We start from the raw sequence: 144,179 nt of genomic DNA on the forward strand, positions 1-144,179 counted from the left end.
GCAACATAGAGATGAAAGGGAATAGCATGAAGAACTAAAGAAAGAAGGATAGCCTTCTCCCCCCGCGCCCGTTGGACAGCAGATGATATTGGCACCCAAGACACTAAGCCTTGACCTTAATTATCAATGACGGAGGAGAAGTAAATGCACTTCCTCCTACCCAAGTGTAGGGGAACTACATGGTATGGTTAACATTGTAAAGTGGACTAATATTATATATATGTTAATATTTTTTTTTGAATGCTACTGGCTCTATTACAATATATGTTAATATTTAATATAATTAATGTTTATTTTTAGTGTATTATAAGTTTTTTTTTTTAAAAGGTTCATTATAGTATATTATACTTACAAAATGAACCTTTTCAATACATTAAAAAAATAAAATTTTAATATATTAAAAATTAACATTTATCAGCGATCCAGTTTGCAATGTAGATTATGGTCTACATTATAATTTACTGGTGCATATTGCTACATATACCCTGATCTATGATATAGGCAAATTATATTATGCACCGCGGTGCATAATCGATTATGCACCGCACGTCTTTTTTTTTAAATGAAAATTAAAAGTGTTTGTTTCCGCCGTTTCGCATTCTTTTACAAAAAGTAACTCTGTTATTCAGTGTCATTTTGTATACACTGCAGTTTCAGTTGAACACAACTACAGTTTCATTTCGATATAACTATAGTTTCATTCGATATTTATAGACACAAATATGTGAAAATGTTATTTAATTTTATTTTATATACACTATAGTTTCATTAAAACACAACTACATGATCATTTTGATATAATTACAGCTTCATTGTACAATATACACTCAAATATGTGAAATGTTATTCAGTTTCAGTTTATATACACTGCAGTTTCATTTCACTATAACTGTAGTGTCGGTTTGGATATACTGTAGTGTTAGTTGGTGTTTAATACACCAAATAAGCGGACTCCGTTAACTCTAACGGCGGGCCGTTTCTTTACTTAAAGAAACGGTGTCGTTTTGACCGCGGTGCACATGCACCGCGGTCTATAATATAACGACTGTATGATATAGCTATGGTTAGATGTTTAAATGGGCCGAAACCATGTAGATGGGCAATTTATATCATGGACCTGTAGGGTCCACATAGCATTATAGACCCGAATCGAAACAACGAGGTACAAAATTTATACTCGTAAGGTACAGAATTTAATAACATAAAATACAAAAAATCACCACACAAAACACATACACATATTACATATTTACTTATTTTTCGAATATGATTTGGTACATAATTTGTATTCATAGGCACAGAATTTCATAACACAAGACATAAAAATTCATAACATATGACACAATTACTAATTTATTTCAGGTACAAATTTTATAACACAAGATACAAAACCTTACAACATAAGATACATACACATGCACCAGGATCCAGAGTGCATTGTGAACCTTGGTCTGATCTATGGTATAAGGATTGATGTAGATTAACTCATCGGAGCTTTCGCGGTTCAGTCCTCCAGGCAGTGTCATGTCATTATTACATTTAAGTGAGCTTTAAATGAAGTTTCCTATTTTGGTTACTCATTCATCGATTGCAACTGCTGGTAGCTAGTGTTTTGCAACTGATCCTTTTTATAATAGAGATTGATGTCGACCAGCAAGCCAACCTTTAAGAATCTTTCCTTAAAGCAAATTTTAATTGTAATTGCAATTTCAATGGCATGTTTATCTGCTCCACTGCTGTTCTGTGTAACAAGAAGTAAGCCCCAGAAAAAGGAGAGGGGAAGAAGATCCAGCAATGGCTATCAAAGAAGGATTAGCTAAAGAACTTGCAATGGGAAAGGGGTTTTGTTTGATCAAGCAAAAGTGAATGTTAAGCTTGAAGCAACTCCTCAACATTGTGCCTGGCTCCAAAGGGATCATTGATTGCCCTCTTCTACTTATTCAAGTAAGATAATAGCGACCTACAAGAGATTTTGAATAGGGAATCTTGCCTCCTGATGAGCAAATGAAGGAGAAATAGAGTATAAATATCAACATATACACTCCTAGAAGGCATGAGCTGGGAGAATGAACATACAAAATTTTGCATAATGTTCATTATGCATGTCTCATGTCTGGTATGAAGCATTATCACTTTCTTATTTTGCGAAACTCAGTAGTAACCCTATCATAATCAATGGTGAATCCTACTAGTGCATGTGCATGTGATTTATGTTGTGAGTTTTTATGTCTTGTATTATGAAATTTTGCACCTGAAACAAATTAACAATTGTGTCTTATGTCACTACTGGAAATTATGAAATTTTCGACCACCAAAGTGATCTTAAATCAAGTTGAAAGCAAAAAGTGGTTGGAAATAGCAACAAAGATTTTTTCGGATACCAAAAGTGGCCGGAACAAGACTTTCGACTTGATTTAATTTAAGATCACTTTCAGGTGGTCGGAAATTTCATAATTTTCAGCGGTGTGTTATGAATTTATGTGTCTTGTGTGGTCAAATTCTGTGCCTATGAATACAAATTATGTACCTAAATCAGATTTGAAAAAATAAGTAAGTATATATATATATATATATATATATATATATATATATATATATATATATATATATAACATGTGTATGTATCTTCTGTTGTGATTTTTTGTGTCTTGTGTTATGAAATTTTGTACCTTACGGATATGAATTCTTTACCTCGTTTTTTTCAATCAAGGGTCCATAATACTATGTGGATCCTGGTTGTCTATGATATAAACTGCCTATCATAATAATGGTAAGATGAGTATTTTATTTGTTTAAATAATAATTATTTTGTGTGAATCGTATATGTCTTAGGCTCTTTTTGAGTTTGAAAAAAAAAATGTAGAGATATAGAGAGTTTATTTGCTCTATTTTATTAAGCATACCAAAAAAGTGCTAATATTAGTAATGAAAAAAGATATTATATGAAGATTAGTTGAGTTGTCTAAATTTGAATGCTTATTAGTATTTCATTATTTTAATAAAATGGTGAAAACTAATGTCATGGTTGAAAATTATAGACAAAACTAAAAGTGATTCACACAAAGTTTGTTGGTGGTGAATAACTCGATTTACCAAAAAGAAATGTAAATAAATAAATAAATAAATAAATAAATATATATATATATATATATATATATATATATATATATATATATATATATATATATATATATATATATATATGGTCAGGTTCCTGTGAGAACAGGTTTTCCCGTGTAGTCTGATATATATATATATATATATATATATATATATATATATATATATATATATATATATATATATATATATGGTCAGGTTCCTGTGAGAACAGGTTTTCCCGTGTAGTCTGTGCCGCACAAGGCCGTTCCAATAAAAATGGAGGTCCTGTACGACATCATAATTTGGGCCCTTTTTCAAGTATTTCATATATATATAAATAATAGTTGTTCAATTGTATAAATACGTTGCACTACTCTAAAGGAATTCCTTTTTTTTTTTTGAAAGCCTCTAAAGGAATTCCTTGTTTTGCCACAACTATTTGCAATATCATGCACACAAAGTCAAGTTAAGACTGTGACTACCACTACAAGTATAAAATGCTCTACAATTTACATCCAAGAGTCTTTTTTTTTGTACAGCTTGAACCACTCCTCCAGACCCTGATTAAACTACTTAATGAAGAACTTCAGTCTTCGAAATTCAGAACTTGAATACAGTATACTACCGGCAGACGACCTCCACTCAGACCACTTCTAGAAAATCAAAGAATCTAAGTCCCCACCACCGGGGTTCAAACCTATGAACATCCATTTGGAATGCTAACCGGGTTGACAATCCTCATATAATATATGTATATAAGTATATAATTTTATTATTATTATTTTACAATTATGCCCCCAAATTTGGGGCCCAATTGTAAAAAATATTATGACCCTATTTGGTAAATGGCAATAGTTATGCTGTGCAACCGAATGTACCATGCGCATGGTGCATACGGTTCAAAACGACGTCGTTTTGATTAAAAACGCGCGTCCCACTTAAAAAAAAAAATCAGGTTCGACTCTCAGTAATAGCATTATTGTGGATATATAGTTATGAAATTGTGGATATATAGTTATGAAATTGTGGTTATATAGTTATGAAATTATGGATATTTAGTTCATTCATTGTGGATATTTAGTTCAATCATATATTGTTGATATTTAGTTCATTCATTGTGGATTTTTACTTCATTCATTGTGGATTTTTACCTCATTCATTCATTCATTGTGAATTTTTACTTCATTCATTCACTGTGGATATATAGTTATGAAATTATGGATATATAGTTATGAAATTGTGGTTATATAGTTATGAAATTATGGATATTTAGTTCATTCATTGTGGATATTTAGTTCAATCATATATTGTGGATATTTAGTTCATTCATTGTGGATTTTTACTTCATTCATTCATTCATTGTGGATTTTTACTTCATTCATTCACTGTGGATATATAGTTATGAAATTGTGGATATATAGTTATGAAATTATGGATATATAGTTATGAATTTCTGGATATATAAAAATGCTATTGCCGGGAATCGAACCTGATTTCTTCTTTAAGTGGGACGCGCGTTTTTTTAACCAAAACGGCGCCGTTTTGCAACCGTATGCACCTTGCAAGGTGCATTCGGTTGCACAGCATAATTTGCGGGTAAATGGATGTTAGCTGATAGCTGATTGAGTTAGAAGGTATGACTAATTGATAATATTTGATTGTAGAAAAATATTTGGTAAATTAGTTGCTAGTTGTTTGGTATAATTTATTTTCTCAAAAAGCTAATTGAAAAAATTGCTTTGAGCATCGTTTTAAATTTTAGCTTTTGGAGTTACAAAAAACTAATTAACCAAACACTTATATTAGTTTTTTAACCATGTCAAATAGTTAAAAATAATATAAACCAAAATTAATAGATAAACTAACTATCTTATCAAACATGACCAATATATATAACTCATATAATATATTATATATGTATATAAGTATATAATTCTTTTTTTTTAACAAATTTTTTAAAAAAGAAAATAAAATTAATATATACACATACTATATACAGCAGGCAGTGCGCTGCCTACTGTATAGTATATGTATATACATGTATTGGGCCCCCAAATTTGCAAGTGACTGCCCACGACGGCCCAGGTGCCGCATACACCATTAGGTATGCATAAATGCAGTACACAGTGTTCGAAAATACAGCATTATGTGCGGTGTATTTTTTTTGTATGGTGCATTTTTTGACAATTCATTCTGGTGTATTCCCGAACACTGTATGGTGCATTTATGCATAGCTAATGGTGTATGCCGCACTGACCGCACGGGAAGACCTGTTCTCATAGGAACCAATATATATATATATATATATATATATATATATATATATATATATATATATATATATATATATATATATATATATATGTGTGTGTGTGTGTGTGTGTGTGTGTGTGTGTGTGTGTGTGTGTGTGTGTGTGTGTGTGTGTGTGTGTGTGTGTGTGTGTGTGTGTGTGTGTGTTCACGAAAAATGGAATTTAATTTTAGAAAAATTAATTCCAACAACCTTGAAAGCTAACGAAATAAACTAGAAGGAAGAGAAATCTGAGTCGTGTATAACGCACAGTTTCCTTAAAATCGATTCGTTACCTCCGAGGGTGCTAGGAGCGTTGTAGCGTCAGTCTCCCAACGAAGCTCACATTGGAATTTTATTTGCACTCCCTACACACGAGAGAGATCCTCTATTCTATACAATTCAACATCCTTCTAAAAGACTCTTGTATATATAGTGGTGCATGTTGGGATTATTGGCAAATAAGGCCGAAAACTCAATAATAATCCTACGAAAAAGGATTATTATTTTTGGGAAAAACTGGAAATATCTGGGATAAAACAACCACAGGGACGAACGGATTTTTGGCTAGGTTGTAAGTACGAGTCGAGTTACACTCTCTCCTTAAAACCTTATTTGCTACCTCCCAAAGGTGCTAGGAGCGTTGCAGCCTAGGTTTTTCAAGATAAAACGTACTACGGTTCTAAGTTTTGAGCACTCAAACTTAGACCCCGGCGAACTAGAGCGTGGGAAGAACACAGAAGGTAAAGAAGGAAAGAAGAGCAGGGCTTCGAGAGATGAAAGGTTAGATTCGTTGTGTTTAAAAATCACCTACTCTCTCACAACTTATATAGGAGTTGAAGGAATTAATATCATTTAATTCATGGCATTTAAACTTATATAAAATCAGTCTTGTAACTCATGTAACATCATACCAATACCTGAGTATTAAATCTGTAATTCAAAATTAGAATTAATATTAATTCCACCCGCTTATTTAAGACCCAGAACGGTCGCTACCTGAGTGGCACTTACGAGACGAGCAGTACCGAGAGGTCTTACAACTTATGGTCGTGTCGGCGTACACGAGTCAAGCCTTTCCAGACTCATTTTGGGATTTAATTTTCAACCGTGCAAACCTACTTCCCAAACCAATGTAGGACAAGTGCTTTTTACAAAGCTTTTCCACCATCATTTTCATCTCAAATGGGTTTACTTTGAATTGGGACTTGGGTGGATATCAATTAATCATTATACTGTGGACTATAGTTCATATTGTAAAGTGGACCATTGTTATATATGTTAATTTTTAGTATACTTAATGTTTATTTTTAATGTATTATAAGTTTTATAAGGTTATTTTTAGTATACTACCTAAAAGGTAAACCTTCAATACATTAAAAAAAAAAAAAAAAAAAAAAAAAAAAAAAAAAAAAAAAAGCCTTGGCTTAGTTTTGAGGGGCGCTCGCCCTTCCCTGATGTACCAAAAATTTTTTTTAATAGATTAAAAATGAACATTTATCATTGGTCCACCTTCACAGTATAATTTACCCGTGTATATTGCTTCATATACCATGCATAATCTATGACATAACTCCGGTTAGATGTTTGAATGGGCCGGAACCATGTAGATGAACTCATCAAAGCTTTTGCGGTTGAGTTTTTGAGACGACAAATTATACCATGGATCGGGATCTATTTTATATTGTGGGTCCTGGTCAAAAAATAACTTTCAGATTATGTGTCTAACATACTCTTTAATGTAGTCTATAGTTTATGTGCCTGTAAACAAATTGAAACACAACATGTTAACTACAAACATATAACATGGTAATTACAGGCACATAATATGTTAACTGTAAATAAATTAAGACCGGACACATAACATGTTACAACATATTATGTGTGCAATTACCATATTAATGTGTTTGTACGTTCAGACAGTGAGACAACTAACTTTCAGAGCATAGATGTATGTCATGTCATTATTATTACATTTATTTAAGTGAGCTTTAAATGAGCTTACCTTTTTTTTTTTTTTACTCATTCATCGGTTGCAGCTGTTGGTTTTGACAACTATTTAAAATAGAGATTGAAGCCTGAAATCGAAAACTTAAGCAAACCATTAATATTCTTTCCTGAAAGCAAATTGTAATTGTAATTGCAATTTCAATGGCATGTTTATCTGCTCCACTACTATTCTGTGTAAAAAGAAGCAAGCCTCAGCTTATTGTGCCATCAACCTCGACACCTCATGAACAAAAACCGCTTTCCGATATCGATGATCAATGCACCGTTCGAGTTCATATTCCAGTTTTGATGTTTTACAGGAACAGTGTTGAAAGGAGAGGGGAAGAAGATCCAGCAATGGCTATCAAAGAAGGGTTAGCTAAAGCACTTGTTTTCTACTATCCCTTGGCAGGTAGGATTTTTGAAGGGGAGAATGGGAAACTGATAGTGAATTGCAATGGGAAAGGGGTTTTGTTTGTTGAAGCAAAAGCCAATGTGAAGTTTGAGCAGCTAGGTCATAAATCCATGCAGCCACCATGTCCATACTTGAAGCAACTCCTCAACACTGTGCCTGGCTCCGAAGGGATCATTGATTGCCCTCTTCTACTTATTCAAGTAAGATCATAGCAGCTATTTATTTATTTGTCGAGACATGCAAATTTGGGTTTTAGAGTTCGAATTATGGTTGAAGACTGGAAAGGAGTGTTTTCTACCTAATATTCAAGGTCGTTGATAACTGAAAATCATAATGTAGGAACATATACTATATATTATAATAAAGTTAATAGTACGTACTCAAAAAAGTAAAAATTATAATATTTTTCCCTCTAGAGATACCAATCACTAAACGAAATTATAAATTGACAAAATTTGACATAACCACTAAAGTCAATACATAAAACCTAACGTTATCAAATTATTTGTCAAAAACTATGGCGTAGTGTATTCAATTCATACTTTATAACTTTTATAAACTTTAAACATGGGAAAAAGAGTCAAATTGTCCCCCAAAGTCAACTGAATAGTGTAATTGAATCCCTTAAATTAAAAAAGTTCCATTCAAGTCTCTTAAATCGGTAAAATTGTTCAATTAATTAATTCCACTATGGGACTTATAAGTCCAAATTGATTTGTTTAGCTGGTTAAATCTATGCGGTGTTGACACATCTCTTTTTTATTTTATTTTTTTAAACAAATTTTTTATTTATTATTAAAAATATTATTTATTATTAAAAAAAAAAAAAACAGTCGCCGGCTGTCCGCGCCGAACACCGATATTTGATTCAAAATTTTAAAGAGTCTTTAAAAATTGGTTAGTATTTATTTCAAAATTTAAAAGTATGTAAAATTCAGGTGATATTTGATTTAAACTTTTAAAGAGGGTTTAAAAGTTAATTGTTATTTAAAAAGTTTTATAGGCTCTTTTCATATTAAGATTTCTGTAAACTTTTTTTTTCTCAAATATAAGAATAAATTCCACTAAAGGTCACCTGAGTTTGAGACATTAGTAGTTTTGGTCCTCAACTTAAAATCCTACCAAATTAAGGACTCTAACTTTTTTAAAACTACCACTAATAGTCCAAATTGCATTAAATGTCCTCTGAGTTTGAGGCACTACTATACTAGCTTTGGTTCTCAACTTACAAGTCTATCATAATATATAAAGTTAATTCCACCGGAGGTCCCTTGTCTTTGGTGGCAATTCTAAATTTAATCCCAGACTATCGTTTTTGCCATTTTACATCCCAAACTATTGTTTTTTGGACACTTTTAGTCCTTCTCATGATTTTTTTTCTATTTTTAGTAAGAGAATTTTTGTCTCTTCATTTTTTTTTGTTATTTTTCCGGTTTCAACCAGTTTAATTGGTTTAGAACTTTAAACCTCTGATTTTTTAGTAACCATATTTTTCAACCAATTTTTAGTAAAGTCCTAAATTAATTAAACTGGTTGAAATCGGAATTGAAAAATAACAAAAGAAAAATATGAAGAGACAAAAATGTCCTTATTAAAAATAGAAAAATCATGAGAAAGACTGAAAGTGTCCAAAAAAACGATAGTCTGGGATGTAAAATGACAAAAACGATAGTCTGGGACTAAATTTGGAATTGCCACCAAAGACAAGGAACTTCCGGTGGAATTAACTCTAATATATAAGTCCTCCTACTTCTCTAAAGCTACCACTAATAGTTCTTTGTTGATTTTATTTTATTTATTTATTTATTTTTTTTTGTAAAAGTACAGGGAAATTGGAGGAAAAAGTTGAAATATCCACTTCTTTTTCACTCAATATAAAGATAATATTAAAATCAAAATCTACAAGGAGATTCAAAGAGTTGTTCTGTGAAATGATCTGCACTATAGGAAAAGTAATTTTTTGTATGTCAACAAAATCACAAATTTTTAGGAAAAAGTAAGTATATTTTCCTTTATATAAAAAATTAGAGAATTTTTTTTTTTACAATTTTTTTTTCAAAAGTATTAAGATTTAGTAGAGTTAAGCTATTATATCTACCATATTTCTTTTACCAAGTACAGTAAAAAAAATGAGTATTCAAAATTATGAGCTAATGTTTAGAGTTTACAATTGAGCAATTTCATAATTGTGAAAATAAATTGGTAAATTCTAAAATTTGTTTTTAAATGACATAACTTAATTTAAGAAAAAAAAAGTTATTTGTGATTGAAATATAGAAATACATTTTATAGTATTGGATATTATATTCAATCTATCAAACTAATACCTATATAATCCAAATTATAGAATATGAACATTTAGATCCAATAAGTGTGTTTCTAATTATAGTACAACTTTTAGAACTCATTCACAATAACAAATAAAAAAAAAAAAACATATGACTATTTGTGATAGCTTTAGAGAAGCTGACTTATTGTGGTAGGCTTGTGAGTTGAGCATCAAAGCTCGTAGCATCTCAAACTCAGAGAACTAATATTCACAGCTTTAGAGAAGTTGTAGAACTTGTTAGGGATATAGGCTTTTAAGTTGAGGACCAAAGTTGATAATGCCTTAAATTTGGAAGACTTTAGTGGAATTTACTCCAAATATAAATACCAAAAATATATCCTTCTCTCAAACGCAAATTTATAAACTTTTCGGTATTATTTCAACCTTGGATTAACCATTTTGGAGAAATATTTATTTTCGAATTCGTGAAAAGTTCCAACGTGGTGTAGGTAACCCGTTTTACTTGTGGTGGCTTTGCATTGGGAATTCGGTTCAATCATACCATGATGGATGGCCCAGGGTTCATTCAGTTTGTAAATGCAGTGAGTGAACTTGCAAAGGGTGCTTCTGTTCCATCAACACTTCCCATTTGGGAGAGAGGCCTCTTAACTGCAAGCCCAACCCCAACCATCACCTACGAACACAACGAGTTCAAGGATTTCGAGTTATCCAAGACTACAAGGTGGTGGGACTTCGAAAAATTGTTGCGTACCCCAAAATTCATCAACGTACAAAAGCAGGCGAGTGACCCTTGTGTGTTTTTTAGCAGACATATATGCCACTCCTTCTTTGTCAAACGTTCATTCACTTTTGGGTCAAGAGAGCTGCAAGCTATCAAGGACCATTGCCCTTCAAGTACCACATTCGAGGCACTTTGTGCGTGCTTATGGAAATGTCGTACCATTGCTCTCCGACCAGACCCTAATTCAACAATGCTATTGAGCTTTATTGTCAATATACGAGAAATGTTGCAGGAACCAAAACTGCCCCTTGGATACTATGGTAATGCAATCGTATCCACGTCTGCGATAACCACAGCCAAGTTGTTGTGTTCAAATCCTATATCATACGCAGCCAAGTTGATTAGAGAGGCTAAAAATAGTGTTAACGACGATTATGTTAAATCGATTATAGATTTTATGGTGACTAGGGGCAGACCAAGGTGGACTGTACCAAGGAACTTCTTCATAACAGACAATTCACAATTTGGATATGACGAGGTGGATTTTGGATGGGGTAAGCCTGTATTTGGTGGGGTTTATGGCGTTGTTTATGGATTTGGGTGCTTGGTACCTCACAAAAGGAGAGGAGATAGAAAGGGTAAACTGGTGGCATTAGCTTTGCCTCCAATAATTATGGGAAAATTTGAAAATGAGCTTAGGAAGATGACTAAAGCACAAAATTGATTTTTCCTATCCATATATAATGAGTCTATTTCCATTTTATTGTTTGGATCTTCTGCTTTGATGTTGTAGTTTTAATATTTTGAACACATATGTCTTTATTATGAATATAAACTATTGTATGTCCAAGCCGATGGCGGGTGTTGGACTGACTAATTATGATTTAGTAATTATGTTTATTATTTCATGTTGAATAAGTTTATTTACCAGTCAAGATCTTAACTTAGCTTACAGGATCTTATTTCTGATTTATTAATTATGTTTATTATTTCATGTTGAATAAGTTTATTTGCCAGTCAAGATCTTAACTTAGCTTACAGGATCTTATTTCTTTGTTTGATCCTACTTTCTAGATGTTCATACACCTATATAAAGGTTTTAGGACAAGCTTTGTAATTATAAGAACAAGATACAATTCAAGTATAATCATCTTTGGCACTTATCAATATAGATTGAGTTTCTTTATATGAGGGAGCAGATAATCCACCTATAGTTGGGACTTAAGAAGTTGCAAATTACATATCTACAGCAAGATTGTACTGTGTTCAGAGAATTTACAAGATTGTTATTTGACTAGAAATAGACCGATATGCACCAATGTTAAACCACCTAGCATGTATGAGTTTGAGGATATGGTCTCTTTTGCATTTCTTGTTATTAAAATTGATTAGTTACATTTCAAGAGGTTGTTTCACTACAAGAAAAATCATGAATCGCGACGGAAACATCGCGATAAAACGTAATCCGTTGTTGATTCGCGACGGTTTTTGCTACGGAACCTGTTCCGTCATGATTTTGCGTCAAAAATGGTGACGGAATTTAATTCCGTAGCGAGTTTTGGTGCAAAGTGATAAAAAAAACCCGGAAAATTTTGGCGCCCACATTTTGGTGACGAATTTTGCGACAGAATTAAGTTTTGTCACCACAACAGCGACGGAAAAGGCAACGGTCGATAGTTTCATCGCGGTTTTGCGACAGAATCGACAACAATAATAAATTCCGTTGTGATATTTGGCGCAAAGTGGAAACTATTCCCACATAATCTTTGCACCAAGGAATTGACGATGGAGGCTGACGACGGAAATTGCGACGGGTATTTTTCCGTCGCGAAAATATTTCACTTTTGAAATAAAGTTTATTTTCGCTATAGAAAAGGACGACGGAATCAATTCTGTCAGAAATATGTTGACACGTTGGCGATAGAAAATGCGACACCCTACATGTTTGTCGTGATATGGCAATGGAATCGGCAACTAAAATTTATTATGTTGTGATGTTTGGCACAAAGATAGATTTGACGTTTGAGATTGGCGATGGAACTTGCGACGGTTGTTTTTCTGTCACTAAAATATTTAATTTTTTAAGTAAAGTTTATTTTTGCTACAGAATGAGACGACGAAATCAATTCCATTGTCAATATGTTAACACATTGACGATAGAAAATGCGACACCCCATATGTCCGTCGCTCTATGGCGATAGAATCAGCAACGGAAATTAATTTTGTTGTGATGTTTGGCGCAAATATAGATTTGACGTTTGAGGTTGGCGACGGAACGTGCGATGATCGTTATTTCCGTCACAAAATATTTAATTTTTAAGTAAAATTTATTTTCGCTACAGAATAAGACGACGAAATTCATTCCGTCGCTAAATATGTTAACACATTGGCAAAAGAACATGCGACGCCCCACATGCCCGTCGCGCTACGACAATGGAATCAACAACAAAAATTAATTTTGTTGCGATATTTGGCGCAAAGATAGATTTCACCTTTGAGTTTGGCGACGGAACTTGCGACGGTCATTCTTTTCTGTCACAAGAATATTTAATTTTTAAGTAAAATTTATAACTTTTTAATGGTCGAATTTTGCACTAGGTTTGGTATTACAAGTGAAAATTTTTTTAAAATTTAATGTAAAATTAAATTGCATATGAATTATTTAAAATTATTAATGTTATTAAATTTTATATATAAAAATGAAATATGAGGTTATTCAACTATAAATTTTTTATTTAATAATTATGTTGATTTTTTAAGATAAAATTGTGAACATAAATATTTAAAATTACAATAAGAATGGATATTTTAAGTGGGTAATTACTAAAAATAATAAAATATATTAAATGATTAATACAAAGTATTTAAAATTACAAAATTTTAAGAATTTCTTAATAAAGTACATTAGTAGTTGAATTACAATTTGTAGAATCATCACAAAATTAAAAATTTGAGACTTTTTTTGGCAAAATTTATAGAATAATTATATAATTGAAATTTAATTTGATCTAGCAAAATAATTCTACTTGGGCGATGCATCATGCATGGCACAATATTCATTTTATAAATTAATTAAAATTTTATCATGTTTAATATGATTAAGCAGACATTATTACAATACAATTATTTTTACAAATCTAATTTAGATGTATAAAATAAAAATATTTATCTTATTTGAAAATAAATTTCATAAAATATTATATGTTAAGGTCCAAGTTATAAATTTTGAGAAAAAAAAAAATAATGTAGTCCATTATAATAACATGAACTATTCTGATATTAAAATTTAACCCAAATCTAATCTGACCCAACTAGCCCAAACCCAACAACCCACCCATGTGACGTAACTTGCGATGGTCGTGCTTTCTATTGCGGGATTATTTTATTCTTTAACTAAATAACTAAAGAATTATTCTTTAACTCTTTCATCACTACTCCCTGCATCCCATTTTACCTGCCTTACTTTCCCTTTAAGTTTGTCCCGAAATAGTGTGTTTTATTCAAAATTGAACATAACTATTATTTTACATTTTTCAATTTGCCATTTAACCCCTTTTTACTTTTTCAAATTTCTAGACAATTAATGAGGTAAGTAAATTTGTACTTTATACAAAATGACACTGACTTTTGAATGGCATAATTGAAAAGTTAGAAATACGTGTTTTTCTTGCATTAAAAATCGTGCTAAAGGCAATGTGACATGGAATTAGAAACAAATGGAGTATTTCATAATAACAGTAAACTTATTATATATAATACACTAAATTCCACTTTTAACAAAAATCAAGTTTTACTGTTTAATATTAAATTATAAATTAAATTTATTTTAATATAAAAAATGAATAGGACATCATTTTTATTATCGATTATAACTATCTACAACAATATACATCTTTACTATTATTTTTACTTGAAGTTTAAAATACTCATTTTGATTATATAAAAAATAATCATTTTTATCTTATATTTAAAATTGTACTAAACATTTACCTACTATTTTACCTTTCGTGTTAGATTTAGTGTTTGATATACACATATACACTAACTATATACTTAATCGATCTGTTAATTCAATTAACAAATACTTTATAACCACACTATTAGTAACTAAAATTTGTAAAAATCTTTAACCATAGACCGAACTGAAATATTTTGTGTAAAAATTAATTAATTGAATTATTTGGTTTGATCGTTTAACAAATTTTCACCGAATTTCATACACTTTTAAAGATAATAATTAAACTTTGTATGAATATCAGTGTTGCAAAAATCCCGCCTAGGCACCGATTAATCGCCTAGGCGCCCTTAGGCCGTGACGATTTCCAGCCTAGGCTCCCGCCTAGGTGACCGGCCGCCTAGCCGCCCCCCTAGCGCCTAACTCGACTGCCTGGCGCCTAACTTGGCCGATTAGGACGAGTTAACTCATCCATTTTTGTCGAATTAACCCGACCGACTCTACGCTACTAATTTTGTTTTTCATTTATATGTGTGTGTGTGTGTGTGTGTGTGTGTGTGTGGACCAGCACACGTGCATTTTTTTTTTCTTTTTTCTAGTTAGCCGTCTAGGCCATCTAGGCGCTACTCTGCCGCCCGACTAGCGCCTAGCGCCTAGCGCAACCATGATGAATATTTAAGTATAAAAATTTTTTTATTATACACAAATTTTAAAAATAACTAAATAATTAATTTTCTCAAATATTTTTAAAGTATATTTACTGTAATCATTAATTCAAAACGACATAATTTTTATAAAACAAATTAAATAAAAAATTAAAATTCAAACCCAAATTTTTAATTCAAACCTCAGATAGGGGTGGAAATGGGCCAGGCCAAGTCAGGCTTTTAAAAATTAGGCCTGGGCCTGTTAGGAAAAGGTAAAGCCTAGGCCTGGGCCTGGGCCTGTATGTAGGCTTTTTTCTAGGCTCAAGCCTGAGCCTGCAGTAGGCCTGGCCTGGCCTGAAGCCTTTTTAAAAGCCTATTTAGTAAATAGGCTTTTAAAAAGGCTTCAAAGTAGGTTCTAAATAAGCTTTGAGAATATTTAAATAGGCTCAAAGCCTATTTAAAGCCTACATTTTAAAGACTGTAAAACATAATAATATTATTAAATTACAATCAATAAATAATCATAAACTATAAAACCAAGTTCATATTTTATAATAAAATGTCCAACAACACAAGTTTAATAAGTAGGAGTTCATAATACAAAAATCATACAAGTTTGATAACTTCAAGTCTACAAGTCCAATGTCCATAGACCATAATACAAAAGTTCATCACAAATTCACAAGTTTAACAACAACAGAAATCATAAGTCCATAATACAAACATGAAACATTAAACATAATAACAACAATAGTATTCACACATAAAATTAAGTCATGGTTTCAACATAATCTCCTCTTGTCCAGAATTCTCCTACAGAATATTACAGAATATTAAAGTTCAACAGAATTCAAGAAGTTCAAGTGCTCATAATTCATAAATCATAAACCATAAATATTAAAGTAACAAGTAGTAATATAAAATAATATAAAATATTAAAGTAATAAGTAGATTCTTACCTTTTGTTTTTTCTTCAGCCCATCTAAATATTATAATTTATAACTAATCAATTTATACTAAACTAAAACAGCAATCAGTTTATTACTAAACTAAACTAAAACAACAGATTAATTACTAAACTATACTAAAGATTTATTACTAAACTAAAACAACACAGTTTATTACTAAACTAAACTAAAACAAAAGATTATAATTTATTAGCACTAGCAGTATAACTAAACTAAAGATAAAAATAAACTACAGTGTATTAAACACTAACTTCACTAGCAGATTAGCAGATTAACTATACAGTATATAGCAGATTTGCAGATTAGCAGACGAATGGCAGTATATAATAGGTATAAAATGTAATATATAATAATTAAATATTAAATATATATATTATATATATATTATATATAAACAGGCCAGGCCTGCAGGCTCGTAGGCCAGGCTTTTATATATAGGCCTGAGCCTATTTACCTAAATAGGCTTTTAAATAGGCCTAAGCCTGACCTTTTTATTAAACAGGCCAAGCCAAGCCAGGCCCTAAATAGGCCAGGCCATAGGCCCCTGTGTAGGGGCCTGGCCCATTTCCACCCCTAACCTCAGATGGTATTAACTCTAAATTGTATTAGCTAATTATTATTGTGAGATGGCAGCCCAATGTCTTGAGTCCAATAGCCCATTGAATAAGAGCCCATCCCATCCTATCAGGCAAATTATATCATGCATCACGGTGCATAATTGATTATGCACCGCGAATGAAAACGACGTCGTTTTGTTTAATGAAAAAAATGGCATCCGTTTCTCATCGTTCCGCACCCTTCCGTAAAATGTAACTCTGTTATTCAGTTTCATTTTGTATACACTGCAGTTTCGGTTCAACACAACTACAGTTTCATTTCGATATAACTATAGTTTCAGTCGATAATATTTATAGACTCAAATATGTGAAAATGTTATTAAATTTTATTTTTTATACACTATAGTTTTATTAAAACACAACTACATGATTATTTTGATATAATTACACATTCATTGTATAATATACACTCAAATATGTGAAATGTTATTCAGTTTCGTTTTATATATACAGTGCAGTTTCATTTTACCACAACTACAATATCATTTTGATATAACTGCAGTTTCATTTGATAATATAAAAATAATACGTGAGACAGTGTCGATTTAGATATATCAATTGATAATTAACATACAAAAAATACGCGCTCCGTTCAAATTAACGGTGTGCCGTTTACTTAAAAAAACGGCGCCGTTTTGACCGCGATACACGTACACAGCTATCCACGATATAACAACTCATCCTATCAGTTCACTACCAAGAAGAAAAACGACGAGAGGTGGCTTCAGAGTTAATCAGCGAAGAATATGAATCATGGCTCCGGACGGTGTGGATAGAGAAGTCCCAGCTAGACCGACTTCTCCGGATGTCCGAGTGAATAGCAAGCGTTCGGAGAAATGGTCTTCAAATGACGTTCGCGGTTCTCGTTCCTCTGCGAAATCAACGCCCCGGGTTGAAATTCTTAGCGGAGGAGCTGTATAAATTGAGTTCATTCCAAGGTCATTTGTCATCATCGATTTACCCCGGGATCCAATTCCGGAGATTTCCGGTGGTTCGCGGCAGTTTCTTGGACGGCAATACCAAATTCTTACTACGGCGATTTCCGACACAGAAATAACCTCTGTTGGCAGCAACACCGTTCTTGGTCGGCAGCGGCTAGAATCCATTCGGCGGCAGTCTGGGCATTGGCAAATTTTCCGGTGTGCATCAGTTTAATTTCTGGGAATTAATCCATTCTCTGATTTGGCAGCTTCTGGTTCATTCATTCTTTTTTCTTAAATTGCTTTGTTAATTGGTTTCTTCGTAATTGCTAATTACAAACGAACAATGTTTTGATTCATTTAATTTCAATTATAGAGAATTGTGCCAGTGTTGATTACGCTCTGTTTGGCAGAGAGCTTATATTGAAATCGGCTTATTCATCAACCAACAAGTACATCATATCTATTTTCATCTACTCCATAATAGGTTTGTAATGTTGATTCTATATGTTCATAAAAATAAAGTTTAATGTACATATGCATTACACTAATTCGTCCCATTTTATGTGTCCTGTTTCGGTTAACGAGGCTTGACTGAATTTATTTTTAATTTAAATTTTCATAATATTAAGTTTAGTATTTGTATACAAAATTTATATATTTAGAAAGTAGACTAAAAGTACTACTAAACACAAAAAATCAAATCTAAAAATAAGTAAAAATACTAAAGAAAATAAACAAAGAAGAAATAGTTAGTTTGACCCTATTAATAGTAAGTAGGATAGATAAAATGTGACAGAGAGAGTACTTTAATAGATTTTACTTTTAATTTTTTTTTTCAAAAAAAAAAGACCTATCAATATGAGTGTAATTTAAAAGATAAGTGATTTTTACTGATAAATATATTTTTATATATTAATTTTATTTGTATAAAAAGAAAAATAAATTTATGATAGAAAAAAAAAATTAATGTGAAAAAATAAGGTACCTGGAACTTGGGACTTGGGTGCATATCAATTATTATATTATGGGCTATAGTTCACATTTTAAAGTTGATCACTATTATATATGTTAATTTTTTGTATACTTAATGTTTGTTTTTAAATTATTATTATTAGGGAAAATCACACTTTTGGTCTGTTTCAATTATAGTCAATGTAACTTTTCTGTCAAATTTTTCACTTACTAGTGTTAAAACTATGGATAATTTTATAATTTCGCAACCCATCACTTTTACCCTCAATTTCTTCCTTCATCCGAATTGACCTACGTGAAGTAGTTGACCGAGTACTTCCCGCACATATTTAAGGCATTCTCCCAGCCAGAAATCTCATGTGTCCCCGGCGAACAAGAAGGGCTCATCTCCGGCACGCCGGCGTCTCCATCGAACAAGAAGACTGATGGCTGCTACTGATTTTAATCGGTTTTCTGTTGATGTTTGCTCCGGCGGATGTAAGATTTCTTGACTATTTTGGAAGATCTCGCTCCCCTATTTTACACCTCCGGTCGTCAAGCTATTGTTGAGTGCTGACTAGTGGTAAAGATTTCTTGAAGCTTCTTTGGTTGTCATGAAGGTTGGACATTCTTGCGTCAATTTTTTCATGCTGGTGGTGTTCTTTTGCTGTCGGTTGTTTTGTGCGATTTTCCGGTGTTAAATGGACTCTTCGGCGAATGGATTACCTCTGGTGTGAGGTTCACTCTACCTATTGACTCCCCCTTCTGGACTGCTTGAATCGAAATGGCGTCTGGAGTTAGGACGTAGTTGGGGATGGTGAATGGTGGCCTCGGGTCCAGCATTACTCTCTGATGATCCATGCTTTTTTCCGGTCATATTGGTTGGTTTGTGATCTGTGTTGTTGGGTGGCCGTCAAGAAGGTGGTCTCAAGCTAAAGCAATTGTCGTGTTGTTTTGTAGTGTGACATCCAATATCATTTTAGATAGAGCAATTGACATGGAAGATGCTCAACATAACGACATTCTCGGACTTGTAAGTAGAATCCAAAACTTCATATGTGTATGTACTCAAGTTCCTTCTCATTGATGATGCCATTTTGCAGAACCACATAGAAAGGTATCATGAGTTGTTTGCAAAGACAAAATCTTTCTTCTCCACGGCTGTTGCGAAATGGGATGCTGAGTTTTATGTCAAGGTTGACGATGATGTCGATGTCAACTTGGGTATATATGCTTTTCACTTCTCCTCTTGATATGTAACACTTCTTTATATGGTTTTGGCTGATTGTTTTCGGTGCATTGAAAACAAATACTGGATTATCATGATACATACACATGTACACTAGTTGCAACTAACTTTTGCCAGGCATCGATTGAAGTCCATGGTATATATTGGATGTATGAAATCTAGACGAGTTCTTTACAAAAAGTAAGGCCATTTAAAGCATTACGGGGTGACAATAATGCATGTTTCATGTTTAGAAATAACTCCATATCTCTGTGGAACTCAGTTTCTATGTCTTGTTCTCATCTTGATTATTCCTTTTGTAGGGACGTTAAGTATCACGAACTTGAGTTTTGGAAATTTGGAGAAACTGGGCAGATATGTCGTTGTTGTCTATTTTTTATGTTCTCGTACAACTGCTGACCATGGTTTGGTTTGTGAGCTTTTCAGGCTTTTTGGATTTCTTAACCGGGGTGATCGTTCTAATGGTTCCGGAGATTGTACAAACTTGGGGGTGCTCCAAAATTTCCGGCGCTCTCCTACTTTGCTTTCCACTTCCGACAGTGATTTCCTGGCCGGTAGTGTGACACCCCAAAAATCCACACTCCAATCCATGAATTAATTGAGTAATTAACTATTTCTTTGAGGAGTTGATTCCTAAAATCCTGATTTTTGATACTCAAGGACTAGTATTTGACTAGTCAATCTTTAAGTTGTGTTGTACCTTATGCTTTGAGAGGAGTTCCCTTTGTTCCTTACACTTTCTAAGAGTTAATAAGGGTATCCTTGTCTTTTCACCAAGAGTTAGTTTTGTAACCTAAATCTAGAAGACTTCTTCATTTTCATCCCTTACAATTCCTAGAAAATATCTCTACCTTCTCTCTAGAAAAGAAGAGTAGCTTGTTCTTCAAGCCAAGTGAGACCTTTGTCAAGATTTCAAGTTTTGCTTCCAAGATTCAATCTTTCATCTATTTGGGCATCTAGAAGGGTAAGATCTAAGCTTGTCTAGTCTTTTTGGTTCCATCTTAGTAGTCTTTTTCTTAAAGGTGGGATCTTTATGATCTTTTGGTTTGATCTTGAAGTGGGTTTGGCTAGTGAGCTTAGTGGAGAGCTTGTTGTGGTGTAAGAGGAGTCTTTTGGTCTTCAAGAGGTAACCCATGCTCTACAAAACCTATTTTGCTTACCTATATATGATTTCTTGGCTTCTATTTGTGTTTTGCTATGAAATGTGAGAGTTTATGCATTTATCTTGTGATTTTGCATATCTAGAGCTTGTGTTTAGGATTCCTTTGTGCCATTGCTTGGCATTTTCCATGGTTCAAGTCATTTTGTTGTGTTTGGTGAGATTTGACATGTTTTGGACTTGAAGTTGTGTTTGGAGAAGAAAATCCCCGAATGGATTTGTTGTGGTACAGGGATGTACCCGCGGGCGGAACGGCGGTCAGGGCACCACCCGCCGGCCTACCCGCGGGGAACATGTTGCCTTGTGGGTAGTGTACCCGCGGGCGGGACCACGGGTGGGGCACTACCCGTGGGGAACACAGTGGTGTGGTGATGGGATTTGTTCCCCGTGATTTGTTTGTCTCGGTGTTTAATCTTTTGGCTTCCCGTTGTTCTTTTGTGGAACTATTTGAGCGTCTTCTTGATGTTTCGTAGGTCTAGAGCTTTATGGTAGGTATCCATGTAGGATCTTTGGTGTCTTGAATCGTGCTAAGTGTTCAACATTGTGTTTCGTTGAACCAAGAAGTGTCTTGTGTGTTCCTCGGAACTATCTTGAGTTTCCCCGTTGATAAGCATGCTAGTTTGTTGTCTTAATGCTAGCGTGTGTGTTGTTCGTACCTTCCGTTTGGTGGATGATAACTTGTGTTATTCATCGTCGTTGTTGTTGGGCTGTGACCCGTCTCTTGATTGAGTGTGTTTCATACCTCTCTTGCAATCCGTTGATTGATTCGTGTGAGTGGTGGTGCGTGTGTGTCTCTACCTGGATTGCACGATTAGTGGTATGGGACACTAGTCACCAAGGTATTGCAGCGGTCCTCGTGGTGGCCGTGACGTGATTATGGAGTTGTGGCTGAGTCCACGTGATTGGGGGATAACATTGTGTTATCCGGGCATGTGTTGCCGTGATTGGTGGGTTTTCGTTGGTGGTTATAGGTGGGGGACGACGGTCCCGGCGGAATAAGGTTGGACTTGGCTGTACAGGGGATTTCTGGAGGTAATGGTTGGCTTTGAAGGTACAAGGTTGGGGGTAGCCATAAGGTTGGAACAGGGCATAAGGAAGGCATATCAACTCGTGATGGGTGATGTCGCGAGGGCTTGTAAAGCCGGTGTTGTGTGATCTTCTCTCGTGACGTGTGCAGTCACGGAGGCTTGTGGTGTTTTGGCATGTGTTGCCGTTGGGTGAGTCTTTATCCTTGTGTGTGGTTAATCTTTGTGGTTGGGATGTGTTCCCGGTGTTATCCTTGTGAGTGGTGAGTCTTGTGTTGTCTTTTGATTTTGGCTTTTGACTTATATATATATATATATATATATATATATATATATATATATATATATATATATATATATATATATATATATATATATATTCCGTTTTGAAAATGGTTTTTATATCTTATATCTACATATTTATGATACTTAACGGTATGGGTGGGTTACCAGCATCTTTCGCTGACCGGGCGTCGTCCCGATGTTTATCTTTGTGTTCTTTCAGGTGTTGAGTAGTCGAGCGCGATATCTAGAGCCGGTAGCTTAACACCTGTATCTTTAGACTGTGTTTTTGTGGCCTGCGTGCCAATGGTTTTAGATTGTGTTTAGACTGATGTTTTGGGTTAGTGTGATACACTTGCAGATTGTCGCCTTAGCGTTACCTAGTGTGGTCTACGTGGCATAACACCCCTGTTTTGGATTCCTTTTATCCAGTTTCCGTTTTCTTCCGCTGTGCTAGTGTTTTGTTGTTAATCTGCATGTGTTAAGACTTGTTTTTAGGTCTTGTTGTTTTTGGGGGGTGTTACAGGTAGGTGGTTCTAGGTCTATGGATTCCGGTGATTCGCCCACGACACATGAGTTTTCCGGCTGGGAGAGTGCCTTAAATATGTGCCGGAAGTACTGGGTCACTTCGCTTAGGTCAATTTGGAGGAAGGAAGAAATTGGAGGTAAAACTGATAGGTTGCGAAATTATAAAATTGTCCATGGTTTTAACACTAGTTAGTGAAAAATCTAACCGGAGGGTTACATTGGCTACAATATAATTGAAACAATTGAGGGACTAATTTTGCAAAATTGACAATGAAGGACTACATTACATATTTGGGAACAATTGAGGGACCAAAAATGTGATTTTCCCATATTATTATAAGTTATATAATGTTATTTTTAGTATAATACCTAAAAAATAAACCTTCAATAAATTAAAAATTAAATTTTTAATTAATAAAAATGAATATTTATCAATGGTCCACCTTAAAATGTAGAGCATGATCCACAGTATAATTTACCTGTGTATATTGCTTCATATACCCTAATCTATGACATAACTACGGTTAGATGTTTGAATGGGTCGAAACCATGTGGATGAACTCATCTGAACTTTTGTGGTTGAGATGTTCAGATGTAAAATTATACTATGGATCATGATCTATTTTGTATTGTGAGACCTATTCCAATATAACTTTAATATTGACATATTTTGTACTATATTTTATGTATAGTTTATGGCGTATAAACAAATTGAAGGCACATAATATGTTAACTATAAACATATAACATGGTAACTACAGACTCATAATATGCTAATTGCAGAACATATAATGTTAACTGTAAATAAATTGAAGACACATAACACATTATAACATATTATGTGTGCAATTACCATATTATGTGATTGTAGTTAGTGCTTTCATTTTATTTACAGGCATATAAATTGTTAATTACTGGTACAAAATATATTAACGGTTGACACATAATTTTTAAACAAAACTCCATAATGTAAGATGGACCTTGGTCCATGGTATAACAATTGTTATACACATAGTGAAACAATTCCAACTAACTTTCAGACTTCAGAGTGTAGATATATGTCATGTCATTATTATAACATTTAAGAGAGCTTTAAATGAGCTTACCTATTTTTTGTAGCAGTTCATCGGTTGCAGCTGTTGGTAGCATTTGACGTGTTGTTATACCATAGACCAGGATTCACCTTGCAAGGTGAATTCGGGTTCACGGAATAATTTGAAGTATTTGACAAGTGGCAGCTATTTATAATAGAGATCGAATACTTGAGCAAACCATTAAGGTTCTTTCCAGAAAGCAAATTGTAATTGTAATTGCAATATAATTTAATGGCATGTTTATCTGCTCCACTGCTGTTCTGTGTAAAAAGAAGCAAGCCTCAGCTTATCGTGCCATCAACCTCTACACCTCATGAACAAAAACCGCTTTCCGATATCGATGATCAAGGCAGCATTCGAGTTCATGTTCCAGTTTTGATGTTTTACAGGAACAGTGTTGAAAGGAGAGGGGAAGAAGATCCAGCAATGGCTATCAAAGAAGGGTTAGCTAAAGCACTTGTTTTCTACTATCCCTTGGCGGGTAGGATTTTTGAAGGGGATAAAGGAAAACTGATAGTGAATTGCAATGGGAAAGGGGTTTTGTTTGTTGAAGCAAAAGCCAATGTGAAGTTTGAGCAGCTAGGTCATAAATCCATGCAGCCACCATGTCCACACTTGAAGCAACTCCTCAACACTGTGCCTGGCTCCGAAGGGATCATTGATTGCCCTCTTCTACTTATTCAAGTAAGATAATAACGAGCTACACCCTTTGTCCTATTCTATGTTGATTTGATTAAGGAGTAGGGATGACAACGGGGCGGGCGGAATCGGAGCGGATAGTATACTCTCTGTCCCCGTTCCCGCTCAAGCGAAGAATTAGGCGGACAAGGTCAGAGATTCCCGTGGTCAACTCTTAGTCAAAATTTTAAATAAATGCAATTTTTAATTTTAAAAATTTAGATTTTAATTCAAAAAATTATATATATATATATATATATATATATATATATATATATATATATATATATATATATATATATATATAGGGGCGCGATTTGGTCGCCCAGGTGCGAAATGCGAACCAATCAGTGCACGCCACGTGTCAATCTTAATTGATCATGTACACTTACTTTTACCTATAAGTGCACCTACTTTCACCTATAAGTGCATGTAATTTTGCCGCCCGCATGGGTAGCTCAACTGGTCATAGAGGTGAAACTTTGGAAGAATGACCAGGGATCAAGTCTCACCAGCGGCAGTGTGGGAGCAACCTCTGGGAGCAACCTCTCAAAGTGAGGGGGGCTCCTTGTGCGCAGTGAGCACCGGTCTAGCCTCTGTGATTAATGTTCAGTTGAGTCACCATGATTTACAACCTCCCACCGCTCTGTCGGGCCCTTAGGGTTTGGGTTCAGCCTTTTGGAAGAATGTAATATAGCACCTACTTTCACCTACAAGTGCATGTAATTTTACCATGTTAGCATTCATTGCTCCTAGATCTGGACACGTGACCTCCCACCGCTCTGTCGGGCCCTTAGGGTTTGGGTTCAGCCTTTTGGAAGAATGTAATATAGCACCTACTTTCACCTACAAGTGCATGTAATTTTACCATGTTAGCATTCATTGCTCCTAGATCTGGACACGTGGTGTGCACTGATTGATTCGCATTTCGCTCCTGGGCGCACCATTCGCACGAGAACGTGACTATATATATATATATATATATATATATATATATATATATATATATATATATATATATATATATACATATATATACATATATATATATATATACATATATATATATATATACATATGTATATATATATATATATATATATATATATATATATATATATATATATATATATATATATATATATATATATATATATATATATATATACATCTACATCTACAATCTATCTACAATTCTAATAAGAGCGAATAATGTTAGGCCCTTAACTGGAATAAAAAAATGTCGGTACTAATTGTTTCTTAAAATGAATGGTTCATATTATTTTTATTTTAGTATTTTTAATAATTTTCCTTATTTACCCTTTATTATATTATTTTCTTTCCTTAAATAATCTAAAATTCCGTTAGTATAAATTTTATTAACGGAATATTCTGTTAACTATTTATTATTCTTAACATACTTATTAATTTCTATAAAAAAGGTCTTAAGTTCGAACCTCATCCCAATTACAGTTAGCATAATTGTTAAACATATACTACGAATATGTTAAAATGTATTAAAAATATAATATAAAATTTAGCATAAATTTTGGTCAAATAATTTGCCGGACTAAATACCTAGCATTCAATGAGTATAAATCAGGAACTTTGAAAATCATTTGATTTTTTTTCATTAAAAAAACAATAAATTTAAGTTTAGTTTTTTTTTTCTCGTTTAATTAATCTTCTTTTGATTATGGAGAACAAAACTTAATATTTCAATTATGCTTTTATCAATGCATGAAAACTTCTAAAGAAATTTGTAAGTTAATTTTTACTATAGAGTTAATACCACCTGAGATCCTCCGAGTATAGTGGTTTTGCCACGTTTAGTCCTAAAATTTCAAATTGACCATCTGTGGTCCTTCAACTTTCAAAGTTAACCATTCGCGGTCCAAGTTAACCACCCATGGTCCTTCAAGTTTTGAAATTTAACCAGCTATGGTCCTCTTGAAAGGACCATGGTTGGTTAAAATTTAATACTTTAAGGACCATGGGTGGTTAACATGGACCACGAATGGTTAAATTTGAAAGTCGAAGGACCACAGATGGTCAATTTGAAAGTTTAGGACTAAACGTGGCAAAATCACTATACTCGGAGGACCTCATTTGGTATTAACTCTTTTACTATATTATTATAATAATATCTATTGTAACCAATATTTTGAATTATTTATTATCATTATCTATTGACAGCAATTGTCATTGACAAACTCTCAAAACAATTTGTCTCAACAACGAATGAAAAAAAAAAAAATCAATGATTTCATTATTGTCGATGAAAAGTATGTACGCCACTTTATTCAATCATTATGATGTGGAATTGTGTCCACCTTGCAATGTGGACACGGTTCTATGTTCATAATTAGTGAATTATATGTTTATAATTATAAAGTTATATATTTATAATTTTTGAACTTCATATTCATAATTGTTGAACTCTATATTCACAATTATTGAACTCTATATTCACAATTACAGAACACTATGTTCATAATTACTGAAATATATGTTCATAATTATAAAGGTATATATTCATAATTTTTTAACTTCATATTCACAATTATTGAATCTCTATATTCATAATTACAGAACTATATGTTTACAATTATGTTCACAACTCTATGTTCATAATTATAGAATTATATGTTCATAATTTTTGAACTATATAGTATATATTCATAATTATATATGAACAGTTTTAGAATCATGTCCACCTTGCAAGGTGGACACTGTTCCATAGCATAATTTGCCCACTTTATTGCTCTTATTACTTAAATTTAAAAATAAATTAGTAGCTACAACAAAAAATAATACATAGAATTAGATGTCTCACAACACATGAAACATGTAGGGAAAAACTACCACTACCAAATATGAACATGTGCTTGTAAGATAAAGAGTTCATAGCACAACTAAGATCTCAGTCATATACACAACAAGACAAATCTAAAATTTCATACACCATAATCTCATTGCATGATGAATCCCTCTATGATACCACCAATAACCCAATTGCACATGACATACTACCAATAACAGAAAAAAAGGACATCTACTGAAGATGAAAACAATAACAATGCTACCCAAAAGAGAATTAGAAATTTAAACCAAAAAGAGTATTTAGTTAGACTATCGCTTTTAGACTTAGTACTTAGATTAACGTTATTAGAAAGTTATTACAAACATTTATTTTTGTGACAGTTATATATAATCAATCTCTCATATATTATCTTGCATTTATATACTTTAAATTACTGATTTAAATAAACAAATTCAACATTTATTTACTTATGCATGAACATCTATATAATATTGCATTGATATATACTTTAAAATACTTATTTAAAAATAAGTATTAGGCATTATCCTATTCGCGCAAAGCGCGTAGAAAAACTAGTGTGTGTATATATATATATATATATATATATATATATATATATATATATATATATATATATATATATATTTATTTATTTATTTATAATTATTTTTAATTATAATAATTATTTTTGGACGGGACGGGACGGGGTGGGGGAGGGGCATCCCCGTCCAAGTCTCCCATCCCCGACGAGGAATTGCATACATCCCCTATTCTCGTTCCCATTCCCAAAAATTTTCTCCATCCCCGTCTCCGTCTAGGGGAGGGGGGGGGGGGGGGGGGGGAGAATCGGGGATCCCCGTTGGGGATGGACAAATTGCCATCCCTAAATAAGGAGACTCGTCTGAAATTATTTTTAATTTAAATTTTATAATATTAAATTTAGTATTAATATTAAAAAATTATATATTTATAAACTACATTAAAAGTATTATTAAATATGAATAGTATGTTTCACTATGAATACTATTTATAGTAAATATGACATATAAAATGGAACAGATGAAGTATTTATTTATTTTCTCTTGAATTAATTCATGATTTAATGCTTTACTTGTGTGATGTTTTCATTTTTAATTCTAGACAAATAATTTGATCATTTTAATTATTCCTTTGTTTATAATTTAATTCCAAGAACAAAAAATTAAATTCCCTTCATCAACAAGAACATCATACCAATAAATAAATAAATAAATAAAAGATTCTTGTTTAGTCTCAAACACAATATTTAATTTGTTAGGAGAAGAATGGCAGTCACCTTCTCAAGACTAGCTCAATTTTGTTGAGACATGCATTTGGTTTAATTTAGGGTTTGAATGAGGGTTGTAGACTGAAAAGGAAAGTTTTCTACCTAATATCACTGTTGTAAAAATCAGTCTAGGCGGCGCCTAGGTCGTTTCGCTTTCATTATTAGGCGTCCAAAAATCACCTGGTACCTAGGCGGCGATGAAATCGTTCAAATCGGCCTAGTTGTCCAACTCGGTCGAGTCGGTTGATTTCGTCTGATTTTGACCGATTTCGTCTGATGTTGTCTGGTCCACCCGTCCGTAGACTAGTTTGATACTTTGAATCTTTGGATGATTGAAGTATTTGAGTATTTTTATTTTTTTAATATTGTTTTGATGTTTTGACTTATGAATTATCATTATTTCATTTATTTGAATGTGTTATTTTGTTTAAATGTTGAAAACAACCTCATTAAAATCGTCAAACTGCAAGTCTGCCATCATTCTTTTGCTGCCCGCCTCGCGCCACCTAGATTCTTCCTAAGCGCTAGGTGCTGCCTGGGCGCCCAACTAGCGCCTACTGCAACCATGCCTAATATTCAAACTTAAATTTCTAAACTTTACGGTATTATTTCAATCATGGATTAACCGTTTTGGAGAAACTTTTATTTTTGAATTCTTAAAAAATTCCTACAAATTTTCATCTTTTTAAAAAATAAATTCAAATATATATCATCTTACTACAAATTGTCACATAAAAAATTGACAAAAAGTGAGTGATTTTTGTATGTGCATCACTATTCCAATAATATTTTGGTCAGAAAAGACTCAACAAATGTAGCCGGACAAGGCGAAATTTGTAACACGTACGTAACTCTCTTTCACTGTCTCACTGACACTAAAGTTATAAAAAAAAATTTTCTCTCATATATAAACACTTAAAATTTATCTCTAGTGCAAATGTATAAACTCTCCGACATTATTTCAACCTTGGATTAATTGTTTTGAAAAAAAAATTATTTTCGAATTCATGAAAAAAATCTTACAATTTCTTCCCATTCCATTTTACCTATACTTACCCTTTTTTCCTTCTCATCTTAATAATTGTAGATGCTGTGCGACGTTCCATCATATACACCATCTCATTCACACATTTCAAATCAACATATTAATATTTAATAATATGGGACCCCTACAGAAAGTGCAAATCTGTAGGCGTCCCATATTATCAATATGTTTATTTGAAATGTGTGAATGATATGGTGTACAAGATGGAACGTGGCACAGCATCGACAATTATTAAGATGAAATGTCAACTGTAAATTGAGAAAAATAAAAAATTAATACTATGGACCAGGATTTAACTTGTAAGGTGGATTCGGGTTCACAGAATAATTTGAGGTATGTGACAAGTGACAACTATTTATAATAGAGATCTAATACTTAAGCAAACCATTAAGCTAAGGGTCTTTCCCGTAAGCAAATTGTAATTGTAATTGCAATATAATGGCATGTTTATCTGCTCCACTGCTGTTCTGTGTAAAAAGAAGCAAGCCTCAGCTTATCGTGCCATCAACCTCTACACCTCATGAACATAAACCGCTTTCCGATATCGATGATCAGGGCACCGTTCGATTTCAAATTCCAGTTTTGATGTTTTACAGGAACAGTGTTGAAAGGAAAGGGGAAGAAGATCCAGCAATGGCTATCAAAGAAGGGTTAGCTAAAGCACTTGTTTTCTACTATCCCTTGGCAGGTAGGATTTTTGAAGGGGAGAATGGAAAACTGATAGTGAATTGCAATGGGAAAGGGGTTTTGTTTGTTGAAGCAAAAGCCAATGTGAAGTTTGAGCAGCTAAGTGATAAATCCATGCAGCCACCATGTCCATACTTGAAGCAACTCCTCAACACTGTGCCTGGCTCCGAAGGGATCATTGATTGCCCTCTTCTACTTATTCAAGTAAGATAATAGCGACCTACACCCTTTGTCCTATTCTATGTTGATTTGATTAAGGAGTAGAGATGGTAACGGAGCGGGGCGGGACAGAACGGGAGCGGATTATATACTCCACGTCCCTATCCCCATCCCCGACCAGGGAATTAAAAATAGTCCCTGTTCTCGTGAGGAATTACGCGGACAAGGTCAGTGATTCCCGTCCATGATCAACTCTTAGTTAAAATTTTTAAATAAATGTAATTTTTAATTTTAAAAACTAAGATTTTAATTCAAAATTATATATATATATATATATATATATATATATATATATATATATATAGGGGCGTGATCTCGTGCGAATGACCGCTCAGGTACAAAATGCGAATCAATCAGCGCACGCCCCTTTTCTTCCCATACCATTTTACCTATCTTACCCTTTTTTTCCTTCTCATCTTAATAATTGTAGATGCTGTGCCACGTTCCATCTTTTACACCATCTCATTCACACATGTCAAATCAACGTATTAATAATATGGGATTCCATCTTGTACACCATCTCATTCACACATTTCAAAGCAACGTATTAATAATATGGGACCCCTACAGAAAGTGCAACTTGTCACACTAGGCTAAAGTTATATCCGTTACTAACTCTCTACATCACTGACACATCATTATTTCTACCAAAAAAAAAAACTGACACATCATTATTATCTATACCTTCCACCCATTTAATACCATGTTCTGCTATTTTCGTAACAGCTATATTGGGAAAATCATCATTGGTTATTTAATAATTTCCCAACTGTTAATCTAGTCCTTAATTTTCAATTTCAACTAATTTTATCATCGATTTATTTAAAATTTCTTCAATTAAACCTTTCGACGATCAACTTGATGAAATTTTAAAAATAGAGAAATCATCATTTTGGTCTCTTAGAAGGATTTAATTGACAAACTTTTAAACAATTCAAGGATCAAATTAATTGAAATTGAAAAGAGCAAATGCCAATTTTAGTGTTAGGAGTAATAGCAAACATAGTTAAAGGACTAAATTGTTAGTTTTAAAAGTCACGGATCAAAATTAGCACGCCCCCTTTAGTCATAAGACCAAAAGTGTAATTTACTCTCATGATAAGTTCAAACTAATAAAAGTTTATGTGAGACTATCTCACAAATCTTTGTCCATAAGACGGATAAAAAATGTAATACTGATCAGAAAAAAAAGTATTTATTACTTATAAAGAAAGTTTAATACTGAAAATGTAATACTTTTACATTTTGATCTAAAGGAGTAAAGGTATTACATTTTTATTCAAAACTATTATGCTTTTCTTTATAAATATTACATATTCGTCTTCATCAATCCGTCTCATGAATATATCGGTGTCACAGGAAAGCCACTCTATTATGTATTGTGATGTAGGTAACACGTTTTAGTTGTGGTGGCTTTGCATTGGGAATTCGGTTCAACCACACTATGATGGATGCCCAAGGGTTCATTCAGTTTGTAAATGCAGTGAGTGAATTGGCACAAGGCGCTTCTGTTCCTTCAACACTTCCGATTTGGGAGAGAGGCCTCTTAACTGCAAGGCCAATCCCAACCATCACCTACGAACACAACGAGTTCAAGGATTTCGAGTTATCAAAGACTACAAGGTGGTGGGACTTAGAAAAATTGTTTCGTACCACCAAACTCGTCAACGTACAAAAGCTGGCGAGTGACCCTTGTGTGTTTTTCAGCAAACATATATGCCACTCCCTCATGGTCAAACGTTCATTCACTTTTGGCTCAAGAGAGCTGCAAGCAATCAAGGACCAATGCCCTTCAAGTACCACATTCGAGGCACTTTCTGCGTGCTTATGGAAATGTCGTACCATTGCTCTCCGACCAGACCCTAATTCAACGATGCTATTGACAATTGCTGTCAATATACGAGAAAGATTGCAGGACCCCAAACTGCCCATTGGATACTATGGTAATGCAGTCGTGTTGGTAGCCGCAGTAACCACAGCCAAGTTGTTGTGTTCAAATCCGATATCATACGCAGCCAAGTTGATTAGGGAGGCTAAAAATACTGTTAACGACGATTATGTTAAATCGATTATAGATCTTATGGTGACTAAGGGCAGACCAATGGGGGCTGTACTAAGGAACTTCTTGATAACAGACAATTCAAGATTTGGATATGACGAGGTGGATTTTGGATGGGGTAAGCCTGTATTTGGTGGGGTTTATGGCGTTGTTTATGGACTTGGGTTCTTGGTACCTCATAAAAGGAGAGAAGACAGAAAGGGTATACTGGTGGCATTAGCTTTGCCTCCAATAATTATGGGAAAATTTGAAAATGAGCTTAGGAAGATGACTAAAGCACAAAAGTGATTTTTTCTATCCATATATACTCCTATTTCCATTTAATTGTTTGGATCTTCTGCTTTGATGTTGTAGTTTTAATATTTTGAACACATATGTCCTGATTATGAATAAACTCCTGTATGTCCAAGGCGATGGCAGGTGTTAGACTGACTAATTCTGATTTATTAATTATGTTTATTATATATATGCTTCAATTCAAAAATGTGTATTATATTATTTCATGTTGAATAAGTTTATTTAATTTGTCAGTCAAGATCCTAACTTATAACATATTGTTTCTTTGTTTGATCTTACTTTCTAGTTGCTCATATACCTATATAAAGACTTTAGGATAAGCTTTGTAATTATGAGAACAAGATACACTTCAAGTATAATCATATGCAATATATATTCCTTTTGTTAATTTTTTTTTTTTGTCCCCCATTCTACTATTAGGGTTGTTACAACATCAGTTTAACACACCTCGATTGTATAACCTTATACTTCAATTTTTTACAAACCGGTATCAAAGTCATCTAAGGCGCGGCCCTTCCAACCTGTCACAATGAACAACATTGCTCAATTGTCTATTCTTGTTCTTGATGGAAAAACCTACAATTGTTGGAGCACTCAAATAAAGTTGTACGTTGTTTGACAATCATGACCGGATGGAAATTGTTGAAAATGGAATACCTACAAATTGGCAGATAATGCAGTTGAGAAGAATAAAGACAAGAAGGTGTGGTATTACATTCATCAATAAGAGATAGTGATGAAACCTTTGAGCATATTTAAGGTGCAAAGACCTCTCATGAGGCATAGAATATTATGATCAACTCGTAGAAGGGTGATGAAATTAAAAAATCAACATGGTACATCTTCAAACATTAAGACGTCAGTACGAGCTATTGCAGATGGAGTAGGATGAGGCAATTGATTCCTATATCAGCCATGTTCTAGGTAGCATTGGCCAACGACAGGAAAAACATTAGTGAAACTCTCACATAACAAATTAAAATAAGGTAGCTAGAAAAGATAATTATGAGTGATGAAGCATCATACCAACAAGGCACCTGACTTGCTTGACAATAACAAAAGGGCAGCAATGTAAATTGAGGCTTCATATTCTGTTATAACCGTTTCTCACATCTTCTCACATCATGTTTATAAATGTGAGCTGTATCTTCTTCTTCTCTGTAACTTCACTTCTATCACTAAATACAAAGCTTCCTCCCTTCACCTTATCATGGTATCAGAGCCACATAAGGGCTCCTACGCAGCCGTTGTCGCCGGCGACGTGAACCAGCAAGCACAGCCGGCGACTTCGATCCCAGCTTCTCCCGTCAACACAGAAGCTTCCACAATTCCGCAGAGGACGTCCGTTCGCAGAAGCTCTAGCCTGGAGGAGATGGAGAATCCTCTCTTCCTCAGTTCAACAGATAATCCGAGCACAATGATGGTGAATCCTCCTTTAACAGGCAGCTCAAATTATAGCAGTTGGAGTATCTCAATGCGGATCGCATTAGAGGTCAAGAACAAATGGTGCTTCATCGAAGGAAGCATTCCGACGCCGGCACGAGATGATGTTGATTATGGAGCATGGAGACGATGCAATTTAATCATCTGCTCATGGATTTTCAGGTCTGTTCATCCTTCCATAGCTGGTAGTATTATGCATCTAGACATAGCAAAAGACGCCTGGGATGATCTCAAGAGGAGATTCTCTCAGTGCGATGCTCAGAGAATCTCATCTCTGCAAAACGAGATCAATGCTCTCAAACAGAACAATTTGACTGTTAATGATTACTATACGAGGTGCAAAACCTTGTGGGAAGAGATGAACACGTTGCGTCCATTGCCAATTTGCAAATGTGATTCAAGGTGTATCTGTAACCTACCGGAGCAGATCAGGAAGGAACACGATGTAGATCGCGTCATTCGTTTTCTCCAAGGTCTCAATGATGACTATGCTAGTTTGAAGTCCAATGTTCTGATTCTCGATCCTCTACCAGAGGTGTATAAGGTTTTTGTTATGGCAGAAAAGATAGAGAGACAAATTAACATGATGAATTGGAACTCAGCCACCTTAGAAACAACTCAAGCCAATGCAGTACAAGCTACTGGAGAAGTTAATCTGTTGAATTCTCCTACTGGCCCTACTGGTGAGATGATTGCTGCTATGAATTCTCATAATCCTTATAATTTTAAACGTAATAACAATTCAAATAAGGGAGCCAAATGTACGTTTTGTGGGATGAATGGACATACCATTGACAAATGTTATAAGAAACACGGCTATCCACCGGGGTGGGTGCCGGGATTCAAATCAAAAGCAAAACAAACGATGAATGCAACAGTTCCCAGTAGTGTGGCAGATATTGGAATCTCCTCTGATCAGTTGCAGAAGCTCATCAGTCTTCTTCAAAATCAAAATCAGCCTGGACAGTCATCAGCCAATCATGCAGCTGCAGTCACTCTAGTTCCAGAATTCAAGGAACTAACCAGTACTGATGAAGGCAAGTACTCTGAAATCTACATTAACTCTTTACTCTTATGTGATACTACTTGGATTATCGATTCCGGAGCTACGGATCACATAGTGTGTGCTCTTGAATTCTTTGATAACTTTCGTGCTGTGACTGGTCTTGAGGTAAACTTACCAACTGGAGAAGGAATTAGTGTCAAGCACATTGGAGATGTTAAGCTCAAAGAAGGACTATGGTTGAAGGATGCTCTTCACATACCATCCTTTAAGTTCAATATAATCTCGGTGAGTAAATTGTTGCAGAGTGGCTGTTGTGAACTAACCTTTGTATCTGGAAAATGCATTATTCAGGGGGCTCATAGGAAGACTCTTGGTTCAGCTAGACAAGACAAAGGCTTATACATGTTGTTGGAACCCCCTCAGAAGCCATCCTCTCATTACAGTTTAGCTCTTCAATGCAGTGACAGTAGGCTATGGCATCAAAGACTAGGCCATTTTCCTATGAATAAGTTTCATTGCTTGAAAACTGTAAAAATTTCCAGTACAAAACAAGAACCATGTGATATATGCCAATTGGCCAAACATAAGAGATCTCCATTTTCATTAAGTACTACTGTATCAAATGCTCCGTTTGATCTTATTCATGCAGATATCTGGGGCCCTTTCCATGTTAAATCTATGAATGGGGAACGCTATTTCCTAACATTAGTTGATGATTTTTCCCGTTTCACTTGGTTACATCTAATGAAGCAAAAGTCAGAAACCAGACAGCTTATAAAGAGCTTCCATGCCTTTGTTCATACTCAGTTTGGACTGCTGATCAAAGCCATTAGATCTGATAATGGGCTTGAGTTCAACCTGGATGATTTTTTCGCAGAGAATGGTATGGTACATCAAAGATCTTGTGCCTATACTCCCCAGCAAAATGCGATTGTGGAAAGAAAGCACCAACACATACTCAGTGTAGCAAGGGCCATTCGATTCCAAGCTTCTCTTCCCCTTGATTTTTGGGGACATTGCGTTCTACATGCTGTTTTTATCATAAACAGACTCCCTTCTCCTGTGATTGAGCTGGCAAATCCATACTTTCGGTTGCATGGAAGAGAGCCTGATATGTCTAACATGAAAGTATTTGGCTGCCTATGTTATGCTTTTGTCCTACCTCCTAAACACAAGTTGGCTCAAAGGGGTAGGAAATGTGTGTTTCTTGGCATACCAGCTCATGTCAAAGGCTATTTGTTATATGATCTGCAAGATAATTCTGTGTTCATTTCAAGGGATGTCGATTTTCATGAGCAGATTTTCCCTTTTTCTAATGAGTCATTACGGACAAGTACGCATGAATTGCCTTCACTAGGGCCTTCATTGCCAGTTGTTCCTCTTGACATTCCTTATTTAGATGTCCAGCGTGCAGACACACAGCAAGTTTCTTCAAGGCCTTCTCTTGATTTTCATCCAAATGAGATACCACATGGTGATAAGGCCGCCAACTCTCCCTTAGGCATTCTGTCACATGATGGTCAGATCACTGACTCACAGTCCAGCTCCCCTCATAATGTTACTAATGATGAAGCCATTGACACACAATATCCAAGTTCTGAAACTTCAAGGCAGAATGATACCCCTACTCAACCCAGACGGTCAACCAGATGTCGTCGAATTCCAAACAAGCTACAGGATTTTTATTGTGATTCTGTAAACTCCAGAGGATCCTCACCTCATCATTTATCAAAAGTCATCTCCCTAGATGGTCTCACACTGCCTCACAAAGTCTTCTCTATGGCAGTCAGTTCTACCAGTGAACCACGGTCATATAACCAAGCCATTCGATATGAATGTTGGAAGGAAGCAATGAACACATAGATCAAGGCCTTACAAGACAACCATACATGGGAATTGACTGATCTACCGCCCGGAAAAACTCCCATAGGTTGCAAATGGGTGTACAAAATCAAGCTAAGGGCCGATGGTTCCATTGAACGCTACAAGGCGCGCTTGGTTGCAAAGGGGTATACACAACAATTGGGGGTTGATTACTTGGAGACATTTTCTCCGGTTGCAAGGTTATCTACTATTAGAACTGTCTTAGCTGTGGCTTCCTCTCGCAGTTGGCACATTCATCAACTGGACATAAACAACGCCTTTCTTCATGGGGACTTAACGGAGGAGGTTTACATGCATTTACCACCTGGCTTCCAACCAAACAAGCCTAATCAAGTGTGCAGGTTGCTACGATCTCTTTATGGGCTCAAACAAGCGAGTCGTCAATGGAATACCAAGTTGAGTACAGCTTTGATTAACAGAGGATTCATTCAATCAAAATCTGACCCCTCCTTATTTGTTATGGGAAATGAAGCTGCTTTCCTTGCTGTTTTGGTTTATGTGGACGACATAATAGTAACCAGTCCCAGCTTGAAGTTGATCGAAGATTTGAAGAAGTTTCTGGATGAGGCTTTTCGAATAAAAGATTTGGGAGAGTTGGGCTATTTTCTAGGCATTGAGGCACACATGAGTGAACAAGGTCTGAATCTTTGCCAACGCAAGTACACACTTGACATACTTGCAGAGGCCGGATTTCTTGATTGCAAGGCAGTAAATACCCCTATGGTACCAGGACAACATTTGCACCATAATGATGGAACTTTGTTGGATGATGCCGGTGTTTATAGACGTTTGGTTGGACGGCTGCTCTATCTCACAACAACTAGGCCGGATATTACATATGCCGTTCATCAACTTAGCCAGTTTGTTGATGCTCCTACTGACAAACATCTAAGTGCTGCTCACCGGGTGCTACGTTATATCAAATCTGCCCCTGGCCAAGGGCTCCTTTATCCCAAAAATGGTGACTTACAACTTAGCATATTTTCAGATTCAGACTGGGCTTCCTGCCCTAAAACACGCAAGTCTGTCACTGGATTTTGTGTATTTCTTGGAGCAGCACCTATCTCCTGGAAATCGAAGAAGCAAGCTACCATCTCCAGATCTTCTTCTGAGGCGGAATACCGGGCTTTAGCAGCTGCTACCTGTGAAGTGCAATGGCTCGTTTTCTTGCTTAACGACTTGCACGTTGAAATGATGAAGCCGTCAGTGATATTTTGTGATAACAAGTCCGCTGTGGCTATTGGCGAAAATCATGTCTTCCACGAACGAACAAAGCATATTGAGATAGATTGCCATATCGTTAGGGAAAAGGTTTCTCAAGGCTTGATTAAACTCCTATCCATTCCCTCAACTCGCCAAATTGCTGATGGCTTTACTAAAGCCCTTCCTGCTACACTGTTTCGAGACTTCAATTCTAAGCTGGGCACACAAGATATGTATGCTCCAGCTTACGGGGGGGGGGGGGGGGGGGGGGGGGGTGATGAAGCATCATACCAACAAGGCACCTGACTTGCTTGACAATAACAAAAGGGCAGCAATGTAAATTGAGGCTTCATATTCTGTTATAACCGTTTCTCACATCTTCTCACATCATGTATATAAATGTGAGCTGTATCTTCTTCTTCTCTGTAACTTCACTTCTATCACTAAATACAAAGCTTCCTCCCTTCACCTTATCAATGAAAACCTTAATTTCAAGGTTTGAGCATGTTGTGACCGCGATTGATGATGCTAATAATATAACAACAATAACAGTCTAGTCATTGTCTAGTTCACTAAAGCACATAAGTTGAGGTTGAATGACAACAACAACAACAAATTTGAGAATTCGTTGAAACAACCTTTTCAAGCACAAGCCTTGATCGGTGATTTTAGTAAAATCTGAAAACTCTCCCGGTAAAGGTAGAGGAAGAAGTAGCAATCATTCCCACGAAGCTCGTGGTGAACAAAACAACACGTGTTCCAACACACAGACATCGAAAGGTCGAGGTCATGGACGCGATAGAGGGAAGCATGATAAATCAAATGTAGCACTAGTACAGAAGAGCTAATCCGCGACTGTTGCAAATGGCTTTTCACGACTGTCGTCGTACAACAGTCGTTTAAGTACTTGATTGGACTGGACATCTAGGTTTAGACTATTATATCTATATATCACTTAGTTATGGTACTCATACAGCTTAGTAAATACACCATTTAGGATTCTGAGTCAAGTATATGACACGTTATCCGTTCTAGAGGCAACGCAACAAGATATCAACTATGACTGGAGATCAACAAGGCTTCCGCTTCCACTATTATGAGGTTAGACTATTTTTAGATCTAACATTTGGTATCAAAGTCTTTATCAATCTCTGCCAAGTTGATTGTTTTGTTCAAAACAATATTTTTTTTTCATATACATCGTGTTTTTGGTATATGATTCATATATTGATTCATTGACATATACATAAAAAATATATATATCTATATATTTAGTCAACATATTATTGAGTAATTTAGTATATATATTTTCAAAGAATTAATTACCATTGGTTTTTGACTGTTGTCGGTGCTTCTTGTTGTGTATATTTATAAATTATTTTACTGTTCTAATTATGCATTTAGAAAAGCATATTTTAAAATTGGATTTAGCATATTATTAACTCATAGTCTATAAATTCATTATTAAATATCATTCAACTTTGGATCCTTAGTCCAATTTTGGGCATTATAGCCTACTAAGGTAGCTTGTTTTTGTTTCCCCTTTTAATTCTAAACATATTTTAATCTTATGTTTAACTTGCGGGCTTTAAAACCTATTTTGAACAAGCTATTAGGAACCTATCTTCGATTAAAGTATGGATCCCACCATTATTGAGTATTATTTTAATGATAATTATAGCTTTTTTTTTTTTTTTTTTTTTTTTTTTTTTAGGAAAAATCAGCACACTTTATTAAATCAAAGATTCAATACAAGGAGGAATAATAAATAACCAAACTAAAGGGCCAATTTGAGAACAGGCCGCTCTAGCCCTCGCGTGAGCAGACCTATTCACTGATCAAGGAATAAACTGGAACTCACATGAGCAGACCTATTCACTGATCAAGGAATAAACTGAAAGGACACGGTATCAAAATGTCCTTTAATATCACGGCAATCTCTAATAATACAACCTGCAAAAGTGTAATCAGTCTGAGAGCCATTTAGCAAGTTGCATATTGTCTGATAATCGGAGAAGACCACCACTTTTCGAAGATCACGATTCTTAGCCCATGAGAGGGCTTCCTTAACAGCAATTGCCTTGGCTAAGTGTGCATCATTAGGGCGTTGTAAAGGACCATTCTTTGCACTAACAAATTCACCATTAGCATCCTTTACGACGATTCTCGTAGCTACTCTGATTTGATTCGGGAAACACTGTTGCGTCCACATATATAGCATATCCTACATCTGGAATCACACACTCTGCCACTGAATTATAGCTCTTTTATTTGACTTATAACATGTTTATTATGGTAATAATAATATTAATTATTATACATATATAACATGTTAATTAAGTCTTAATTATTACTGCCTACCATATTTTGTTAATTATATTCATTATTGATAATAATATTAAGTTTAGATCTATTTCAGACCATTTTCTATTCATGTTATAATTAACTTGGGTCATTAAGGCTCATGGGCCTGATTAAGCAACTAAGTGCAACAATTATTGTCTTGGACCTATTTTGAGACTTTAAGAATTTAAGGATAATAATTGTTATTTTTTTTTAAGAACTAAAGGCGTATATTAAAAACAAAGAATTCAAGTCTGTACAAAGATGGCCCAAAAGTGACCACCCAAAACAAGTAACAATATGTACAAGCTTAGAGCCCAAAAGTGACTCTAAGCATTTCAAAAAACAAAGGCCAAAGCCTATTCCACCAAACTACCACCAAGCTAATTAGCCCGGCAGCCTCAAATAGTACCAAGGCACAGCACAGCAGCCATGTTAGACCACCCCATCCACCACAAGCTAAATCAAACCATTCTAGACATGAGGCATCATTTTCCATTGTGGAATCCACCCCATGGCAGGAGTACCCTCCACTATAAGCTTTGGAGACTCCTGCAGCTAGACTATTTACCATTTTGTGATTCTCATTTCAGTCCAATCAGTCCAAGCAAGATTCTAATAGCTTAGCTAAGAGTCCACCAACCTAGGTGGACCTCCTTATGCCTTCCAAGCTCTAAAACCATCAAACCTGCAGGTTCAGAACCAAAATCCACCCTCATCTCTCAGAAGAGTTAAGTTTCAGAGCAGACTAGGAGACCTCAGTTCATACAGCTTTCTTAGTTATGAGATGTCATCTTCCAATGTGGAATCCATCCCATGGTAACAACAACTCTCCACACAAACCTTAAAATTGCTGTTGCAGCTTCCACACATTCCAGATTATCAGAACCTGCTATGCTATGCAAGACATGAGACATCATTTCCTATTTTAGGATCAATCCCATGATAGCCAAGTCCTCCAAAGATTGTTGGAAGAAGGCTGTAACCTCTTGCCTAGCCTCTTCTACCAGTTTTACCACCTTATGATCACTCCCCATTCTTTTTTTCAAACCTGCAGCCCAGCTTTCAAAACTCAGTGATAGTGTTTCAGATGAGCTTGCAGATTCCTCCTTCCTAATTTCCATAGGTTTCTGTTTTGAACTTCCAGCATTATCCACCTGCTTTTCAGATTCACCATGAACCTCCAACATTCCAGCTTCTTCCTCAACTAGATCACCCCAGTTAGGACCTTTTTTCATTCCAGCTTCTTTTGGTTTTGAGCTTGTAGCAGAAACACCTACTTCTCCCTGTTCTATAGAGCCAGTCTTCTTCCCTAACTCTTTCCCCTTCAACAGAACTGTGGAGGCAGTTTTAGATGCCTGCTCCCCAACATTAATCTCAGCCCTGCCTTCCCTCAAAACCTTGTCAGTCATCTCCTCCAAACTATTAAAAATTGTTATTTTGACTATTAAAAATTACAAACTATTATTTAAGTTGATTATATTTTTTCTTTTATCTATTAATAGTTTGTTTTGACCCTTAATAATAATATTAATTCTTTTAATAATAGTAAGCAATATAGTTGGTATATTGTCTTTTATACTGGTAATTTGGTTATTACCCTAATTTCAGTCACCTTAAAACTAGTCTTGGTTACGTTAATTATTACGTGGTGAAATGAGATTGACTATCGATATCTCGTTAATTACAATTTTTCTTTTTATTATAGTTAGCTGGCATTATTAATTGTTGTTATTAAGTTTAGAGACTAATCTCGTTTATTACATTTCATAATAATAATTATTTCTTGGTAATCTATTATGTTTGGAAAGATTACCTATTTGGTGATTATTGTTACGTACTATTGGACACTGCATCGAGGTTACTGACACCGACAGTGAAGATGGGAAGAATTTTAACACTATGGGAGATGTGGTTTGTATCATTAAGGTAAGTCATTAATTCTCCTTTATCATTATGATTAATGTTATTGCTCATATTTGGTTAAGTATGAACAAATGAATATTTGGTGTAATTTCATAGTCATTAGATTGTTTTATGCATTCGATCACATTAAGTGCATAACATTAAGTTTAATTACGCAATTAGAATTTGTGAGATTTTGATTTACAAATGACAACATATCCTTTTGGCTTGATATTGTTAGAATTTGTAAATTTAGTCTATTTCTCATAAATTTGAGTTTTATGCATTAAAACATTTTACCATGGGCTTACAGTTTAAAATTTTCAAAGTATATATCGATTACATCATTATACAAAATAATTGGGTCCCTTTTGGTTTGGGCTCATATTAGTGTTTCGATATTAATTTTATACTTTGAAAGCTCATATTAAAAATTATTTTAAGTTATTTAATATGTTTGGAATATATGAGTTTGATGTTAAATTTTATGCATATTTGTCCTTAGCATAATATTCTTTTTAAAATTATGCAATTTTTTTATTATCCCTTTAGGCATAAATTTAGGATGAAATTATATTAGTTCCTAATTAAGTTGGACGTATACATAAACTTTAGTTGCGGTAGTGCCTGAATTTAATCACGTTTAGTCCGTTAATTTAGTTCACCAATTTAAACTTTAAACATAGGTGAACCATACAGTTTTCTGGTGTATACCCTGCAGTTTTTGGTTTATAGCTCAAACAGTTATTCATTAAGTGTATATAAATCGAGGAGACATACTAGTTTTATGGTCATGACTTAAGAACATCATGTGCCACTAGTCCCCTTAAATTGATACTCTATCTAAGGAGTTGGTCTTTAGTAAGACAGTCTTTAACCAACTTTCTTGGTAGTATATTTGGAATTTTCCATCACAGTTTAGTATAATCTGTTTGTTAAAATTGATTATTTCTTGCCAATGTGATTAGATTTTTGGTTAATTAAAGAATAACCATAGCATCTTTAGTTTACTGATTTCTCTTAAGTTTCAATCACATAAAGGTTACACAAGGACTTGATAATTGTCTAGTGATCTTATAATTTTAATTTGATTGGGTAGTAGTCACAACATCTTTAATCAATTAAAGTTATATATTAAGCGGTTTATCTTAATCACATAAAGTTTTAGACATATAATAAGTTGTGATTAATTATATGTAATATGATTGAATTTAGCCCACGTGCAATTTCGTTATATTTGTATAATTAATTAGGATGAAATACTTATGAACTATGATCATAATTTAGCCAACAGGTAATTATGTATCGGAATGTAGTTTAGTAGTTTTATCAGTGATGATAGAAAATAAATCAATTTTATTTACTTTATGGTTATTTGTAAATAATTTCCATCTCTATCATGAAGCTTAATTTTATGATGTAAACTTTAGATCATATTTTTTAGGAATAAGGGTGAAATGGGCTATCGAACCGCACACGATAACGCAATTAGGCCACTGAACACAAAAAAGCTACAATTGAGTCCCTAAACTAACCAATTTCAAGCAATTTGTCCAATTTGCAAGTTTCCTCCCTTTCTAACAGGTCACCCAAATTAAAAATAATTTTTAAAAAATAATTAATTAAAATAAACTTTAAAAAAAAAAAAAAATCCGCCGGAGACGAAGAAGGTATCATTGTCTCCGGCCATGGACCTTCGTCTCCATGGTCGGAGACGAAGAATCTTCTCGTGTCCATCGCTGGAGACGAAGAGTCGTCTCCGGCTAGAGACGAAGAAGGGATCTTCGTCTCCGGCCATGGAGACGAAGGTCCCTTCGTATCCATGGCCGGAGACGAAGATACCTTCTTCGTCCCCGGCGGAGACGATTGCTTTTTTTATTATTATTTTTATTTTTTTAGATTTTAGTTTATTTTAATTAATTAATTTTTAAAAATTATTTTTTAAAAATATTTTAAATTGGGTGACCTGTTAGAAATGGGGAAAATCTATAAATTGGACAAATTGCTTGAAATGGATTAGTTTAGGGACTCAATTGTAGCTTTTTTTTTTTAGTTCAGTGGCTTAATTGCATTATCATATGCGGTTCGATGTCCTATTTAACCCTTATTCCTATTTTTTTTAATTTACCCACAGGGATTAAGAAAAGTAACATGATTTCTTAAGTTTTTATCATAATGGTTGTAATGATCGAATCTTATTGAATAAAACTTTAGCATATAAGCAAGTTTTATGTCCCTTGATTCTTCAAATCATTTGATAATTGTTTCATCGTATAAAACTTTAGTTGATATAATTGAATTAAAACTTTAGGTCACAGGCAAGTTTTATAGAATACTAGCATAAGGGTTTAATTGGATTTAATAGAATTAAAACTTTAGCCCACAAACAAGTTTTATGTCGATAAATCTATCAACCCATTATGTAGTAATTTTATCACAATTTCTTAAAATTTATAAATTTAATTCAATTACAATTCTAAATTTCATGGTTTTCATTGGCAAAAAACATGTATTTAGTTACTTCCCAGAATTTAACCACCGTTATTAATTGTTTCACGAAACTTTCTTGGTTCTTTGAACTAACTATAGTAAGTTACGTGACATGATATACCTCTTTAATTTAGATTTCAAGAATAAAAATTTGTCTTTTGAGTCAAATTCCAACTTGATTTTGGAAGGTGTATTTTATTATTTTAGTATGTTCAACTATGGTGGGGAGTTATGTCCTCGTTAGTTATTCTTTTAGTTGGACTATAACTGGAACTAAAAATTGATTATTTAGTATGCCCAATTAATGGTGGAGAATTATATCTTCATTATTTAGTTGCCGGGTTAGGAGTTCTTTGTGCAGTATCAGTAAATTTTGTTGGTTCTTTGATAGAACTGTCGACGTACCCGAGGAGATTAAAGCTCAGGGTGGACTGAACTTGGCGTCTCCAAACAGGAAAGTTGATGGAGGTGAGTTTGATACAGAAATTGGATGGAGCATTAAGCTGGACAATATCATTAGTGTTTGTTGCCATGTTAAAAAAAATGACGAAAGGGGAAAAAAACTCCTTAGGAGATTATGGCTCTTGATACCATGTGAGGAAAGGAACTGTATTATTATTGATGTAAACTACCACCTATATATAATACATACAAGGAGAGTGAATAACAGGGAATTGTATAACACTAACATAGCTAGTCTAAAGGAACATAAATAGAACAAATAATAACTGAATTAAATACTAGCCACATATAGGCTTAACACACCACCAGCACAATATCCACTATAATAAATCTTGGAGTACAAAGTTTCTGGCTACCACACGAGCCAAACATCCAAAAATCATCAAATACAACAACTCTAGGCCAAATATATTCTTTCACATTCACAGGCTAAACATGAATAATATCTCGTACTCAAAATATTCAACCATCACGAACAAGATGAAAGTAAATACAAATATTACGGGATTATCCAAAAGATGTCTGAAATAAATACAAGCTGACTTCGAAAGCATTTATGAAAAATACCACTCAAGAACTTCGACAAACTCATAACAAAACCAATCAACATGTGACAAAAAATAAACCCGCTGAACACGCTGCTGCCGAACGACCGAGACAGAGTGAAGAAGAAGACAAAACAGTTTTTTTTTTTTTTTTTTCTTAATCTCACGTTTGAGAAATGGAAAGGGTAAATATATAGGAATTGGTTTTCACCCTTTCACATGCTGCCATTAAAAGGGAGTAAAGACAAAATTGATTTTCCATCTACTTGTTGCTTCAACTTCATCCCTAATATTATTTTTATATAATAATAATAATAATTAAAACTCAACAAATATATAGTGTATACAAAAAGACTTGGTCCATACATGAGTTATTTTTCACATAAGAAGAAACCCAACCCAACAAGTTGATTCTTTTCTGCCAACGCCTTGCCTGAACATAATTTCAAACTTATCATCATATACAAAAATAAAAATAAATAAATAAATAAAAAAACACACTTTGCAAGGTAAGTCTCAAAGCTATATCCAGCATAACAGATGGGCCTAAAGATTAATGTATTTCATTATTTTCTCCTAAATCGTGATTGGTCACTCATACCAACAAATTCTGACTCCGTCACTGTCCACGGTATAACAATTGTTGTTTAGACAGTGAGACAACTAACTTTCAGAGCGTACATATATGTCATATCATTAATTTTTACATTCATGTGAGCTTTAAATTAATTTTCCTAATTTGGTTACTCATTCATGATTGCAACTACTGGTAGTGTTTTGCAACTATTTATAATAGAGATTGAAGTCGAGCAACGCAGCAAGCCAACCTTTCAGATTCTTTCCTGAAAGCAAATTGTAATTGTAATTGCAATTTCAATGGCATGTTTATCTGCTCCACTGCTGTTCTGTGTAAAAAGAAGCAAGCCTCAGCTTATAGTGCCATCATCCTCCACACCTCATGAACAAAAACCGCTTTCCGATATCGATGATCAAAGCACCATTCGAGTTCATGTTCCAATTTTGATGTTTTACAGGAACAGTGTTGAAAGGAGAGGGGAAGATCCAGCAATGGCTATCAAAGAAGGGTTAGCTAAAGCACTTGTTTTCTACTATCCCTTGGCGGGTAGGATTTTTGAAGGGGAGAATGGAAAACTGATAGTGAATTGCAATGGGAAAGGGGTTTTGTTTGTTGAAGCAAAAGCCAATGTGAAGTTTGAGCAGCTAAGTGATAAATCCATGCAGCCACCATGTCCATACTTGAAGCAACTCCTCAACACTGTGCCTGGCTCCAAAGGGATCATTGATTGCCCTCTTCTACTTATTCAAGTAAGATAATAGAGCTACACCCTTTAATTTGTCCTATTATGTTTCTGATTTAATTTGAAGTTATTTTTAATTCAATTTTTTATAATATTAAGTTGAGTTTTAATACAAAAAATTTATATATTTAGAAATTACATTAAAAGTATTATTAAACACAAATTTAAAAGTAAAAAATACTGAAGAAAAATAAACAAAGAAGAAACAGTTGGTTTCACTATGAATAGTAAATATGACTGGTAAAATGTAGAGTATTTATTTATTTTCTCTTGATTTAATTCATGATTATTACAATATTTAATTTGTTAGTAGAAGAAATTTAATTCATGATTATTACAATATTTAATTTGTTAGTAGAAGAACTGAATGCAGTCACCTTCTCGAGACTAGCTCCATTTTGAATTAATTCATGATTATTACAATATTTAATTTTGTAGGAGAAGAATTGAATGCAGTCACCTTCTCGAGACTAGCTCCATTTTGTTGAGACAGGGCTCTATTAGAACGTAGTATCTGTTCATATATTTTCTCAACCTACTGAAACACAAAGAATCAATCGCCTCGAACTAATAACTTTCTAAATGAAAATTAAAATCCAACCCGGATACCATTAGACCACATAATCTTGGTGACATGCATTTGATTTAATTTAATTAGGATTTGAATGAGGGTTGAAGACTGAAAAGGAAAGTTCTCTACCTAATATTCAAACGCAAATTTCTAAACTTTACGGTATTATTTTAACCGTTTTGTTGAAACTTTTATTTTCGAATTCTTGAAATATTCCTACAAACTTCCTTCTTTAAAAAAAAAAAAACAAAAAACAAAAAACAATATATATATATATATATATATATATATATATATATATATATATATATATATATATATATATATATATATATATATATATCAACTTACTACAAATTATCACATCAAAGATTGGCAAAAATGAGTGATTTTTGTATGTGCATCTATCACTATTCTAATATGGAATAATATTTACGTGAGTATAAAAGATTCAATCATACTCTCATTGATCTATCACTAACACTTAAACTTGTACACTTTTTTCTCTCAAATATGAATACTTAAAATTCATCTCTAATGCAAATTTCTAAACTCTCCGGCATTATTTCAACCTTAGATTAATTATTTTAAAGAAATTTTTATTTTCGAATTTGTGAAAAATTCCTACAATTTCTTCTCATTCCATTTTAGTATTTTACCTATCTTACCCTTTTTCCTTCTATCTCAAAATACTATCTAAATTTGTCTAGTCTTGAAAAACAAACCCCCCACCCCCCAATTAATTTTTTATTTTTCAAATTATACTTGACTTTTCATCTTAATTAATTAATAATGGTAACCCGTATATTTTCCTTTAAAGTACCATACAAGGCATTGGGTAGATTTTGAATAGATTGTATATGGTAGACCATATATTAATAATATGGGACCCCTACAGTACCATATACAAGGCATTGGGTAGATTGTATATGGTAGACCATATATTAATAATATGGGACCCCTACACAAATTTAGCACGTTTTGCCATGGCCTAATATAGTAATATTATTGTTGGTGTGTCTAATTTGTTTTTTTTTTTTTTTTTAATTTCAAATATCAACTAAGTGCAACTTGTCACATCAAGAGTCATATTGTAGGAGCATCTAATATTATGTATTCTAATAATATCTTACTTTTATTATAAGAAAGGGATACCCAAAAATACAATCTATTACATAATTACCTCCATTAAGACTCAACTCGATCATCTCCTCCCACATAGGGGGAGAGGAGCATTTTGATACCATTGGACTACAAGGTCCTTGGTATATTCTAATAATCTTTATTTTAGTTAAATAGACTCTAATTAAACAATGTAGACATGGCTAAAGTTGACATATAACAAACTCTCTACATCACCGACACGTATCATTATCTATATTATCTATATACCTTCCACCCATTTAATAACATGGTTTGCTATTTTCGTAAACCGTTATAATAGGGAAATTACCATTTAAGTCCCTCAATTATTTTTCAATTATCAATATAGTTCTTAATTTTTAATTTTAACTAATTTGAATTTTAATTTGTTTAAAATTTCGTCAATTAAATCCAATAATACAGAAGGCGTTAGGCGCTAATCGGGCGATCAAGAGATGCCTAGTGCCTAGGCACCTCCTAGGCGGTCAAGTATATCACCTCCACTTTTTCCACTCATGGCTATGAGTTGTTAAACAATTATAATCCCATAAACTAGTCAACTACATATATATACATGGTTATTTGAGTACATGACTTGAGGAATATAGAAGATGAGCAATTGAGCAGGCAAAAAATACCACTCGGCCGAATTAGGCGTCAACTCAGCCTAGTTGGGCACCAACTAGGCAGAGTTAGCCGCCCAACTCGGCACCTAGGGCGCCTTGTCAGCCGGTAAGTCAGTCATCCAACTAAAAGTCGCCAAGGGCTGAAATCGCTTCTGCCTAGGCGGCAACCTAGGCCGATTTTTACATCACTGATTTAACTCTTCGAGGATCAAATTGATGAAATTTTGAAAATAGGGAAATCACCATTTTGGTCACTCAGAAGTTTAATTGATGAAATTTTAAACAATTCAAGGATTAAATTAATTGAAATTGAAAATTAGAGGACTGTATTAATAGGTGAGAAATAATTGAGGGATCAAAATAGTGATTTTTCTCACTATATCATTGAATGATTGATCTAATGATGTATTATCACATTTTCTTCTTTTATAAGAAAAAAATTATTTAGTGTGATTACATTATTACAAATGAATTGACATGTCATTAAATGATTTAAAAGATATAGAGTAACATAATATCTCAACTAGGTTTTTTCCCAAATTAAGGTACTTTGAAAGGCTATTTACAAAAGCAAAATTGTTTTAAACTAATTTTTTCAAAATAGAGCCACTTGCATTGTTAAAAAATACCCTTCTTTAAAAATAAAAAATCAAAAAGTTCAAACAGGTAAAAAATTTGTGTGAGACCGTCTCACGAATCCTTGTCCGTGTGACGGGTGAAAAATATAATACTAATCAGAAATAAAGTATTTGTTACAATACGAAAAATATAATACTTTTACATTTTGATCTAAACGTATTAGATTTTTATTCATAACTATTATTACACTCGTTTTCTGTTATAAGTATTACATTTTCATCTTGACCACACTATGATGATCTCATGGATCTATCTTAGAGTCACTCTATTATGTATTGTGATGTAGGTAACCCGTTTTAGTTGTGGTGGCTTTACATTGGGAATTCGGTTCAACCATATCATGATGGATGGCCAAGGGTTCATTCAGTTTGTAAATGCAGTGTGTGAACTGGCACAGGGTGCATCTGTTCCTTCAACACTTCCAATTTGGGAGAGGGGCCTGTTAACAGCAAGGACAACCCCAACCATTACCTGCGAACACAACGAGTTCAAGGATTTCGAGTTATCCAAGACTACAAGGTGGTGGGACTTCGAAAAATTGTTGCGTACCACCAACCTCATCAACTTACAAAAGCTGGCGAGTGACCCTTGTGTGTTTTTTAGCAAACATATATGTCACTCCCTCTTGGTCAAACGTTCATTCACTTTTGGCTCAAGAGAGCTGCAAGCAATCAAGGACCAATGCCCTTCAAGTACCACATTCGAGGCACTTTGTGCCTGCTTATGGAAATGTCGTACCATTGCTCTCCGACCAGACCCTAATTCAACGATGATATTGACCATTGTTGTCAATATACGAGAAAGATTGCAGGACCCCAAACTGCCCCTTGGATACTATGGTAATGCCGTAGCGTCGACTGCGGCGGTAACCACAGCCGAATTGTTGTGTTCAAATCCGATATCATACGCAGCCAAGTTGATTAGGGAGGCTAAAAATACTGTTAACGACGATTATATTAAATCGATTATAGATCTTATGGTGACTAAGGGCAGACCAAGGGGGGCTATACTAAGGAACTTCTTAATAACTGACAATTCAAGATTTGGATATGACGAGGTGGATTTTGGATGGGGTAAGCCTGTATGTGGTGGCGTTTATGGTGTTGTTTATGGAGTTGGGTTCTTGGTACCTCATAAAAGGATGGAAGACCCAAAGGGTAAATTGGTGGCATTAGCTTTGCCTCCAATAATTATGGGAAAATTTCAAAGTGAGCTTAGGAAGATGACTCGACCACAAAACTGATTTTTCCTATCTATATATGTAATGAGAGGGAGTAAACGTTATGTCTCCTATTTCCATCTAAATTGTTTGGATCTTCTGCTTTGATGTTGTAGTTTCAGTATTTCCTTATTATGAATAAACTACTTTACCAAGGTTGGCTGGAATATACGTTGTTTTAATATTTAACAATTTTGTTTTTCCATAAAAAAGTATTGTTTTAAAACATTACATTATTTTTTATTCCTTTTCAGAATAATGATTTGTAAATTTTTTTTTTGACCAAGTACTTTTGTAAGAGGTTAGAGGTAATAAGCTAGTAAATAATATTTATTTTTACAGTCTTCTAAGCATACAGAGTATTATAGAGATAGTAATTCAACAAGGGTGAATTATTGTACCTGCCAAAGTGCCAAATTTGGGGTGCTGTAATTTTAGATAATCCACTTTGGTAGAAGTTTGCATTAAAGAATTGTGTAAGGAGTAGATTTGCATTAAAGAATTGTGTAAGGGGTGGATGAACTTGTCGGAGCTTTTGCGCGCGGTTCAGTCTTTCAGACAGTGAGACAACTCTTTCACTCTTTCAGAGAGTTCATTTTTGTTACGTCATTTAAGTGAGCTTTAACGAAACTTATAACACTAACAATCTCCCTCTTTTGGCGACTCTTTGGCTGCTATTTGACAAAACACAAAGACTAACAAATATATAAAAAGTAAATCTTATGGAATTGAAAAAATAAAAACTAAAAAACTCTTACTGTATAAGTAGATAGAAATATTCTCATTAAAATGTGGATAACGCTGGGTTGAGTGGAGGACTGGCATTGTTGTGGAGAACGAATGATACTGCAAGAATAATGGGTTATTCTAATAATCATATAGATGTTGAGGTGAGTGTGCCAGATTTTGATAAGTGGAGGATGACTGGTTTCTATGGCTTCTCGAAGCGTCCACAGAGAAGGGAGTCGTGGGATCTTATTCGGTCATTGGCAAGTAGGTCGGATCTGCCATGGGTAATCATTGGAGATTTTAATGATCTCTTATATCAGTATGAGAAACGGGGAGGAAATCCCCATCCAGACAGCTTGCTACGGGGTTTTGGAGAAACTATTGAGGAGTGTGGTTTGACACAATTACCAATGTCTGGATATCCCTATACTTGGGAGAAGGGAAAGGGCACGCCAAACTGGATAGAGGTACGATTGGATAAGGTTTTGGCTACTCAAACCTGGAGAGAGTTGGTGGCTGATGCAAATGTGCAGAATATATTAACCCGGAAATCATATCATTCCTTCCTTTTCCTTGGGATTCTCAATCTTCGGGGAAGGAGGGGTGTTCAGAGAAGGGGTTTTCGTTTTGAGATGGCATGGCTACATGATGAGGGGTGTAGGGAGGTGGTGGAGAAATCATGGGGCGAAGGAAGAAGTAGGGGGTTGCAGGAGTGTGTCACCCTATGTGGTGATTGGTTAACACGCTGGGGTGGAGACCGATTCCATAAATTTGGTGAGAAAATTTTGAATTTACGTAAGGAACAGTTGCGCCTCAGGGGGTGTACGGATCCGGTATCCCTAGCCGAGTTTCGAAGACTAGATGAATGTTTGGCTCATGTTGAATTACAGGAGGATACGTACTGGAGACAGAGGGCCAAACAGCATTGGCTCAAGGATGCAGATTCAAACACCAAGTTTTACCACAGGTATGCTTCTCATCGAAAGAAAAAGAATGCTATTACTAAAATTATGAATAGTGATGGGGATTGGATTGAGGGGGAAGCCATGACAAATGTAATCTTGGATTATTATCGTGGTATTTTTAACTCGAGTTCTCCTACTATTGATGATGAGTTCTTTGGGAGTATACATCCACGTGTAACAGGCATATAGAATGAGAGTTTATTGCGCCCTTTTGAAGAGAATGAGGTTAAATCTGCATTGTTTTCAATGTATCCTGATAAAGCACCAGGCCCAGATGGTATGAACCCGGGGTTTTATCAACACTTTTGGGATGTAGTGGGCACTGATGTTTCTTCTTATATTCTGAATTGTCTGAATACTTGTTCAATGCCTGATAAATTAAATGAAACGAACATTATTTTGATCCCCAAGAAGAAAACCCCGGAAATGGTTTCTGATTATAGGCCAATTGCCTTGAGTAATGTCGTTTACAGAGTTATGGCAAAGATAATTACAGCCAGGATGAAGCCACTAATGGAGAGTATTATATCTGAATCCCAGAGTGCATTTATATCTGGAAGGCTAATTACAGATAATATCTTGATAGCAGCGGAAGTTGGCCATTATTTGAACAGGAAGCAATGTGGACTAACAGGTTGGGGGGCTTTAAAGCTAGATATGGCTAAAGCTTACGACCGTATGGAATGGTCGTTTTTGGAAAGGATGCTAAGGGCACTGGGATTTGATGAAAGATGGATAGAGTTACTGATGATGTGTGTAACCACTGTGTCTTACAAGTGTACTGGTAAATGGTTCAAGGACTGATCAAATAACCCCGACTCGTGGTTTAAGGCAAGGTGATCCCCTGTCACCTTATTTGTTTATTATTTGTGCTGAGGGGCTTTCGACATTATTAAAACAGGCACAGACAAATGGAGAGATACATGGCTGTAGAGTGGCTAGAGGAGCTCCCTCCATTACCCACTTATTCTTTGCTGATGATAGTCTGCTTTTTTTCAAAGCAAATGTGCAGGAGGCGGGTGTGATAAAACGTTGTTTGTCGAAATATGAAAGGATGTCTGGCCAGGCAGTTAACTATCACAAATTAAATATTTGTTATAGTAAGAATACTCGAGGTGAAATAAGGGAGGAGATTGCTGGTATATTGGGAGTAGTGCAGGCTCAGAATTTTGGAAAGTATTTGGGGCTTCCATCATTTGTGGGCAGGAATAGAAGAGTGGCATTTTCTTAGAGCAAATTACACTTTTGGTCCTGTGATTATAGGGGGCGTGTTAATTTCGGTCCATGACTTTTAAAACTAACAATTTAGTCCTTTAACTATGCATTTTTTAGCAGATTTGGTCATCCAGGCCAAATCACCGGTGAATTTTTGCCGGAAAAATGTAATCCATTTTAAATTAAATATAAGTGGGGGCAAAATGGTCAATTTAACTTTTAAAAAAGGGCAAAGTCGCTGGAGTGAAAATGAAAGTGAAACCCTGCACAAATCAAAGTCGCCGGCGAAGAGTAGCTCATTCTGGAACATGAAAATTAGTGCAACCTTGCACAAATTAAAGTCGTGGATCATTGAACCAAAATGAGGTTCACGTGGTCTGAGTGTGGAAATCTTCCGGAAGTAGAAAGTGAAAATGAGGAGGATGGAAGCAGCGGCTGCTATCCCTCCGACGAGCGGCGCCACCAGGCTGTGTATCTGAGTGTGGATAACCGGCGGCGGCGACGAGAAAAGGAAATCACGTGAGGGCATGGCGATAATCAAATTATTGGGCGATGAAACACACCACATCTCTTATGGTTTCCCGGTCCAACACCGTGCCTAGCGGGTTGGATGGATTATTGCTCAGATTATTGCTCAAATTCTTATCGCCGTGGTTGAGGAAGATCAATCGGCGAGCAGCTGCAATGAAGAAGGAGGTGACGAAATGACCGATTTACCCCAACTTATATTTAATTTAAAATGGATTATATTTTTCCGGTAAAAATTCACAGGTAATTTGGCCGGGAGGACCAAATCTGCTAAAAAGAACATAGTTAAAGGACTAAATTGTTAATTTTAAAAGTCATGGACCGAAATTAACACGCCCCCTATAGTCATAGGACCAAAAGTGTAATTTGCTCCATTTTCTTATATTGAAGACAAAATAAGGCAGAGGATTAACTCGTGGAATAAGAAACTTTTGTCACAGGCAGGAAAAGAAGTTTTATTGAAAAGTGTGGCACAGTCTATGCCTACCTTTTCGATGAGCGTTTTTCTACTCCCTATGACTCTGTGCACTGCCATTGAGCGAACCATGAATCGATATTGGTGGAGATCGAGAGATGACCAGGGTATTCATTGGAAAGCTTGGGATAAATTGTGTATCCCAAAAGAATATGGAGGATTGGGGTTCAAAGAGTTGCGTGCCTTTAACCTTGCAATGTTGGGCAAGCAAGCGTGGCGCTTTCTGACACAGCCTCATTCATTGGTTTCAAGAGTTTATAAAGCCAGGTACTATCCCACTAATTCTTTCTATGAAGCATGCTTGGGAAATAATCCAAGTTTTTGTTGGCGAAGTATTTTGGCGGCACAAGATTTGGTTTGTGGAGGGGTTAGGCGCAGGATTGGGGATGGCAAATCAACTTTGATTTGGGACCATCCATGGTTACAAGATGTGAGTCAGCCGAAAATAGTAACAGAAAGACCACCCCAATTGGCTCAGGCAAAGGTGATGGGACTGATGGACCAACAGATAGGAACCTGGGATCAGGAAATTCTAACTGATATCCTAGACCCTGAGGATGTAGAGCGAGTTTTAAAAATACCTGTGTCACCAGATTATGAGGATTTGTGGTATTGGTATGGGGACCCAAAAGGAGAATACTCGGTTAAAAGTGGCTATAGAGCAGTAATAGGTGAATGCACCCAAGCGGTTGGGGCCTTTGATAAATGGAAAATATTATGGAAACTTAAAGACCCCCAAAGTGGAAAACATTTTTGTGGAGCTCTAAATGATATTTTGCCCACTACAAAGAATTTACTTATAAAGAGAGTTGATATTGATCCAACATGTGCCATGTGTGGGATTGGGCATGAAGATATTGTGCATTCTTTGATCACATGTGATTATTCGACAAACATTTGGGCACAATCCCACCTTCCAATCCCAAATAGTGTCACAAATATTTTCAGTGATTGGTTTAATGATTTGATGAATATTTTAGATAATGATGGAATTATTTATGCAATGGCACTCTTATATTATATTTGGCGTGCAAGGAATGGGGCTGTATGGGAGGCGGCCTTGCCCAGGCCACGGAAGATGGGGCTGTATGGGAGGCGGCCTTGCCCAGGCCACGGAAGATAATTGCAATGGCATCATCAGCTGTGAACGCTTGGAAAATAGCCCATCCTGGTCTGCGTCCGCTAACCACCTCCGCGGCATCAAGCACCCGGACTGCTCCCGTGGTGGACAGTTACACTACTACGGCAATTCCTTCGGTAACAGCCACCGTTACTGCTGTACCGATTATACCACAACTGCCAATGCCGAACATGGAATACCAAGCCACGCGAGACATGAGGGATCAATGTTACTTCGATGCGGCGTACGACCCACAGACAAACAAAGCGGCGATAGGAGCTATTATTCTAAATTGGTAAGGACATTATGTTTCGGCTATGACTGCCCCTATGATAGACTGTTTTTCACCCCTAATGGCGGAGGCCTATGCGTGTAAGGAAGTTTTGTCGTGGTTAAGAAGTCGCGAAATAAAGTCTATCGACCTTTTCACGGATTGTTTGGTGCTTCAACAATACTTATCATCTATGACACACCCGTCAAGATCGTACTTGGGTTATGCCATTGATAGTTGCAGGACTAGTATATTATCTTTTGATTATTGTTTACTTCATTATGTTCCTAGACTAGATAATTATTTAGCTCATGCTTTAGCATCTACTGCTTTTACTCAGTCAACTATTATGTACTCGGACTATGATCCACCAGCATCTATTTCTGCATATTTTGAATAAATGCCGTACAGGCTCCTTTCAAAAAGTTTTGGGAGTCATGTCTGTACAGCTACCAAAAAAAAGATAGAAATATTCTAAAACTGAAAATCCAATTCAAGATAAGAAATTATTACAAGGTGAATTTTCAAAATTTCGAATTGTACAGTGGTGTACTTTAATCAACCAACAGATGATCACACATTTCAAACAGATGAAATGCGATTCAAATAGAATTCAGTTACAGAGATAGAGAATAATACTAAAGATAGTGTTACACGTAAAAGTCTCCTAACTATTAGACTATTCTAAGCTGACTAGTCTAACACCACATATTAAATAACTTAATACAAGAGGAAATAATAATATACTAAACATATTATTCACACACCCCCTCAAGCACAAGGTTGGTGCGCTACCACATTGAGCTTGTCACGTAGAATCTGGAAGCAGTTTGGTGAAGATATCTGTTAGTTGATCTTTTGTAGAGAAAAAGTTAACAATGAAGTCGTCGGATGCTAGCTTGTCCTGGACGAAGTGATAATCAATTTCAACATGCTTCGTACGAGCGTGAAAGACCGGATTAGCGCAGAGAGATGTGGCGCCCAAATTGTCACACCATAGAGTAGAAGGTTGACCGGAGTGTAAACCAAGTTCCCGAAGCAGAGAAACAACCCAAGTGACTTCCGCGGAAGCATCTGCAAGAGCTTTATACTCAGCCTTGGTAGACAACCGTGCAACTGTTCGCTGCTTCCTGGACAACCACGAAATGAGATTGGAGCCGAAGAACACATCATAACCACTCGTACTTTTCCTGTCAACTGGACATCCAGCCCAGTCTGAATCCGAGAAGGCATGCAAGGCGGTTGATGACGACGGTGATAGACGCAAACCGTACTCTTGGGTGCCTTTGACATAACGGAGAACTCGTTTCAGCAAACTCCAATGCACTTCAGTCGGTGAATGCATGAACTGACATAACCTATTGACTGCATAGGACAAATCGAGACGAGTAATAGTCAAGTACTGCAAGCCCCCTACAATGCGGCGATACTGAGTGGGATTTTCAAACGGTTGCGCGGACGGTGATACAGCTTGGGTAACGGCAGCAGGAGTGGGCAGCGGCTTGCAATCCACCATTCCTGCACGTGTGAAAATATTGCCCATGTAGCGACGTTGCGAGAGAAGCATGCCGTCGTTTACCTTCACTGTTTTAATACAAGAGGAAATAATAATATACTAAACATATTATTCACAAAACACAACAAGATCATCTAAATAACAAACTTAAGCTTTTCACAAAAAATAATAATTAAAAAAGCCTTCTCTCAAATTATATAAAAAAAAAAAAACAATCTTTCTTCGAGACATCTTCCAACTATTAGGACACTATGTATTCTTGTCATATTGCATCTATGTATCCTAGTCATATTGTAACTCCTGTATTGTATTTATTCTGTGACTCAATTAATCAATCCAGAATATTCAGTTCTCATTTGGGATCAGTTAGCTAGGGTTTCATGGCTAACTACTCTTCTGCTCATGACGGATCTGTTGGTTCCTCTGAACGAACCGTCTCAGATATTGCTACTCCATCATCATTGCTTGCAACCATGAATTCCCTATCCACCGCTCACCACTTTGTCAGTCTCAAATTAACTACACAAAATTTTTTGTTTTGGAGAACGCAAATTGGTACCATTCTTGCGTGGACAAAACCTTATGGGGTTTGTTGATGGAACCCTAATCTGCCCACCGTGCATGATTACTGCCGGAGAACCTACTTCGTCATCCTCCATTCGGAATATGGCATATGCCGTGTGGGTGCAGCAAGACCAACAAGCTCTCATGTTTATGCTCATCTCTTCCTTGTCCGAGAAGGTGATGCACCTTGGCATAGGTCGCCGGAGTCAAGGGAAGGCTAGGAGTCGGTGGAGCGTGCGCTGGCTTCATCCTCACGAGCCTGTGCGCTACATCTTCTCGGACAGATCCAAGCCCTGCGACAAGGTGATTCTTCGGTGTCGGGTTATATTGGGTGTGCTCAGGTGCTTAATTAATTAAAAAAAAAACAATCTTTCTTCAAGGCATCTTCCAACAACCAGCAGTATGTTGCTTCAAATAGCTTCCAAAAGCATATTCATTATTGTTAGGAATATGTATAATTTAGGTTTTGATGATACCAAACAAGTTATGAAATTTAAGTCCCCAATGTTTTTTTTTTTCTAGACTTTTAAAGAATTTTTCAAATGTAATTTGAAAGGTCAACTTTAGGAAATAACTATACTTACGGGAAAGTAACTCAATCCATAGTACCTCAAATCCTCAATAGGTATAAGCATTTTCTTGACAGCTATCATGCCATATTTCTGCTTCTTTGTGCCAGCTTTCAGTCAGAGTGATTAAAACATAGAGTACATGTGAGATATTTGCACGGTATGTAATTAAAGCATAATAATAAATATACAAGGTAGAAGTTAGCTAAGCAAAAATGAATTGCACAACACTTATATCGGATGATGAGCAGTTAGCTAATTGATGAAGAAGAATAAAAAGCCATCGTATTCAGATTTAGGTGAAGACTGAAGAAGATGATACAGAAGACTGAAGAATAATGCAGAATGAGACTACTGCCAGCTATACTTATAATGGATGTGGCGGTTATAACTACCAATGGATAGGAAAAGACAATACTACCCTTCTACTTGTGTCCCTCTTCTCTTAATACCCCCCCCCCCCCCCCCCCCCCCCCATAAGTTGGAGTGTGCAGACTCTGAACACCCAACTTAGATACAAAAACATTAAACAGAGAAATAGGTAGAGGTTTTGTGAAGCCATCAGCAACTTGGTTGATAGAAGCAACCGAAAGAAGCTTGATTAGGCCTTGAGCAATCCTTTCCCTTATAATATGGCAATCGATCTCGATGTGCTTGGTCCTCTCATGAAAGGCGTGATTTTCTGCTACTGCTATGGCAGATTTATTGTCACAGTAAACCACTGTAGGACTAGTAGTACTTATGTGCAAGTCATGAAGCAACGTGTTTATCCACTGCAATTCACATGCTGTCGTGGCAAGAACCCGTTATTCCGCCTCGGATGATGACTTGGAAACTGTTGCCTGTTTCTTTGAACGCCATGAAATGAGAGAGGTACCAAGAAAGATGCAAAATCCAGTGACGGACTTGCGGGTTTCAGCACACGAAGCCCAGTCCGAATCGGAAAAACCTTTGAGGCTGAGGATGTTGGTGGATGCTGGGTAGAACAGACCCTGTCCTGGAGAAGCCTTTATATAACGGAGTATACGGTGAGAGGCAGTCATATGTTTGTCTGTAGGAGCACTTACAAACTGACTTAGGGGATGTACAGCATAGGCGATATCGGGCCTAGTGGTTGTAAGATAGAGCAACCTCCCTTTCAATCTCCTGTAGCTGCCTGGATCAGTTAGAGGTATGCCATCATCACGGGATAGAAGAGAACCTGACACCATGGGAGTGGAAACTGGTTTGCAATCTAAGAAACCTGCATCATTGAGGATATCTAGTGCATATTTTTTTTAGCATATATTTAGCCCAGTGTCACAAATTTTTGCTTCCATGCCTAGAAAATATCCCAGGGATCCCAAATCTTTGATTTTAAAAGCTATATTCAGGGAGTTCTTCAACTCTTGTATAAGAATCATCATTCCACTTGCCACTAATATGTCATCGACATAAACCAAAATGACAATGAAATGATCAGCATTACCTCTTGTAAAGAGAGAGGGATCGGCACTTGACTGCTTAAAGCCGTAGCTTAGTAGGGCAGTTGTTAACTTCGCGTTCCACTGTCGGCTTGCTTGCTTCAGTCCATAGAGAGACCTTGTTAACTTACAAACATGGTTAGGTTTAGTTGACTGAAAACCGGGGGGAAGGACCATGTAAACCTCCTCATCAAGATCACCATGGAGGAAGGCATTATTAATGTCCATTTGGTGGATATGCCACTTCTGAGATGCTGCTACTGCCAGGAAAGTTCGAATCGTTGTCATTCTAGCCACTGGGGAAAAGGTCTCTATATAGTCTATCCCCAATTTCTGTGTATATCCCTTAGCAACCAAACGTGCCTTGTGCCTTTCTATCTTGCCATCTGCCCTGAGCTTCGTCTTAAACACCCATTTGCAGCCTATGGGTGATTTGCCAACTGGTAATTCTGTCAACTGCCATGTGTTGTTCTCTTGAAGGGCTGCTATCTCTGCTTCCATAGCGTTCTTCCAACATTGGTGTTTGATGGCTTGATTGTATGTCCGAGGCTCTGTGAGAGAGGAAACAGCCAAGGTGAAAGTTTTATGTGGAGATGATAGGCAGTCATCTGTTATGACTGTATATAAGCTGTGAGGAGAGGAGCCTTGTCGAACAATGGATTCACAATAATAATCCTGAAATTTGTTTGGCACTCGCTAGACTCTGTTTGAATGTCTGGGAAGGACTTGAGGAACTGGAGTAATATCAATGACAAGTTGTCCTCCTTTATTGACTTCTGCAGTGGATATTTTATTTGGATGACTGGCTTGTGATTATGGTATCTGTTTCACCTGTTTCATCAGAAGGGGAATTATGAGAGGAAGGACTGGCAGTACTATCGCTGACATTATTGTGAATATCTGTTTGAGGGCCTTCATCATGTACTTCATGCCCAAAGTTGATATCATCTGGAATTTGCATGTCAGCATGCATAGGGCCTTCATCATGTACTTCATGCCCAAAGTTGATATCATCTGGAATTTGCATGTCAGCATGCATAAGCTGCATTCCATGATCTACATTTGTTAAGGAGATGTTTGGAAAAGGAGGATCAGATGCTTGTGGCAACGGTTGTGCCTGCTCAGAGAAAGGGAACTACAACTCATAGAAGAACACATCACTAGAGACAAAGATAGATTTGTCAAACAAATCATATAAAATGTATCCTTTTGTGTTTGCAGGTATGCCTATAAAGATGCATTTCCTGCCTCGGGGATCCATCTTGTTCCTCAGACGAGGCAAAGTGGAAGCAAAACAAAGGCATCCGAAGACCTTAAGCATTGTGAGATCGGGCTCTTTATTATGTAACCTGTAATACGGACTTGAACCTTCAATTACCGGTGAGGGGAGGCGATTGATCAAATAAGTGGCATGTAAGACACAATGTCCCCAAAACTCTAGAGGGAGTTAGGCTTGAAATTGAAGGGTTCTTGCAACATTGAGGATGTGTTGATGTTTTCTCTCAACCACAGAATTTTGTTGTGGGGTGTTAACACAAGAGGTTTGATGGATAATGCCTTTGTCACTGAAAAACTTCTCCATATTGAATTCAAGGCCATTATCACTTCGGATAACTTTAATCAAGACTCCAAATTGAGTGAAAACAAATCTGTGAAACTGTTGTATTAACTCTTTTACCTCTGATTTCTTTTTCATCAAGTGCAGCCAAGTAAACCTTGAGAAATCATCCACTAAAGTCAGAAAATAGTGCTCACCCCTCATAGAGCTAACTGGGAAGGGACCCCATACATATGCGTGGACCATATCAAAGCAGGCAGTTATATATGAACTACTTATGGGAAAAGGAGATCGTTTATGCTTGGAAAAATTGCAAACATCACAACCCTTGTTTATAGGAGATAACTTCGGTACATCTTTAAGCAAATGCAGTTTATTTATAGGAAAATGTCCTAAGCGTTGATGCCAAATATCAACTTTATTACATTGCATAACCAACTTTTTGTGATCAAGTATAGGTTTCAGAGGTGGCTTCATAATGAGATACAGCCCTTTTTCTTGTCTAGCTAAACCAACCGTCATCCCAAGAGGTTCCCGAATCAAGCACTGTCCAGATGAAAAAATCAAATTATATGAGGTGTCTTGGAGCAGTTTGCTTACAGACAATATATTGAATTGGAAAGATGGTATGTGCATAACATCTTTTAGCCATAGATTGTTCTCAAGCCTTATGTTTCCCTTGTGTTTGATAGCAACACGCTCTCTAGTAAGTAGACTAATCTCATCTCCATCAACCACATAATATTCATCAAATGATTCAAGAGAGCAAGCAATATGATCTGTAGCTCCAGAATTGACAATCCATGTTGAATTATACAGAGAAAAAGAGTTAATGGAAGGGGTAGAAGATTTGCCTTCTCTGTTGTCCTCTTTGAACTTGGGAATTAGAGAGACAGATGCTGTAGTGCCAGAACCAGAAGCCTGTTTCATCTGAGTCTGAATGGCTGCCATAAGTTTTTGAAATTGGTCATCTGTGACACCGAGATCTGCCACGTTACTCATCACAGAAGCTGCTCCTTGCTGTTTTGCTTTGGATTTGAAGCCCGGCACCCACCCCGGGGGGTAACCGTGCTTCTTATAGCACTTGTCAACCGTGTGTCCGTTCATGCCACAAAATGTGCATTTAGGCTTGTTTCCTCCATTATTTGCGTATCTCTTAGGATTATAGTTGTTAATTGCAGCCACCATTTCATCTGTGGAATTACTAGCAGTCTGAACAGTCTGGATCAAATTGGCATGACTGATTTCAATGTTGTTTATGTTCAACTTAGTCATGCTGATCTGCCTCTCTAGTTTCTCAGCCATAACATACATCTTATATACTTCTGGTAAGGGATCCAAAACGAGAACGTTAGATTTCAAAGTATATAATCATCGTTCAAATCTTGAAGGAAGCGAATCACCTGATCAACTTCACGTTCCTTTCTGATTTCGTCGACTAGATCGCATCTGCACCTCGGATCACACTTGCACATCGGGAGGGGCCTCAAGATGTTCATATCCTCCCACATAGTCCAGCACTTCGTATAGTATTCGCTAATTGACTGAGATCCTTGCTTTAAACCGTAAATATCGTTTTGTAATTCCGATATCCGTTGAGCATCGCAATGTGCGAACCGTCTCCTCAAGTCATTCCAGACGTCTCTGGCTTTCTCCAGGTGCATGACGCTCTGTGCAATGGAGTGATGCACAGATCAGAAAATCCACGAGCATAGCATTAGATTGAAGCGTCTCCAAGGTCCATATCGACTATCCTCTCTGTTAGGTTCCGCAACACTGCCATTGATGATCCACCACTTGTTTTTCACCTCTAAGGCGATTCTCATAGAAATACACCGTGATCCGTAGTTAGAGCTGCCGACTAACGGAGGACTAACGAGAACAAGGTTTAACTATCACTTGCGCTGAACAGAAAAGGATTCTCCTGATCCTCAGCTCCATAGCTTCTCTGAGTTTGCGGAAAAGGATTCCCCTGCGGAACCATTGTCGAAGTTGTGTGGATCGGCGATTGAGCAGGCGGTGGAGTTGTGTGTTCTTCTTGGCTTGTGCCACCGGTAAGAGCAGCGGCATAGGAGCTTGGCCGTGTAAGCTCTGATACCATATCGGATGATGAGCAGTTAGCTAATTGATGAAGAAGAATAGAAAGCCATCGTATTCAGATTTAGGTGAAGACTGAAGAAGATGATACAGAAGACTGAAGAATAATGCAGAATGAGACTACTGCCAGCTATACTTATAATGGATGTGGCGGTTATAACTACCCATGGAGAGGAAAAGACAATACTACCCTTCTACTTGTGTCCCTCTTCTCTTAATAACTTATGCCAAACCTTTAATTTGTTGATAATGCTAGGTGGAGCAAACCACGTGAAACCATCCTTTAACCGTGCAATTCATTTAATCTTGTGACTTCTAATATTTGTCTGGATTTACTACAGAATAGTTGTGTAATTTTGGGAGACAAGTCATTCTTTATGTTTTGCACTTAGGTGTCGGTGAAATTGTTCTAAAAAGTAGTGGATCTTTATTTCGCGCCACAACTTTAAATCCATGTTGCAACATCGTTTTTCCAAACAAATTTTTAGAACAATTCTCTTGCAGCTTAGAATTAATTTCAAAGAGGGAAACGACTTGTAGAGATTTTGAATGGCAAATCTTGCCACCTGATGAGCAAATGCAGGAGAAATAGTGTATAAATATCAACATATACACTCCTAGAAGGCATGAGCTTATTCGGAGAATGAACATACAAAATTTTGCATAATGTTCATTATGCATGTTTGTTATGAAGCATTATCACTTTCTTGTATAGTAAGCATATCATTATGGTAATTAAGATTAATATGTATTTGCATTTATTTGTTTAAATAATAATTATTTTGTGTGAATCATATATAAGCCTTAGACTCTTTTTGAATTTGAAAAAAAATATACTGATGTAGAGAGCTTTAGTTGCGATGCTCTAGTTCATAAACCCTACCAAAAAGGTGCTAATATTAGTAATGAATAAAGATATTATATGAAGATTAGTCCATCATTATTGTGTGGACTAGGGCTGTGCAAAACCCGTCCAACCCGAACAACCCGTCCGACCCGCGCCCCTCCTTGGCTATCAGAGTGGATACCCGTACCCGACTCTCCTTACCCGATCCGCCATTCAATACGGCGTCGGTTTAGAAGGTTCGGGTGGGGTATACAATTTTGCCAACCGACCCGTCCGACCACCCGAACTATCCTAGGGTTCCCTAAGGCGTTGTATAATACTGCGTCGTTCCATCAATGTATATATACATGCCTTCCACCACTTGGTCTTCATTTTCTCATCCGCGCAGCTGACCTAGGGTTTGAGATCTGAGATCGCATCTCTCATTCTCTCGACTCTCAACTCTCTCACTCTCTCACTCTCTCACTCTCTCAGACTCTCACTCAGTCACTCTCTCAGACTCTCAACTCTCTCAGAGTCTCACTCTCTCAGACTCTCAGTCTCTCAGAGTCTCAGTTCTCTCAAGAGTCAAGAACTCAAGACTCATCACGCATCAGTCATCTCTGATTCTGTAAATCCGTAAGGTAAATCTCTAATCTCTTAATCTCTATTTCTCTAATCTCTAATCTCTTACAGTCTTACTCTCTAATCTGTAATCTCTAAATCTATAATCTCTTAATCTCTATTGTCTAATCTCAGGGTTCTCAGAATCGAAGCGTTGCAATCTCTAATCTCTAATCTCTTACTCTCTGTCTCTGAGAATCTGAGTGGTGGAAGCCGTGGTGAACTGGTGATTAGAAGCCCTTGTTCTCCCGGGATTATTTGGGAGAAATCAAGTAAATCGTAAACCCTAGTTTTATATATCTTCATTTATGTGAGATACTGAGATGTATTGTGTTCTGTCTTTTCTACAATGAGTCTGTGATGAATATTTGGTGATATATTCATATATTATGCTATTTGTTGGTGGAAGCCTTTTACAAACTGATTTCTAAGTGTTGATTTTGTGAAATCTGGATTTTATGCCATGCAAATTTGTAATCTACCAATCCGAGTTAAAGGCTAAAATGTGAAATCTCCAGTGTGGGAATTTCCATTTATTGGTGGAAGCCCTTAACTCAAATCCAGATAATGATGATCTGGACTGAATTCCTGAATCTGGATTTGTTTGTATAATTGTATATGTTATTATGTCTATCAGCTTATGGATGTATGACCCTTAATTGGTAATTGTTAAATCTTGAAAAATGATGACACAAACTACTATGTCCATGTGTCTGATTCTGGATATCTTTGTATGTTTAATTGTTTATTATGTAATTTATGTGGTCTCAGTTCTCTCAGTTCTCTGTGACTATCTGAATATCTGATTTTGTTCAATATGTGGAAGTCTAATATGTAATACTTCTATGTATAATGGTGGAAGTGTAATATGTAATACTTCTATGTATGATTGTATGGTGGAAGCTTTAATATGATTGTATGATTTGTAATCTCCCTAAAATGTGGATACTGATGCCCATCTTTATATATGGAAAACATCAGTGCATCTGGACACCCTCCAACCTCAACTGATGAGGAGCATGGAGTAGAAGCTCAAGGTACTGAGAGAAATCCTCAGACAAATCCTATGCCTTCTCCTCCTGTTGTTCCTACAAAGAAGAGGAAAGAGGTGGAGTCTAGATCTATAGTATGGGATCATTTTGAAAAGATCCGTGCTCCACCTGCTGAAGGTGAAACTGAGAGACCAGTAGTTGAGGGCAAATGCCTTTATTGTGCCAAAATTTATAAATGTGAAAGTAAAAAGCATGGCACTTCCTCTTTGAAAAACCATATGAAGGCCTGCCTAAAAAATCCTCATTGTAAGGACACAAGGCAGTCCCTTCTCACCTTTAATGCCTCTGGAACAGAAGCTTCTGAGGGGGTTTTAGGAACTTGGGTTTTCAACCAAGAGGCTATTAGGAGGGCATTGTGTGAGATGATCATTGTTGATGAACTTCCCTTTAGGATTGTTGAGGGAAATGGCTTTAGGAAATTCATCTTAGTTGCTTGTCCTAGGTTTCAAATCCCTTATAGGTGGACCATTTCTAGAGACATTTATCAGATTTACCTAGATGAGAGAATAACCCTAAAAAAGTTGTTTAAGGTGAGCACCCAAAGGGTCAGCTTGACCACTGATACATAGACCTCTGTCCAAAGGATCAATTACATGTGCATTACTGCACATTTCATTGATGATCAGTGGAAGCTAAACAAAAAGATCATTTCCTTTGTCCCAATTTCTTCTCATAAGGGAGAGTACATAGCCAAAGCCCTTGAGAGTTGTCTTCTTGATTGGGGGATTAAAAATGTCTTCACTGTTACTGTTGATAATGCCTCTTCAAATGACACAGCTTTGGGGTTTTTCAAGAACAAACTTCTGTCTTGGGGTGGGTCTTCTGTTAGGGTTCAATATATGCATATGAGGTGCATAGCCCATGTGTTGAACTTAGTGGTCCAGGATGGGTTGAGATATGCAGGTCCTTCTGTTAAGAAAGTTAGAGATGTTGTGAGATGGGTGAGGAGTTCTCCTGCCAGACTTAAGAAGTTTAGAGAGATTGATGTGCTTAATGGGGTGGAAGCCAAATGTGCATTACAACTTGATGTTCCAACAAGATGGAACAACACATACATGATGCTTAACACTGCCCTTCAATACCAGAGGGTCTTTGAAGCTTATGAGAATGATGCCTCATTGAATGCTGACTTATCTGATTCTATTCCAAATTTTATAGATTGGCTTTCTGTGCAAAGCTTAGTCCATTTCCTGAAAGGCTTCTATGAGATGACTGTGAGAATATCTGGTTCTCTCTATGTCACTTCAAATACTTTCTTTTCTGAGATTTCTGACTTAGGTTGCATGCTGGATGACATGGTTAACTCTGTTTCAACCTCTGAAAAGGTAAACTGTTAACATTTTCTGAATGTGTTTGTATGCATATGTGAATTGTGTTTGACTTTGTGTTAATTTTTTCTGTGTTATGTCTGTTTTATAGGAAATGGGGTCCCATATGAAACAAAAATTTGAAAAATATTGGGGAGATCCTGAAAAAATGAACTTCTTGATATTCTATGCCAATATTTTGGATCCTAGGGATAAGATTGAGTACATGCCTGCCCAATTTGCCCAGTTGTATGGTGATGAAAAAGGAAAATCATGCTTTGAAAAGGTTCAATCTTCTATGGTTCTGCTGTTTAATGATTATACAGCCACCTACCATGTGCAGTCTGCATCCCCTACTGTGCAATCTACCCAATCTGAACCTGTCCATTCTCAAACTTCAGTTGGAAAACCTCATGCTAGAATGAAAAGCCAGCTTAAAAAACAGAGAATGGAGACTGGTGGAAGCAGTAAAGAAACTGAACTCCAGATTTATCTAAGTGAAAAATTAGTGGAAGATGAAGAAAATGTGGAGTTTGATGTCCTAAGATGGTGGAAGGTTAACAGTGATAGATTTCCTATACTCTCTAGAATGACAAGGGATGTGCTGGCTGTTCCCATTTCAACTGTTGCCTCTGAGAGTGCATTCAGTACTAGTGGTAGGGTATTAGATCCCTTTAGGAGTTCCTTAACTCCTAAAATTGTTGAAGCCCTAGTATGTGCACAAGATTGGTTGAGGGCACCCAATCATCCAATCTCTGTTGAGGAAAACTTGGATGATGTTGAAAGATTAGAGAAGGGTACTGTTTTTATTTTCTAACTTTCTAGGTTTCAACTTTAGAAATTGTTAATTGTTACCTTTTCTAAACTATTTTTTGTTTATCCTTTTTGTGCAGAATTGTCCACTGGAGCTGCTGGTTCTTTACCAAGTGCTGTTGGAACACTCCCAACAATTGCTGTAATACTTTTATATAACATTGCTTTCTGACTTTCTGTTTAGTTTGATTGGTAAATGTGTGGACTCTTTGAGGCAACTCAGGTAAGATTCCAGAACTGCTAATTGCTAAGTGGCTTGGTAACTTTTTTATTAATGTTGCTGCCCTTAGCCCCTTACTCAGTTACATCTCTGGTATTCTGGAATTCTGGTATATCACTTCCCTTCCTCTCATATTCTCCTTTCTGTTTAGTTATGGCTATGATGATGCTTCCACCATTTGTCTGAATTAAAAGGACTTTGGGTGTTTGGTATGTTGCTCTGAGACAAAACTCATGAAGCAATTCCCCCCAACTCTAAAATGATATGAAAAAAAGCAATCTGAGCCTATCTTATTAATTATTATTAGTTCTCTACTTCTCTTTGTTTTTATTGGCTTTAAAGTTTAAATCCTTTAATGGTTTTATAATTGAGCAGGAAGATGAGGAATGGATGAATGCTGATTGCTAAAGGCTGATTGGTGAATGGTGACTAATGCTGAATGCTGATTGCTGACTGCTGAGAACTTTAGTAATTAGTATTTAGTACTTAGTAGTTTAGTGTTGTTGATTTTCTCATTTTGTGAACTTCATTTTTTGCTTTTTGAACTGCAATATGTAATTATGTAATTATGTATGTAAATGCCTACATAGCTTTGGTAATTTAGTTTAGGGTTATTACAATATTACTTATTAAGTTTGAACATTTTTACAGTTTTTTTTTTGGTATGTTTTATAATCCGACTACAAACCGAAATCCGACCCCAACCCGACCGTATCCGAACAGGGGAAATCCGAAAGGATTTCTCTCTTAATTCGAACGGATTGGGGTAGTTTTCCCCAATCCGAAATCCGATCGGATGGACGGATTGGCCATTCGATCCGTCCGAATCCGACCGATGCTCAGGCCTAGTGTGGACCATGGTCCACACAAGTTATGTAGACTATATTTTGTATACTATAAAATAATGTACTGAACAATCGCACGGGAACCCTTCCGTATATATATATATATATATATATATATATATAGAAGGGATCAGGTGCGGGTGGTGCTTCCCGTGCGGTTGTGCGAGTGGACGCACATTAAGCATTACACTGGCGCACTTTAAGTACACAACACACGCACATTAAACACACAAACAAAATACATTCAGAACACAAACTCACGCATCTTAAGCACAAAAGTCACGCATCTTAACCACAACCTTCACGCACCTTGACGAAATTTTAGAAATAGAGAAATCACCATTTTGGTCTCTCGAAGGGGTTTAATTGACAAATTTTTAAACAATTCAAGGATCATATTAGTTGAAATTGAAAATTATAGACTACATTGACAGTCGAGAAAAAATTGAGGGACCAAATAATAATTTTTTTCTCTATATAATTGAATGATTGATCTCATGATGAATTATCACAGTTTCTTCTTTTAAAAGAAAAAAAAATATTTAAAGTATGATTACATTATTACAATTGAATTGACATGCCATTAAATGATTTACAAGATATAGAGTAATTATATTGACAACATTCATTAAAATATTTATTGTGTATTCTTAAATATATTAGAATTAATATAAATTCACAATTCATTTAATTTTCTAGAATCAAACTGTTTGGATTAAAGACAAAATTGGTATCAATCTTGAGTCTTGACAACAAAAACACTTGGTATATAAGATGTAGCCACTATTTAGAAAAAGTTTATACACAAAGTGATCTGACAAACTATTTAACTCCATGCACTGTGGTGAAAAGGGAACAGTTGGTAGTCCAAGGTTAGTATTAATTCAACAAAAACATTTTACAAAAAACACATACACACACAAAATCAAGTACTACACACATTCATACTAATTCCAAAAATATGAACTTCAAAGTGAAAAGGTGCAAAATGAATGTTGAAATTGTTGATGAAACTGGACACATTGCGACATCAGTATTTGGACTACTTGTAGAATCATTGTTATTACTATCAAGTAAACAAGTTATGCGACTAGAACAAAATGTACTACTCATGAACCTTCTACAAATATAATAAATATTAATATTTTGTTCAATACTTTCACATGGATCTCACACCACATGAAACATGTAGGAAAAAAACTATCACGGCCAAATACCAACAGGCGTCATTTGCAAGATCAAGAGTTCATAGTACAACTAACTAAGATCTCAGTCCTATACACAACAATACAAATCTAAAGCTTCCTACATAATCTCATTGCATGACGATGTTTTCTATGCTACCACCAATAACCCAATTGCACATGACACTACCAATAAAAAAAAAAAAGAAGACAAGTACTGAAGATGAAGACAATGACAATGCTACCAAAAAGAGAATTACGAAGACATAGAGAAATTCAAACCAAAAATAATACTCATTTAAACTATCATTTTTAAACTAAGTATTTAGACTAGCGTTTTTACATAGTTGCAAACATTTATTTTAATGACAATTAAAATCAGTCTCTCATATATTATCTTTCGTTCTTATACTTTGAATACCGATTTAAATAAACAAATTCAACATTCAAATACCGATGCATTACATCTCCTATATAATCTTGTATTGATATATTTTGAAATACTTATTTAAAAATAAACATTGGGTACTATTCGATTCGCGCAATGTGCGTGAAAAACTAGTATATATATATATAGAATTTCAGATACCGATGCATTACATCTCCTATATAATCTCAGATATAGACAACTTTTCCTAGACTCACAAGATGAAAATGTTCTATTCATACTTATCACATCAGCAAATATAATTGATGGAATAGAATTTGAGAGTCCCTATAATAGGACTCAATAATAAATATACAAGGTAGAAGTTAGCTATGCAAAAATGAATAGCACAGCACTTATGCCAAACCTTTCCCTCATGAAATAGGCAATTAATTATATCATGGCTCAGGGTTTACATAGTTCTACAAAATTCATACTCGTAAAATACAGAATTTTATAACACAAGATATAATAAATAACAACACAAGAACTCATACACATGTTATATATTTACTTAATTATTTTTCAAATCTGTGTTCATAGGCACAGAATTTCTCAACACAAGACATAGAAATTCATAACATAAGACAAAACTATTAATTTGTTTTAGGTATAAATTCATACTCTTACAGTGCAAAATTTCATAACACAAGATACAAAAAATTCACAACATAAAACACATGCACATTTTTCTCAAAAAAAAAAAAAACACACACACACATACACATGCATCAATGATGAAGAGGTACATAATTCATACTCGTAAAGTACAAAATTTCATAACACAAAGCACAAAAAATCACAACACAAGACACTACATACATAATAACGTCATCTAAAAGTGTCATGGATGAATCAAGAGGAACAAATCAGCCACCCTAACTTTTATTTTTAAAAATAAAAATAATTATAATAATTATAATAATAAATAAACATTAAAAACAACAACAATAACCACCCCATAATGGCAACATGCATGTTAGAGAAAAAAAGGTTAAGTCGATCGTACTTTAGTTTATGGTTTATGTGCTATATGTGAAGGAATTAGCTGAGTGTTTATTGATGTAAAACATAACCTATATATAGTACATGGAGAAGTACGTGTAGATAGTAGGAAGTTATAACCAAATAACTAGTCTATAGGAGCACAAATAGAACAAGTAACAACTAAAGAGATTCTAGCCACATATTGGCTTAACACGCCCCTGCAAGATGGAGGATCCGTCGGAGACTCCAATCTTGGACCGAAGCTGAAGAAAGAGGCGACGACCTAGTGGCTTAGTGAGAAGATCGGCTAGTTGAGCTGAGGACGAAACGTGCCGCACAACTAGCGTACCATTTGCAACCAAATCCCGGACAAAGTAGTAATCCAAGGCGAGATGCTTCATGCGGGAATGAAACACGGGATTCTTGCAAATGTACATGGCGCTCAAGTTGTCACAAAACAGTACCAGAGGCTCAACCAGTCCCAATTTTAACTCTTGCAACAAATTTTTGACCCAGAGGACCTCAGCTGCTGCATTTGCCAGGGCCCGATACTTCACTTCCGTGGACGATCGCGAGACAGATTTCTGCCGCGTAGACTTCCAAGAAATTAAATTATCGCCTAGGTACACCAGATATGCGGTAGTGGAACGACCCTCAGTGGACGACCCACCACATGTTAATACATAGTATGTTAACGGTAAATAAATTAAATAACCATATAAACTGTAACTATTAGTACAAAACATATCGACTGTTGTTCTGACAATTAACTTTCAGACCCTACATATATGTTATTGTCATTAATTATTACATTTAAGTGAGCTTTAAATGAGCTTTCCTATTGTGGTTGCTCATTCATGGATTGCAACTATATATTCATATTAGAGATTGAACTCGAGCAGCAAGCCTGCAATCGAATACCTTTAGGATTCTTTAATATTGTAATTGTAATTGCAATTTCAATGGCATGTTTATCTGCTCCACTGCGGTTCCGTGTAAGAAGAAGCAAGCCTCAGCTTATCGTGCCATCAATTTCAATGGCATGTTGGGCCTTAGGGTTAGAGTTCAGCCTTTTGGAAGAATTTCAATGGCATGTTTATCTGCTCCACTGCGGTTCCATGTAAAAAGAAGCAAGCCTCAGCTTATCGTGCCATCAACCTCGACACCTCATGAACAAAAACCGCTTTCCGATCTCGATGATCAAGGCACCGTTCGACTTCATGTTCCAGTTTTGATGTTTTACATGAACAATGTTAAAAGGAGAGGGGAAGAAGATCCAGCAATGGCTATCAAAGAAGGGTTAGCTAAAGCACTTGTTTTCTACTATCCCTTGGCGGGTAGGATTTTTGAAGGGGAGAATGGAAAACTGATAGTGAATTGCAATGGGAAAGGGGTTTTGTTTGTTGAAGCAAAAGCGAATGTTAAGGTTGAGCAGCTAAGTGATAAATCCATGCAGCCACCATGTCCATACTTGAAGCAACTCCTCAACACTGTGCCTGGCTCCGAAGGGATCATTGATTGCCCTCTTCTACTTATTCAAGTAAGATAATAGAGCTACACCAGCTTTGTCCTATTATGTTTCTGGTTTAATTTCAAGTTATTTTTAATTCAATTTTTTATAATATTAAGTTGAGTTTTAATATACAAGATTTATATATTTAGAAATTACATTAAAAGTATTATTAAACACAAATTAAAAAGTAAAAAAGATGAGAATATATTTTCTGTGTATTAATCAAGAGCAACGGATACAAAGTATATAAAGACACGAAATAGAGATCTAGTCTAATACTACTAATATTATAGAGATCTAGTCTAATACTACGAGTCCTAATACTCCCCCTCAAGCACAAGGTTGGTCAGCCAAAACATTGAGCTTGCAACGGAGTAAATTAAAACGCACAGACGAAAGAGATTTAGTAAAAAAATCCGCTATCTGATCTTTGGTAGAAATAAAATTGACTTGTAATTCCTTCTTCGCGACTTTATCACGAACAAAGTGGTAGTCGTTCTCAATGTGTTTGGTGCGAGCATGAAACACCGGATTAGCACACAGATAAGTAGCTCCCAGATTGTCACACCTGAGTTTGGGCACAGAAGGTGGCGCAAACCCGATTTCCTTCATTAGAGAGACAAACCAAGTAACCTCTGCAGAGACATCAGCCAGTCCTTTGTATTCAGCCTCAGTTGATGAACGAGCCACGGTACGCTGTTTTCGACAAACCCATGAGACAAGATTGGTCCCCACAAACACAGCAAAACCACTAGTAAATTTGTGATCATCAGGATTACCAGCCCAATCCGAATCAGAATATGCATGAATATCCAGAGAAGGAGAAGACGCAATCTTAAGACCAAGATGTAGTGTCCCATTTACATACCGTAACACTCTCTTGAGAGCCGCCCAATCCGCAGTAGAGGGAGAGTGCATGTGCTGACACAAACGATTGACTGCATAGGAAAGATCAGGCCGAGTTACCGTAAGATATTGCAGAGCATCTGCAAAGCTGCGATACTGAGTGGGATCAGCGTATGGTACCACGGCATCAATCTCGGCCTTCATGGTTGAAACCGGAGTAGCCTCGGGCTTGGAATCAACCATACCTGCTCGTTTTAGAATATCCTTCATGTACTGTTGTTGAGACAGAAGCATGCCATCAGACAACGGAACGGTCTCAATACCCAGAAAAAACGAGGGCACACACATATCACGAACTTTAAACTCAAGAGCCAACTTGTCAATAAGAGCAGTCACATGAGCCGGATCAGATCCCATAACCAAAATATCATCCACAAAAACCAGAAAATATAGACGAATATTGCCATGTGAATATATAAATAAAGAGACATCTGTCTTGGAAGGTGAGAAACCAACAAAAACCAGAAAATCATGTAAACGAGTGAACCAAGCACGGGGAGCTTGCTTAAGCCCATATAAAGAACGTTGAAGGAGACAAACGTGCCCGGGCATCGTTTTGTCTTCATAGCCAGGGGGGTTGGCGCATATAAACCGTCTCAGCGAGATTGCCATTTAGGAAAGCATTGTGTATGTCTAACTGTCGAATAGTCCATCCACGAGAAATAGCTAAGGATAAAAGAAGACGTACCCTAGTCGGTTTAACCACGGGACTAAAGGTCTCAAAGAAATCCTCACCAGCAACCTGATTGAATCTCTTGGCAACCAAACGAGCCTTGTGACGCTCAATCGAACCATCAGTTTTCCTCTTGGTTCTAAACACCCACTTACAGCCAACCACATTCATACCTGATTAAAAGGAACAAGCCGCCATGTATTGTTTTGCACTAAGGCATTAAATTCCAAACCCATTGCATCCCGCCATTCGGGAAATTTGACCGCTTGAGTAAAACATGTAGGCTCAATAGTGACGTCAGTAGATAAAGCAACATGGTCATGCGTCCCGAGCTCGGCGTATTCATCGTATGAGACCGAACGGGTGTTGTACCATCAACAAACCCTAGAAGCCCTTGGCCTTCAAGAAACGGAAGCATCTGAGTTCGCCAGAATAGATAATTTCGGGAGGTCAACTTTAAAGAAACGAAGTGATGAGCCGATGACAGGCTACCACTCGCAGGCATTGTAGGAATCTCGGTAATGGTCCGTTCCGAAGAACCAAGAACAGAGCCATCATTAATACCGACGTTTTCCATGAGAGAAAACCTAGCTGATACCAGATGAGAATATATTTTCTGTGTATCAATCAAGAGCAGCGGATACAAAGTATATAAAGACACGAAATAGAGATCTAGTCTAATACCACTAATATAATAGAGATCTAGTCTAATACTACTAGTAGAGTCCTAATAAAAAATACTAAAGAAAATAAGCAAAGAAGAAATAATTGGTTTCACTATGAATAGTAAATATGACAGGTAAAATGTAAGAGATAGGGTATTAATTTATTTTTCTTGAATTAATTCATGATTTAATACTTTACTTGAGTTATATTTTCATTTTTAATTCTATTCAAATAATTTGATCATATTTTATTATTCCTTTGTTTATAATTTAATTCCAAGAAAAAAAAAATTAAATTGCCTTCACCAACAAGAACATCATACCAAAAAAAAAAAAAAAAAAAAAAAAAAAAACCTAAAAGATTCTTCTTTTTATCTTCTCAAACACAATATTTAATTTGTTAGGAGAAGAATTGAATGCAGTCACCTTCTCGAGACTAGCTCCATTTTGTTGAGACATGCATTTGCTTTAATTTAATTAGGATTTGAATGAGGGTTGAAGACTGAAAAGGAAAGTTCTCTACCTAATATTCAAACGCAAATTTCTAAACTTTACGGTGTTTTTTTTTTTTTTTTTTTTGGAAAGGAACTTTACGGTGTTATTTTAACCGTTTTGTTGAAACTTTTATTTTCGAATTCTTGAAATATTCCTACAAACTTTCTTCTTTATAAAAAAAATCAAATATATATCAACTTACTACAAATTGTCACATCAAAAATTGACAAAAAGTGAGTGATTTTTGTATGTGCATCTATCACTATTCTAATACGGAGTAATATTTACATGAGTATAAAAGACTCAGTGATACTCTCTTTGATCTATCACTAACACTTAAAATTGTAAACTTTTTTCTCTCAAATATAAATACTTGAAATTCATCTCTAATGCAAATTTCTAAACTCCCCAGCATTATTTCAACCTTAGATTAATTATTTTAATGAAATTTTTATTTTCGAATTCGTTAAAAATTCTTACAATTTCTTCTCATTCCATTTTAGTATTTTACCTAGCTTACCCTTTTTCCTTCTATCTCAAAATACTACCTAAATTTGTCTAGTCTTGAAAAGCAAAGCCCCCACCCCACCCCCACCCCCCACCCCTATTAATTTTTTATTTTTCAATTTACACTTGACTTTTCATCTTAATTAAGAGTTAATCAACGATTTGGTCCCTCAATTATTAGTGACCTGTCAATGTAGTCCCTCAATTGCTTATTCATCGATTTGGTCTCCGAAAACAATTATTTTTAATCGATTTAGTCCCTCCGGCCGTCGACGGAAGACGGCCTGCAGGACTAAATCGACTAAAAATAATTATTTTCAGGGACCAAATCGATGAATAAGCAATTGAGGGACTACATTGACAATTCGTTAATAATTGAGAGACTAAATCGTTCATTAACTCCTTAATTAATTAATAATGGTAACCCGTATATTTTCCTTTAAAGTACCATACAAGGCATTGGGTAGATTTTGAATAGATTGTATATGGTAGACCATATATTAATAATCTGGGACCCCTACAGTACCATACAAGGCATTGGATAGATTTTGAATAGATTGTATATGGTAAACCATATATTAATAATATGGGACCCCTACAGTACCATACGAGGCATTGGGTAGATTTTTAATAGATTGTATATGGTAGAGCATATATTAATAATATGGGACCCCTACACAAATTAAGCAGGTTTTGCCATGGCCTAATATAGTAATATTATTGTTGGTGTGTCTAATTTGTTTTGTTTTTTTTTTTTTTGTTTTTTATATTTTTTTTTTTAATTTCAAATATCAACTAAGTGCAACTTGTCACATCAAGAGTGACAAAAAATGAGTGATATTGTAGGAACATCCAGTATTATGTACTCTAATAATATTTTTCTTTTATTATAAAGAAGAGGATACCTACATATACAATCTACCACATAATTGCCTCCATTCCTCTCACATAGAGGAGGAGAAGCAACTTGATATCATTGGACTATACAAGGTCCTTGGTATATTCTAATACGGAGTAATATTTAGTTTAGTTAAATAGACTCTAAGTAAACAATGTAGACATGGCTAAAGTTGACATATAACAAACTCTCTACATCACCGACACGTATCATTATCTACTAGGTTTTTTACGCGTTTTACGCGAATGAGATAATGCCCAATGATTATTTTTAAATAAGTATTTCAAAGTATATCAATGCAATATTAATAGGAGATATTTATGCATAGGTAAATAAATGTTTTTTTTTTTTTTGATAGGAATGTAAATAAATGTTGAATTTGTTTATTTAAATTGGTAATTTAAAGTATATAAAATCAAGATAATATCTAAGAGATTGATTATAATTGTCACTAAAATAAATGTTTGCAACTTTGTAATAACGCTAGTCTAAATAAATACTACTTTTGGTTTAAATTTCTCTAATTCTTCTTAATTCTCTTTTGGGTAGCATTGTCATTGTTTTCATCTTCAGTACATGCCTTCTCTTCTTTTTTTTCTTTTTTCTTTTTTTTTTTATTGGTAGTGTGTCATGTGCAATTAGGTTACTGATAGCAGCATAGAGAGATTCATCATACAATGAGATTACGCTGTAGCTAGGAAGCTTTAGATTTGCCTTGCTGTGTATATGACTGAGATTTTAATTGTAATATGAACTCTTTATCTTACAAACACCTATTGATATTTAGTAGTGGTAGTTTTTCCCCTACATGTTTCATGTGTTGTGAGAAGTTTGTCGTAGGTTATCATGTGAAAGTATTGAACAAAATATTAATATTTATTATATTTGTATAAAATACTTGGTAAATAAATATATATAACATGTTTTGTATTATAACTTTGATATTTAATTACAAAATAATATAAAAAGAAGACAATGGACAATGTACTGAATATAAAAAATTAATAAATTTGAAGTTAAAGAATCTTTGAATTGTAGAAAATAAAGATAATATAACTAATTAAATTATATTTCTTTTAACTTTTTTATAATGAATATTTTTTTTAAATAAAGCATTATAAACATCTAATTCTAAATTAATTAAATGCATATGTATTATTTTTTTTGTTGTAGCTACTAATTTATTTAATTTAATAAGAGTAATAAAATGTCGTACATACTTTTCATCAACAATAATGAAATCAATGATTTATTTAAATTTTCATTCCTTGTTGAGACAAATTGCTTTTAGAGTTTGTCAATAACAATTGCTACAATTGTTGTCAATAGAAGATGATAATAAATAATTCAAAATATATTGTTACAATAGATATTGTTATAATGATATAGTAAAAATTAACTTACAAATTTCTTTAGCAGTTTTCAGCATTGATAAAATTCTGATGTGTAAACTTGTTCAATTGGAGCTAGTAAGATGTTAACATTGTCAATTATTTGGAAAATGCTCCTACCGTTTTAGAGTCCATGTGTAATTGTATTTATGATCAACAACTTTGTAGTTAGGTCGCGCAGGTCTGACAATTTTGTCCGATAAAGAAAATAATAGTATAATATTTGTAAAGTAATGTACAATTGTACGATTATAAAAAAATACAAAAAAATATTAATACCATACTGACCTAAATCATTCCAATAATGCAAAAGCATAATTGAAATATTAAGTTTTGTTCTGGATAATCAAACGAAGATTAATTAAACGTTAAAAAAAAAAAGTTAACCTAAATGTGTTTTATTTTTTTTTTAAAAAAAAAATTCAAGAAAATCAAATGATTTTTAAAGTTCCTAATTTATAATATTTGATGCTCAACTTTGAATGTTATGTATTTAGTCGGGCTAATTATTTGACCACAGTTTATGTAAAATTTTATATTATATATTTTCTAATAGATTTTAACGTATTCATAATATATGTTTAACAATTATACAACCTCTAATTGGGATGTGGTTCGAACCTAAGACCTTTCTTATATAAATTAATGAGTATGTTAAGAATAATAAATAGTTAACGAAATATTTCGTTACTAAAGTTTATATTAACGAAATTTTGGGTTATTTCAGGAAAGAAAATAATATAATAGAGGGTAAATAAGGAAAAATCATTAAAAAATACTAAAATCAAAAATAATATGAACTATTCATTTTAAGAAACAACTACTACCGACATTTTTTTGTTCCAGTTAAGGGCCTAACATTATTGGCTCTTATTAGATTTGTAGATATTATATATATACCTTCCACCCATTTAATAACATGGTTTGCTATTTTCGTAAACCGCTATATTAGGGAAATCACCATTTAAATCACTCAATTATTTTTCAATTGTCAATGTAGTTCTTAGTTTTCAATTTTAACTAATCTGATACTTGATTTGTTTAAAATTTCGTCAATTAAATCCAATAATGCAGAAGGCGTTAGGCGCTAATCGGGCGACCAAGAGGTGCATAGCGCCTAGGCACCTCCTAGGCGATCGAGTATATCACCTCCACTTTTTCCACTCAAGGCTATGAGTTGTTAAACAGTTATAATCCCATAAACTAGTCAACTACATATACATGGTTATTTGAGTACATGACTTGAGGAATATAGAAGATGAGCAACCGAACATGCAAAAAATACCACTAGGCCCAATTGGGCGTCGACGACTCAGCCTAGTTGGGCACCAACTAGGTGGAGTTAGCCGCCCAACTTGGCACCTAGGGCGCCTTGTCAGCTGGTAAGTCGGCCATCCAACTAAAAGCCGCCAAGGGATGAAATCGCTTCTGTCAGGCGGCAACCTAAGCCGATTTTTACATCACTGATTAAACTCTTCGAGGATCAAATTGATGAAATTTTAAAAATAGGGAAATCACCATTTTGGTCACTCAGAAGTTTAATTGATGAAATTTTAAACAATTCAAGGATCAAATTAGTTGAAATTGAAAACTAGGGGACTACATTAATAGTTGAGAAGCAATTAAGGGATCAAAATAATGATTTTTCTCACTATATCATTGAATGATTGATCTAATGATGTATTATCACATTTTCTTCTTTTATAAGAAAAAAAATTATTTAGTGTGATTCCATTATTACAAATGAATTGACATGTCATTAAATGATTTAAAAGATATAGAGTAACATAATATCTCAACTAGGTTTTTTCCCAAATTAAGGCAATTTGAAAGGCTATTTACAAAAGCAAAATTGTTTTAAACTAATTTTTCAAAATAGAGCCACTTGCATTGTTAAAAAATACCCATCTTTAAAAATAAAAAATAAAAAAGTTCGAATAGGCAAAAAATTTGTGTGAGACTGTCTCACGAATCCTTGTCCGTGGGACGGGTGAAAAATATAATACAAATCAGAAATAAAGTATTTCTAACTTAGGAAATAAAATTTAATACGAAAAATATAATACTTTTACATTTTGATCTAAACGTATTACATTTTTATTCATAATTATTACACTCGCTTTCTATTATAAGTATTACATTTTCATCTTCACCATACTATGATGATCTCATGGATTGATCTTACAGGAGAGTGACTCTATTATGCATTGTCATGTAGGTAACCCGTTTTAGTTGTGGTGGCTTTGCATTGGGAATTCGGTTCAACCACACTATGATGGATGCCCAAGGGTTCATTCAATTTGTAAATGCGGTGAGTGAATTGGCACAGGGTGCTTCTGTTCCTTCAACACTTCCCATTTGGGAGAGAGGCCTCTTGACCGCAAGGCCAACCCCATCTATCACCTGCGAACACAACGAGTTCAAGGATTTCGAGTTATCCAAGACTACAAGGTGGTGGGACTTCGAAAAATTGTTGCGTACCACCATACTCATCAACATACAAAAGCTGGCGAGTGACCCTTGTGTGTTTTTTAGCAAAAATATATGGCACTCCCTCTTGGTCAAACGTTCATTCACTTTTGGCTCAAGAGAGTTGCAAGCTATCAAGGACCAATGCCCTTCAAGTACCACATTCGAGGCACTTTGTGCGTGCTTATGGAAATGTCGTACCATTGCTCTCCGACCAGACCCTAATGCAACGATGCTATTGACCATTACTGTGAATATACGAGAAAGATTGCAGGACCCCAAACTGCCCCTTGGATACTATGGTAATGCAGTAGTGTCGACAGCGGCGGTAAGCACAGCCGAATTGTTGTGTTCAAATCCGATATCATACGCAGCCAAGTTGATTAGGGAGGCTAAAAATACTGTTAACGACGATTATATTAAATCGATTATAGATCTTATTGCGACTAAGGGCAGACCAATGGGGGCTATACTAAGGAACTTCTTAATAACAGACAATTCAAGATTTGGATATGACGAGGTGGATTTTGGATGGGGTAAGCCTGTATGTGGTGGATTTTGGATGGGGTAACTCGAGATTAATTCAGAATGTCCCGAAAGACCTACGATTGTCTTCAAATTAACAATTTATGTACCTAAGGATATAAACAAATGAATTAAGGCACATTTTGCATAAAATCAAAGTATCTTTCACTCAAAATAGGTTTATATATGAGGTAGAAATATGGACATAAACACACTTATCACTCTCTTATATTATCTTTCATTCATATACTTTGAATTAACGATTTAAATAAACAAATTCAACATTCAAATACCGATACATTACATCTCCTATATAATCTTGCATTGATATACTTTGAAATAATTATTTTAAAATAAACATTGGACATTATTCAACTCGCGCAATACGCGTAAAAAACAAGTATGTACTTACGTACATACATACATACATATATATAAGGGAGTGGGATAGAGTGGGCAGACGAAGACAGCTGCCGCATTGTAGATCTACCTAACAAAACTATATGTCCAATAAGCAATATAAATCAAAGTACAATTAAGGACATTCACATCACAAAACTTTTTTTTTTTTTATTGTCATACCATTGAACCAACTATAGTACCTCAATAGGTGTAAGCATTTTCTTGATAGCAATCACGCCATATTTCTTCTTCTTTAATTTGTGCCAGCTTTTAGACCTTGCCAGGGAAGGATTCAGTGAGAGTGATTAAAGCGTAGAGTACGTGTGAGATATTTGCACGTTATGTAATTAAAGCATAATAATAAATAAAAATACTACTTGGACTTTTAAATTTTTATTTTTTTCATAAATCTTGCACTACTGGAAATTATGGAATTTCCGACCACCTGAAAGTAATCTTAAATCAAGTCGAAAGCAAAAAATGGTCAGAAATAGCAACAAAAGTTTTTCCAGATACCAAAAGTGGTCGGAACAAGGCTTTCGACTTGATTTAAAACCACTTTTAGGTGGTCGGAAATTTCATAATTTTCATTAGTGAATTGAATGTAGACAACTTTTCTTAGACTCACAAGATGAAAATGTCCTATCCATACTTATCACATCAGCAAATATAATTGATGAAATAAAATTGGGGAGTCCCCATACTAGAACTCAATAAGCAAAAATGAATAGCACAGGCTGCACAGCACTTTTGCCAAACCTTTCGCTCAAGAAATTGGTAATTAATTATATTATGGCTCAAGGTCCACATAGTACTACAAAATTCATACTAGTAAGATACAGAATTTCATAATACAAGATATAATAAATAACAATACAAGACATACATATGTTATATATTTACTTATTTTTCAAATCTGTGTTCATAGGCATAGTATTTCTCAACACAAGACATAGAAATTCATAACATAAGACAAAACTACTAATTTGTTTCAAGGTATAAAATTCATATTCTTACGGTACAAAATTTCATAACACATGCAAAATATAAAAAACTCACAATATAAAACACATACACATATACATCAACGAATAGGTACAGAATTCATATTCGTAAGATACATAATTTCATAACACAATAATGCACAAAAAATCACAACACAAGACACTACATACACATGTTATATACAAATCTGATTTAGGTACAAAATTTGTGTTCATACGCACAAAATTTCACAACACAAAACACATAATTCATAACATAAGTAGGGATGACCAAGGTTCTAGTTTCGGTTCAATTCCAATTCCTTGGATGGCGAAATCGGAACCAAAACCTTATATTAAGGTTCCAGATCCAATTCGAACCGCCGATTCTAACCGTCAAATTTTTATTTTATTTATTATTTTTTAATTCATGAGTGAGAGTCTTAAGACTCAGACTCAAGTCTCAAGAGTCTTAAGTCACCTTTGTGGCTTATCAAGTCACACAAAGGTGAGAACATGCTCCCATATGAGCTACTGAGCTCACATGGCGCAAAGCCCAAAGGCCATGTGAGCTTTAAGTGAGCTTTAAATGAGCTTTCCTATTGTGGTTGCTCATTCATCGATTGCAACTATATATTCATATTAGAGATTGAACTCGAGCAGCAAGCCTGCAATCGAATACCTTTAAGATTCTTTAATATTGTAATTGTAATTGCAATTTCAATGGCATGTTTATCTGCTCCACTGCGGTTCCGTGTAAGAAGAAGCAAGCCTCAGCTTATCGTGCCATCAACTTCCACACCTCATGAACAAAAACCGCTTTCCGATATCGACGATCAAGGCAGCATTCGAGTTCATGTTCCAGTTTTGATGTTTTACAGGAACAGTGTTGAAAGGAGAGGGGAAGATCCAGCAATGGCTATCAAAGAAGGGTTAGCTAAAGCACTTGTTTTCTACTATCCCTTGGCGGGTAGGATTTTTGAAGGGGAGAATGGGAAACTGATAGTGAATTGCAATGGGAAAGGGGTTTTGTTTGTTGAAGCAAAAGCCAATGTTAAGGTTGAGCAGCTAAGTGATAAATCCATGCAGCCACCATGTCCATACTTGAAGCAACTCCTCAACACTGTGCCTGGCTGCAATGGGATCATTGATTGCCCTCTTCTACTTATCCAAGTAAGATAATTGAGAGCTATTTATTTATTTTCTCTTGAATTACTTCATGATTTAATACTTTACTTTAGCAGTCACTCTATTATGTACTATGATGTAGGTAACCCGTTTTACTTGTGGTGGCTTTGCATTGGGAATTCGGCTCAACCATACCATGATGGATGGCCAAGGGTTCATTCAGTTTGTAAATGCAGTGAGTGAACTTGCAAAGGGTGCTTCTGTTCCATCAACACTTCCCATTTGGGAGAGAGGCCTCTTAACTGCAAGGCCAACCCCAACCATCACCTGCGAACACAACGAGTTCAAGGATTTCGATTTATCCAAGGCTAAAAGGTGGTGGGACTTCGAAAAATTCTTGCATACCTCCAAATTCATCAACGCAAAAAAGCTAGCGAGTGACCCTTGTGTGTGTTTTAGCAAACATATATTTCACTCCCTCTTGATCAAACGTTGTTTCACTTTTGGGTCAAGAGAGCTGCAAGCTATCAAGGACCAATGCCCCTCAAGTACCACATTCGAGGCACTTTCTGCGTGCTTATGGAAATGTCGTACCATTGCTCTCCGACCAGACCCTGATTCAACGATGATATTGACCATTGCTGTGAATATACGAGAAAGATTGCAGGACCCCAAACTGCCCCTTGGATACTACGGTAATGGCGTCGTGTCGGCAGCCGCAGTAACCACAGCCAAATTGTTGTGTTCAAATCCGATATCATACGCAGCCAAGTTGATTAGGGAGGCTAAAAATGCTGTTAACGACGATTATGTTAAATCGATTACAAATCTTTTGGTGACTAGGGGCCGACCAAGGGCGACTATCATAAAGAACTTCTTAATAACAGACAATTCAAGATTTGGATATGACGAGGTGGATTTTGGATGGGGTAAGCCTATATATGGTAGCGTTTATGGTGTTGTTTATGGAGTTGGGTTCTTGTTACCTCATAAAAGGATGGAAGACCCAAAGGGTAAATTGGTGGCATTAGCTTTGCCTCCAATAATTATGGGAAAATTTCAAAATGAGCTTAGGAAGATGACTCGACCACAAAACTGATTTTTCCTATCTATATATGTAATGAGAGGGAGTAAACGTTACGTTACGTCTCCTATATCCATCTAAATTCTTTGGATCTTCTGTTTTGATGTTGTACTTTCAGTATTTTGAACACATATATCCTTATTATGAATAAACTACTTTATGCCTAGGCGATGGATGGAATTGATGTTGTTTTAATTGTTAACAATTTTTTTTTTTTTCATAAAAGGTATTGTTTTAAAACATAACATTATTTTTTATTCCTTTCCAGAATAATGATTTGTAATTTTTTTTTAACCAAATACTTTTGTAAGAGGTAATAAAGCTGTCCTTAACCCCGAAAGTCAGTCACTTGCAAGATGATGTGCAGAGTGACATGGAATTGCTAAAGTTATTTTTCATTTTTTTTGTTGCCACTTGGCTGGCAAGCTTGCTATTCCTGCTGCTTGACAGCTTTTTCAGCAATGGGCAGTAAAAGCTGCGCCAATAAGGTAACTTTTGCTTCTTTTTTTTATTTATTATTTATTTATTTTATCATTATTTTATTATTATATTTATAGTATAATATATGAAAGTGAGACCAATTTAGAAAGTGAGAGAATATTGCAGGGATGTAGAATAAATAGTAGATAATTTATAAATTTGATGATGTGAAAGTGAGACCAATTTTAGAAAGTGAGAGAAAAGTGCTGAGATAAGGATAGCCAAGCTAGTAAATAATTTTTATTTTTACATATTATTAGGACTAGTGTTAGTACTCTATGTATTTGAGTTACATTATGACTCACTATCCTAATCTCCTCTTGTATATATTTCCCCAGTCTGTACAGTTGTTATACAGTTCATTCAATGCAATTTTATACAGTTCTCATCTGGTATCAGTTAGATAGGGTTCATAATAATTATTATTGTCGTCATTAATAATAATAATTATTATCGTAGCAGCAGTCAATGGCATCGAACCATGATACACCGTATGAGAAGCGGTCCAGTCAGCGACGTGGTTTTAAAGTTCAGTGTCAAATTTGTGATGGTTTCGGGCACACGGGAGCCAATTGTTTTTGGCGCTTTGACGAACAGTGTCAAATTTGTAATGGTTTTGGTCACACGGGAGCCAATTGTTTTCGACGCTATGATGAACAGTGTCAAATTTGTAATGGTTTTGGTCACACGAGAGCCAATTGTTTTCGGCGTTATTCAGGGGCTCCAGGTTCTCATGCTTATTTGGTGTTTCGGAATGGTTTGGGTGCTAAAACCTCATCAAATTCTTATACTTGGGTTCCGGACTCTGGAGCCACAAATCATGCAACTCCAGACATAGATGTCATTTTACCTCAGAGAAGTACACTGGTAATGACACTTTACGTGTCGGTGATGGTATGACCGGGTCTGTCTATTAGTCATGTTGGTCATGTTACTTTTAATATGCCTTCTAGGTCTTTTATGATGTCTGATATATTGCATGTTCCTGGTCTGTCTACCTCTTTATTATCTGTTCAACGTTTTGCTACAGATAATAATGTGTTCTTTGTGTTTGATCCTTCCTTTTTTCTTGTGAAAGATATCACCACCAAGGAAATCCTCCTACGGGGCAGTAGTTCGGGTGACCTATACACTTTGCCTTTTCCAAGTTCGTCTCCTTCCGCGTTTCTCTCCGCTCGTACCATGATCATTTGGGTCATCCTCATCAACGTGTTCTTAGTCAAATTCTTCAGTCTTGTTCGGTTAGTGCTCTAGTCGTACTATTCGTTGCAATTCCAGTTTATGTTCAGCATATCGATTGACAAAATCTGCACGTTTCCCTTTGGCACGTGTTGAGTCTAATAGTTCGGATGTTCTTGATTTGATATACACTAATATTTGGGGACCATCTCCTTTGCTATCCTCTAACGGTTATTGTTATTTTGTCATCTTTGTTGATGATTATTCTCGTTACACCTGGTATTTTCCTATGAAGTAGAAATCTGATCTTTATGTCATATTTGATCAATTTCGTGCTTTAGTTGAACGTTCATTCAATTGTACAATCAAGTCCATTCAATGTGATCTAAGAGCTGAATATAAGAAATTACATTCTTTATTTGTGCAACTAGGCATTAATCATAGGCGGTCATGTGCATACACTCATGAACAAAACGGTCGTGTCGAACGAAAACATAGACACATAGTTGAGACGAGTTTAGCTATCCTAGCCCGTGCCTCTGTTCCATATAAATTTTGGGGTTTTGCTTTTGAAACTGCAGTTTATTTAATCAACAAAATGTCATCCAGTGTGTTGAATAACTCCAGTCCTCATTCGAAATTGCATAACTCCCATCCTTCCTACTCTTTTCTTCGTGTCTTTGGGTGTCTATATTACCCTTATCTTAGACCATACAATCGCCACAAAATGTCATATTGGTCCTCTCCATGTGTCTTCCTAGGTTATCCTAAGTCGTTTCGGGTGTATAGGTGCATGGACTTACAGACTAACAAGATTTATGTGTGCAGGCATGTAAGGTTTGATGAGGCAGTATATCCCTTTGCTACTAAAAATAAATTGCAAGCTTCTCAAACGGTACAGACTTACCCATGGGCTGAATCGGTTCTTTGTCCGAGTGCTACCGTCGCTGACTCGCCTGAGCAGTCCCACGGCACCATCAATATCGCACCTAGTGGCGACACAGCTGCACACCGCCAACGAGCCAGCCAGCCAGCCCGAGCACAAGCCGCATGACCAACCTGTCTAGCCGGCTTCACGGCCTCGTGGCCAACCTCGCGGCAAATCCGTGAAGTCTACGGCCCAGGCTCACGTGATGAACACTTGGAGTCGGTATCAGGTTCCACCATTAGCTTTAACAGTTCAGGTTCGTCTTTCGGATCCCACTTGTTACACTCAGGCAATTAAGTAACCAGAATGGCGTGAAGTTATGGATCAATTATTTAATGCCCTCCTTTAGAATCGAACATGGTCTCTCGTACCATCACAGGCAGGTATAAATATTATTGGATGTAAGTGGGTCTTTCGTACAAAACAAAAGACAGATAGCTCCATTGAGAGACATAAGACAAGACTAGTAGCAAAAAGGTTCAATCAGCTGCCTGGGCAAGATTTCTTAGACACCTTCACTCCAGTGGTCAAGCCAACTACTGTCAGGTTCTTTCTTTGGCTTTATCATCTTGGTGGACTGTTAGGCAACTTGATATTCATAATGCCTTTTTAAATGGAAATCTATCTGAATTGTGTACATGAAGCAACCACTTGGTTATATTGATGCTCAGTATCCAAATCACATTTGCTTGCTAAAAAGGTCTCTTTACTGATTAAAACAGGCACATAGGGCTTGGTTTAATCATTTGCACACCTTTTTACTATCTATTGGTTTTGAAGCATAAAAAACGGATGTATCCTTGTTTTACTACTTACAGGAATATGATTGTGTATATCTGTTAGTTTATGTGGATGATATACTTATGATGGGAAGTAATCAAGATCTAGTTACTCACTTAGTGTCAAAAATTTCTACTGCATTCAAAATTAGAGATCTTGGTGAACCTGGATTTTTTTTATTGGAATTGAGACAGTTAAATGCAATGATGGAATTTTGCTTTCACAACAGAGATACATGAATGACATTCTAAAACGTGTTGGAATGGCAGAATGTAAAGAACTATCTAACACCCCAGATTTTCGAAACTTTTAAAACTTATATAATAAAGGTAATTTCTCATTAAATCCCAAAACAGCGCATCACTAATCATAAATGTGCGGGGTGTTATGCCACATCTGAGCTGGAGAACTCAGATGCACAGGCTGTACTAACTAAATATTCTTAAAGTAATGTTAATACATCATCATGGCACGCAGGCCGAAAGGAAAACTAACTAATCTATGCTTCGGATCTTCTAGCGCGCTCCGGGGTCTACTCATCTGTGCCTGAAAGCCAAATATATCTGTTCAGCGAATGATGCTGGTAACCCATTCCAACGCGTTGAAATACAATACAGGTATATATATATATATATATATATATATATATATATATATATATATATATATATATATATATATATATATATATATATATATATATATATATATATATATATATATATATATATATATATATATATAGGAAAACCATTTTGAAGCAGGAGGATATATACTTAGGAGACTCTAGCTTTTAAAACCAGGAATAGACTCGACAGATAGGGATAAGCACATTAAACAATGATAATCAATTATATAGAGATAATATCATAAAAACATGTATCTAAGGTCACAGTTCACTTTCAAATCAATCACATCATCATCCAATCAACATCCTTGTCACACAAGCACACTTTGGTGGCGCCACGGGACCAATCGCATGCCCCAAACATGAGGGTTAGTGCATATAGCATTAACACGGCCCCGCAGCACCCTACCTCACACCGCAGCATGAAGGAATTGACCGCAACCAATTGTATAGACCGTCGATAGCTTCAACGGCGGATCACAGCCCTATACACCGCTGACGTGCTCAGTCGGTGGACTGTGATCCTCTTTTGGGGACTGCGACCCTACACACCGCTTGACGAGCTCAGTTGGTGGGTCATAGTTAATCAAAGCCCTACACACCGCCTGAGGGACTCATTCGGTGGGCGATGATCTTTGGGGACTACGACCCTACACACCGCTGGCACATACACTCGGTGGATCACAGCCGACCATAGCCCTACACACCGCCTGACAACTCATTCGGTGGGCTATGGCCTTCCTCGGGCTAGTGGCCCTACGCACCGCCTGGCGCGTCCAGTCGGTGGACCATAGCACACGAGGCCCATGTGGACCGCAGCCCTAGAACTGAGTCACTGACCGCAGCTAGGAGAATAAACCGCAGCACATGAGTAACCAGTTTGGCCGCAGCCAAGATAACGAACCGCAGCTCGTGTATACCCAATTTGATCGCAACCAAATTGGGGTATCATGCACACATAACACATAGTAAGCACATATTGGCACATTGGGAAGGGGAGAAAACGTATAAAGAAACCTATGCGTGGTCATCCACATACTAGGAATAATCCTAAGGGGTTCATACATCTTTCACCTAGGCCAACGGGGTACCAATTCAACTAGCATGCGATACACAAAGACTCTTTTATCCTACAAATGGTACCTGAAACATCAAACTAGACTCAGGCACGACAAACGGAGTTCGTTGAGACACCACGAGGGTCGGGAAAACATCAAACGGGGAAGCCGAAGTCTCAAAGTGGGCAAATTCCAGCGCCCTCCACCCGCCGGCTGCCCGCTGGCGATGGTCCTCCAAGCAGCGGGTGCCCGGCGGGCAGTCGTCTGCCCACCGGCTGCCCGCTGCCGGTCGCGTTACTTCGGGCAGCGGGTAGGTGGCGGGTCCCCCTACCCCCCACTGACTCTTTTCCAAAATATACGTCCCGGGATCCTCCGTTGAACCCGAAACCATGCTTAGACACTTTTAAACGCAATTGATGACACCACATAGACAATTAACTAATCAAAAGCAAGAATCAAATAGAGCACATCCTATCATGACTTCTAAACATAATCAACACCCGAACATGTGAATTCCCACCCAAATATACCAAGAACATCTCAATACGAAATTCACGATCATCAAGATCCTCTTATCATCATCAAGATCATCAAGATCACACATAAAATCATCTCATCAATCATCAAGATCATATCGTAATTATCATACGAGATTTCATCTAGACACAAGCATATAGAAGGAGACCAAAGGAGAAGATTATAGCAAAGAAAATAGGTTTTGTTGAGACAAGAACTACGAATTGGGATAGATCTTAGGGCTTAAATCCCTTTATTCATGCTCAAATAGGGATCCTAATTTGAAAAGCACGAAACTACCATTAATAATTTCATATTTCGGCATGTCTTAAACGAATGAGTGATCGGCGTGATGAGTTTTGACACTAAAACAATAGTTATGAACAAAAATTTGTACTAAAACAATAGTCGTGGATGAAAATTGGTAGGAATTAAACATGTGGATCAAAACTGTCATTTTGCTAATACTCGTGGGGCCAAAATTGGTATTTGCTCATTTTTAATAGTTTAAAAAGTCTATTTGTTGCCAATTGCCAAGGACCTTGTGGTCCAATGACACCAATTCAAATTGTTTCCTTGGGAGATTATGTGTTCAAACCTCAGTGGAGGAAATTCAAATGAATAGATATTACATCATAATAGAGTTACACAAGCATATAGAAGGAGGCAAAAGGAGAAGATTATAGCAAAGAAAATAGGTTTTGTTGAGACATGGGTTACCTCTTAGCCTTAATTAAATTCCTTGGCTATGAAGGGTCTTCCTTTAAGATCTCTTCTTTCTTGATTTCTCCTATGGGAATTCTTGTGTGGTGAAAGTTATTGTGGTGTGGATTCTAGGTGCCTCTTATGCCCCTATTTATATATCTAAGAGTCCCAATTAGGGTCTAAATGATATGAGTTTGCTAATTCTATTCCTTATAGGACTAAGGGATTGGTTTTAGGGATAAGGATTCACGGGGGACTTTTCCTAATTAATTAATGGAATTTAATTCTTTCTTTTGGGTAAATGATTAAATAATTAATTGGTTTAGAGGCCGTAACACAGGGTGTTACAATCTACTCTTATTTCTACTTCGAAAACCGTGGTCTTTGATACAACATTGTATGATGATCCTACACAGTATAGGAGTTTGGCTGGCGCATTATAATATTTAACTATCACTCGTCCTGATCTTTCCATTTTAGTCAATCAGTTGTGTCAGCGCGTGCATGCTCCTATAGTTTTACACTGGGAACAATTAAAGAGTTTTGAGGTATGTTAAAGGAAATGTTACTTTTGGTTACGAGACAGAAAGTCATCTTCAAGGGAAATTCATACCTTCCTCAATTAATTTAAGCCCTAAGATCGATCTCAATTCTCAGTTCTCCTCCTCATCCTACCTTAATTTGAGGAAAAGAACTACGAATTGGGATAGATCTTAGGGCTTAAATCCCTTTATTCATGCTCAACTAGGGATCCTAATTTGAAAAGCACAAAACTACCATTAATAATTTCATATTTCGGCATGTCTTAAACGAATGAGTGATTGGCATGATGAGTTTTGACACTAAAACAATAGTTATGAACAAAAAGTTGTACTAAAACAATAGTCGTGGATGAAAATTGGTAGGAATTAAACATGTGGATCAAAACTGTCATTTTGCTAATACTCGTGGGACCAAAATTGGTATTTGCTCTTTTTAATAGTTTAAAAAGTCTATTTGTTGCCAATTGCCAAGGACCTTGTGGTCCAATGACACCAATTCAAATTGTTTCCTTGGGAGATTATGTGTTCAAACCTCAGTAGAGGAAATTCAAATGAATAGATATTACATCATAATAGAGTTAGTCACAATTTTTAATTTTCTCGTTTACGACCATTATGATTTGTTATGATTTTATTGATAAAAGAAAAAGAAAGAAGTAAAAGTTGTGACCTACATTATTTTTCTAAATGGATCAAAACATGCAACATTGGTAAAAAAAAAATAACAAAAAAAAACAAAAAAAAAAAAAAACAAAACAAAACAAAAACACAAAAACAAAACAAAAAGAAAAAAAAAAGTTTAGCAGCACAGACATTGAGCCTAAGTTAGTCAAGCTGAATGTTGGTATCGTATGCAACGCCAGCCTTCCATTGTTGGGGCAAAACGTCCAACACCTCCACCCACTTTGTGTTGCCATTCAAATTTGTTTGGAGTCGGAATGAGAGTAGTGATCCCTTGGGAGGGTTTTGGTAGTCATATACTCCCCCGAATACCCTTCTCATGTCCCTCCACTCCTTGCAATCCGCCTGCACCACAGTTCTCACAATCAGACTTTTAGTTGAGATGAATCATATGTTTAAATTTGGTATCAGAGTCAATCCCACGAAATTAACAATGTTTCATATAGTTATAAGATAGTAGAACTATAGTTAGTGCATGGTTGTCCTTGACCAAGGGGGAATTATTGTACCTGCCAAATTTGAGCTGCTGTAATATCAGATAATCCACTTTGGTAAAGTGGCAAAATGGCTATGTAATTAGGGAAGTCGCTTTTGTCATGAACTTGGATCATAAGATTATAGCCATTGTAACGGCAGGGAATCCTGCGATATTCCATGTCGACGACACCCAATGCGAAGAGCTCATTGGCCAGTCCCGGGTTAGCCATTTCCGAGTAGGCACGTGTGCTCAGGATAAAGTCCGTTCTGTCTCCTTCGCCATAGTCCGTTACCACCATCTTCGTACCTTCCTCGTTGCAATGTGTCGGAATCTTGCACCTCACCTGTGTCAATCATGTAATTTTACTATGTTTTACATTTGAAATCGATCAAAATTCACTGTTGGAAATTATGGAATTTCCGACCATCTGAAAGTAATCTTAAATCAAGTCGAAAGCAAAAAATTGTCAAAAATAGCAACAATGGTTTTTCTGAATACCAAAAGTGGTCAGAAATTTCATAATTTCGAGCAGTGATTAGAGTTTGTTTTGTCCCAACATGTTCTAATAGAGACTTATGGAATTTTCTCATAATAAATTTGATTTTGGTGGTAGTCTTAATCAACCATTCAATAAGATGATGAAGTATACCTGATAGCATGCACCACAGCCAGTTCCATTCTTGTAAAGCCTACTAGAGACTCCACTCACTTTACCACCATTCACATTGCGTCCATAATCACCAAACCCACATGCTCCACCTGAAAATAATTAAAGTTATTTAATTTTCTCATCAGCCAATATAATGCTTTAAATTAATTATACTTTTGATTAAATATATGTTCAAGAAAATAGCAAATTATACCCTGGACTCAAGACTACCATGCATTGTGAACTCTAATCCAAAATAACATGTTAACTACAAACACATAATATTTTAACAATATATTATGTATCTATAATTACTATGTTATATGTCCACACACACACACACACACACACACACACACACACATATATATATATATATATATATATGAAATTAAAATGGACAGATAGAGGAAATTATATGCAAATTAAAAGGAACACATACTTGGAGTTCCATAGCAATCTGGGCTTCCATAATAGGTAGCTCTAGTGTAGAGAGAATTTTCTATCTGCTCACTATAGCACATCACAGGTAAAATCACTGTAACAAACAGGAAAATGCACAAGTTCCTTATCCCTAAACCCATGCCTGCCTATACTACAGCAATCCAAAATGCAGGAAAATGAGATCAACTGTATAGATTATAAGATCAGAGAAGAAACAATTAAATGCAGTGAGGAGAAGAGATCCAAAAGGCCCATATTTATAGCAAAATTTTGAACTATAGGAAGCTGCAGCTAGCTAGCCACCTTGAGGATTTTGATTTGATTTGTTATACTATACTTTTTCCTTTTCTTCCACTAACTAAGGTGTTGGGGTTTAACCAAGTTGAGGGTTGGGGCCCTGGATCTTGATAATAATATAATTATGCATGTGTAGAAGCAGTCTCCAGGGTTGACTCTAGGTGACCATTTGTCATCACCTTATCCTTTACTGGCCTAGAAAACTATAATAGGAAAAAATATCTTGAATCTTAATTGCCCTTTGCAAACCTTTTGGACTAAATTTAGCACAGCTGGTCTCCATTAAGGAGCAAAATAATTGTCCCTGTTTTAAAAAAATAAGGCTGTTTAATTCACAGTTCATACTTGATACATAAAACCACCATATTTATATTTTTTTACCATGATACACAAAACCACCATATTATTATTATTATTATTATTATTATTATTATTATTATTATTATTATTATTATTGAAGAAGATAAGAAAATATATAGTGCATGCATGTGCATAGTAACAATAGTGAAAAAGATAACTGAAGTTATAACGGTAGGGGTATGTTTGTCCAAAATATTGTATAGAACAACTCTTATAGCATAATGTATAAAGAAAACGTAACAAAAAAACGGACATAAATAAAGGGTATAACATTCATTCACAATTATTAATTTTTTAATAAATATAAGGTCTGACTCCCATGAGAACCATGCCCCAGGTGAGAATTGTGGTCTAATACGAGTAATTGGAATTAGACAATGTACGATTGTGATCAAATCTTCTTAATGCTATAATTAGCTTGAACTTGTTAATGATAATTGTCTTTGTCAACATGTCTGTTGCGTTCTCACCAGTATGAATTTTTTGCAACACAATCTCACCAGATCTGAAGCAATCAACTATCTAACCTTATGGAACCTTACATCAATATTCTTGGTTATGGCATGATATACTTAATTTTTAGCTAAAAGGATGACACTTTGGGACAATGTATTTGAACTCCACTTTGCTCAATACTCAATTCCTTAAATAAACCTGAAGCCACAAAGCCTCTAGCCTCAATCACAGCCATGTATTCTACATTAGTTGTAAACAAAGCTACAATCGATTGAGAAAAGGGGAGTTTGGGATGTCAAGACCAAGGTGTTTGATGAAATGTCTCTTAGACACTCATGAGTCAAGAATGTCATTATGTGTTCTTAGAGTGTGGATTAACCTTGAGAAAGACTTCCTCCTAGTTAAATGACATCTATCATCAAGTCAATTGAATCTCACTCTTGGGATGGATCAGGTGCAAATATAACTTCCCATGCGGTTGTGCGGTTAACCCAAAAAGGCGCACCTTAAGCATTATAATCGCGGACCTTAAGTACAAAAACCACGCACTTTAAACACACAAGCAAAGAACCTTAAGAACACAAACCATGCATCTAAAGTTTTAAAATGGTGTACCTTAAGTACACAAACCACGCACTTTAAGCACACAAACAAAGCATCTTAATGAACAAAAACCACACACCTAAAGTTTTAAAATGACACGCATTAAGTTTCAACAACTGACACGCCTTAAGCATACAAATCATGCACCTTAAGAAGGAAAACCACACACCTAAAGCTTTAGGCCGACGCACCTTAAGTTTCAACAACTGACGCACCTTAAACACAAAAACCACACACCTTAAGAAGGAAAACCACACACCTAAAGCTTTAGGTAGACGCTCTTAAATTTTCAACACCTGACACACCTTTTGCCACACAGTACAAAAATCACTCACCTTAAGCACAAAAATACCCATCTTAAGAAGAAAAATCACGCACCTTAAATTTGACCTAGATGCAAAAAGATCAAATTATCACCGCGCGTTTTTTTTAATCACTGTTAATCCTGGACGTTGATTTAGGCAAGATCAATGGCTCAGATGTAACCGCACAATCGCATGAGACATGCCCAACCGCACGGGAACTGAACTCTCTCTCTCTCTCTCTCTCTCTCTCTCTCTCTATATATATATATATATATATATATATATATATATATATATATATATATATATATATATATATATATATATATATATTACAGGGGAGCCACCTACCACTCTAAATAGTTTAATTAAATGTTAATTGCGATCATAATAGACCACTTGTAAGTAACTATTATTTAGTAATTAAAATTTGATTTTATAGTATATATATTGCAGGGGATTGAGGTAGGTAGGTAAATGCCCTGCTGAACTTTGATAGATATTAGCAAGAGGCCGGCTTGATGTTGAAATAACTATTAAATGTACTAAAACGTCATTAGTGGTAATGGAAATTAAAGATGGACCATTCTTTAAGACTGCCATATATTTTATTACGTACATATTCAATTAACTAATAAATTGTGTTTTCAAAAAAAAAAAAAAAAAAAAAAAAAAACCAATAAATTATGTTGCTCCACTCGTATCAAGTTGCTCCCTTATGTGGTAGATGTATTACATACATATTCAATTAATTAATAAATTATGTTGCTCCATTGGTACCAAGTTGCTCCCTTATGTGGTATATTGTGGGTTTGAGCGTTAGTGAAGGCGGACTATTGGCTTTTTGTACTTCAGTAGATTGAGAAAGTAGCTATGAACAGATACTACATTGTAACATGAGTCAGTACTACTCAAAAAAAAAAAAAAAAATTAATAGTTTATGTTTATTTTTGTAGAATAATGAATTTTTTCACCCATTCGTTGGGTGGTTAGAATTTTTGGTCAATTTGTATTTAATCTCCATTAACAATACAGTATTAAAAATAAATAAATAAAATTGTATGTCCACTTTTTGAGTGCCAGGTCGAAAATAGTATTATTTTTTTAGCTGTGAGCTTAGTAGTTCATTTAAAACGATTTTATAATTAACTAATACGGAGTAACAAATTAGGAACCGATCACATTCATTTAATAAAAAATTTTATACTTATAAATTGTGCATGTAATAAAGCAACTACCATAAAAAGGTATATTTTGAGTCCCGAGCTGCTTGTGCACCCTCTCAAACGCACTCAGGTTTTTTGTCACAAGTATAATCACATTTCGCTTTTACTTGTCAATTATTAAAATTTTAAAATTAAATACTCTATTCGAAATTGATTGTTCTAATGAAAAATCGAGCTTGTCATGGTATCAAAAACTTTTTATCTCATCAACCTCTTGAATTCTATTTACCGACAAATGTCTCAAATGTTGTTTGTTATAAACATTTATAAATAAATTAAGAAATTGAGAAACATATATCCCACTATACTGGTGGTTTATTTAAAAAAAAAAAAAAAAAAAAAAAAAAAAAAAAAAAGAAAAGAACAATTATAAATGGAGAAGTAGAGAAATACAGAATTGAGAGAAAATTAACAATACTTTTCATTCCTTAATTATATTTATTTTCCCTTTTTGTCTTTTATTTATTTACAAAGTTATTTTGGTCCATGAGTTTTGTTATGATTGTGGTAAAAAATCATTTTACTGACAATTGACGAAGAACAAAAAAATTGCAGACTTTATAAACAAATGCCGGACAAAAAATATGGAGTATATAGTTACTTGAAGGATGAAAAATGTTATAATTCAAAAAAAAAAAATGCTATTGTTTTCAAGAATTAATCTTATGGTCTAGTAATTCTTCCAAATAAAAAGTTATAAGTTTGAGTCTCACCGAGAGCAATATTAACTCTTTATGCTTTAATAAATTGAGAAAATAATAATCATAAATAGATACTATATTATAAGAAAGTCAATGGTACTCACAAAAAAAAACATGGCTGCTCTTGCAATCACTGTATATCTAGCCGGCGGCAGAAGAAAAATAATATTACTCCGTACGTGCCTACCCAATGACTAATAAATATATATTCGTAAAAGGATTACAACGCCAGGTCGTTTTTTGAGTAAGTGGGCTGCATAAATGTTTGGTTTAGAAGCACTAAATCCTTAAGTCAGGACCCTATTTGCACTAGCTAGATTAGACCTCAATTTAGGGGAGAAAGCACTCTCTCTCTCTCTCTCTCTCTCTCTATATATATATATATATATATATATATATATATATATATATATATATCTAAAAACATAATAAGTATGAATGAAAGTTATACCCTTGATTTATTTTCCTTTTTTTCATTAAGTTTTTTTGTACATTATGCTGTAAAGGTTGTACAATAAAATATTTTGGACAAACATACCCCTACCGTTATAACTTCCGTTATCTTTTCCACTATTTTTACCATGCACATGCATCCACCATATATTTTCTTATCTTCTTAATTAATAATAATAAATAAACATTATATATTTGAGTTGTATGTTAATTATTACATAAAATATAAATATCAAATTTATAAAAATGATTTACATTATTATTATTATTATTATTATTATTATTATTATTATGAATAATTTAAATATCTAAAATCTAAATAAATTTAAAATTTTAATATAATATATTAATATTGGGCACCTATTTTTGCGCATCGCGCATAAAAAAATACTAATATATATATATATATATATATATATATATATATATATATATATATATATATATATATATATATATATATATATGAAGGGGATGGTTCACTTGTGAAGAGTCTTCCAGGTGAAAGATGCGGTGAGATTTGAATCGTCGTTAATCTAATCTTGATCAACAGTCCAAATGAAGAAAAAAAAAAACGCGCTTCCTGAGAATTTGATGCAAATGATTTCCTTTTACCTTAGCATCGTTGAAATGATGCACTCTTAAGGTTCAAACTTACGCACTTTAAGTTTCAAATTGGCGCACTTAAGTGTTGTATTGACGCACCTTAAGTATTAAAATGACACACCTTAAGTATTAAAATGACGCACCTTAAGTGTTAAAATGACGCACCTTAAGTATTAAAAAGGTGCACCTTAATTAAGTGTTGAAATGACGCACCTTAAGAGTTAAAATGGCACACCTTAAGTGTTAAAATGACGCACCTTAAGTGTTAAAATGACGCACCTTAATTAAGTGTTAAAATGGCACACCTTAAGTGTTAAAATGGCGTACCTTAAGTGTAGAACTTATGCACATTAAGTGTAGAATTGGCGCACCTTAAGTGTTAAAATGGAGCACCTTAACTTAAGTGTAGAACTTATACATCTTAAGTGTAGAATTGACACACCTTAAGTGTTAAAATGGCACACCTTAAGTGTTAAATTGACGCACCTTAAGTTTTACAATTACGCACCTTAAGCTTTCAACAATACGTAAAATTACCATATATAATGTCACTGCATTTTTTAATATTTATCTTCATCCTGGGCTATTGAACACTAAAATATGTAATTTTCAGACTTTTCTATTAGTATTAATATTTTGCACATTTAGTATTAATATTTTGCATATTCAGTATTAAAAGATTGCACTTGCAAAAATGCATAGAGTTCATGAGTGAGTTTTTTTTTTTTTTTTTTTTTTTTTTTGAATTTGGTTTAGTTGTTCACTTTTTACTGTTTAAGGTCTAATATTTACGGTTTAGATTTAAAATTTAGTTTTTTCTTTGATTTTATAAAATTTACCAGGTTTGCATGTTTAGTTGTTAAAGATTGCATATTTAAGTGTTCAAATTTGCATTGTAAAGTTGATGATAATTACAAAATGCCACCGTGTTTTTGTTTTAAAAAATCTTATAGGAATCGTCAAATTTTTACAGATATTAGGCTGGGATTGCTTCTTATTTATCTCCTATGGTACTGTTCTCATAGAATCATTAGCACACGCAGGCACGCGTACACACACATAGGGTCCCACTTGTGTGATGATGTCACAAACAAAATTTATTTTATTTTATTTAAAAAAAAAAAACACACACACACACACACATAGATTGAATGAGAACTTTGAATAATTTACAAAAGTTTTTAATCTTCAAAATCACTAATAATTGTGGGATTTGAAAACCCCATAGATTGAGTGTAGAACAATGACCTCAGTATCAATTTTGTAAATAGATTGCAGTACCATTGCTTCAATTTCATCACAAACTCCATATTCATGTGTTCAAGATGTATATGTCGATCTCAATCTCTACGAAATTAGGCAAAAGATACGTATGGCGATATAATGTAGATCTTCAAAATGGGTATGGAGATGTAGATCTCAAAGTCTCAATGTGATGGAGATATGGGACCCTAGGGGTCCATTTTATTGGGAAAGTATTGACCTAAGTGGGGTGGTGAAAGAAGGAGGTTGGACCAAGTCTTGTTGGGCTAGGAAGACAAGCACGCATGGTGGGCCAGGGTGAAGAACATGGACCGGAAGGCGGGAGGAAGTAGGTGCGGGAGGTAGGTACGACGTGAGGGGGGAGGTAGGGGGGAGGTAGGTACGATATGAGGGGGGAGGTAGGTACGGCGTGAGGGGGGGAGGTAGGTACGGCATGAGGGGGTAGGTACGGCGTGAGGGGGTAGGTAGGTACGATATGAGGGGGGAGGTAGGTACGGCGTGAGGGGGGAGGTAGGTATGGCGTGAGGGGGGTAGGTACGGCGTGAGGGGGTAGGTAGGTACGATATGAGGGGGGGAGGTAGGTACGGAGTAAGGGGGGAGGTAGGTACGGCATGAGGGGGGTAGGTACGGCGTGAGGGGGTAGGTAGGTACAATATGAGGGGGGGAGGTAGGTACGGCATGAGGGGGGTAGGTACGGCGTGAGGGGGTAGGTAGGTACAATATGAGGGGGGGAGGTAGGTACGACGTGAGGGGGGGAGGTAGGTACGACGTGAGGGGGGAGGTAGGTACGGCATGAGGGGGGTAGGTACGGCGTGAGGGGGTAGGTAGGTACGGCTGAGGGGGGGGAGGTAGGTGCGGCGTGCATGGTAGAGGATGCGGGAGTCGCGGGGATAGTGGCGACGTGACATGCATGGCGACAAACAAGCGGAGTGGGGGAGGAGCAACGTGGGACACGCGGACGCCAGAGGAGGAGGGGGGCTTGCTATAAATAGGGGCCCTGGATCTTTGGCTAAGAGGCAACTCAGACACGATAAGCACTACAGTCTAGTGGTTTTGGTCTTGTACTCTCAATCCAGTCACCTGGGTTCGATTCCTACCAGTAGCATAGTTCGCTATAGCCCATCCTGTGGGCCTTGTTCTTTGTAATTGGACTGCCATTCTGGGCCTGTACCTCGGGCTTTTGTACGCATTGTTCTGGGCCTAGCGCCCTACCCCCCGTCCTATGTTCCTATACCCGGTTTATGGTGGACCCGATCCCAATAAAACCATCACTATGGAAGAAAGATTTGTACCTGAAAAAGAAATTTGAACGCGAGAGAAAGAGAGATGGAGATAGAGAGAATGAGAAGCAGTAGTGTGAGTTTATCTTATTTTTTAGACTTTACTGGGTTATTACTAAGTGGATAATGAGAGAAAAGAGGGGCAAAATTGGAAAACATATTGCATTTTACTTTTTTGTCTAATGTGTGCGAAAATTTGATAAAGTTGATATTTTTTTTTTGAAAGCAAAGCAGAATTGCATATATTAAAGCAAAGCAGAAATAAAGTCTGATCGGATTGCATCCCAGTACATAGTGCTAGCTTGAGAAAATACTGCTGAAGCAAGAGTATGAGCAAGAAAATTAACCGATCTCGGTACTAAATAAATGCATAAATAAGAAAAGGAGGACATAGCCTCACGACAGTCACTAATAGCAAAATCAGCATATAAACGAATAGCATTACGAGAAGATGCCAAAGAGTTCCGGAGCTTCGAGCCGTCGGTGAAGAGATCAACGGACAACACTTCCCGATCCTTAAGCCAAGAAAGCACTTCCCTACAAGCCATGACCTCAGCAATTAGTGGTGAGTAGCATTGAGCCAAGCTGCCACTTATCGCCGCCGAGAAGACCCCTTCCAGAGACGGTAGAACAGCGCCGAACGAAGCCTCCCCCGACGCCAGATGGAATCCGGCATCTACGTAACATCGTGGACGGCCTGATGCTGGTTGTGGCACGAGTGAGACAGCAGCCGGTGACGACGCCATTGGGTTGCGATGGACCTGTTTCCAGCATTGCAACGAAGACGAGGCCGTCCGCCACACCTTCTTCGGCAACGTCAAGTTCGTCTCCCAAACAACTGAATTCCGGGCTCTCCAAATATGATAGAGTACAGCCATTATCACACCAACATCCTCTTGAGTCATATTGTGCATTACATTAGCAAACCACATAGATAAAGTATCACACACAATATTTGCAATAGATAAGGAAGTCTCATTCCAAACAAGCTTGGCATAATCACACAAAATAAATGCATGCATGACATTCTCATGTTCAACACCACACATTGGACAACTATTAAAAGTTCCTGATCATACCGTGTAAGGTTGATGAACAAAAACTACAACCTTTTGTCACACAATGTTGGAGGTATAGGTCGACATCGATTGTTTTTGTTCATGGAATAATCATCGACTCCATAAATTTGACGAGCTATAATGCATATGCCAAATTTAGAGACTTGGTGGCGATAAAATAATTTAATATTTAATGTGAAATATATGTTTATATCTTCGTTTATAGAAGAAAAAAATGTACTTTTTGGTCATTTAATTGTTTCAAAAGTTTGAAATATTATTGTACCTTAATGGTAAAATGAACATATTTGGTTTAATTACCTGGCTAATCCTTCATTCATTTCGTTTTGTTCCTAGCGGGCTACAACACAGACCTGACTCTCTGAGCTGAGGAAAAGAAGAGTTCGTGGACGGCAGGATTCGAACCTGCGCGGGCAGAGCCCACATGATTTCTAGTCATGCCCGATAACCACTCCGGCACGTCCACCAGCTGATGGTATCTCAAGACAAAACCATTATATAAAATATCATAAATTACCACAGATAAGAACATTAGCAATTCGCATCAACCCCTTTAAGTTGTCAACTTTTAATTATTTTATAGTGTACTTTCCTCCTTATAATATTTTCATATTCATATACGGTACTGGAAATATTTTCTAAAAATTAATTTTCAAAAAATAATTCATGTTTCAAAAAGAATTTTCATTTGTTTAGTGTTTGCATTAAATTTAGAAAACGTTCTTTTTCTATTTTACTAAAAGTAAAAAAAAATGTATTTTTTTTTGTTTAGATTCATTTTTTTAACACTTAACTTAAGGAAAATGGCACTTTTTTTCCCTTGAATTGTTTACTTATACCACATTTTTCCTCTGTGTTGTTTATGTAACCACTTTAAATTTTAATTTAGAAAAATTTAAAGTTGATCTAATTAAAAAATTTTAAAATTAAAATTAAAGTATTTATTAATATAATTTCTTTTCTATTCAAACTATTTTATCTAATTGATTATGTTTAATATTTTGATATAAATATTTTTATAACATTTCAAAGTGTTCTAAAATTTCACCCTACCCAAGTATAGTTTTGGCTCCGCTCCTAACTATCACGTAGTCTATCATAAAAATTTTATTATAATTTATAATGCATTTGAACCATATTATAGGTGTTTGATATTTTGACATTAACAATTCTAAAGTCATTTTAAGTACGCCCTCACTCACATAATTTTCTGGATCCGCCCCTGGTTTGAGGTATAGGTCGACATCGATTGTTTTTGTTCATGGAATAATCATTGAGTCCATAAATTTGATGAGCTATAATACATACGCTAAAATTGGAGGCGTGGTGATAATAAAATAATTTGATATTTAATGTAAAATATATGATTATATCTTCATTTATAGAAGAGAAAATTGTACTTTTAGTTATTTAATTATTTCAAAAGTTGAAATTTGATCCCTTAATGGTAATATATTTTCATTCCGTTTTGTTCCTGGTGGGCTAATACACAGACCTCTGATTCTCTGAGCAAAGGAAAAGAAACGTGCGTGGACGGCAGGATTCGAAACTGCGCGGGCAGAACCCACATGATTTCTAGTCATGCCCGATAACCACTCCAGCACGTCCACTAGCCGTTGTTATCTCAAGACAAAACCATTATATACAATATCATAAATTACCACAGATAAGAACATTAGCAATTCGCATCAACCCCTTTAAGTTGGCAACTTTTAATTATTTTATAGTGTACTTTCCTCCTTATAATATTTCATATACGGTACTGGAAATGTTTTCTAAAAATTAATTTTCAAAAAGAATTTTCATTTTTTTAGTGTTTGCATTAAATTTAGAAAACGTTCTTTTTCTATTTTACTAAAAGTAAAAAAAAAAAAAATTATTATTTTTTGTTTAGATTCATTTTTTTAACATTTAACTTAAGGGAAATGGCACTTTTTTCCCTTGAATTGTTTACTTATATAGCACATTTTTCCTCTATGTTGTTTATGTAACCACTTTAAATTTTAAGTTAGAAAAATTTAAAGTTGATCTAATTAAAATTAAAATTAAAGTATTTATGAATAGAGTAAAAGACATTTTTGGTCCTAGACTTATAGTGGCTTGGACAATTTTAGTCCTTTATAAAAAATTTTGTCATTTTTTGGACAGACTTAGTGTGACGAGGACAATTTTAGTCCTCCGTCTATCATGTAGTTAGTTGACCGTTTAAATGAGAGGTATTTGTGTCAATTCAGCTTATTCTCCTTCATGAGATGAAAATATCTATCTCTATCAAATCCTAAATACCATACGCAGTAATAAGTTTCAGAGTGGGCATTCATCAGTCTGTGATATGCACATTAATAGATTAACCTATTCTAGAATTATACATCCTCATCTTTCTCATCATCTTAATCATGCAAACCCTTTTTTGCTTGAGTTAATGAGTGTGTGTACGCACAACGTCTAGGATGGGAGCTCGACATATTGGACACTTCCCGTCGCCTGACTGCAATTGGAGAGCGCAGTTGAAGCAGGTGCATATATGCCCGCATCTAAACAACATTGCCATGTTTATAACTCGAAGAAATCGCCTCTGATGAAATTAATTAAACCGGGGGTCCGTATTAATTAACTCAAATAAATGTAACAAGTATATGGTTAAAAGGATAATAGGCGTATGAATATCGGTACGAATATAGTCACGGGGACTGATATTGTATTAATCGAATATGTAATGCTATTACATCGATAAGAACGTGTAATAACAATGCGACATAAGTGTTTAGGACACCAAGTAGAACGTGCCCTTAACAAGACAATTACTAGGCTATTTATGCAAAAGGCAATTCCAACCAATTACTGCTAAATTCGTGGAGGGCCACGGGACCAAATCCAAGCCCATGTGGTGGGCCGTGAGACTAAGTCAAGGCCCATCATTCTGTGCCCGGAGGTAAGCTCCGGGCTTGAGACTCTTCTTGGGCTGCTCGGGTTATACATCCCTGACCCCGGGTCTCTATTATTATTGGGTCATTTCCAATATATCCATCATCAGTCCCCCACTCTCTAAGTTGTGAGAAGTCGACAACGAAAGAGAGTAAACATTTGGCCCAATCGAAACCGCTTCGAGGCTCCATGCTTGGATGAATGCTTCCGCGTCAACTTGAATGGAAATATTTAGCTTATTCCAACACCTTTAAAACTTTTAGCCTTGCACTTTAATCCGTGATTCGAGTCCTCTCCGTTCGAGAGCGGGCTGTTCAGACGACGCAAGGTCGTTTATTAGATTCTCGCTCGCGTGATTTTGTTTTTTTTTTATTTTTTATTTTTTTTACGTAGTATGTAGTTATTTGGCCAAGGGTACTCTTGGTCCAAAAACTCTTCCGTTGGGGTTGGTACGCGAGGTCGGACCTCGTGCCCCCTTAGGGTGATAGCCTTTAGACCCAAGTCATTTGACACCGGGCCGTTAGGCTCTTTCGTCGGGATTGATACGCGAGGTCGGACCTCGTACCCCCTTAGGGTGATAGCCCTTAGACCCAAGTCATTTGACACCGGGCCGTTAAGCTCTCCCGTCGAGGTTGGTACGCGAGGTCGGACCTCGTGCCCCCTTAGGGGGATAGCTCTTCGACCCAAGTCATTTGACACCAGGCCGTTAGGCTCTTCCGTCGGGGTTGGTACGCGAAGTCGGACCTCGTGCCCCCTTAGGGTGATAACCCTTTGACACCGGGTCGTTAGGCTCATCCGTCGGGTAGCTAGCGGGATCAGATCCCGCGCTGGCCCTTAGGGAATTGAGCGAGCAAGTTTTTTTTTTTTCTTTTTTAAAATCAAACGAATTGGAATTCAATTCGGGGACCGTTGGTCCAAAGTCCTTGGTCTCGGCCCCTCTCCCCCCTCGGAAGGGTAAAATTTGCCGAACTCGGACTAATTTTGCAATCGAACAAATACTTCAATATAATAATGGACCGTTAGGCATACCAATGTATATATAATAAGCCAAAAATAGGCTATTATGTCAGGTAGTGAACGTGGCTGGTCTCGTACCACCGCTATGAAATGCCAAAGTCAGGGCCGACGCGCACGACCGTGACCATGGATTGATTACTCTGGCTAGCATTAGTCGAGATCGGACCTCACAACGTAACTAGAGAGAACCAATAATAATAATAATTAATAATAATAATAATTATTATTATTATTATTATTACTATTATTATTATTATTATTATTATAGTAGTAAGGGAAATTAACAAACTACGCTTTTCGACCGCACAAGCGTATCCATCTGCATTCTCCATTCTCTTTATGTGTCGAAACCAATTTTAGCGTAACTTGTTCCACATTGTTGCCATGGAAATTGCAATTGTCGTTGTTGAATTGGTTGCGGTATATCTGCTGAGCTTTAGGGCAGGACACGTTGGCCTTAGTCCATTACCCACGCCAGTGGAGGAGATGCGGCAGAACTCTGCAGGGATCACCAATAATATTTCTACGCATAATCTTCATTCATGATGATATAATTAAATGATAATAATGGCCTAGCATTTCCCTCCCCACTTTCTTGGGCTGTGTAACATTTCTCTCCCTTTCCCAGAGAAGTGATTTTTCCATCCCAAAAAGTCATGCATCCTTAAGAATTAAAAATTGCTCCTAAATTAAAGATGGCTCGCCTGCAAGTTGTTGTTTCAGCTATCCTCTTCATAGTGTTTGTTACACATAACCCAGATCATGGCCCTTCATTTTCCTATTTTCTACAACTACTCAATTTTCCATGTCACGCTTCATCTTCCTTTCTAATACGCATATGGAAACCATGGGTGACGTTGCACTTTTTCCCAGTCACTCCGACTCCAAATTTTACTCCAAGATTCTGGCGGCTATTTCCCTTATATATGCTCTTCCTCATCATCCGCCAGGGAGTTCAATCGTGGAACGCCAACTGCAGAGAGGAAAGCCCCTGTGGAACGGTGATGGAGATCTGCAGATGTGTAGGAATTCTGGTGGCTTTCTCTCTTCTTCAACCTCGATCATGCAAATTTAAGACCACCAATGTCTGAAATGGAAGCCATGCCAACATGCAAGGTGGACCGTGGATGTGTTGATCTATGACTGGCTTAAGTTAAATGCGATGGTGCAATGTAGATTTCCCTGTTCTCTCTGACTTCCATTGCTGGAAAATTGCAGGACGGGAGTGAAGTGAAACATTGCAGATCCACGTTTATATATTCAGCATGTATAGTATTATCCTACGCACGGTGGTATTCAGATCAGATTCTGATTTGCCCGTGTGCCGTGCTGTTTCGATTTGCGATAAGTGGTTATCGAGAAACGCTCCATGCGCACTCGATGCAACAGTTCGACCGGGAATGCAAAGATTATCGGGCTATTCGGACTCCATCTTCGGCGAAAACACAATCGTATTCGCGAGCGGCGGAATCTCAGCCAGGAAGGTATCCCCAGTCAAAATAACATCATCACCACGTACACAGGACTGGACACACCCGGCAGAACCAACTGGATCCTCCATCATTTGTCAATATCACAACGGAGCCAGTGGTGATAGCTTCTGGGGATTCCATTGCGTTGCACCTCGGGCAGTCATGGAACTTTTATTCCGGTATCGTTGTCATATAATTGTACATGAGCAATGCAATCTGGCTCGAAAGGCTATGGAAATGGGATCTGATCTTGCCATTGTTTGAAGGTCGGTTTTGTTGAAATATGTTGATTATAGAGAGCACTCGAGCTTGTACAGCCGCTCTCAACAAGAGCACCAATGATGGAATTAATTAAACCGGGGGTCCGTATTAATTAACTCAAATAAATGAATAAATGTAACAAGTATATGGTTAAAAGGATAATAGGCGTATGAATATCGGTACGAATATAGTCACAGAGACTGATATTTACATCGATAAGAACGTGTAATAACAATGCAACATAAGTGTTTAGGACACCAGGTAGAACGTGCCCTTAACAAGACAATTACTAGGCTATTTATGCAAAGGCAATTCCAATCAATTACTGCTAAATTCGTGGAGGGCCACGGGACCAAATCCAAGCCCATGTGGTGGGCCGTGAGACTAAGTCAAGGCCCATCATTCTGGGCCCGGAGGTAAGCTCCAGGCTTGAGACTCTTCTTGGGCTGCTCGGGTTATACGACCCCGGGTCTCTATTATTATTGGGTCATTTCCAATATATCCATCAGCCTCAATTCAAAGTTTATGAGCTTTTGTGAATATTGCCTGTAAAGAAGAGAGTCCACTTTCAGGTCGTGACAAATGCAACAATTCCCTTTGCGTTAAGCGTTGTTTATTGCCTGAACCTCTCCCCCTCTTATGCCCTGCACTCGCCAAATTTCAATGTATTATTTCAGACCTCTCTACGAATCACAGATAAAAAGTGGCGAATTTGATGCCAACCACCCTTCGTTATTACCTGATTGAGCAAGCACGGCTGTGATTTCGTGCTTGATGGAACGCTGTAGTTTCATTTGCATGTTCACACAACTCTTTATTGATCTTTGTACTTCAAACATCTCTTGACGGAGTTGCTCCATGTGAGTCTTTAGTTCATATATGAGTTGTATTTCCTGTCAATGCAAGTTATTATGTCTGATCCGATGAAATTACAAAGTATCAGGACCGGTATGATTCGTTGTTTTGGGAGTATGCAGAGGTGGTCTGATCAGAGTCATCGCCCAAATCACGACCTTGATTGTAGCTCCACGTCTGATCAACTGAACATGCGGGTCCATCATTATCACCATTATCTTCTTCACGGTTATCAACTTCTCCTTCGTCTTCCTCTTCTTGATATTCACCTTCCCCACTTGCAATGCATCGTCGTTCTTCCACCCTGCCACCATCATCTGCTGCTGCTTAGCTTGTTCTTTTACTTCTTGCACAACAATATCGATTGTTGTTTGGTGTCCTTGTGAGCGAGATATCATCAGCCGATCTATGATCTCCCTCATGCCTCCAGTAAGGAAATTTGAAACGCTTCTCCTATGTGCAGTAATAATCAATCTAACGTTACAAAATCATAGGGATTTGCTCGATATTAGGTGACAGAATTTATCCTGATAAGTTGGTCATTTCCAACGGGACGAGTGAAATACCTTTGAAGGAGTTACGTTCTTGAATGTCATGATTATCTAAGAAAGGATCGAGCATTTCTTGGTATCTAGCTTGCCTAAGATCTACCCAAACACTCTGTGGGCGAGAAACATCAGTTATCCAATCTTGACTAAAATTCTTTTTCATGTGAGAATACTCGCTTACCCAGCCCCACTCACTTTCCATTGGTTGATGGCCAATGGTCTCTTCATCTTTGTCATTACTCGAATACTCGAACAGTTGTGACTGTTTTCTTTCCTTTCTTCGGTATCCCCAGTTTCTAGAGGCCTTGCAATCTCCAATGACTCTATTGACTCATTATGCCTATCTCCAGAGCTCACGTTTTGCCCTGTTACTTCGTTGGGAAGCCAGTGAATTTATTGGGAAGCACTTTATGTCTCTTTAACTCAATTGACACAAATACCCCTCATTTAAACGGTCAACTAGCCACATAATAGACGGAGGACTAACATTGTCCTCGTCACAATAAGTCTGTCCAAAAAATGGCAAACTTTTTTATAAAGGACTAAAATTGTCCAAGCCACTATAAGTCTAGGACCAAAAATGTCTTTTACTCTTATGAATATAATTTCTTTTGTATTCAAACTATTTTATCTAATTGATTATGTTTAATATTTTGATATAAATATTTTTATAACATTTCAAAGTCTTCTAAAATTTTACCCTACCCAAGTATAGTTTTGGCTCCGCTCCTAACTATCACGTAGTCTATCATAAACACTTTATTATAATTTATAATGCATTTGAACCATATTATAGGTGTTTGATATTTTGACATTAACAATTCTAAAGTCATTTTAAGTACGTCCTCACTCACATAATTTTCTGGATCCGCCCGTGATTTGAGGTATAGGTCAACATCGATTGTTTTTGTTCATGGAATAATCATTGAGTCCATAAATTTGATGAGCTATAATACATACGCTAAATTTGGAGGCGTGGTGATAATAAAATAATTTGATATTTAATGTAAAATATATGTTTATATCTTCATTTATAGAAGAGAAAATTGTACTTTTAGTTATTTAATTATTTCAAAAGTTGAAATTTGATCCCTTAATGGGATAAAATGAGCAGGGTCGTTGCAGATTACATGGCTCATGCTTTATTCATTTCGTTTTGTTCCTGGCGGGCTAATACACAGACCTCTGACTCTCTGAGCAAAGGAAAAGAAACATGCGTGGACGGCAGGATTCGAACCTGCGCGGGCAGAGCCCACATGATTTCTAGTCATGCCCGATAACCACTCCGGCACGTCCACCAGCTGATGCTGTTTCTAAACAAATAAATTATATCATAACCACAGATAAGAACATTAGCAATTCGCATCAACCCCTTTAAGTTGGCAACTTTTATACTTTCCTCCTTATAATCTCAGGAACACAACATATTTTTTAGCTTTTAAACTCAAAAAATGTAAACACAACAAATTGAGGACATTACCATCAATTCCTTTTAAGTTTCATATAATCTTAGGGTGTGTATGGTTCAAACATTAGAATCGAGATAGTAACGGTGATGAGTTTAAGTAGGATAAGTCTTTTTTTTTTTTTATAGTAAATAGAAATTGGAATCAAAATAAATAAATATATAATACATATATATATATATATATATATATATATATATATATATATATATATATATATATATATATATATATATATATGTGCATATGTATGTGTATACATATTAAAATTACATATTTAATACATGGACAATAACATATTGTTTTTCATTTTTTTCTCCATTATATTTTATTCCATTCCTCAAAAGTAGAGTAAAAGGATAATGAATTTTGTAAACGGTTTGAATCCTAGGATAGCAAAAGTAGGCAAATAAACATGATAATGTATTCCGCAACCAAACACACCCTTAGATTGTAAAAGGCAATAGACTACCAAACATAGGCTTTGGACTGTTAACGGACAAGAAATACTCGGACCAGCTCGTGGTTTACAACAAAAAAGAAAAAAAAAAAAAAAACAACAACAACAACAACAATAACAACAACAAAAACAAACATAGGCTTTGGATTGTATGAGAACACACCCTCAAGAAAAAACTAAGAACCAATCTTAGTCTTACATTTGTAAAAATCAGACAGATCAAATAAATTTTTTTTTAAAAAAAAAACATAGTACCATTTTTGTAGTTATTGTCAACTTAAAAAAAAAATGTGACAATATTGTAATTATCGCTAATTTTACGGTACAATTTTTAACACTATAATGTGCACTTTTAACAATATAATGTGCATTTCGAGATAACTTTTAAAAATGTCAACGGAAAAATTAAATTTTAAACCTAAATCGTACATGTTAAACTCTAAGCAGTAAAAATTGAACCTCTAAACCAAATAAAACCAATAAAATAAAATTTAAAAAAAAAAACAAACAAACAAACAAACTTAATCATAAACATTAAAATCAAAACCTTAAGTGCAGAGCCCCCATGATTTCTAGTCATGCCCGATAACTACTCCGGCACGTTCACAAGCTGATGTTATTTCAAAACAAAACATTTTTAAATGCAATATGATAAATTACCACAGATAGAGAACATTAGCATCAACCCCCTTTTTTTTTTTTGAAGGGAAGCATCAACCCCTTTAAGTTGGTAACTTTTAATTATTTTATAGTGTACTTCCCCTCCTTATAATACTTCATATAAGGTACAGAAATTTTTTCTAAAAATTAATTTTCAGAAAGAATTTTCATTTTTTAGTGTTTGCATTAAATTTAGAAAACTTTTTTTTTTATTTGACTAAAAGTCCAAAAAATGTATTTTTTTTTTGTTTAGATTCATTTTTTTTAACATATAACTTATTATTAGAAAAATAAATACATAAATTGATAAATATAATAGTTCTGAACTAAAGAAATTGAAAAAAAAAAATTTTATTTTTTGAGATGTGGGCCAAGTTCGACAAAGATTTTTATTATTTGGTTCTACTCGATCACGGTCAAAAAATACATAAAATACATTATTCTAATTCATAACATACATTATTATAAAACATAAAGTATATTATTTTAACTCATAAAATACATTATCATATCTCAGAAATTTTATTATTATAACACATAAATTACATTATACATTATCTAACACATAAAGTACATTATTTAACTCATAAAATACATTATCTTACACCAGAAATTTCATTATTCTAACACATATAAAGTACATTATTCTAATACATAATGTACATTATTCTAAATTATAAAATACATCATCTAACCCCAGAATGTTCATTATTCTAACACGCGTGTGGAACAAGAAATTTTTTTAAACATAAAAAAGATGTCGTTTTGGACCGTGGTCCACTGTGTGGATCATGGTCAACACAATAATTTGTCATACTTAATCATGTATAGAAAAATGTAATAACTTTGAATGAAAGAAATTGAAGAATAAAAATTAGTTTTTTTTTTTTTTTTTTTTTGTGGTCAGGTTAAGATTTTTATTGTTTGGTCTGGTCTAACAGAATCTATTTTTTGATATTTTAATAGGTTATTGATAAATGTAATAAGTCTAAACTAAAGAAATTGAAGAAAAAAATTAAATGCTTTTAAAATGTTTTTGGCTCTATCCTGAGTTGAGCCAAGATATTTATTGTTTGATCTGCTCAATCAGACACATATTTTAACCAAACTAGTCCAATCAAATTTAAAAAATAAATAGAAAATGGTGAGCCAACTCGTCCATTTTAAATCTCTGTTGTTCATGTTTACTATTCATGGCAACAGTTCAATATACAAATTTATGAAGTGCTCATTTTGTTTAATTTATGAGTCATTTAATTTGGTGGTAAATAAGAATTGGTAACCAAGGTGGTAACAATCGCCGCGAAGATCGTGGTGGTAACCAAGGTGGTTGCGGGCAGAATTCCGGGGGTCAGCGTGGAGGCGGCGGTGGCCGATCAAATTCCGACAAAGGTGGTGGCCACCGTGGGCGTGGCAGCAGTGGTGGTAACAATGGTCCAATTGTTTGTCAATTATGTGGTCGTACGGGACACTCGACTATAAAATGCTACAATTGTTATGATCCTCCTCTACAAGCAAATTTGATGTATCAAATTACCGATTCACATCCTAATGACTCACAGACATGGATTCCTAATACAGGGGCTACCAATCATGTGACTCCGGATATTGCAGCCCTATCTACATCGGAGGAATACACGGGTAATGACACATTGCGTGTGGGTGATGGTAAGACACTCTCTATTAGTTGTGTAGGTCATGCTTCTTTTATTACCCCATCTCGTTCCTTCGAATTGTCTAATATCCTTCATGTTCCCGGTGTCTCTACTTCTTTATTATCTGTTCAGAAATTTGTAATAGATAATAAAGTGTTTTTTGAGTTTCACCAATCTTTTTTTGTTGTGAAGGATATCAACACCAAGGAAATTCTACTTAAAGGCAATAGTCATGGGGTCTCTACAGACTTCCAATTGCAACACCGTCTCCCTCAATTTTCCTTACAACTCGTACTTCTCCGCCAGTGTGGCATGATCGTTTAGGACATTCACATCATCGTGTTTTACTTCGTATTCTTTGGTCATGTTCGGTTAGTGGGTCAACTAATTCTATTCAATGTAATTCTAGTTTGTGTAATGTGTGTCAAATGGGTAAATCCTCTCGATTTCCATTGTCACGTGTTGAGTCCTCCAGTTCTAGTGCCATTGATTTAATATACACAGATATTTGGGGTCCAGCTCCCCTTTTGTCAATTGATGGCTATCGTTATTTCGTTATTTTTGTGGATGATTATACTCGCTACACTTGGTATTTTTTCATGAAATTAAAGTCTAATTTGTATGCTATCTTTGATAAGTTTCGTACTATGGTTGAACGGTTTTTTAACACAAAAATTAAAGCCATTCAATCTAATCTAGGAGCTTAATACAAAAAATTGCATCATTCCTTTACTCAATTAGGTATCTTTCATAGACAATCTTGTCCTTACACTCATGAACAAAATGGTCATGTCGAACGGAAACATAGACACATTGTTGAAACTGGTCTGGTTCTTTTAGCTCGTGCCTCTGTTCCATATTAATTCTGGAATTTTGCATTTGAAACTGCATAATTCCAATCCTAGTCCCCATTTTAAAGTGCAAAATTCCAATCCCTCCTATTATTTTCTTCGTGTCTTTGGGTGTTTATGTTATCCGTATCTCATGCCATATAATCTTCATAAACTCTCGTTCCAATCCTCTCCATGTGTTTTCCTAGGTTATCCTGAGTCGTTTCGGGGGTATAGATGCATGGACTTACATACTAACAAGATTTATGTGTGTAGGCATGTAAGGTTTGATGAAACAGTTTATCCTTTTGCTACTAAAAATACTGTGCAGCCATCTCCACCTGTGTAGATTTGCCCGCGGGCTGAGTCGGTTCTTCATCCCACTGCGGTTTCACCACCACTCGGTCCTGTCGCCGTCCCACCCAGTCTCGCCGACAGCGATTCAGACTCGCCTCCACCACCCCCTACTGACGTCGCCGGTCAATCTGCCTCGTCGGACCGTGAGCTGCCTGTCGAGGCGGTCCATCTCGTCAAACGCCCACGTAGGCATCCTATCGGGAAAACAATCAAGTCCACAGTTCGGACTCATGAGATGCACACTCGGAGTCGGTCTTAGGCTCCACCTTCTGTTTTAACGGCTCAGGTTTGTCATTCTGATCCCACTTGTTACACTCAGGCTGTTAAACTTTCAGAATGGCGAGAGGCTATGGATCCAGAATTTAATGCCCTACTACAAAATCAGACATGACAACTTGTTCCATCTCAGCCAAGCATGAACATTATTGGGTGTAAGTGGATTTTCCGTACAAAACGAAAAGCTGATGGCTCCATTGAGAGGCATATAAGGCAAGACTTGTAGCAAAAGGGTTAAATCAAGTGCTAGGTCAGGACTTCTTTGACATTTTCAGCCCAGTGGTTAAACCAACCATAGTCAGGTTACTTCTTTCTCTTGCTTTATCATCTAGGTGGACTATTAAGCAATTGGATGTTCATAATGCTTTCTTGAACGGTCATCTCTCTAAAACTGTGTATATGAAGTAACCGCATGGGTATATTGATGCTTCCTATCCAAATCATGTATGCATGTTTAAAAGGTCCCTTTATGGATTAAAATAGGCTCCCCGAGCTTGGTTTAATCGTTTGCACACCTTTTTACTATCTATTGGTTTTCAGGCATCCAAGACGGATGTGTCTCTTTTTCACTACTCACATGAATCTGATTGTGTATATCTACTTGTTTATGTGGATGATATTCTTATGATGGGAAGCGATACGAATCTAGTTATTCAACTAGTTTCGAAACTCTATGCTGCATATATTTAAAATCAGGGATCTTAGTGAACAAGGTTTTTTTCTTGGAATTGAGGCAATTAAATACAGTGATGGGATTTTACTTTCCCAACATAGATACATGCATGATATTTTAAAACGTGGTGGAATGGCAGACTGCAAGTCCTTGTCCACCCCCCCCCCCCCCCCCCCCCATTCCCACGTCAAAGTCTATTACCATCGCAACAACTCTGCATGATGATCCTACACAATACAAGAATTTAGCTGGTGCATTACAGTATTTAACCATTACTCGTCCTGATCTGTCATTTGCAATCAATCAGTTATGTCAACACATGCATGCGCCTACAGTTGCTCACTGGGAACAACTAAAGAGAGTATTACGGTATGTTAAAGGAACTGTTAATTTCGGCCTACGAGTCAGGAAGTCGTCTTCAAGAGAAATTCATGCCTTCTCTGATTCTGACTGGGCCGGTTGTCCGGAGGATAGAAAATCTACAAGTGGCTTTGCTATTTTTCTTGGATCTAATCTTGTATCATGGGTCTACAAGAAACAAAGAACTATTGCTAGATCTTTTACTGAGACTGAATATAAAGCTCTAGCAGATGTTTGTACTGAGGTAATTTGGATAATGTCTCTTCTGCGTGAAATCCGTGTTACAGGGATTTCGGTTCCCAAATTATGGTGTGATAATCTTGGAGCTGCATATATGTGTGTCAATCCCATTTTCCATGTCCTTACCAAACATGTAGAGATAGATTATCACTTTGTGCGAGATAAAGTTGCTATTGGAGAGATTCAAGTAAATTTCATCTCAACAAAAGATAAGCTTGCAAATATATTCACTAAAGCTTTACCTGGTCCTAGATTTTCTTTTCTCAGAGACAAGCTACAAAGTTACAAGTGTACCATGTGGTTGAGTGGGAGTATTAGGACTAGTATTAGGATTCTTGTATTTGAGTCATAGCATGACTCCCTATTCCAGTCTCCCTATGATTCCTCTTGTATATATTCCCATGTCTGTACAATTGTATTTTAAGTTCATTCAATACAGTTTCATACAGTTCTCATCGTCTCTACCATCCTAAGGCTAAAACCTGATGAGGTGAGTTTGGGTGATGGTAAGTTTTTGTTGGGCAGAGGCCAAAAAAGAGTCAAATTCATAAATTAGTGGCTAAGGAATTGTTGGGCGGAGATCAGTAAAGGGTCAAGTCTAACACCATGCCTCCTGAAAATGTGATGGTGGTCTATAAGAAAATAAAGTTACGCCTTCGCTAGTAGCTATAGTTTGTGGCGTAGCGGTAAACGCTTGATCCAAACAAGGGATATCAGAGTCATGACGGTCTATAAAGTTGCGCCTTCGTTATAAGAAGTCCCTTGAAGTAGTGGTAAGCGTTTAGGGTGAGTCCATTGACACATTGTTGACACAGGTATATGGCTACTTCACTTTCTTCATTACCACACAAATATTGGTTTTATCCATTCCAAACAGGCATATTAATAAATTAAGCCACCTAATTACGAAAAACTTAAACCTTTGGTTGCTCGTGTATTACACCATTAATAACTTTTATTATTAATCATTTAATTGTACTATATTTTAAAGTGGGATCAAATTAAACAAATTATGATACGAAGTTCGAATTGAACAAAAAAAATTAATATATAGACTATACACTTTGCCATTAACTAGTACTCCGTATAAAATTGCATCCCTATTAAAAACTCTATTTAAACAAAAAATTTTACTCACATTTACTGAAATACTCAATTAAGACCAATTAATTAAGCAGACTGAACAATCATTGTTCAATTTCTCTAATTTTCTAGCATATAATGAATCACAAACAACATCATAAAGATTTTACAAAATAATTTATGAAGACTCACGGTTTGGGATTGGTGGATTCGAGCAGTGTTCTAATTTGATCCTCAACTTTCTTTCGTATGGAATCATCTGGGAGACGGGAAACCACCTCGGCTGCAAAGGAAAAAACCAGAGCTTTTCTTGCAGTTTTTATGTCAATACCCCGTGCCTGTAAGTAAAAGAGCTGGTCCTCTTCCAAGTCGCTGATTGCAGCTCCATGGGAGCACTTAACATCATCAGCAATAATTTGCAGGTTAGGCTTCACGTTCACACTTGCTCGGGGCTCCAAGAGGAGGCTCCGTGTAAGTTGCCCTGCGTTCGTTTGTTGTGCGTTTCTGCATATATAATCAAATTAGTGTTTCTATAATGTAAGAATCTTAATAGTACCCAAAAACCCCATACAAAAGAAACACTTGCAAAAAACTGAGGGAAGCATAATACCTGTTCACCTGAACATTCCCATCAAAAACAGCCTGCCCTGATGAATGAGCCACAATGCACTTGTGTAGTTGCTGAGAATATCCCCGTGGATGGTCCAACACTAATTTACTGTGTAGATCTTGTGTTTGATCAGTGACAGACAAATGAAAAGTAGATAATTCAGTGACGGTGTCGGGGCCTGCTTGCTGTATATGAATATTATGCCTGCTCAATTTTCCACCAGTGCTGATCTCTATGAGCTTGTAGATACTACTAGATTCCTGCAAATAAAACTTCAGTTAATTTGTGTGGAAGTCAAAACAATACACAAATAGAGGAAAGAGTGTTGAATGTAAGGAGTATCATTTAATCTTGACATAACTGAAATTTTATAGATCAAATTGTAAGTGGCAAATAAAACAAGACACATAATTATTACTGAAAAATGAACAAAAAGAAAAGTTGAAGCAAGGGTCTATTTACTTTCATATTTCCTTAACATTTGACAAAATTTTATAACTGCCTTTGCTCCCTCAAATACAATACCAGTAAAAAAACATACCAAGCAAAACATGAATCCACCCCAGTAGATAACTCCCCTACAAGGAGAATCTGTTTCATAATTCAACTTAAAGCTATTTTGCACCAAAAAGAAAGATAGTATTTACAACTTAATAGGTTTCCATATAATTCCGAGGACCAATAATGCATCAATAACCTGCCTCCATGAAACAATAAAAAAACCATGGCAATTATACAAACCTTTAACTTCAGGAATTCCAGTAATTAAGAGAATAACAAAGATATTGTCATCCAACTGCAGCCCAAAAAAGAGTAACATTTTTACAATAGTCTAACAGAAACAAGCACAAAACGTGATCATCATGAACTGGCTCTACAAAGCTTACCTGTTGAACCCAAGTCCACTTAATATGTGCAGCATTCAAGGATTGGTTTTGAATGTAAGAATGAGTAACTTTTCCCCCTTCACCAATCACCACTTCCACAACTGAATTAGTCCAATAACACTTCTCACCATCTCCACCTACATATTCCTCAACAATACCTACCTCCCCTCCCTTCTCCACCATCACCAACACTCTTGGGTTTGAAATTGGCAAGGTTTTTGATTCTCTATCACTCCCTTCCACTGCAAAGTGCTTCAAATGCAATGTGGTCTCAACTCTACACCCTTCAGGCACATAGATAAGAACCACATCAGGAGTGCCCACACCATTCAGTGCCCAAAACAAATCCCCTTGAAAACTAGACATATGTACAGAAACTCTTTTCAATATATCCTGAGATTTGAGGTCTGACAGGCCACCCACAAACACCCCACTGGGCAACAGCTGAGATGATTGACTTGAATGGTTCACAATGTAGCCATCAACAATTGACAAAATGGGCAAATCGGTATCACCAGAAACAGCCAAAGAGCTCAACAATTGAAGGTTTGGGGATTGAATGGGTAGGATTTGAGAGCTCTTCAGGAAAGACGTGTCAGTGAACCTAAAGGGCTCATCTTTCCTAGATGGCCAAGGGGTTGAGAGTAGTATCTCTGAGGAGCTGTCTTTGAGCTTCTGCAAAAGAGGTGGGGTAGGTGAGGAGGTGGAAGTCAGTGAGTCTTCTAGGGTTTCAGCTATTTGTAGAACATGAGGGTCTGAGATGGCTGCAATAGGGGTGAAATTGGGTTTACCAAAAATCCCAATTTTGGCTCTTCTGGGTTGGGTTATTAGTCTGGGAACTGTGAGCTTATAGAGAGGAGGGGAAAGAGATACAAAGGTTGAAGCTAATGTGTTTCTGTGCAGGGTTGGAGTCAAAGTGGAAAGCTCCATGGATTGGTTGCCTCCGAGGGAGGAGCTAACAAAGAGGGGATGACTTGTGAATTGTAATCTACTAATCTCCAGTGATCTAGCTGCAAGAAAAACTATTTGTTTTGAGTAAGAAATCAAGAAAAAGGGTTTTCTACAAAACGAACTAGGAATTCAGATCAACCAAGTGAATAGACTAATAGAGATCAATGCATAAAAACGTACACATGTGAAGTTGTGAACATCCAAAAGGATATATGCCTATCTGAGGGAACTTAAAAATATAGTCCGCATAGGGTCAGATTCAGGTCTGACCCACTAAGAACTTTGGGCACCTAAGCTTTTAGCAATTCCAGCTGCTAGTGGCTTTTCAAGTTAGGAATGGCAATGGGGCAGGGCAGGACCCTGAATACACCCCTCCCCGTCATTGATTCAAACATATGAAATATGAAGCATCAAAACTAAAAATTGCTCACAGGAATTATAGTAAACATGCATATGGAGAGTATTCGAAATAGTATACTCTCTTTCTCAAATCTGAAGCATAATTTGATTAATTTCATCAAAGCCCGCAAATAAGAAAATTAATGGCCATCCACTCTCATTTCTGCATTTTCAATCTTACATATCATTTTTAGCATTAGCAAACAAGAAGTAAATCCATAAACTCTTAAGAAAATTTAAATAGTGACAATCCTCTAATAGCAGAAATCTCAACATGAAAAAGGAGATATGTTTAATTGCAAATTTAGCCTACATTCGTTTACATCCTAGAAATCAGATAACCTCATCTCCCTGCACTAGATTTCACTGCATTACCTGCCCCAAATCTAATAATCATATATACTAATATACACTGGAAGAAAATATCACAGGTGGTTAATTAAATTAAATTAGAGGTAAGAAAATAAATTACCTGGTGGAGGCTGGTGGAGTGGTGGTTCAGTAGTTCACTGCCGGAGTTCCGGATTACTGGAGGGCTACGTCGCAGGGACGGGTTGCCGGAGACCGGAGGGCTGCGTCGCTGGCTCGCTGCGAGTGGGCCGCGTAACTGGGGTAAACTGGGTTGCTCTCGTCTCTGCTCCGGCGGCTCCGCCTGCCTACTCGCCTGCTCGGAGAGTCGGAGTGTTGTCGCTGGGTAGAAGAGACGAAGAGTGAATGAGTGATTAGGATTTACGCAATCGGCAAATTATGCTCTGCATCGTATGCACCATACTATACGAATGCAAAAACGACGTCGTTTTATTAAAAACGAGCGTCTCCCCTTGAAAAAAAAAAAATTTAGGTTTGATTCCCAGCAACAAAAGAGAACAAGCACAAGAGCTTTACACGAAATTTTGTTTTCAAGCTTCAAAATCCTTCTGCTTCTACTCCTTTCTTAAGTCTAATTGTGTTCAAGGCTTTGTTTTAGTTCGCTGGGTTCGTTTGTTTAGGTGCTCAAACGTCGAACCGTAGCGCGTTTTATCCTGGGAAACTTAGGCCACGACGCTCCTAACACTCTTGGGGAGGTGACAAATAAGATTTTAAGGAAAGAGTGGTCTTTTGACTCACGCTAAAAAACCCTATACCCATACACGAGCCATCATTTCCTTCTTTCGATTTCGGATTATGCTTCTAAGTAAGAATCCTCTCTTTTTGACATAGTTTTGTTGGGATTATAATCTGTGGATTATAAGTTCCATTTGGTTGATATGTATATATCTTTTCCGTAGATATTCATGCATATAACCATGGTGATCTGATATATATATATATATATATATATATATATATATATATATATATATATATATATCGGATCGGATATATATATCAAATAATATTTTATATACTTTCGTGTGTGTATATATAAATATTATTTTACGATATTAAATCGATTTTGGTTCATTATTACCAACAGTTTTTAGGTGTACCAATCAGGGTAATTTTGTATATGGTTTTGATTTGATCACTGACAATGATGACAAAAGCATGTACTTAGAATACAAGTCCAATTCATCAGATTTAATAATGTTCAAAGTTGATTGGAATGGAAAAGAAGAGCAACAAAGGTGGGATGAAAGCAGGAAGCAATGGAGCAACAAAGGAGGACTCCATTGCAGTGCCATGGTTGTATTACTAATATATATGATTGGTTGTATATTTGAATAGGGATCTTTATGATAAATTTGAATTGGCATCAAAGACCACATATGACTTCTTAGGTCTATATTGTATTCAACCAAAATTGAATACTATAAATGAATGGATAAGGTATATAAACGTAACCATGCAATATGGACAGAAACAATGCTATTTAGCCTCATATGTTTTAAAGTAAGTTTTAATTGTTTCAAATAAAATAACTTATATATAATATACTTCTATTATATATTATATTTACTTACAACTAATCAATTATTTATTTGTAGTGAGCATTGGATGTTGATGGCAATTTGTCCTCAAGCAAATGAAATCTATTGGTTTGATTCCATTGGAGACGAACCACGTGATGACATTAAAGACATAGTTGAAACGTATGTGAACTTATAAGTATTAATAGTTATTATTAATAAAGTACGATGTCATAAAGTATTTATGTATACTTATCTCTTATGATTTTAGGTGTGTGAAATCAACAAGTTAGTTGAATGGAAAGAAATCAACTCGTCCACCAAATTGGATTAAAGTTTTGGTAAGTATTTTATACATTTGTAAAACTACATATATTTTATTGTTTTTATTAAATAAAGTTTTAAAGGTAATTTAATTCAAATGTAGTGTGTCCAACAAGTTAGAAGTACGGAATGTGGATATTATGTGATGAAATACATGCTTGAAATTCTTTCCAAAGAAGCATGCGGAGGAATGAATAAGACAAGTAATTTAATAAAATACCTTTCTCATTCTAATTTTAAAAATGCTAGCTTACTAATTATTTATTAATTATCAATTTTGTAGATCGTTGAGAGAGTTGGTGGATCGAGCTACAATCAACAAGAGATTGATCAAGTTAGAGACGTATGGGTCGAGTTCTTAATTGATGTATGGTTAAATATGTGAAGTAATATAATTGATCTTAGCTTGATAATTTTAAATTGTATTATTAATTAGTATCAAATTGTGAAATTTATTAATTTTATTAATTGTGAGAATATAAATATTAGATTCTACGTGTTTTGTTGTGGTTGTGATTTGTGAACTCGTGATGCGATATTTGAGCAGGTTTGGATGTGGTTGTGAGTAATTTGAGCAAATTTTGGGTATAAATTGATAAAAATAAATATCATATTAAAAAAAAAAACATATAACGTCGGCTATTACCAAATAGTTGACGTTGTATGTATATTAAAAAAAATTAAATACATTACAACGTCGGTTATTGCGATATAACCGACGTTGTAATGTATTTAATTTTTTTGCCTATTTGGTAATAGCCGACGTTGTATGTTTTAATAATTAAAAAAATATGTATATATACGAAGTTGACTATTTATTTAGCCGACGTCCTATGATTTATATACAACGTCGCTTTTTAGCCGACATTAAAAATTCTTTTTAACCGACGTTAAAAGCCTTCTGTGTAGTAGTGCCAGAAGAATAACACAGATGGTGGTAATGCTGAAAAGGATAAGTTTCTTGAGGTTAAACACATCAAATTGCCTGATTTCGCTGATATTGATAGTAACATACTAATATGAGAAGTCTAAATGATTGTAAAAAGACGTGTGAAGAAGACTGCTCTTGCAATGCATATGCCCCCGCATGTTCCTGGTGGGATCTTGTGCATGTTATGGAGGAATGAATTGGTTGATATGATGCAAGTAGGTGAAGGCAGTGGGAGTACTCTTTTCGTTAGGGATGACAATACTACCCGCACCCAACGTGTTACCCGCATTCCCGCCCCAATGGGTAATAAAATACCCGCATAATTTGGGTAATGGGTGCGGGTATGGGGAGAAATTTTTAAACCCGCGCGGGTACGGGGAGAGGTATCCCCGCCCCGCCCCCGCCCCCGCATATATATATATATATATATATATATATATATATATATATATATATATATATATATTATTTATTTATTTATTTATTGTGTTATTATATTTATGTCAATGTCAATATCTAACTAGTGTTGAAGTCTATAATTACTTTTTTTGTACTAAATCGAGGATTTGAAGCACTAATATAATTCATGAAGATTTGGATATTAAACTTGAAGTATTATATAGATTTTTGGGTAGTAAGGAAAGGTCCTAACTCACTAATATTACAACTTCTAATTATTTTTTGGTGCTAGTGGCTAAGATTTTATACACTAATGTTGAAGTTGGAAGCAAATGTAATATTCAAGTTGGTAGTTATTTGGTGAAGACTTTGATGCACTAATATTATAAATTGTAGTAATAAATTTTTTATTAAATGTAAGTTTCATATTATTAATGAGGCTAATGTTACATGCAAAATCCCCATGGGTATTCCCCGCACCCGCAAAATTCCCGCAGGGGCGGGTATGGGAAGGAATTTTATTACCCGCGCGGGTGCGGGTGCAGGTATGGGGAGTGGGGTGGGATTGCGGGGTCCCCCGCCCCCGCCCCGCCCCATTGCCATCCCTACTTTTCGTTCGTCGTCATCCTTCCAAATTAGGTAAATTATAAACTTTAGCCTTTCAATTTATTTTCAACCAATTTATTCTAAGCTCAAGAAACGTAGGGGAGATTCAAGAATGAGAGATTCTCATGAAGCTTGTAAAATTATAATTTTATCATTACTTTTGACAGTCAATAAATGGTTAAATTAATAGAGGACTAAAAAAATAGAGGACTAAATAGGGTAAAAATTTTATAATTAAGAACTTAATTAGATAAAAATAATAGTCGAAAACCAAATTAATAATTACGACATAGTCAAGGGACCATTTTAATTATTAACTCCTTAATCAGATATTGATAACTATAATAACTCCAAACTAAATAAAATGAATAAAAAGTTTAAATTTTGGGGTATGGGCCGAGCCGGCCCATGTTTTTTTTATTAGGCCTAGTCCAACTTTACCCATATTTTAATTAGGTTAGCCCAATCCAATTTAAATGGCAAATTATATTATGCACCGCGGTGCATAATCGATTATGCACCGCACGTCTTTTTTTTTTTTAAATGAAAATTAACAGTGTTTGTTTCCGCCGTTTCGCACCCTTTTGCAAAAAGTAACTCTGTTATTCCGTGACATTTTGTATACACTGCAGTTTCAGTTGAACACAACTACAGTTTCATTTCGATATAATTATAGTTTCATTCGATATTTATAGACTCAAATATGTGAAAATGTTATTTAATTTAATTTTATATACACTATAGTTTAATTAAAACACAACTACATGATCATTTTGATATAATTACAGCTTCATTGTACAATATACACTTAAATATGTGAAATGTTATTCAGTTTCAGTTTATATACACTGCAGTTTCATTTCACTATAACTACAGTATCATTTTGATATAACTGCAGTGTCGATTTGGATATACTGTAGTGTCAGTTGGTGTTTAATACACCAAACAAGCGGACTCCGTTAACTCTAACGGCGGGCCGTTTCTTTACTTAAAGAAACGGCGTCGTTTTTTACCGCGGTGCACATGCACCGCAGTCTATAATATAACGACTGAATTTAAATAGTAACTAAGCTATGGCAAGCTAACCCACCAATTTGACAATCAATCCTTATACCATGGATTAAGATTCAGAGTGCATTATATTGTGGACTCTAAAGTATATATATGTGTCTTATGTTATGAGGGCAAATTATGTTGTGCATCCGTATGCACCATGCATGGTGCATACGGATGCAAAAACGATGTCGTTTTGCATCAAAATGTGCGTCTTACTTAAAAAAAAAATCAGTTCTGATTCCCAGCAATAACATTATGTTGTTCATTTTTTAGTTCATTCATTCTGAATTTTTAGTTATAAAATTATGGATGTGTAGGTATGCAATTCTGGATTTATAGTTATGAAATTATGGATGTGTAATTATGCATGGTGTATTTATGCAATTCTGGATTTTATAGTTATGAAGTTATGGATGTATAGTTATGCAATTTTGGATGTATAGTTATGCAATTCTGGATGTATAGTTATACAATTCTGGATGTATAGTTATCAAGTTATGGATGTGTAGTTATGCAATTCTGAATTTATAGTTATAAAATTGTGGATGTGTAGTTATGAAACTATGGATGTGTAGTTATGCAATTCTGAATTTTTTTTTAAAAGTTAGACGTCAAAACGACGTCGTTTTTGCATCCGTATGCACCATGCACGGTGCATACGGATGCACAGCATAACGATTGTGTTATGAGTTTTTGTATCTTGTGTTATGAAATTCTGTACCTTAAGAGTGAATTCTGTACCTGAAACAAATTAGTAATTGTATCTTATGTTATGAATTTTTGTTATTGCAAATGTTATTACAAAAAAAAAAAAAAATAATAATAATAATAATAAAAAATTCATAAGAACTTAAGAATAACTAATAGCAAGGAACTGCAAATAGAACAAGTCTTTCCTACAAATGTTATTCTTGAAAATAAAAAGTTTAAACAAGCAATAATAATCTATTCCAAAGTATATTATTCTATTCCCTATATGTTCTAGAAATTGTTAGAAAAATAACATGAAAATGGCATTGAAAGTGGCTATTTTATAGTACAAATATAAGTGTGGTCTACTTTCGATTTGGGTTGGGTCAAAATGGATTCGGGTCTTCATAGTAAGACGAAGAGATCTATATATTGTACGCTCAAAACGGATAATGGGTGAATGCGAAATTGGTTTTAAAAGTAGATCTATTTGAGTTGGAAAATGGAGGTGGAAAGGCTTAAAATAGCATTTGTCCCACATTGAAAAAGAAGAGGATTTGCACCACTATATATGTACAAGAGCCTTTTAAAGATATACTGAATTGTATAGCATAGAGGCTCTTTTTCACCTAAAGATAGGGGTGTAAATAAAATCCTTGAATAAGTTTGCAAAAGACTTGACTCATGTACGTCAGTTTCCCGTTACATTTAGAGGTGCCTACTACCTAATTACAATGACTAATTGTATTATCAGTAGTTTAATGTCATGAATTAATTTCCAGGTGAATTTTACAAAACTTACATTACCTAAGTTTTGCTCTCAAAAATCTCTGCTAATCTCCTCCTCAATTTTCTGTGTTCTAAATTGTATTTTCATTCACCGATTTCATTTATTTGAGTGCTCAAACTTATAATCATAACTTGTTTTATCCCGTAAAACCTAAACTAAACTACAACACTTCTAGAACAAAGGAAGGTAGCAAAAATAAAATTTTAAGGATAATATGAATATCACACAATTCAAGCTAACTTAGACCTTTCTTCTTTCGTATTTTTGTGTTTGTTAATTTCGTAAAAATAATCTTTTTTGTAAGATTATATTCTTAACAGAAATTCTGTAAATTAAAATTTTGTTTCATAAGAGGCTGATATACTCTACCGCCCATTTATCACCATGGTTGTTGCTGTCAATGCCACATGTAAAAATATTGGAAGATGTCTATTTGCGTGTAACTTTGGAATATAAAATTTATAAATAAAATGTCCGGCCTGTTTCATTACAGATGTAACCTTTCAATTGTAACCTTCACATGATATGACAAGGTGTGGCGAAATACGGTTTATGTTTCCTGTGGAGTCCTATTACTCCGTTGTATCACTTTGACAAAGAGTTACGGGGAGGTTGAGACGTAGGACAAATTATATCATGGATCTAGTCCACATAATATTATGAATTCTGAATTAAAACGAGGTATAATCGTATAAAATTCATATTTATACGATATACAGTGTTGTAAAAATCGGTCTAGGCGCCTCTAGACCGTGGCGATTTCCCCCATAGGCGCCTGCCTAGGTTTCCGGCCGCCTAGCGCCTAACTCGGCTGATTTGGCCGCCTAGCGTCTAAGTTAGTCGAGTTAACTCGTCCTTTTCGATCGAGTTAACCCGATCGACTCGGCCTATTTTTTTATTATATGTGTGTGTGCGTGCGCGCGCGCATACTATATATATATATATATATATATATATATATATATATATATATATATATATATATATATATATATATATAATATGACATATATACACTCGTAGACTAGTTTGATACTTTGAATCTTTGGATGATTGAAGTATTTGAGTATTTCATATTTGAGTATTTTTAATTTTTAATATTGTTTTAATGTTTTTTTTTTAAACCATTGTTTTGATGTTATGACTTATGAATTATCATTAATTCATTTATTTGGATGTGTTATTTGATTAAATGTTGAAAGCAACCTCATTAAAATTGTCAAACTGCAAGTCTACCACTGTTTTTTTGGTGTCCGCCTAGCGCCGCCTAGATTCCGCCAAGGCGCTAGGCGTTGTCCGGGCGCCCGACTAACGCCTAGCGCCTACTGCAACCATGACGGTATAAAATTTTATAATATAATACATAAAAATTCACAACACAAAATACGTACACATGTTATATATTTAATTGTTTTTTAAATTTAATTTAGGTACATAATTTGTGCTCATAAGCACAAAATTTCATAACATAAAACACAAAAATTTCTAACATAAAATACAATTACTAATTTATTTCAAAAACAGAATTCATACTCCATACAAAATTTTATAACATAAAATATAAAAACTCACCAGCGACAACATAAAATACATATACAATTTCACCTAGACTATTTGTATTTATATAATATTCTTTTCCAACCGTGGGTCCCTTCTGTTTTTTACACTTTCACCTAGACTATTTGTATTATATAATATTTTTACTTTTAAAGTGGAACTATATTAACTTATAAGTTACCAGGACTATGTGGTCTAATGGTATTCAGGTTGGACTTCCATTTGGAAGGTTGTAAGTTCGAACTTCAATGGAAGCGTTATAACTCTTTGTGTTTCAGTAGGTTGAGAAAGTATATGAACAGATACTACAATGTAATAGAGCTAGTAGCATTCTAAAATATTGACTTATAAGTTACAATTATAATTTCCACGCATAGTTGGAGTCATGTCGATATAAACACGTTGGATAGATAAGACTATGACTTGTTATTTATTTATTTATTTTTTTTTTTGGGAAGAAGAAGATTTTTGAAATACTTATGATTCTTTACAAGGTAATATCTGTTCTATATTTTCTTAAACATTTTCAGTTCAAAGAATCTAAGTCCCCACCATCGGAGTTCAAACTTTTGACCATCCACTTGAATAGGTAACTGGGATGCCATCTCACTACATGGTAGTTGGCTTGAAGAAATGATCTTAATTCATTAAATTATTAGAAAATGTAGCAGCAAGAAAATAAGGAGGCGTATCAAACCACTCCTCGCAATCTGACAAAGAAACGGCCTTCCGAGCTAAAATATGGACTGCACGATTCGGAGATCGCTTAACAAACCTAAAGTTAACCCCGTTAATCATGGATGCAATTTCTTTTACATCATCTACTAAAAAATCGAAAGCAGAAAAAAAAAAAAAAAAGAATTTGAAAGCAAAGTATAATAACATAACTGAGAGTCCATCTCGACATCAACGTCCCCCATTCCAATATCGTTCAGCCAACTCAGCACTTCCTGAATACAGAGAGCGCTTCAATTAAGACTATGATTTAATTACACAATTTTATCTATTTATGATACCATATTGAAGCTTGTTTAGTTAAAACTTAAAAGAGTAAATTTCATTATTCGACATATTTATGGGTTAATTTTAGACTTGTTATAAATATAGTTAAGTGTGGACATTATAAGTTGATTGTTAATGTTATCACATCTGTGCTTGTTTTTATAGTTGTTTTAAATCATCTCGGTAATTAAGTTCTTTAATTTTGCTTATTTAATACATGTTTTCCTTGCTATTTTCATTAGGATATGGTTTTACACTCGTTTTGAATGTTTTATGGTGTTTGCTAGTGTTTTTGAACCATTGTAGGTCAAAGTTATGAGGAAGGAAAGTCCTAGGACAAAATTGGAGTCAAAAGTGGATCAAAAGACTGAAGAGTTGTAATTCCCGTTGAATTCGGCGACAGCTTAGTATTTTGATCATATCTCATGCTAGGGAATGTCCGATTCAGGTGATTCTTGGGCCATTGGAAAGAAGACTCGAAGGGCTACAACCTATGACTCAGCAGAAAACTCGACGCGTCGAGCCTGGGGCTCGACGCGTCGAAACATTCCAGTAACATTTCATCTCGCACAGATTGGCGACAGTTTAGTATTTTGATCATATCTCATGATAGGAATGTCCTATTGAAGTGATTCTTGCGCCATTGGAACGAAGACTCAAAGGGCTACAACTCTTATGAAGACATCAAATTCTAGATAATAAGAGAAAATGGTCAAAATAAGCTTGCAAAACTTACCTATTACACTGGGTGCAATTTTTAGAAACTTCCTAATTTGAAATGGCAATGTTCCAAAGCAAAATGGCTACAATAATTGCCTAATCATTCCAAAGATAAACTTCCTAAATTAAATTAGGAAAATTCCTATTCCTTTCTAGTTTTGTATCAACTATAAAATTTCACCTTCCTCAACCCTAATGAAGTATAGTAGTTTAGAGTAAATAATTAGAATAGATAATTTACAATTCGGAGATTCTTGGAGACAAGAAGGAGAGAAATCAAGAGCCACAAGTTGTCTTAGAAAGCAAGAAGAAGACTAGGGAGATTTGGGAAAATCGTCTGGTTAATTCTTGTACTCTTTTGATGATTTATAATTCTTTATTTATATTTGCTATGTATAATTTAGCCATGCTTGGCTAAATTTTTTAGAGATTCTTGGGTAAAAGTGTTTATGAACCTATGTGTCTGAGCTCTCATTTTCTTTAATATATTATTATTTGGGTTTAATACTTGTGTTGCAATCGTGATAATATTGTTTGATGCTTGTAATTAATGGCCATAGTTACTAGCTTCATAGCCATGTTTGTGTCACCAATGGGAGTTGGGGCATAAATTAGGGCACACACAATTGCACCTAATGGTTGGACCTTGGGAAAGGGGAATTTATTAGGGGAAATTTATTCTAGATTGTTGCGCATCGGGAGATGATAATAATTGAGAATAATTGAATGCTGATCTTCGAACTTATCAGGTGTTTAAGCCACGGGAGTGGAAATTCACTAGGGGTAGAAATTACGGGAGTAATTCTGTTCCACTTTGCATTCCCATACAAGTCTTAATTCCAAACTAAATATTACAAACGTTAATTGGCACTAGGTGATTAAATACTTGAATCCCATTGAATCTCATCTTCTCTCTTATTGTTTTCAAAATCCTGAACTTCTATTTTATTTTATTTATTTTATGCCAATCAATCATCTAAGTAATTTTTAGGATTAGCTCTAATGAATAAGTTAGTAACTAGTGCTTGATACAACCACTTCCCTGTGGATCGATAACTCGTACTCCAGGAATTATTTGTTTGCAAATATACTACGCATCAATTGTGTAACTGATGTAACGGTTTCATTTATGTCTACAATTATTACCTTCCGTTACAAATGTATATTATATATATGTATTGTTGTAATATGTAATGATAGATGAATGAATAAGAGATTCTCCCTTTCCTCCCTTACCTCTCTATTCTGTTTTTCCTTTTAACACGTTATTTTTTCTTGTGATCTTGTGAACAATAATGGAGAAATTGAGTGTCGTAAAAGTCAAAATTGGAAACTTCATTTGCTGTTGATCGATCAGAAGGAGCGGCAACCAGAACTGCCGCCCCGTGACAATGACGATGTGGGGCCGGGAGGCCAATTTTTTGGAAATTAAAGCTTGCATTAGAGAAGCCAATTGCCAAATTTCTACTGCTGCTACTCAGAAATTTATGCTATCAACCATGGGGTAGGAGCCGAATACTTGGGATCAGGTCATCTCACCAGGTTTTATCTTCTCATCTCATGTTATTCAGTCTTCTTCACCTGAGTATTTAACAGGTATGATGATTATTTCTATGTGCTATGCTCCTGCCATATGCTTGACCAATCTATTTAATAAGTCAATATAACTTTTGGTTTTAACGCTTACAAACAAAAGCAATGTCCTAGAGGTTTAATCTATGTCAGATATATAGGACTAATATCAACATGAATTATACAAATTATTTTCATCATGAGTAATTGTCACAATGATTTTATCTCATGAGAAGATTTTATATGCCCTGTGCAATTTTGAGAATATTATATTGCCTAAAAGCTAGTTGGATTTCATGTGATCGCTAGCGTAGTTTTCCTTGCTGATTGATTCTGATATATGTGTTGTGGCCCTTGGATTGGTTCTTCATGTTCAGTACCTCCCTCTTTGTGTTCCTTATATTGAAACTTTAATATGGTCATCTTGAGCATGTGGTAACCTCTAATACCTCTCATATGCCTAACGAAAACATCCTCATAAATTTCATTTCTTAAGCTTGGGGTACAATGTCTTGAGCTACTGCATACCTCTGTCCTTGTCAACTTGGGTTTGTAACTGCGGGACTAAAATGGCAAATGACAATTGCCCTTTTTCTTTGGTGCATTGGCTATAGGTTGATTGTTTTTAGATTGTAACATTTCTTTTTGGCTTGTTACACTTTGACCACTCATCGCAATGAAGTAAGGCACACATGTCCCTAATATTACACAGGTTGGAGATATTAATCGAGTTGTTAATGGTTAAGATGATTAGGGAATTCAAATGCATATATAATCTTAAGTCTTGGATTGTCTTAAATGTTGAGGTGGATCTCACATCTTATGTTCTAAATTGAGCTATAGGCTGAATTTTTTATATATAATTTTGCCCAGAAGGCCAACAAAGTACAAATTCTAAATAAACATGTATAGTGTCACTCTTATATTGTGAGCTATTGCAACAGTGGTTTTTGAGATAGTCCAACCCAGCCTCATATGATCTGGTATGAGACCTATCTACGGCGCAACCATGAATCTTGTGGGATTCATAAATAAGCTATAGCTTTGGGCTACTTTAATCTCCCCTACTTGATAATGTATTTGGCCATTATTGGGCTACTTTCTAATAAGGTATGGAAGACCTCAAATGAGATTGATCTAATGGCTCATGAATGAAGTTTGCAATTTCTATTTCTAATGCTATGCTACTCTCCAAAAGTCAAAATTGACTCACTTCATGCTGGTTTGCCTGAAACAAACAAATTGTGAATTTTTTTTACTTTTTTTACACAGTAATCACTGCTTGAAAATTCTGACCGGCGCAGTTTGAAAATTAAATTCGTGAAAAATACTTCTTGAACTCCTTTTGGCATGAAATTTTTTCTGGAGAATCTAGACTCGTGATTTTTTTGTCTATAAAAATATTTTGTTAAAAATATGCTTTGGTTATTCCAGAAAAAATTGTAAAGTTTTGGCAGTGTGCTGCCAATTATTGTTCTGCCTGGAGCAATGTTGCAAAAAATTTAGGGAAAAATACTTCCACATCTTGGATTGACATGAAAATTTTTATGTATGTTCTAGACTTGCTGAACTACATATCTGCAAAATTTAGTGTCAAAATGTGTTACCATTTTCCCCAGAAAGTTCCGCAATTCAGGTCAAAATTCTAAAAAAATTTTGCCGTTTTCAGCTTGTATATCTTGCTATTTTGTGATGTTTTCATGCTTGTATGAAACTATGAGATAAAACGAGAGCTTGGTTGGAAAAGTGCTGTTTTTTACTCCTTGAAATAGGAACGAATGGGCCCAACAGCGGACATGTGCTCATTATTCTTCGGCGAATGGTACTTCTCTCATTTTTTTTAATTTATGAATTAATAAGAATATATCTTGTCATGTCATGCCTTGTGTGTACCAAACATGATACTCTTTATTTAATGGATGTGCATGACTCAATTGAGATTTTGGTGTCCAAGACATAAGGGACAATTGTATCACATATTGCATATGCTTCTCTTTAATTGGCAACATTTGGCATATAATCTCTTGATTAGGCTCATATAAGAGGTTTTGTTATTTCTCTTGTTGGCAATTAATTATTTGCTATAGGCCATAGCTATTGAGATTCATCACATAACTTATAAGTGAGACAATATCATGAATTCTCAATATGGTTAGGTTGCACCTGTCGCTGCTAAACCTTAGCTTGCATGTGATAACAATTAAAGGCTATGACCTGTTTACAGCGCTAGTTTCTGCTATAGAAACTCTTTGACATGAGATTTGGGTATATGTTATTTAAATTTATAGCCCTCATTTTTTTTTTTTGTATATTTATTTGCCCAGAAGGTAGATTAAGAATTTTAATACTTTAAGTCACCCTTTAGGATGAACCTTGGCGATGAATTCTCGACCAAAAATGGTCCACCTAGCCCATCAATCCCCGAAGGATTTCTATGACGTTACTATGAGTCAAGTTTTGTTTACTCAAGTCTAACTCACTGCATATCACAAATCAATCCCTCAAGGATTGCTATACCCCCTCATTTTTTTCACCTAGTACGTGGCTTCAGAAGTAACATTTCCCTATCTAGGTTTTTTTTTTTTTTTTTTTGTGTGCGCAGTCTCTTTTTATATATCACCAACACAACGTACCTCTAAAAGAGCTATCAAAGAAACCTTCGTCTATCGATTAAATACCGAAAACCCATGATAGGGGATCAATACATATAATGGAGTACGTTGACTTCATTCCTAATGAAGATTGTTTCTCAGCATTAGGGGGAGATAATATACTACTTCGTAGCTTTTAATGGAATGCCAAGAAATTTCATAGAATGAAAACATCTTCATTATTTAAATCCATGTACTAGTTAGACTGAAGTAGAGGTTCAAAAGATAATCTATTTGCAATTTTAGCAAATAATCTGCCAAACATGCATATTGATCATAATGATCATAAAAGAGTGACTAGATCCCAAACATATCTACCGATACTCCTTGACACTAGAAGTGTAGGAGATCTATCGGTGAAAAAGATATAAATCTTAATACTAGATCTAGTAAAGAAACATTGTCACTCTTGAAATAAGTTTGAACAGTTATGTCCTGTAGACGTTCGTCTAGATAATAAAAAATCCTAATAAAATTTATAGGTGCACCAAACAAACGTAATACTAGGGATGCGGAACGACCAGATCAAAATATCTTTGGGAAATGTTTAGAATCTGGTTATTTTAGAAAATTGCCATTAACTTTTAGAAATATGGGAGACATTTATAAAAAGGTTATAGTTGCCGACAACACAATTGTCATTACAAATTGCTCGTTATATGATAATCTGGATCCAGAGTTAGGCACCGGAAGTGTCATGACTATTTAACATATAAAGCAGAAATTAAGGCATAGCTCGACTCGCTAAATGAATAAATTCTCTTTATAACAATACACCGTTAAGCGTTGACCCTGAAGGTTACAAATGGGTGTGTGCATGAAAGAGAAGTAAGAATAACAAGGTGATAAGATATGAAGCGAGTTTGTAGCCTATGGGTTCACGCAGAGACTCTTAATTGATTTTAATCAAATATACTCTCCCACGGTAAATGACATTAAGTTCCGCTACATAATTTAATTGACAGAATAATTATTTATTTTGAGAAATTCCTGATGGATTTATAATTACCGAGATGAGGATTTATTTAATATTATTATGTACCATTCTTTACTCTTTAAAGAGTTGCGAATGGCATTATTATCCTCATGTAGAAGGAATAATATGTACCATTATGTGCTCAATAAAAGAGTTGATAATTAACTTATTTATTAACTCAGTTAATATTGATGGTGTAAACATCAATGAAATATATAAAGAGCTTGATGATGTCAATTCATGTTTAAAGACTGGGATTTTTGAAATAAAAAGCTTGTGAAAGCTATAAGTATTATCTCGACTTGAAGATCGAGTTTTTCCTTGATTTTTTTTTTATACACCAGTCAGCCTACATCTAAAAATACTTTTTCACATGTCTATATGCATAAGTGTCATGTTTTTATCAAACTAACGGTTGCCTAATAATCTCTTGAAGCAGATAAGGAACTGTTTGGACTCGAAGTCCCTTACTTCATTATCGTTGGAGCACTATTTTAGAACCAGAAGTTCCATAATCGCAACAGGCATGATATTTGTGATAAAATTGCTAGCAAAATCTAGTGTTCCTCCTACAAATGAAGTACTTGAATGATGATTAACATATCCTCTGGTATCTTCGAGATACAAAGACATGACATTTATGTAAGAAACTATGATACAGTTTTAATAGGCTACTTGGGTACTGGCTATTTTGTTTGTTCCCCGCAATGCTAAGTCCAAACTGATTATACAATGAATTTCCCTAAATGTTCAAAATGAGGACAATAACACTTGTGTTGCACAAATGTTATATGAGCTCTAGAAGAGCCATAAGATTATTGTACAAGATATTTACTCGATCTAGTGATAATCCAGAAGATTTGTCTAATCAATTTCTTCAAATTTTGAAATATATGTAGAACTTGAAGATTGTTATCTTTAGGGGGAGATGGGAAGTACATTTACTCGAATCAATTCGGAAGATTGGATGTAAAATTCTGAAGATTAAGTCATAAAAGACTAACAGTTGCGCACTATTTGCAACACATAAATACATAAATATCATGTACTCTTTTTCTCACTAGTTTTCTCCCATTGGATTTTTCTAGTGTGGTTTTTTAACGAGGCATGGGTATGATATAATGATGTAAATGGGGAAATGTTGCAAAATAATTGCTTCAGTAGACAAATCCCAAAATCCTGAAGATTATGCCTTGAAGGCTTATGATTGTACTCTTTTTCCTTAATTAAGTTTCCCCCCCTTCCCCCCCCCCCCCCCCTCCCCCAGGGTTTTCTTAAGTTAAGGTTTTTAATGAGGCAATCAGTACAATATATGATTTTACAAATATCATGTACTCTTTTCTTCAACTAGATTTTTCCCACGTGGTTTTCCTAGTGAAGTTTTTAATGAGGCATGAATGTAATCAAAATATGTCATCCATATACCTTGTACTCTTTTCGTGTTTAGGTTTTTCCCACAGGGCTTTCCTAGCAAGTTTTTAATGAGGCAAGATCGTGGTGTTATAATGTCCAAGGAAGAGTGTTATAAATATAGTTAAGTGTGAACATTATGAGTTGATTATGTAACTGATGTAACAGTCGCATTTATGTCTACCATTATTACCTTCCGTTACAATATATATGTATTGTTGTAATATGTAATGATAGATGAATGAATAAGAGGTTCTCTTTTTTCTCCCTTATCTCTCTATTCTGTTTTTGCTTTTAACAAGACTCCATTTTTAAATTTTTATTTAATTGGGAATGATATAGAAAGTGAAATTGTTTACGCCATTTTTTTTTTGATAACCCAGATTTTTGGGCTTCACCATTTAATTGATTAAGGGTCTATTTGGAAACTTAAAAGATGACTTCCGAAAGTCATTTTTCAGATTTTTGTGTGTGTATTAAATAAAAATAAAGTCAAAAAATATATATTCATTCCGATCAATAAAAAAATGCAAATTATGCTGTACAACCGTGTGCACCATGCATGGTGCACACGGTTGCAAAAACGGCGTCGTTTTACTTTTAAAAAAAATCATTTTCGATTATCGTGTGATTTGAATACTCTCTTTGTCAACAAATTTCTCAAAGTAGTTAATATGATTGAGTTTATTAATTACATTTTTTAAATTTTTTTCATGTTATTAATAAAATACTTGGTAAATAAATATATAACATTATTTTGTATTACAACTTTGATATTTAATTAAAAATTAGTGCACAAAAAAGATAATAGACAATGTAGTGAATATAATCAATTGATGAATTTGAATGTAAAGAATTTTTACATTGGAGAAAAATAAAGACAATATAACTAATGAAATTATTTCTCTTAATTAATTTATTGATAATGAATAATTTTACTTTTTTTTTGAATAAAGACATTGTAGGGACAATGTAGTGAATATAATAAATTGATGAATTTGAATGTAAAGAATTTTTATATAAGACAATATAACTAATACAATTATTTCTCTTATTTAATTTATTGATAATGAATAAATTTTTTTAATAAAGGTATTGTAGACACATAATTCTAAATTAAAGAAATGCATATGTATTATTTTTTGTTGTAGCTACTAAATTATTATTTAATTTAATAAGAGTAAAATAGAGTACTAATTATGCCAACTTTGATTGAGAGGGGTCCGAACCTAAGATCTTTCTTATTGAAATCAATAAGTAAGTTAAAGGTGAACTAACACAAATTAAAAAGATAATATTTAACGGGAAAGTTAACGGATAATCATATAATTAAGGATAAATTAGGAAATCTCAAGAAAAAATTAAAATCTGATCAATCTGAGCCATTTATTTGATTAAAAAATTTGACCGTCATTATTTATATATATATATATATATATATATATATATATATATATATATATATATATATATATATATATATATATATATATATATATATATATATATATATATGTAATGACTATTAATAAGAGTAAGTGATAAACACTATCAAATGTTGGATTACTACTTAAGAAATCAATTTTTTTTGTATGGTCAATTACGTTGCTGCCTCCCGAATTAGCAATCCAAAAGGTTTTTAAAATATTAATATGTAGTGACTCGAATCAAGTTAGTACTTCAACTACTAACTTTACTTATCAATAAATTTTTAATAATTTTTAATTTATATTATTTTTTTAATTTTAATGTAAATCCTCGATTCAACTATATAAGCTCTATAATTAAATTACGTCTTTCAAATTAAATTTGAAATAATAATAAAAATGTTTCTTATTATTATAGAATAACAATAATATTTATATTATTTAATTCGTGCATCGCACGGGTATCATACTAGTATAATAATATTATAATTGTATAGTACGGTACAATGTTCATCGTAAATCACATTATTCTCACTAGTATCGTTTATAATTTCCTTGCCGCAAATTTTTTGCAGACAAAATAAATATCACCCAATATGATTCAAACCTGCGCGAGCAAAGCCCACATGATTTCTAGTCATGCCCGATAACCATTCCGGCACGTCAACAAGCGAACAATGCTTTTAAAAATCATATATATATATATATATATATATATATATATATATATATATATATATATATATATATATTACAACATGTGGAGGACATTACCATCAGCTCTTTCATGTTCCATACAATCTTAGATGGAGTGTTATGCTGTGTAACCGTGTGCACCATGCAAGGTGCACACGAAATTGGATTCATAATTTCTATATTATAGATTCATAATTTCTATACTATAGATTCATAATTTTTATACTATAGATTCATAATTTTTAAACTGTAGATTCATAATTTCTATACTGCAGATTCATAATATCTGTACTGTAGATTCATAATTTATGTAAATTCATAATTTCTAAATTGTATAGTTATCAAATTATGAACATATAGTTCTGTGATTTGTGAATACAGAGTTCAACAATTGGAATATGAATATTGAAAATTATAAATATAGAATTTTGTAATTGTGAATATTGAGTTCAATAATTATGAATCTATAATATAAATATTATGAATCCAATTCCGTGTGTACCATGCATGGTGCAAACGGTTGCATAGGCATAATGTGTCATTGGATTTCAAAAGCCAAGAGACGACCAAAATATCGAAGAGTTTTTCTCACCCATCTTTCAGCTCAGTAGTTACTCATCTTTAATATTGAAAACAATGTAATTTAATAAACAAAAGTTTGTGAATTTCTATTTGGTTAAAAGAATTATGTAAAGTAAGCTCGATGTTTATCGAGATGATAATATATATAAAGGTTTCTTGTGAGAAGTGTGGATAAATTTTGTTTGTCTATCATTTAAAAAATAAAAACAAATTGTATGTGTTGATTTTATTAGAGATGACCAAATATAAAACTTAAAAAATTAATTTCTAAATAAATAATAAAAAATAAAGGATCATGGGACAATTACGTGAAAACTGTAAATGTTGAAACTCCAAATATTTTGAGTAGTAATGGGTGATTATTATGGACAAGCGACAAGCACTTCTGACTTTTGAAGTAGGTTACTTTTGGGCGTTGTATTTTTTGTCTTTCAGTTATATATACTCGTTGTACAAATTTAATTCTTTGAGTTATATGCGCAGTGGCGGAGCCACAATGGGGGCAGTGGGGGCAGCTGCCTCCACTGCCCTACCCCATATAAATAGTATATATATTATATATACCAAGATTTAAATAGAGTTTGGTTTGGCTTGGATGGTAAGGCCATGTCTTATACCTCCTATATATGAATATGATGAATGAAAGGTTAGAAGTTCGAATCTTGTTGTTGGCTTTTTTTGCTTCTTTTTTTCCATCTACTAATATTTTAAGAGCAGAGAAAAAAAAAAAAGGAAAATTAAATTTTTTTTTTTTTTAAAAAAAAATTCAGACTGTCAGGCGCGCCTGGTGCACGCGCCCGCTGTGCGCACTGGTGACAGCCACGCGTGGCTGTCACCAGTGGTGGTTTTTGTGGTGGGTCCCACCATTTCTGCATTATCTCTTCATTTGCAGAACAATTCTTTTTCAATTATCTCCCCTCCACACTAGTTATTATCTCATGTAGGGAAGAATTAATGCTGAAATCTCCCCACAATATGCACAAGTGTGGATGCTCTAATATTGCTTTTTTTTTTTTTTTTTTTTTTTTTTGTTCCATCTACTAATATTCTAATATTGCCTTTTGTAACTGTGTTTAGTTACCATTTATTTTTCATTGCTTATGCATTCCACTTAGTTGCCATTTGTTTTTCTTTTTCTCCATCTACTAATATTAATAATATTCTAATATTGCCCCTTGTAATTGTGTTTAGTTGCCATTTGTTTTTCACTATTTATGCATTCCATTTGTACTGATATAGTTGTATTAATTATTAAGGACGAATACATTTGTTGAAAATTCGTTAATGTTAGTTGGCATAGTTGTTTATTTGGAATAATTAGTTAATGTTAGTTAGCATATAGTTGTTTAACAATTTTATTCGTATGTGATATTTTGTATTTTGTATTTGAACATTTTTTAATTCGTTTTACCTTTGCTTTTTTGCCCCCACTAAACGTAAATCCTGGCTCCGCCACTGTATATGCGTGACCATTATTTTAACCTTTAAGTTATGCATAAAGTGATGATATTAGTCCTCGAAGGACCAAGTCAGCTACTTTATTAAGTGACAAGTTGATGGTAGAAATAGTCCTCGAGGAATTAAAGTAGTCACTTCATGCATAACTTAAAGATTAAATTAAATGTGGTCACACATATAACTCAGAGACTAAGTTTGTATCACATGTATAACTGAAGGACCAAAAATGTAATTTTTCCTTGATTTTTTTTTTCTTTTCTTTTCTTTTTCAAGTATAGCTTTTTAACCCATCAGTTTTGAGCGAAGTGGTGAGTTTGGTCCCTGAACATTATGTTTCCATCTCAACCTGATGACGTGAAACTCAAAAGCTTTCTATTATTATTGGAGATGTAAAGTAGGAATTCCACATGTTATTCTACATGTATTGAAACCAATTTCGCTACGTTACTTTTCTCTTCTCAACTTCCTATTTCAATGTTCTTCAACTCCAAAAATATTTCAGTAACCCTCCTATTTTTTATATGTAATATGTTGTTAACATATTATGGTGTCTATAGTTAACATATTTTGTACCTGCAGTTAATAGTTAATGTGTCTGTAGTCAGATGCGGAGCTACAGTAAAAACAATGTAGTTAACATATTTTGTAC

At 35.3% G+C, this 144,179-nt stretch overlaps 7 protein-coding genes and 3 non-coding genes across 11 annotated transcripts; 5 read left to right on the forward strand and 5 right to left on the reverse strand.

The window, feature by feature from the left end:
• Positions 1-7,445: 7,445 nt before the first annotated feature.
• LOC109177423 (methanol O-anthraniloyltransferase-like) lies at positions 7,446-11,697 on the forward strand. The gene is made up of 2 exons (XM_019326806.1): positions 7,446-7,996; positions 10,575-11,697. The coding sequence occupies exons 1-2, from the start codon at positions 7,544-7,546 to the stop codon at positions 11,529-11,531; spliced, it is 1,410 nt and encodes a 469-aa protein (XP_019182351.1). The 5' UTR covers positions 7,446-7,543; the 3' UTR covers positions 11,532-11,697.
• A 13,237-nt stretch (positions 11,698-24,934) lies between these two features.
• LOC109177424 (methanol O-anthraniloyltransferase-like) lies at positions 24,935-52,274 on the forward strand. The gene is made up of 4 exons (XM_019326807.1): positions 24,935-25,034; positions 30,655-30,949; positions 32,355-33,327; positions 52,153-52,274. Exons 1-3 carry the CDS (start codon positions 24,952-24,954, stop codon positions 33,309-33,311), a joined length of 1,335 nt encoding a protein of 444 aa, XP_019182352.1. The 5' UTR covers positions 24,935-24,951; the 3' UTR covers positions 33,312-33,327; positions 52,153-52,274.
• Positions 47,396-52,223, forward strand: LOC109177425 (methanol O-anthraniloyltransferase-like). The gene is made up of 2 exons (XM_019326808.1): positions 47,396-47,927; positions 51,186-52,223. Exons 1-2 carry the CDS (start codon positions 47,478-47,480, stop codon positions 52,140-52,142), a joined length of 1,407 nt encoding a protein of 468 aa, XP_019182353.1. The 5' UTR covers positions 47,396-47,477; the 3' UTR covers positions 52,143-52,223.
• A 22,166-nt stretch (positions 52,275-74,440) lies between the features above and the next one.
• Positions 74,441-87,278, forward strand: LOC109177256 (methanol O-anthraniloyltransferase-like). The gene is made up of 2 exons (XM_019326570.1): positions 74,441-75,013; positions 86,171-87,278. Exons 1-2 carry the CDS (start codon positions 74,441-74,443, stop codon positions 87,125-87,127), a joined length of 1,530 nt encoding a protein of 509 aa, XP_019182115.1. The 3' UTR covers positions 87,128-87,278.
• Positions 87,279-94,716: 7,438 nt separating this feature from the next.
• On the reverse strand, positions 94,717-96,418 carry LOC109177426 (expansin-like B1). Its single transcript, XM_019326809.1, has 4 exons — positions 96,179-96,418; positions 95,737-95,846; positions 95,119-95,430; positions 94,717-94,954 (listed from the first exon to the last, which is right to left on the reverse strand). The coding sequence occupies exons 1-4, from the start codon at positions 96,318-96,320 to the stop codon at positions 94,754-94,756; spliced, it is 765 nt and encodes a 254-aa protein (XP_019182354.1). The 5' UTR covers positions 96,321-96,418; the 3' UTR covers positions 94,717-94,753.
• Positions 96,419-105,193: 8,775 nt separating this feature from the next.
• Positions 105,194-105,275, reverse strand: TRNAS-AGA. Its single transcript has one exon. It is a non-coding gene; the product is annotated as a tRNA-Ser (tRNA).
• Positions 105,276-106,337: 1,062 nt separating this feature from the next.
• On the reverse strand, positions 106,338-106,419 carry TRNAS-AGA. Its single transcript has one exon. It is a non-coding gene; the product is annotated as a tRNA-Ser (tRNA).
• Positions 106,420-113,103: 6,684 nt separating this feature from the next.
• TRNAS-AGA lies at positions 113,104-113,185 on the reverse strand. Its single transcript has one exon. It is a non-coding gene; the product is annotated as a tRNA-Ser (tRNA).
• Positions 113,186-115,614: 2,429 nt separating this feature from the next.
• LOC109177257 lies at positions 115,615-117,574 on the forward strand. The gene is made up of 4 exons (XM_019326571.1): positions 115,615-115,655; positions 115,747-115,915; positions 116,036-116,164; positions 117,308-117,574. Exons 1-4 carry the CDS (start codon positions 115,615-115,617, stop codon positions 117,572-117,574), a joined length of 606 nt encoding a protein of 201 aa, XP_019182116.1.
• A 2,405-nt stretch (positions 117,575-119,979) lies between these two features.
• On the reverse strand, positions 119,980-123,536 carry LOC109177437 (protein ABCI7, chloroplastic-like). Of its 2 annotated transcripts, none has more exons than XM_019326820.1 (4): positions 123,267-123,536; positions 121,445-122,454; positions 120,558-120,817; positions 119,980-120,451 (listed from the first exon to the last, which is right to left on the reverse strand). In XM_019326820.1, the coding sequence occupies exons 2-4, from the start codon at positions 122,372-122,374 to the stop codon at positions 120,136-120,138; spliced, it is 1,506 nt and encodes a 501-aa protein (XP_019182365.1). In that variant the 5' UTR covers positions 122,375-122,454; positions 123,267-123,536; the 3' UTR covers positions 119,980-120,135. The 2 variants fall into 2 exon arrangements, with proteins under 2 accessions (XP_019182365.1, XP_019182366.1); XM_019326821.1 differs by lacking the exon at positions 123,267-123,536 and adding an exon at positions 122,686-122,741.
• Positions 123,537-144,179: the final 20,643 nt, after the last annotated feature.

Source organism: Ipomoea nil, unplaced genomic scaffold, assembly GCF_001879475.1.
Source record: "Ipomoea nil cultivar Tokyo-kokei standard unplaced genomic scaffold, Asagao_1.1 scaffold0804, whole genome shotgun sequence".
In the NCBI taxonomy this organism is placed as follows: Eukaryota; Viridiplantae; Streptophyta; class Magnoliopsida; order Solanales; family Convolvulaceae; genus Ipomoea; species Ipomoea nil.

Excerpts from the sequence above, each read along its gene's own strand:
- LOC109177426 (XM_019326809.1), bottom strand. The coding sequence starts at position 96,320 with ATGGGTTTAGGGATAAGGAACTTGTGCATTTTCCTGTTTGTTACAGTG. Across the intron at positions 95,847-96,178 it reads AGATTGCTATGGAACTCCAA|GTGGAGCATGTGGGTTTGGT; the intron begins GTATGTGTTCCT and ends AATTATTTTCAG. Across the intron at positions 95,431-95,736 it reads GCTGTGGTGCATGCTATCAG|GTGAGGTGCAAGATTCCGAC; the intron begins GTATACTTCATC and ends TGATTGACACAG.
- LOC109177256 (XM_019326570.1), top strand. The coding sequence starts at position 74,441 with ATGTTTATCTGCTCCACTGCGGTTCCGTGTAAGAAGAAGCAAGCCTCA. Across the intron at positions 75,014-86,170 it reads GCCCTCTTCTACTTATTCAA|GTAACCCGTTTTACTTGTGG; the intron begins GTAAGATAATAG and ends ACTATGATGTAG.
- LOC109177425 (XM_019326808.1), top strand. The coding sequence starts at position 47,478 with ATGGCATGTTTATCTGCTCCACTGCTGTTCTGTGTAAAAAGAAGCAAG. Across the intron at positions 47,928-51,185 it reads GCCCTCTTCTACTTATTCAA|GTAACCCGTTTTAGTTGTGG; the intron begins GTAAGATAATAG and ends ATTGTGATGTAG.
- LOC109177257 (XM_019326571.1), top strand. The coding sequence starts at position 115,615 with ATGGTGAGCCAACTCGTCCATTTTAAATCTCTGTTGTTCAT. Across the intron at positions 115,656-115,746 it reads TTTAAATCTCTGTTGTTCAT|AATTGGTAACCAAGGTGGTA; the intron begins GTTTACTATTCA and ends GTGGTAAATAAG. Across the intron at positions 115,916-116,035 it reads GTGGTAACAATGGTCCAATT|ACATGGATTCCTAATACAGG; the intron begins GTTTGTCAATTA and ends AATGACTCACAG.
- LOC109177437 (XM_019326820.1), bottom strand. The coding sequence starts at position 122,374 with ATGGAGCTTTCCACTTTGACTCCAACCCTGCACAGAAACACATTAGCT. Across the intron at positions 120,818-121,444 it reads AGTGGACTTGGGTTCAACAG|GAATCTAGTAGTATCTACAA; the intron begins GTAAGCTTTGTA and ends TTTTATTTGCAG. Across the intron at positions 120,452-120,557 it reads GGGAATGTTCAGGTGAACAG|AAACGCACAACAAACGAACG; the intron begins GTATTATGCTTC and ends TTATATATGCAG.
- LOC109177423 (XM_019326806.1), top strand. The coding sequence starts at position 7,544 with ATGGCATGTTTATCTGCTCCACTACTATTCTGTGTAAAAAGAAGCAAG. Across the intron at positions 7,997-10,574 it reads GCCCTCTTCTACTTATTCAA|GTAACCCGTTTTACTTGTGG; the intron begins GTAAGATCATAG and ends AACGTGGTGTAG.
- LOC109177424 (XM_019326807.1), top strand. The coding sequence starts at position 24,952 with ATGACAACGGGGCGGGCGGAATCGGAGCGGATAGTATACTCTCTGTCC. Across the intron at positions 25,035-30,654 it reads CGAAGAATTAGGCGGACAAG|GAACAGTGTTGAAAGGAAAG; the intron begins GTCAGAGATTCC and ends GATGTTTTACAG. Across the intron at positions 30,950-32,354 it reads GCCCTCTTCTACTTATTCAA|GTAACACGTTTTAGTTGTGG; the intron begins GTAAGATAATAG and ends ATTGTGATGTAG.